The 123,714-nt window shown below is 42.9% G+C and overlaps 4 protein-coding genes across 6 annotated transcripts; 2 read left to right on the forward strand and 2 right to left on the reverse strand.

Moving 5' to 3' along the window:
* Window positions 1–9,542: 9,542 nt before the first annotated feature.
* Window positions 9,543–13,419, reverse strand: LOC311145620 (uncharacterized protein; the record flags this gene model as incomplete). The annotated part of the gene is made up of 9 exons (XM_084181894.1): window positions 12,806–13,419; window positions 12,320–12,460; window positions 12,049–12,182; window positions 11,494–11,630; window positions 11,304–11,397; window positions 11,088–11,187; window positions 10,069–10,328; window positions 9,727–9,924; window positions 9,543–9,560 (listed from the first exon to the last, which is right to left on the reverse strand). Exons 1-9 carry the CDS (start codon window positions 12,885–12,887, stop codon window positions 9,543–9,545), a joined length of 1,164 nt encoding a protein of 387 aa, XP_084038020.1. The 5' UTR covers window positions 12,888–13,419.
* A 40,064-nt stretch (window positions 13,420–53,483) lies between these two features.
* Window positions 53,484–55,101, forward strand: cimip5 (ciliary microtubule inner protein 5). Its single transcript, XM_084182139.1, has 3 exons — window positions 53,484–53,760; window positions 54,700–54,739; window positions 54,879–55,101. The coding sequence occupies exons 1-3, from the start codon at window positions 53,525–53,527 to the stop codon at window positions 55,068–55,070; spliced, it is 468 nt and encodes a 155-aa protein (XP_084038265.1). The 5' UTR covers window positions 53,484–53,524; the 3' UTR covers window positions 55,071–55,101.
* A 5,835-nt stretch (window positions 55,102–60,936) lies between these two features.
* On the forward strand, window positions 60,937–71,948 carry slc66a3 (solute carrier family 66 member 3; the record flags this gene model as incomplete). The annotated part of the gene is given in 7 exon segments (XM_084181895.1): window positions 60,937–61,001; window positions 70,219–70,276; window positions 70,602–70,722; window positions 70,815–70,856; window positions 71,867–71,874; window positions 71,878–71,917; window positions 71,920–71,948. Coding segments are annotated over 7 exon segments (363 nt in total), but the record flags the coding sequence as incomplete, so codon positions are not given.
* A 5,187-nt stretch (window positions 71,949–77,135) lies between these two features.
* On the reverse strand, window positions 77,136–118,620 carry rock2a (rho-associated, coiled-coil containing protein kinase 2a). 3 transcript variants are annotated; one of them, XM_084182466.1, is made up of 31 exons: window positions 118,025–118,620; window positions 102,015–102,096; window positions 101,845–101,945; window positions 101,572–101,709; window positions 100,601–100,861; window positions 100,244–100,388; window positions 99,875–100,013; window positions 98,016–98,107; window positions 97,681–97,840; window positions 97,437–97,500; window positions 92,240–92,328; window positions 92,056–92,104; window positions 91,794–91,929; window positions 91,585–91,676; window positions 91,204–91,450; window positions 91,014–91,120; window positions 90,743–90,923; window positions 90,289–90,634; window positions 90,089–90,158; window positions 89,854–89,957; window positions 89,401–89,587; window positions 88,971–89,064; window positions 88,754–88,848; window positions 88,429–88,620; window positions 88,051–88,219; window positions 87,436–87,506; window positions 87,246–87,334; window positions 80,352–80,430; window positions 79,957–80,221; window positions 79,556–79,769; window positions 77,136–78,654 (listed from the first exon to the last, which is right to left on the reverse strand). In XM_084182466.1, the coding sequence occupies exons 1-31, from the start codon at window positions 118,121–118,123 to the stop codon at window positions 78,651–78,653; spliced, it is 4,161 nt and encodes a 1,386-aa protein (XP_084038592.1). In that variant the 5' UTR covers window positions 118,124–118,620; the 3' UTR covers window positions 77,136–78,650. The 3 variants fall into 3 exon arrangements, with proteins under 3 accessions (XP_084038592.1, XP_084038590.1, XP_084038591.1); XM_084182464.1 differs by lacking the exon at window positions 77,136–78,654 and adding an exon at window positions 78,800–79,009; XM_084182465.1 differs by lacking the exon at window positions 77,136–78,654 and adding an exon at window positions 78,801–79,009 and having other exon boundaries at window positions 90,767–90,923.
* Between the last annotated feature and the right edge of the window lie 5,094 nt (window positions 118,621–123,714).

Below are 123,714 nucleotides of genomic sequence, written 5' to 3' on the forward strand. Positions count from 1 at the left end.
CCCGTTATTACTGCATCATTAGAGCCCTCCTTTTGGAGACTGGTTCTTTTGGTTCTTTTGATGATGAGAGCACTTCCTTTTCCCTAACATACTCTGTGAGATCTAAGTAAATATTTTTTACGTTTTCGTAGATTGGAAGAAATGTTTTGAGATTGGGAATGGAGAGTGGTAAAATAAGCCTCTTTATGTATACACAAATTACATTTTAGACATCTGTTGCCCACAATGAACCACTTTCTACTCTCCCTCATTACGAAGTTTTCATTTACATCTCCAAGAACAAGTATCTACCCCACTGTAGAATTGTCAATTTTGGTGACCACTATCAAGTTCAAGTTAGCAAGTTCAAGTTCAAGTAAGCCCTCATCTTGGCAGTGGATTGACAAGAGCAGATGCTGCATGGAAATTCAGCTGGTGTAGCTTGGCTTTTGAGAATTTAAGGCCAGTATAGAAATGTAGAAATGTTTTTTAGTTTTTATTATTTCATCCAGGGACAAGAAAAGTACCATAGTTAAAGAATCACCCATATACACTATATATACAATAAAGTATGTGGACACCCCTTCAAATTAGTTGATTCGGCTATTTTAGCCACACCCTTTGCTGACAGGTGTATAAAATCTAGCACACAGCAATGCAAGCGCCATAGACAAACATTGGCAGTAGAATGGCCTTACTGAAGAGCTCAGTGACTTTCAACGTGGCACCGTCATAGGATGCCACCTTTCCAACAAGTCAGATAGTCAAATTTCTGCCCTGATAGAGCTGCCCCGGTCAACTGTAAGTGCTGTTATTGTGAAGTGGAAACGTCTAGTAGCAACAACCACTCAGCCGCGAAGTGGTAGGCCACACAAGCTCACAGAACGGGACCGCTGAGTGCTGAAGCACGTAAAAATAATCTGTCCTCGTTTGCAACACTCTCTACCGAGTTCCAAACTGCCTCTGGAAGCAACGTCAGCACAAGAACTGTTAGTCGGGAGCTTAAAGAAATGGGTTTCCATGGAACAAGCCTAATATCACCATGCGCAATGCCAAGCGTCGGCTGGAGTGGTGTAAAGCTTGCCGCCATTGGACTCTGGAGCAGTGGAAACACGTTCTCTGGAGTGATGAATCATGCTTCAACATCTGGCAGTCCAACGGATGAATCTGGGTTTAGCAGATGCCAGGAGAACACTACCTGTTCCAACGCATAGTGCCAACTGTAAAGTTTGGTGGAGGAGGAAAAATTGTCTGCCGCTGTTTTTCATGGTTCGGGTTAGGCCCCTTAGTTCCAGTGTAGGGAAATCTTAACGCTACAGCATGCAATGACATTCTAGACAATTCTGTGCTTCCAACTTTGTGGCAAAAGTTTGGGGAAAGCACTTTCCTGTTTCAGCATGTCAATGTCCCAGTGCGCAAAGCGAGGTACAGGGTCAGCCATATTAGTACGGCGCCCCTGGAACAAATTAGGGTTAAGTGCCTTGCTCAAGGGCACATCGACAGATTTTTCACCTTGGGTATTTGAACCAGCGAGATTTCAGTTACTGACCCAACACTCTAACCACTATGCTACCTCCCAACTTATCCTTTACATCACAGGATAATAATGTGGAACTGTTTACACAAGGCCAGCTGTACATTGTGTTTGTCTGTGGGTGGATGTAACTAGGAAATAGATACTGGCTGAGATCAAAGTAGCTTCTTCTCTGTTGGTTTATTGACCTCAGGCTTACCCCAAAGTGACAGGTAGTAGAAGGCCAAGTGTATGAACATAGACACACTATTCTATAAAGTCCAGGGGAGAGTACATAGTACATACACAATGACTAATTCTAACCCACTAATATTATATGCATAAACCTGTTACACATTTTCTGAGAGTTACAGACTATGCTAATCTAGCTAATTACCTAGTGGGAATTCATTCCCTTTAAACTGGTGACAGAAAACACATCCTGTCACTTTGCAGTAGTCACTGGGGAGCAGTGAGTCAGAAGCATTTCCAAGGCCCCACAGGAGAACCCAGTCACTAATGATGGATCCCCACTGAGGAAACTCAACCATCTTTAAGGGTATTTTTGGCATGAGTCCAAATCTGGAAGGAGTGATTACGCACATAGGCTATTGAAAGCTATTTAAAAAATGTGTACATACATTTTTTGCCACAATACTGTATAATGAAAAAAGCACCAGACAAAATATGTTTTAGAAGCCTAATCCTGAATGTATTTGTGTGTAATTTTTGTATTGAAACTGTTGGTCAATATATCAAATTAATTGTAAAAAACACTATGCCATATTGTCCAAAACATTGAGGGATATAGTTGGACCAGAAAGCTATCGCTCTGTCCTCTGAGGTATATCTGAATAAATCAGCAGGTGTAAATGTGTGGGGTCAAATAACAAAGAGCCAGTAGTTGCAGTCTATCATGCCAGACTCCTATTGTAAGGTGACCTTTTAAGAATCCTTTCTACTGCCTGGGGACTTTCAGCAAGCGCTCAACCTTGCAGTTGCATGCATGGATTTTCTTTCCCTCTTTCTCTATCACGCCCACTCCCTCACAGTTGATCACCTCGTCTATTGGCATTTCAGTTGATCCTGCTGGGCTTTTCAGGGTGGAAGCAGTTTTGAAAATGTATTTTTTGGCGGGGAGATTTAAGTTTCATTTTGCTTCATATTTTTAGGAGGAAAAATAGCTTTGTAATCAATAATACATGTGTTGTGAAAAGGGCACCCGCCGGTTGGAGATGTTGCAGGTTGCTGAATTGATCCTCCTACGTAGTGTGAATATGGACTAAAACACTGTCTGTGTCCTGAATATTCGTTTTTACAAAATAAAACATATCTTGTGAAATAATGTGCATATTCTATATGAATTGCCCACAAATATTTACCTGGTCCTTTTCTGAGGTTTCGGCAATCATAGCCCTTCTGAAAAAAACAGCATAGGCTGGTGACCAGCCTTCGTTGTGTTTTCGCTGGTGACCAGCCTTCGTTGTGTTTTCGCTGGTGACTAGCCTTCGTTGTGTTTTCGATGGTGACCATCCCTCGTTTTGTTTTTTAAGGAGACCAACCTTCGCTGTGTTTCTTCTGGTGACCAGCCTTCGCTGTTTTTTGGACACATAAGCTAGTCACCAGCATATGCTGGTCACCCGCAAAACCAGCATCAAGTCACATTACGCTGGCTTGCAAAGTGAAGTCTCATTCCTAATTCTGACTGGCGATATCCCAAATTGTAAACTTTTATTCACCCACAATCTGCATTCAGAATGACTGCCAGGGTTAGAACGATTAATAAATGAGACTACATAAACCATCTAAACTGGAACAACAATTTCAGTAACGGGTGCAATAAGTCCAATTAACATTTAATTTGTTTATCTGAACCAAAATAAAGGCTATTTATTCACTTACAAATGTGCAAAAGTGCAAAAGGTATGCTATCTAGCATGTAAAACCATCAAATTGTATGGATGTTTGTCCAACACATCTCAACAGATTACCCACTATAGTAGTGTAAACATACACTGAGCGTACAAAACATTAAGAACACCTTCCTAATATTGAGTTGCACCCATGTTGACGCCAATGCTTCCCACAGTTGTGTCAAGTTGGCTGGATGTCCTTTGGGTGGTGGACCATTCTTGATACACACGGGAAACTGTTGAGCATGAAAAACCCAGCAGTGTTGATGTTCTTGACCAAAACCAGTGCGCCTGGAACTACTACCATACCCCGTTCAAAGGCACTTAAATATTTTGTCTTGCCCATTCACCCTCTGAATGGCACAAATACTCAATTCATTTCTCAATTGTATCAAGACTTAAAAATCCTTCTTTAACCTGTCTCCTCCCCTTCATCTACACTGATTGAAGTGGATTTAACAAGTGAAACCAATAAGGGATCATAGTTTTCATCTGGATTCACCTGGTCAGACTATGTCATGGAAAGAGCAGGTGTTCAAAATGTTTTGTACACTCAGTGTAAATGTTACCCAATGCTACACAATTGACCACAATGACCTCCACTAGCCGTGCTACAGCTAACAGTAAAATACATGAACAGCTAAGCATATAGCTAGAGCTAAACTTTCTAACCATTAATTACTGCAAAAATAAATTACTAAAACATCTACCTACAGGGATTCAATAGTTCAACAAATAAATATATACATTTGAGCCTTTGTTTAATAAAATCAAGTCATCCGGAGCTTAAAAATCTAGATTTAGAAATTTGAAAAGTCTGCAACACCATTATTTTAGGTTCACCTCCATGTTAAATCCTTTCCACATTTTACATTTTAGTCATTTAGCAGACACTCTTATCCAGAGCGACTTACAGTTAGTGAGTGCATACACATTCCACCTAGCGTGGCTTCATTACTTATAATAGAGATAAATAGTAATGGCGTCTTTTTGTAGGCACTAACTCCACCATGGTTCGTTGGACAAAGCCTATGTGGAAATGAATGGCATTATTGAAGGGTTTTGGATAAACTGCGAAAATAAGATCTGTAGTAAACACAGGCTTAGGAGATCTTATACGTTTTGTACTATGAGATAATCTTAATCAGCTAACGTCACTTTTTGAGAATTTTGAAGCATTTTTGTAATTTAAAAAAGCACATAAAGGCGTCATAATTCATAAAGGTCATGTTAACTGACTGATATTATCTCATAGAACAAAACGTATAAGATCTCCTAAGCTTGTGTTAACCTCAGACCTTATTTTCGGCATTTATCCCAAAACCCTATTCTTTCCCCATTCATTTTCCCCATTGGAATGGCTGAACAAACCAGAGGTAACTAATTTCTGGGTTTTAGCTGGCAAGGTATTTGGGGAGGCAGCATTTTCTAGCTTTGTCAAAAACAACAAAAAAATGCACCTTAAACATCACACAACCCATGAAATAGTTAGCGAAACATGTTATCTTACTATTACCACGCCCATCATTATCATATTTTCCAGCATGCTCTATTGCAGTTGGCTATTCAGAATTGTTTCTTTCAATATCTGTGTTTTTGCATGTACATTGATTGATTAATTAATCAATTACTTTATCTTATGCTACACAAAGATAAATACCATACATTTGTCTAAACTTTTTCTAAACCATACATTTTTCTAAACTTTATCCAATCTGTTAGTTGGACTTATTGCACCCGTTACTGAAATGGTTGTCCCAATTAAATAGTTTAGGTAGTGTCATTCATTCATCTTTCTAACCCTGGCAGTCTTTCTGAATGCAGATTTTGGGAACCCACTCCGGCTGGATTCCAACAGCAATTAAACATCACTTTGCAAGGCAGTATACTTTGTCTGGCTGGTTTTGCTTTAGCTTATGCTGATCACCAGTGTCCAAAACACAGCAAAGACTGGTCACCAGCAAAAACACAGCGAAGGCTGGTCTCCATCAAAAGCACAGCGAATGCTGATCACTAGCAAAAACACATTGAATGCTGGTCACCAGCGAAAACACAATGAATGTTGGTCACCAGCTAAAACAAAATGAAAGCTGGTCTGCAAGCCAGCATAACCAGCTAGACCATGCTGGTCAGACCAGCTTGACCAGCTAGACCATGGTGGTCTGCCAGCATAACCAGCTAGACCATGCTGGTCAGCCAGCAGAACAAGTTAGACCATGCTGGTCAGACCAGCTTGACCAGCTAGACCATGCTGGTCAGACCAGATTGACCAACTAGACCATGCTGGTCAGACCAGCTTGACCAGCATCTGACCAGCACTGACCTGCATACACAGTAAATTTTGAAGTGTTAAAGTAACACTTAAAGAGTTAAATTTAACACTATTTCTGAGTGTATATGGTCCCACCCTGAAATAGTGTTAATTTGACTCTTTTCATAGTGTTAACATTTTAGAGTTAAATTAACTCTAAATAGAGTAAAAATTTAACACTCGCTTACACTGAATAGTGTTATTTTAATTTTACACTAAAGGTTAAATAACACTGGAGAGTGTAAATATTACCCTTGGAAGAGTTAATCATTTACTCTTCTAAAATAACAAATCAACTCTGATTGAGTTTGATTCCAGTCCAGTTTAACACTGCATGGAGTTGACACTCAAGGTTAAAATAACTCTGATAAGTGTTGATGTTACACACTATTGTGTTGATAATTGACTATCTTGCAGTGAAAAACAAGCTCAAATAGAGTCAAATTCTAACACCGTATAGTGTCACGGAAATAAATCTCAGCAGTATTCATTTTACACTTTTTTAGTGTCAAATTACACCAAATACTCCATTAAGTGAGTAAAAATCACAACTTACCACAAAATAATGCATTTCAAATTTTTATTAACAGCTCAACTATGTCAGGCTAAAATATATTAAGAATACAAATCCCTTTTTAAAACATTGACCTTAGGTTTCCATAAAATGGCAATAGGGAACAACATACAAGGAGGAATCTGTCGTTCCATACTTCATTTGAACATCAAAAGGTTTAAAGTAACACAGTTCAGTAATGTTGATCACCTTTTGAACCCTGTCTGGATGCATCCTGACCTTAAAGGCATAGTAATGGTAATCAAAACACACTGTTTCCATCAGTTTTCCACAGAGCAATACACAGTCATCTTTCACAGCAATAATTTTGATTTTACAAAATACAGGCATCTCAAATGCTACCTCAGTACAGATAATGAAGTCACGGCGGTACTCTGTACCATGATGTTTGATCCACTTGGCAGAAAACACACTGGTAGACAATACAGACCCAAATTTTAAAGCAATCTCGGGACCTTCTTTGAGCTCACTAAGTGTTACCATCTTCCCCGAACCTAAAGTTAATCTTTCCTTGCTAAAGGACTCTCGATACATTGCCATACAACTTTGGTGCTTTTTGGCTAATGTTTTTGTTACATTTTTAAAGCTTTTTAATTGCTTCTTAAAAAAATTATGTTTAGCTTCATAACGCATGCACCACATGTGCAGAACTGGGCCGATGTTTTTTATATTACGAGGGTAATGAATCATGAAGTGATGCTTTGGTAAGAGATTGATTGCAGGAAACAACTGCTTGAAGAGCTGATGATGATCAATGATTAAATGTTTGAGGTAAATGGTCATGCCTTCTGTAAGGACTGGGGAAAATACAATGTTAACAATGTGTAGAAGCAAAAGTAGAAGATGCCAGTGCTGGTCATCTGACTGTATTAAATCACCAAATAGCAAAGGCATATTACGTAATAAGCACCAAGACTGTATAGCATTCAACCCCAAATCATTACTTCCATCAAACAACTTTACTCTAGGTGGACGGTTTCGCTGCTGATTGTATCCATAGTCAAAAGCATGTATTCTACCAGCCAGTTGTTCAGCATTTAGGAAGTTTTCCTTAATGTACTGCAGGACAAGTTTGACTTCAAACTGAGCAACTCCTTCTAAAATATCGTGCATTATATCTACAGAAAAATTGTTGGCTGTATTAAAATACTGTAGTGAATTCAGCAGACAAATGCGTTTGACACCATAGATATGAGGTAGTGTAGGATCTGTTTGTAAAGTTTGACAGTGCAGTTTGTGCATCTCGATAGTTCGTAGTACAACTTTTGGATCATCTTCACAGAACACAGTTTGAAAACAATCTTTCTCAAGGAGACAGAAACGACAACAATACCTTGCCCCAAATGACTCCACAAAGCCAAATAAACCATGCAACCCAAGATTATCACCAGTGACCTGAACTATGGTACCGTGAATCACATCTTTCAATCTGGGAACTTTAAGTCCCTCTGTCTCGAGTACTTTAAGATCACTGACAAGTGGCTCAAGTATCAAATTAAAACCATAACGCTTGATGTCCTGCGCATGGAAAAGAGCACCCAAATGAATATTTATCAATGATGAATTAAAGATTGGGGGAAAATTCCTTAATGTAAAGTATATAGCACCTAATTTGTGTATACCCTTTTTAGACCCCAAGGGGTTTGCTGTTTCAAAGTCGTCATAAAATAGCTGGATCTGTATGGCATCTTTTTCTATAGAGAATAAGGGACTTTTTTTAAAATAGGCGGCATCTCTCAAGTCTGCATACACACCTTCCTTGGGCATGTGCCTGGGCTTGAACATGTCTGCAAGTTCTGGGTTTTGAAAAATGGCCTTTAGTGTTTCTAAAATAGGAATATATGCAAACTTGTCAGTTACAACGACCTGATCGTATGTCCCAGTTGTTTTGTTTCTTCTGCTGTCAAATCTTGTGCCAAGCACCTTTTCAACAGGTTCTACGATTCCCCATTTCTCTTTGAAGTGTTTATTTCGTTTAGCTTCTGAATTTAAGGGTGTGAAAGGGTTTTCCAACTTTTGCAAAGATTGTTCTATTCTGTTCTTATTTTCAGTTTCCTGTGGAGATAAGCACTGCAAAGCTGCATCTGTAGCTTGACTTTGAATCTCAAAAAACACTTCTTCCATGGAGGAAACAAAACTATTTACAGTAGATTGACTTAATCCAGCTGCTTTTAGTTGTGCAACAGCAGAGGCACACATATCTAGAGTGCTCCTGTTGGACTTTTTCAACAGAGTAGATGTGGCTACCTCGTGTTCATTAACTGTCCGTGACGTTGTAGCTGTCTCCTCTACATTAGTGGTCACTGCCTCTCCAATGCTGCTTAAATAAACATCAGGGTCAACCTGTTGGTCAATATACTCAGTGTGTTTTGTGTTTAAATGTTTCCTAAAACCAGAAAACGTACCAAACGCACAGCCACATCCAGTCTGAGCACATTTAAGCCGGAGATTTTTTCCAGGCAAGTAACCGTGAACTAATCGTAAATGCCTAACAAGCATATTTGAACTCGATAACTCAGCCTGACAAACAAAACACTTCATGTTCGAGGAGAAACTTCAAGCACTAATGAAGTAACCTCGCCCTGATTTCAGCAACACGAGGGCTCTCTTTGACCTTGCCAGCATCGATGCTGTACACTGTAGTTTGGATGAAAGTGTACATGTTGTGGAGCATGGTGTTGTAGGATGTGCCAAACACAAAATGTGCCTTAAATAGTTCGTCAAAAGCAACAAGAGAAGAGGTTGACCTGCAAGGTATGGCATTCTTGTCGATAATGATGAAGAACTGGTGGATTGCATTCTTCTTAACTCCAACAGCTAGGAGATAGGGCTGAGCGCTAGTAGTGATGGCATCGAGATGCTCTTGAATGTTTGTTCCGGTCTGCGAAGACAAATGAGGGAAAACTGTAGTTAATGGCCAAGTAGTTGTAGAATATGCAGAAAGAGCCAATACACTACTCTTATTGAATATGAATATTGAATGAATACTTGTAGCCTAATATTAGGTGTTCATACCACAAATTAGAAAAAATACAAACCTTCTTGAATACCACAAGATGTTTCTCTGCTTGGGATGCGGAAACCTTTCCTGGTCTCTTCCGACCCTGAGCGGAGGGTGGAATCAGGTGTATAAGCAGTAAAACCGATGACAGATCACTGTCCCAACCTGTAACAACACAAGTTCAATGTTAACACACTTCAGTTACGTTGTTTTCTTTACAAAAGACCCCCCAGACAGACAGCAGTTCTACATCACAAGAAGTTCTCTAACTAAAACATCCACAGGGCTGAGTCAAATCTCAAAAGTTTTGTTCAATATACTGCTACAGAACGTACTCGTAAATCTTTCACAGATCCAGCTTCTTAGTATTATGTTGATATTTAAATGTTTACACATAATGTTGATATTGCAATACAACACAAAAGGTAGGCTTACAAGCATCTTACCAAAGTCAACATCCAATTCAGTGCCATCCTCAGGAGGATCAGCTGCCAGCAAGAGTTCTTCAAGCTCACTTGTGGATGGAAGCTTTCTGCATTGTTTGATGATCTTTTTCTTGAACGTGACCGGCCACCTTTCCAGAAGCTTGCTTGAGGTATCCTCTCCGAACATTAGAACAAAATCCTGTTCAACCTGGAGTGGGGTGGTGTTGGTGACAATTTCAGTTATTTGACAGCCAATCAAATTGTATTGCGTGCTAGTTTAGCTAGCTAGTATCACTACAATGTCTTACAAAACAATTCACTTGTCATAGTATTTTCAAAATAACATAATTACCAAGCTTTTGACGTCTTTAAAACGTGGAAACTCAGACAGTATGTTGCTTGACTGCTGGGGGTCGAGGATCATTTTGCGGCGATACACAAACGTCAGTTCCATTTTCTTCTTGATTGTGTCTGCATCAGCAGAATGTTTCATCAGTGAGATTGCTTTGTTGCACTCATCATCAGTCAGGGCAGTCTCTGGAACAAACTGGGATTCTCGTCTGACAGTCGGTCCTCCAGACATGTCTTCACCAGTTGATCCTTTGGCTGATTCTACACAACACGGGAAAATTTCAATCATGTCAAAAGTTTTAGTAGCCTGGCTAACTTTTAAAGGAAGTACTCCACTGTAAAATATACTTTTTGAGCTGTAAACTAAATGATATGAATGATATGTTTGATGCTAGGGAGTGTGGCAAGCTGGTTTAGCCAAGGCCAAATGGGAAGAAGGCCAAATTACAGGTGTTGGCCATCTGAGGGGCAGAGGACAGCAAAGGGGGGGGGTGGTTACATGATATATATGAATGTATATGGAGCGTGATAAAAAGGTGACCTTGAAATTGTGGCGTTAATGGCGACGCAAGGAAAAAATTTGGGTGCACCTACATTTTGTGCTGGTGCACCTAAATAAAAAAGTTAGGCGCACAAGTGCAACCAAGACAAAAAGTTAGTGTGGAGCCCTGCATCAATGCTGGTGTTAATATTGACATTATTTCTTCACAATTTATGAAATCTGCAGTTTGTGGGTTGAAAAATGTATGAAAATGCCATCTACTGGTTTAAATCACCCTAAAGTTTGCAAGGCCAGTTTGCCAGGGGTTGCCTCGACCAGTCAGTGTCGAGGCAACCCCCCCTTATGTCACAGTCCTTTGTAGGTCTCTGATGCATATTTTCTTTAAATTTGCTAAGAGGGAGGGAGCTAGCAGAATTGAAGGATGTAGTTACACATTATACTATATGTCTGAGAAATAGTGCAACAAATGCAATTATTGATCTAGCAACTGTTTTGTTCCATACATTTTCCAGTATTACCTCCGAATGATGATCGCCTGTCTTTGGCGGTGCCTCTCTGAATAGTTTTAATCCTCCAGGCCAAGTACCCAGTTCCACTCTCGCCATCATAATAATGCTCCTTGAAGGATGAAAGGATAACAAAAATGGATACTTCATTGAAAACAACATGGTCTGGTAGGATTCAAAAACTTCCAATAGCATTTAACATTACAACTATTACTGTGTGCAACTCACATAGCCATTCTTAGAGAATGGGTCACTGAGGTACGGGAATAAGGTCACTATTCCTTTGGCATACATTTCTTTCACCTGTCTGGGTGGAGATGTACTGCAAAATTGAAGAAGAAAGGATTGTGCAGTCATATTCACTTAGATTCAGATTTAGATTTACAGATTGAGAACACAAGGACTATTAACAAATTACCCATTCTTTTCTGTCATGTCAGCTGACAGCATGTTCACCATTTTGCGTCTTGTTTCATCCGTCAAGGACTTGGTTCGGTTGTATTCATTTATTATACGTTCCCCACCGGTTTTGTTGGTAAGAGCTGATTCCACCAACTTAAAACAAAATGCATAACAATTCTGCATGTTATGTCCACTGCAAATAAACTGGAAATAAACTAATATGATGTCAGAGGATGTCCCGATCCAATCTCAAAGATTGCAAGTGCTACAAAAATCCAATGAAAAAGCCAATAATGGTAAGAAACTCCCTCCAGACAGCGACAATAACTTGAATGTACTCGAAGTGTGCACTGTATTATCAATAAATAAATAAAAGTATCTGATCAGGACTCAATATCAGCAGATACTTTTTTTAATCGGATAGGGCGCTTAAAAAAACTTGATCGGGACATCCCTAATCAGGACTTCAAAAATGTTTTGAAACCATGTAATTTACAATGTATATTAATGTAATTTTAATTCTCTGAGAACAGATTCAAGAACAGAATTTAAAATGTCAGAATTGTCTTACTTGCTTGGCTTCTGTATCCAGCCTCTGGCGTTTTCTGGAGGGGCTATCTGAAATAATGACTGTATCCTCAGAGTCCAAGGTATCAAGGGATGATGGTTGGGATTGCTCAGAAGAGGCCACCATGGAGACAGATTCTAACCATGATTTTTAGAAGAAAAAGAATTATATATAGTTCCCTCATAATCTAAGACACTTATTTAATAGACACCATGAACTTCATAAAACAAAGAAATAACGTATTCATTAATTAGTCTAATTAACTGAAACAAACCTGAGTCATATTTGATGGTTAGCACCCCAGTTGAGGGATCCTTTATAATATCCTCAAAAACATCATCATCCAATTCAGTCCCTGAACTGTCAACAATTTTCACACCTTCTGTTACAGCTGGGACACCAAACTTTGCAAATGCTAGAAAAAACAGGGATAAAAGCTTGTGTAAACAAAAGTAAATCATTATTTATATAATAATTTCACTGTGTACACCTACCTTACCCTATAAAATAGGTTTTAAACAAACACTATTAAGTGATTAAAATGTTTTTTTTTGTAGCATCATAACTATACCTTAAGCAATGCATCCACAATTAAAGTGTAGTTACCAAGGGCAAAACAGAAGAAATTTAGACGTACAAAAATGGACCAGTTCCAAAAACCTGAGAACTTAACATGTCCCATCATTTTAGGAATATTCCAGTATATCAATTTTAAACAGCTAAATTCAGACAGTTATTACTAACATTGTCAAATTCTTACCTGCAATCAAAAAGTCTTTCAGATTTGGCTCAGTTATTCTGACAAATTTTTGGACATCTCCAAGTTTAGCTTTAAGCAGCATGCTCCCTGCAAATAGTATCAGTACAATTTCTCACAGTTAAAAAGTTGATGGTCTTATTTTAGCAGTATTTCCTCAAATATAAGAAAAAATATTGTTTCAAGCCACCAAAGTGCTGAGAAATGATCAGCACTTTTGCAGAAATGGCCAGTTAAATTGAAGTTACTGTCAAACACATTAAAAAGGATAACGTCTGATTTTCATCCTTGTAACATTAATGTTACCGCCTTGCCCGCACAATTACTGCAATTGTTGGGTCTTGGTATATTATAGAGTGTGGTCTAGACCTACTCTGTCTGTAAAGTGTCTTGAGATAACTCTTGTTATGATTTGACAATATAAATAACATTGAATTGAATAATGTTAGCTAAACGTTACACCATAAGTGTGTGCTAAGATAGTGCTTAAGTATTTTAACAGTACTGCTGCTGCTTTGAAACCCGAAAGTCATTTTGTATAATATCCAGGAAAAAAATAAAGGCACACCGCTTAAGCAGTGTCCAAGGTTAATGTCTACCCGCCGTTAACATAATAAATCCATGCCACCCGCACATAGTTAGCCAGTCAAGCTAACGTAGCTAACTGTAGCTAGTTTAGCCAACTCCCCTTAGTCTTTGCTATGTTCCTGTAATATCTGAACGTTAACAAGAAGTACACAATCCCCCCTCCACGTTGTATTAACATAACTTACAATAAATCGGGCTGACATTGTCTAGTTTGAACGTTATGTTCGTCAGTTAATGTTAATTAACGTTAGCTTAATACTGCTGGCACATGGACTGGACAGAAGTCAGTCACAACATGTTAACGTTAGCCTTTTTAAAATTCGACATTTTAAGACCTAAAACCAACTAGAGTGCACTGTTAGCAACGATATAAAGTAATTCTTAAATGCTGCTTCTGTTAAAATGACAAATAATGTGTGTATAGTCGCTTAGGAGAAACTTACCGCAGTCATTCCACATGAAGAAAATGGCGCCGTGAAAATGTGTGGTCCGTTTGAGACGAGTCGTAGGTGGGCGGAGCTTTCCAGAGTACGTCTGACACTGCGTCTTTTAACAACGTACTTTTTCACCAACACTGGGCGGTATCTTACTCCAACTGTTGTAGTAATAACTCTGTAAGAGTCAATGTACTTTGACACTGCATATTTAACACTATGGAATTTACTGTGTAGACTAGCATGGACAAGCATAGACTATCATGGACCAGCTTGACATTTATGCTGGTCTATGCAGTTTTTTTTCAGCAGGGAGGGTTCCATTCAAACCTGCATTGCAACATTTATGCTGTTTTCTGTGGTCAAATAAAATCATAGACAGGTGCAAAAATACCAAGCGGACTCTCCTCACAGATGCCTCTATTCTTAGAATAAAACACTTGTATCTACAGACATAGTCTCTCGCGCCCTGAGTCTAGTACAGGCAAGTTGTGTAAAGTAAAGATATTACATAAACATTTCTACAACCTCGTCTCCATGGGTACTAACTCGAAAAGGCTATATCAAGTAGCAGAAGAATCTGAATAAAATCCTATTCCCATCTCATTTTCCTCATGTCTAAAGGGGAATTATTACAAACCAGTAAGTAGGTGATTAATCTTATGTGGACATGACATTTCAATTGCTTTGCAAACTTGGAGAAGTCAAATACCCTTTCTGTAACAAATGTAGTATATGCGAATAATACTATTATGTATGCTATTGCCCCGATTGTTGATCTGGCTGTGTCAAAACTAAAGTCTGATTTTATAGCTATGCAGGAATCCCTTGCTGATTTAAAATACATGTTGTTTTTAAACTCTCGTAAGAATGTTTCAGATTAAATACATGTTCACTCATTAGATGGTTCTCCAATCGAACGTGTTCCCACATATAAATACTTAGGCATTTGGATTGATATGGATTTGACATTTTAAAAAAATAGCTATTTAAGAAGCTAAGATTTAAATGTGTCTTTTTCTACAAAAACTGGCCGTGCCTTTCTCTAAGCAGTAGGATGCAGATTATTCAGTCAACCTTTTTATCTGTTCTTGATTATGGTGATATTATTTATCAAAGTGCAGCTACTACTACTCTTAAACCTTTGGATGCCATCTACTGTACCATAGTGCCCTTCATTTTGTTACAGGCGACAGTTTTGATACTCATCACTGTATCCTGTATCAAAAGGTTGGCAGGATCGCTAATGATCCGTAGATCTGTCACGATCGTTATTAGAGGCAGACCAAGGCGCAGCGTGATAGGCGTACATCTTTTAATGAGTACTTTACACCAACAACAAAACGATACGTGAAGTCTAAAGGTTCACCAACACAAACCTATACAGAACAAGATCCCACAATTAACTAGTGCCAACAGGCTGCCTAAGTATGGTTCCCAATCCCAATCAGAGACAACGAGAATCAGCTGCCTCTGATTGGGAACCACCCTGGCCAACATAGAAAACACGAACTAGAACACAACATAGAAAATCACACATAGAAAATCCACACCCTGGCTCAACATATAAGAGTCCCCAGAGCCAGGGCGTGACAAGATCTCTACATTACTCTCTTTTTGTTTACATAAACTTCATAAACTTTCGTCTTATCTAACTTTACTGTTGAAGTATAGACACCTGATTTGCCTAACCCGTTCACAGGATTGATTAACTCTTCAGGTTCCTAAGGTCTCCACCGAGCTAGGTAAATCTGCTTTTAGTTTTAATGCACTGTTTTGCTGGAACAAAATTCTAAATACATTTCATCTTGATGTTCTGGTGCCGTTCGGGCAATTTTAAGTATTGATTGGGGATTTATTTGTGGATGAATGTAACTGTTTTTCTGTGCGTATTGATTTGTGATCTTTTATTTGCGCTTACCATGACTGTGTTTTTGTATTCTAATGTGTGTGTGTGTATATATATACAGTGGGGAGAACAAGTATTTGATACACTGCCGATTTTGCAGGTTTTCCTACTTACAAAGCATGTAGAGGTCTGTAATTTTTATCATAGGTACACTTCAACTGTGAGAGACGGAATCTAAAACAAAAATCCAGAAAATCACATTGTATGATTTTTAAGTAATTAATTTGCATTTTATTGCATGACATAAGTATTTGATACATCAGAAAAGCAGAACTTAATACTTGGTACAGAAACCTTTGTTTGCAATTACAGAGATCATATGTTTCCTGTAGGTCTTGACCAGGTTTGCACACACTGCAGCAGAGATTTTGGCCCACTCCTCCATACAGACCTTCTCCAGATCCTTCAGGTTTCGGGGCTGTCGCTGGGCAATACGGACTTTCAGCTCCCTCCAAAGATTTTCTATTGGGTTCAGGTCTGGAGACTGGCTAGGCCACTCCAGGACCTTGAGATGCTTCTTACGGAGCCACTCCTTAGTTGCCCTGGCTGTGTGTTTCGGGTCGTTGTCATGCTGGAAGACCCAGCCACGACCCATCTTCAATGCTCTTACTGAGGGAAGGAGGTTGTTGGCCAAGATCTCGCGATACATGGCCCCATCCATCCTCCCCTCAATACGGTGCAGTCGTCCTGTCCCCTTTGCAGAAAAGCATCCCCATAGAATGATGTTTCCACCTCCATGCATCACGGTTGGGATGGTGTTCTTGGGGTTGTACTCATCCTTCTTCTTCCTCCAAACACGGCGAGTGGAGTTTAGACCAAAAAGCTATATTTTTGTCTCATCAGACCACATGACCTTCTCCCATTCCTCCTCTGGATCATCCAGATGGTCATTGGCAAACTTCAGACGGGCCTGGACATGCGCTGGCTTGAGCAGGGGGACCTTGCGTGCGCTGCAGGATTTTAATCCATGACGGCGTAGTGTGTTACTAATGGTTTTCTTTGAAACTGTGGTCCCAGCTCTCTTCAGGTCATTGACCAGGTCCTGCCGTGTAGTTCTGGGCTGATCCCTCACCTTCCTCATGATCATTGATGCCCCACGAGGTGAGATGTTGCATGGAGCCCCAGACCGAGGGTGATTGACCGTCATCTTGAACTTCTTCCATTTTCTAATAATTGCGCCAACAGTTGTTGCCTTCTCACCAAGCTGCTTGCCTATTGTCCTGTAGCCCATCCCAGCCTTGTGCAGGTCTACAATTGTATCCCTGATGTCCTTACACAGCTCTCTGGTCTTGGCCATTGTGGAGAGGTTGGAGTCTGTTTGATTGAGTGTGTGGACAGGTGTCTTTTATACAGGTAACGAGTTCAAACAGGTGCAGTTAATACAGGTAATGAGTGGAGAACAGGAGGGCTTCTTAAAGAAAAACTAACAGGTCTGTGAGAGCCGGAATTCTTACTGGTTGGTAGGTGATCAAATACTTAAGTCATGCAATAAAATGCAAATTATTTACTTAAAAATCATACAATGTGATTTTCTGGATTTTTGTTTTAGATTCCATCTCTCACAGTTGAAGTGTACCTATGATAAAAATTACAGACCTCTACATGCTTTGTAAGTAGGAAAACCTGCAAAATCGGCAGTGTATCAAATACTTGTTCTCCCCACTGTATATACACACGTCACGGATTCAGCCGAGGCTGCCTCTCCTCCTTGCTCGGGCAGGCTTCGGCGTTCGTCGTCACCGGAGTACTAGCTGCCACCGATCTATGTTTCTGTGTTCCACTTGTTTTGTCTTTATTGTACATACCTGGTTCCCATTATGTTCATGATTTGTTCCCTATTTAACCCTCTGGCTCCCACTGTGTTGTGTGCGTGTTTGTTCTATGTTTGGTGTCATCGACTTGTGTACGGTATTTGTCCTCCCTGCGTGGAGATTATGTTCATTTATTTTCACGAGTAAAGTACATTGTCTACTAGCTCTGTGTCCTGCGCCTGACTCCGTCCTACCGCTACACACTGACGCCTGACAGAAACACGCACCTCAAATGGAGTCAGCAGGTACATTCATTCCTTCCGGATCAGTGGAGGAACGCGTCCAGCAGCAAGCGACCATGATACAGACTCTCGGCACAGCCATGGATCGCGTGTTGAACACGATGGAGCGATGGGAGAGAGGGGGTTTTCCTACACCTCCTTCAACTACACTGCAACCCACACCGCTGTCCACCCCTTCGTCACCTGTGTCCAGTGGGATTCGGCTCTCGCTCCCGAGGGCATATGATGGTACAGCTGCCGGGTGTCAGGGTTTTCTGCTCCAGGTAGAGCTCTACCTGGCAACCATCCACCCGGCTTCCTCGGGATACGAGAGCGTGTCCGCCCTCATCTCCTGTCTGTCGGGGAGAGCGCTCGAGCAGGCCAACGCCAAGTGGGGAGGAATAGACGCGGCGTCGGTGCGCTATTAAGATTTCACCCGCCGCTTCCGGGAACGTCTGTTCCACCTCAGACAGGGGAAGTGGAGCGCTCAGGACTTCGCACTGGACTTCAGGACCCTGGCAGCCAGCGCGGGATGGAATGAGAGGGCCCTGATTGACCACTACCGATGCAGCCTACGGGAGGACGTTCGTCGGGAGCTGGCCTGCAGGGACACCAACCTTAACCTGGACCAGCTGGTGGATTTGTCGATAAGGCTGGATAACCTGTTGGCCACCCGTGGACGTCCGGATCGGGGTCCGTCCATTCCATCCCCCAGCACCTCCGACCCTACACCGATGGAGCTCGGAGGTGCTGCTCTCAGGGAGACCGGAAGGGGGGCCATTTCCTGCACCAACTGTGGCCGCAGAGGACACACTGCTGGTCGGTGCTGGGGAGGGTCCTCAGGGAGTCGAGGCAGCAGGCAGAGCTCTGGTGGACCTTCCCAGGTGAGTAGGCACCTGACTCACCCAGAGCTCCCTGTTGCACACGTGTATTGACATAGAATTTCCTGAGTTTTCCCCGCATTCCCAGCATAAGGCGCTCGTAGATTCAGGCGCAGCTGGGAACTTTTTTGATCGTATATTTGCCCGTAGATTAGGGATTCCTATTGTTCGTGTTGATGTGCCCTTCCCTGTACATGCCTTAGATAGTCGCCCTTTAGGGTCAGGCCTGATTATGGAGGTCACAGCTCCACTCTGGATGAAAATGCAGGAGGGTCATGAGGAGAGAATTAGTCTCTTTCTGATCGATTCTCCTGCGTTTCCAGTGGTGTTGGGGCTTCCCTGGTTAACCTCTCATGACCCCACGATTTCATGGCAACAGAGGGCTCTCAAGGGATGGTCACGTCAGTGCTCGGGGAGGTGTGTAGGTGTTTCCATAGGTGCAACTACGGTGGAAAGTCCAAACCAGTTCTCCACTATGCACATTCCCCCCCGAATATGCCGATTTGGCTCTCGCCTTCAGTAAAAAGAAGGGGAATCAATTACCACCCCATCGACAGGGGGATTGTGCGATAAATCTCCAGGTAGGCGCTGCACTTCCCCGGAGTCACGTGTATCCTCTGTCACAGGAGGAGACGGCTGCTATGGAAACATGTGTCTCCGAATCTCTTGGACAGGGATACATTCGGCCTTCCACTACACGAGCCGAGCATGTGTCCCGGGTGCGCAAGGTGCTTGGTCGACTGTTGGAACATGACCTGTAAGTCAAGGCGGAGAAATGTCTGTTCTTTCAACAGTCCGTCTCCTTCCTAGGGCACCACCTGTCCGCGTCAGGGGTGGAGATGGAGATTGACCGCATTTCGGCCGTGCCGACTCCAACCACGGTTAAGGAGGTGCAGCGATTCTTAGGGTTTTCCAACTACTACCGGAGGTTTATCCGGGGCTTTGGTCAGGTAGCGGTTCCCATTACCTCCTTGCTGAAGGGGGGACCGGTGCGACTGCAGTGGTCAGCTGAGGCAGACAGGGCTTTTGGTCACCTGAACGACCTGTTTACCTCGTTTCCTGTGCTGGCTCATCCGGATCCCTCCTTGGCATTCACAGTAGAGATGGACGCGTCCGAGGCTGGGATAGGAGCTGTACTGTCTCAGCGCTCGGGTACGCCACCAAAGCTCCGCCCCTGTGCTTTCTTTTCGAAGAAGCTCAGCCCGGCGGAGCGCAACTATGATGTGGGGGACCGGGAGCTGTTAGCTGTTGTCAAGGCTCTGAAAGCGTGGAGGCATTGGCTTGAGGGGGCTAAACACCCTTTCCTCATTTTGACTGACCACCGCAATCTGGAGTACATCCGGGCGGCGAGGAGACTGAACCCTCGCCAGGCAAGGTGGGCCATGTTTTTCACCCATTTTGTTTTTACCCTTTCTTACAGACCAGGTTCCCAGAACACTGAGGCAGACGCTCTGTCCCGGCTGTATGACACAGAGGAGAGGTCCATGGAGCCGACTCCCATACTTCCGGCTTCTTGTCTGGTGGCACCGGTGGTGTGGGAGGTTGACGTGGACATCGAGCGGGCGTTACGTACGGAGCCCACTCCCCCCCCAGTGTCCAGAGGGTCGTATGTACGTTCCGTTAGATGTCCGCGATCAATTGATCTATTGAGCTCACACGTCACCCTCCTCTGGTCATCCTGGCATCGGTCAGACAGTGCACTGTCTTAGTGGGAAGTACTGGTGGCCCACTTTAGCTAAGGACGTGAGGGTTTATGTTTCCTCCTGCTCGGTGTGCGCCCAGTGCAAGGCACCTAGACACCTGCCCAGAGGGAAATTACAACCCCTACTCGTTCCACAACGGCTGTGGTCCCACCTATCGGTGGATTTCGTTATGGACCTACCCCCGTCACAAGGGAACACCACGATCCTGGTCGTTGTGGATCGGTTTTCTAAGTCCTGCCGTCTCATTCCTTTGCCCGGTCTCCCTACGGCCCTACAGACTGCGGAGGCCCTATTTACACACGTCTTCCGGCACTACGGGGTACCTGAGGATATAGTGTCTGATCGGGGTTCCCAGTTCACCTCAAGGGTCTGGAGGGCGTTCATGGAACATCTGGGGGTCTCGGTCAGTCTTACCTCAGGGTTTCAACCAGAGAGTAATGGGCAGGTGGAAAGAGTAAACCAGGATGTGGGTAGGTTTCTGCGGTCCTATTGCCAGGACCGGCCGGGGGAGTGGTCGGTTTTCATCTCCTGGGCAGAGAATGGCCCAAAACTCCCTCCGCCACCCCTCCACTAACCTTACTCCATTTCAGTGTGTACTAAGTTATCAGCCAATTCTGGCATCAGAGCCAGATTGAGGCACCTGCGGTGGATGAATGGTTTCAGCGCTCGGAGGAGACCTGGAGCGCTGCCCATGTACGCCTGCAACGGGCCAACAGGCGACAGAAGGCGAGCGCCGACCGCCACCACAGTGAGGCCCCAGTGTTTGCACCGGGGCACCGGGTCTGGCTCTCGACCCGAAACCTGCCCCTTCGCCTTCCCTGCCGGAAGCTGGGTTGGCGGTTTGTGGGGCCATTTAAAGTCCTGAGGAGATTGAACAAGGTTTGTTATAGGTTACAGCTTCCTCCTGATTACCGTATTAACCCCTTGTCCATGTGTCTCTCCTCAGGCCAGTGGTAGCTGGTCCACTCCAGGAGTCTGGACATCGAGGGGGCACCGGCATACTCAGTCCGTTCCATCCTGGATTCGAGGCGTCGGGTGGGGGGCCTGCAGTATCTCGTGGAGCGGGAGGGGTACGGCCCGGAGGAACGGTGCTGCGTCCCAAGTGGAACATCCTCGATCCCTCCATGTTGAGGGATTTCCACCGTCGTCATCCGACTCGCCCTGCTCCGCGTCCTCCTGGCCGTCCCCGAGGCCGGTGTCGGCGCACGGCTGGAGCCGCGCGTCAAGGGGGGGGGGGGGTACTGTCACGGATTCAGCCGAGGCTGCCCCTCCTCCTTGCTCGGGCAGGCTTCGGCGTTCGTCATCACCGGAGTACTAGCTGCCACCGATCTATGTTTCTGTGTTCCACTTGTTTTGTCTTTATTGTACACACCTGGTTCCCATTATGTTCATGATTTGTTCCCTATTTATCCCTCTGGCTCCCACTGTGTTGTGTGCGTGTTTGTTCTATGTTTGGTGTCATCGACTGGTGTACGGTATTTGTCCTCCCTGCGTGGAGATTATGTTCATTTATTTTCACAAGTAAAGTACGTTGTCTACTAGCTCTGTGTCCTGCGCCTGACTCCGTCCTACCGCTACACACTGACATCTGACAATACAGTACCAATTAAAAGTTTGGATACACCTACTCATTCAAAGGTTTTTCTTTATTTTTACTATTTTCTACATTGTAGAATAATTTAAATTAAAAAAAATATATATATATATATTTTATATATGAGATTCTTCAAATAACCACCCTTTGCCTTGATGACAGCTTTGCACACTCTTGGCATTCTCTCAACCAGCTTCACCTGGAATGCTTTTCCAACAGTCTTGAAGGAGTTCCCACATACGATGAGCACTTGTTGGCTGCTTTTCCTTCACTCTGCCGTCCGACTCCTCCCAAACCATCTCAGTTGGGTTGAGGTCTGGGGATTGTGGAGGCCAGGTCATCTGATGCAGCACTCCATCTCTCTCCTTCTTGGTAAAATAGCCCTTACACAGCCTGGAGGTGTGCTGGGTCATTGTCCTGTTGAAAAACAAATAATAGTCCCACTAAGGCCAAACCAGATGGGATGGCGTATCGCTGCAGAATGCTGTGGTAGCCATGCTGGTTAATTGTGCCTTGAATTCTAAATAAATCACAGACAGTGTCACCAGCAAAGTACCCCCACACCATAACACCTCCTCCTCCATGATTTACGGTGGGAACTACACATGCAGAGATCATCTGTTCACCCACACTGCGTCTCACAAAGACATTGCAGTTGGAACCAAAAATCTCCAATTTGGACTCCAGACCAAAGGACACATTTCCACTGGTCTAATGTCCATTTCTCGTGTTTCTTGGCCCAAGAAGGTGTCTTCTTATTATTGGTGTCCTTTAGTAGTGGTTTCTTTGCAGCAATTCGACCATGAAGGCCTGATTCACACAGTCCCCTCTGAACAGTTGATGTTGAGATGTGTCTGTGACTTAATCTGTGAAGCATTTATTTGGGATGAAATTTCTGAGGCTGGTAACTCTAATGAACTTATCCTCTGCAGCAGAGGTAACTCTGGGTCTTCAATTCCTGTGGCGGTCCTCATGAGAGCCAGTTTCATCATAGCGCTTGATGGTTTTTGCGACTGCACTTGAAGAAACTTTCAAAGTTCTTGAAATGTTCCGTATTGACTGACCTTCATGTCTTAAAGTAATGATGGACTGTCATTTCTCTTTGCATATTTGAGCTGTTCTTGCCATAATATGGACTTGGTCTTATACCAAATAGGGCTATCTTCTGTATACCCCCCTACCTTGTCACAACACAACTGATTGTCTCAAACGCATTAAGAAGTAAAGAAATCCCACAAATTAACTTTTTAAAAAAGGCACACCTGTTAATTGAAATAAAAATAAAGAAAAACCCTTCAATGAGTAGGTGTGTCCACATTTTTGACTGGTACTGTATATATATATATAATACATTTTTCTGTGTGTGTGTGATTAATTGTGTATTTTATATTGTATTATACAGAGCGCATTTGGAAATGAGACCTAGGTCTAAATATGTCTTCCCTGTCAAAATAAAGGTTAAATAAAAATAAAAGTACTGTGGCCTTATCGATAGCAATGGCCTGTTAATTAAAGACTTACAAGCTTGTGCTTCTTGCTTTAACAACAGAACTGCCCAACTTTGTACAATGTGTTGTGTGGAGGAAATGGGAAGATAGTGATACAACATTATAATGTGTGAGCTCCATTTTCACATTCCATTTCTCACAGACAGTCTAACTCTTCGTTAATGTCACTGACTGCAGAACTGCATCTTCCATACAAACTGCTTGAGGGAAAGAAGAGAAGTCCTTGGCCATGCTTATAAAGCAGTGAGTATTTGACTTCACAGGTATTATTGCAGGCATGTTATGTGAATGTGGAGTTAATAAAAGGCCATCCGGGAGGCTTGACATTTGCAGCCATTTCTTTATCTAAAGTTCAGCCATCTAATAATGAATGAAGAGGACAGATCTAAATTATTCACATCCCCACTACAGTACCTTTTCATTAATCTATGAGGACTAGTAAGTGCTTCACCTTCGTCCTAGCTATTAATAGCTCCTTACAAGAAACAGGGGGAAGTGGTACAAAGTTCATGGAGAGAATGTATTTCACAGGTGAGGTTTTGGTTTCACTGAGACTGTTCAACCTAGATAAGAGACTTCTGTTGAGAGTTCATTTGATTTGTGACCCATTCCTCAATTCAGTTACACTTACTCCTGAAGTTTGGAAGTGCTTCATCACTATCAAAGGTGTAACTGAAAGCATATCTTTGCACAAAGCAATCTGCTCCCCAGCAAGGTCTAGTCACTGTCTGTTCGTCTGTTCTTAGTGGACACGTTCCAAGGGCATTTAGCCTTTAAAAGGAAAACGGGCCCATTTATTACGACAGAGCAGTTCTGTTTCAAAGATTTTAAATGGACTTCTTTAAATTAGGAATAAAATGTGCTTTATAAAAATAAACAAATATTTGGGAATGAAGCATTAAATGCTTTTAACATGTCCCTTATTTGCATTATTGGTCATTTGTTAGTAACACCAGAATGATGAAGAACCAAAATATAAGAAACATAAATTAATGCATCACACTATGTGCAGTTTAGTAATTTCTTACACAAATTACACCACAGTGAACTGGGAAAATTATGCACGTGAACTGTGAGTAGACTAGACACAGTCCCTTACACACAGTCCCTTACTGAAGTGATATAGAATGTTTACAGCTATACAATGAAGAAAACATGGTACTGCCAGGGACCCAAGTGCTTATACCTCTTTATTTGGGACTGGTGATGAGGTGATGGTGGAGTGGAACGAGCAGTGGTGACCCTTCATTCAGGGCAGATGAGGCAGAGCCCCACCTGTTTTGAGCCCCACCTATTTTGAGCCCCACCTGTTTATCTTAATATATATATATACAGTGAGGGAAAAAAAAGTATTTGATCCCCTGCTGATTTTGTACTTTGCCCACTGACAAAGAAATGATCAGTCTATAATTTTAATGGTAGGTTTATTTGAACAGTGAGAGACAGAATAGCAACAACAAAAATCCAGAAAAAACGCATGTCAAAACTGTTATAAATTGATTTGCATTTTAATGAGGGAAATAAGTATTTGACCCCCTCTCAATCAGAAAGATTTCTGGCTCCCAGGTGTCTTTTATACAGGTAACGAGCTGAGATTAGGAGCACACTCTTAAAGGGAGTGCTCCTAATCTCAGCTTGTTACCTGTATAAAAGACACCTGTCCACAGAAGCAATCAGTCAATCAGATTCCAAACTCTCCACCATGGCCAAGACCAAATAGCTCTCCAAGGATGTCAGGGACAAGATTGTAGACCTACACAAGGCTGGAATGGGCTACAAGACCATCGCCAAGCAGCTTGGTGAGAAGGTGACAACAGTTTGTGCGATTATTCGCAAATGGAAGAAACACAAAAGAACTGTCAATCTCCCTCGGCCTGGGGCTCCATGCAACATCTCACCTCGTGGAGTTGCAATGATCATGAGAACGGTGAGGAATCAGCCCAGAACTACACAGGAGGATCTTGTCAATGATCTCAAGGCAGCTGGGACCATAGTCACCAAGAAAACAATTGGTAACACACTACGCCGTGAAGGACTGAAATCCTGCAGCGCCTGCAAGGTCCCCCTGCTCAAGAAAGCACATATACAGGGCCGTCTGAAGTTTGCCAATGAACATCTGAATGATTCAGAGGAGAAAGAACTGGGTGAAAGGGTTGTGGTCAGATGAGACCAAAGTCGGGCTCTTTGGCATCAACTCAACTCGCCCTGTTTGGAGGAGGAGGAATGCTGCCTATTACCCCAAGAACACCATCCCCGCCGTCAAACATGGAGGTGGAAACATTATGCTTTGGGGATGTTTTTCTGCTAAGGGGACAGGACAACTTCACCGCATCAAAGGGACGATGGACGGGGCCATGTACTGTCAAATCTTGGGTGAGATGGGTATTCCAGCATGACAATGACCCAAAACACACGGCCAAGGCAACAAAGGAGTGGCTCAAGAAGAAGCACATTAAGGTCCTGGAGTGGCCTAGCCAGTCTCCAGACCTTAATCCCATAGAAAATCTGTTGAGGGAGCTGAAGGTTCGAGTTGCCAAACGTCAGCCTCGAAACCTTAATGACTTGGAGAAGATCTGCAAAGAGGAATGGGACAAAATCCCTCCTGAGATGTGTGCAAACCTGGTGGCCAACTACAAGAAACGTCTGACATCTGTGATTGCCAACAAGGGTTTTGCCACCAAGTACTAAGTAATGTTTTGCAGAGGGGTCAAATACTTATTTCCCTCATTAAAATGCATGTTATTTTGGCATTAATAGCTGTCACATATCAGTTTGCAAACAATAAAATAAATAAATAATTGAGTTAATAAAGCTGCAAACAAACATGGTCTCTTTTTTGCTTTCTTGAGTAAGGCAGCTCCAAAATGCAGGTGTTTCAGCCTAGCTCAGTGCTTTCAGTGGTGGTGGGGCAGCCAGCGGAAAATACGGCGCGTAGGGGTTGGTAATATTCTCGAGTTGCGCTATGATTGGCTCAGTGTTCTGTCACTTATGGGGACACTACCTCACCACAAAATCTACAGGGAGAGCTCGAAAATTCAAACCCCTTGGGTGCTGCCATAGAGTTACATTAGAAGTGCCTATCCAAGAAGGCTCAAGGTCATTGGCCACAGATAAAATGACGTCAAATCACGTTATATCTACCGTAGCTTTGATTGGACTAATCATGTCAACATCCTCCTTTCAACATCTTAGCTAGCAAACTAGCAGTCATTATCATGAATCAAGTCGACAATCTACTGGCAAATTATTTTCAATCCTTGTCATATGAAGAGAAATTATAATTAAAACGTATCGGTGCTCATCGCCCATTGGACATAAACAATACACAACAAGTTGGAAATCGCAAATTCAACAATGAGTTGTTTGGGAGGAATCAGTGGCTAACTGCAAGCATTGCAAAGCAATCACTAGCCTGCTATTCAGTGGAGTGGGTGTGTGGTCCAAGTCTGGGTTTAAGGGTCTCTTTTCCAATGATAAACATTCAACATTGGCCATGCTGTCAATCCAGCATGACTTCTGCCGCGTTCTAAACAACTGGAAACTCAGAACTGGGAATCTCAGACTTCAGTGAGTTCAAGACAACTGGGAACTCCTGTTCAAGTGACCACAGCACAACAAGGTGAGTCCAAAAATGTATTGTATGCTGCTGCATAAATTATGTAATATGCCAGGGAGATATGTATACTGTAGCTAAGAAAGTAATACTAAGTGTATGTTGTGTGGTAAGCTGTTAGTAGCCCATGTGCCTCACCCTAATAGTTTGGTCCCTTTTCCCCTCATAAATTAGCCTACTGTTCTGACTTGGTAGTGCACATGTAGCCTATAGCCTGTTTTAGAGAAATGTCATCAAATATTGTAAGAGCTTTCATTGTCTGCTTATATCCACCCTTTATTTATCCTACAGTTCTGACTTGGTGTACAGGGAGAATACTGTAAGAACGGCCCATGTTCTGAATTCTGTCACTGTACATTTCAAAAGTGCTGAACAAATAGTTATATTGACTGCGTCCATCCTAGCTCGCTCATGAATGCCTTAATCAAAATTCCGGATTGCCTCTTATCCGCTTGTCGTCCCCTTATGCCATAGTTTTTACATCTCAATTGTCAGTAGAAACCACATTTGTTTAAGCAAGTCAGCCATATCAGCTATGTTTTTTTTAAAGGCAGTAAATGAGGCTGAATGAACTGTTTCGCTGCCAGACAAGGCTCTGCTGATAGCCAGGTGTCGCAGTGACTGCTGTTGGGACTCTGCTGTTGGGTCAGTTTTATGTATGCCCTAACAGTTTGTGGGCACTGTTTGTCACTGTTATAGTGCAATAAATGTATTGTTTAGTGTTGTGTTGTGGCTTTGCTGGCATGCATCTAACATTTTTTGGGGGGGAGTTTTCCCCACCATGATTTATATGCTAAAATCGGCACTGGGAAGGAGGGACATGGTTGACAACAGCAGTGCTTTTTGCATGATCAAAATGTTACCCTTGAAGTTCGTTCAAGTCAATTATAATTGATGTTCTGTCAACACATAATTTCAAAGGCCCGAGGCCCCCCTCCCCTCTTAGATATCTCATTCGAGGATTAGGCTACTTTGCTGCTCTCCTTCTTTCATAACCACGCATCTCTTTGTTCTTTCATTTTCTGAGCTGGCCAGAGCACCCTCATGGTTTGTGAGCTCTTTTCTGGGTTGACACTGTCCCTTGCGAAGGAGTGATAACATCATAAGGATTAACTTCAGAGAAACACAAGAGGAGAATGACTTGAGAGATTGGATGTCTGGTCCCCAAGCGCCTCTGTGGTGTAAATGAAGGACACAAGGCTATCCTTCCTACACACACTCATTTTTACTAGGCCTGTAGTGTGTTCCACTACTGATTATTGCTTGTGTGAAAAATAGACTCCAAGGTTATCCCATATGGATGCCTAACTGTAACAGAGCCTGTTCAGAGTTGGTCTTAGAAGGCTACTGTACTGGCAGACCTCTAATTACATTTACATTTGAGTAATTTAGCAGATGCTCTTATCCAGAGCGACTAACATGAGCAATTAGGGTTAAGTGCCTTGCTCAAGGGCATATCAACAGATTTTTCACCTAGTCGGCTCGGGGATTAGAACCAGCGACCTTTCGGTTACTGGCACAACGCTCTTACCCACTAAGCTACCTGCCGCCCTGAACAATGAACAATACCCAGTCATGTGGCTATAGGGATTCATAGTTTCTTATCCTTAATGAATTGACAGATTAAAAGGATTTAATATATGATATTGCTGCAGCCAATAATCTGCTCCAGGGGTGCTGCGCGCCTGGTCGTTGACCCTGTGCTTCCATTTGGTGTGTGTGTGTGTGATTAAAAAGGGAGGGGTGCTGTCCGATTTGCTGAGAATCCAGCACTGTACCAATAAAACCGTAAATTCTGATACAGTCTGGTCCTGTGAATATGATTTCCAGCAGTTATTATGCAGTCCCTTGGATTTTGTTTTGGTTCAATCGATGTCTCCTAATTTTAGCACTTGGATAATGTGATGCTTGCTGTCTGATGTCCCTGTTGCCTGGAGATAGGTAAAGCATGGGACGAAACATGTCATACACATACAATGAAAAGGGACCTCAACAAATGACATAATCCTCGCTTTATGCAAATGAATCAATTAACAACATACTTTGTATTGGTGTATTCTCCTTACATTTGGTAATTTCAAATAGGGTGTTTAATGAACAATTCCCACTGGGCACACCATGTCATTTCAATGTGGATAATTGACGTTGATCAATGGGATTGCAGCCTATAGTCACCCACTCAAAAAGACAGCCAAAAGTTAGTTGAATTTCCAATGTCTAATCACAAAGCTTTCAACCATCTAAAAACAACCAAATTCCAATGGAAAAACTATGTCAGATTTTTGGTTTAGTTGTCACCCAAATGTTTATTACTGAGCTTTCAACCATTTAAAAGCACAGCAAAGTTCAAATGGGAATACAATGTCAGATATCTTGTTTATTTATACAACAGATTAATGTGTTATCACTGTGTGTCACGGATTCTGCCGAGGCTGCCCCTCCTCCTTGCTCAGGCAGGCTTTGGCGTTCGTCGTCACCGGACTACTAGCTACTGTCGATCTATGTTCTACCTGTTGTCTGATTGTTACACACCTGTTTCCCATTATGTGATTACCTCCTTCCCTATTTAACCCGGTGGCTCCCATTATGTTTTGTGCGTGTTTGTTTTTCGTTTCGTGTGTCGTTGGTGAGCGGGTTTGTTCCACCCTGTGCGGAGGTATTTTGTATTGGTTTCTTTACTTATTCAGTAAAGTATGTTTCATTGAGTTCTGTGTCCTGCGCCTGACTTCGATCCACCGCATTACACTGACACTCGAGACAGAAACATGCACCAAAGATGGAGTCAGCAGGTACAGCCAGTCAGACCGGATCGATGGAGGAACGCGTTCAACGATAGGAGAGCATGATCCAGGCTCTCGGCACCGCTATGGAGAGGGTGGTGAATGCTATGGACCGATGGGAGAGAGAGGGCTTTCCTACACCTCCTCCAACCACTCAACCACCCATACCACTGTCCACCCCTTCGCCACCTGGGTCCAGTGGGATTCGGCTCTCGCTCCCGAGGGCATATGACGGTACACTAGCCGGGTGTCAGGGTTTCCTTCTCCAGGTAGAGCTCTACCTGGCAACCACTCACCCGGCTCCCTCGGGATACGAGAGCGTGTCCGCCCTCATCTCCTGTCTGTCGGGGAAGGTGCTCGAGTGGGCCAACGCCGAGTGGGGAGGAATTGACGCTACATCTGTCCGCTACGAGGATTTCACCCGCCACTTCCGGGTTTTCCAGGATTTTGCGCTGGAGTTCAGGACTCTGGCAGCCAGCGCAGGATGGAATGAGAGGGCCCTGATCGACCACTATCGTTGCAGCCTAAGGGAGGACGTTCGGCGGGAACTGGCCTGCAGGGATACCAACCTCAACCTGGACGAACTGGTGGAGATGTCCATCAGGCTGGATAACCTGTTGGAGACCCGCGGATGTTCTGATCAGGGCCCATTCATTCCATCTCCCAGCACCTCCGACCATACCCCTATGGAGCTCGGAGGTGCTGCGCTTAGGGAGACCAGGAGAGGGGCTGTCCCCTGTACCAACTGTGGCCGCAGAGGACACACTGCGGGTCGGTGCTGGGGAGGGTCCCCGGGGAGTCGAGGCAGTAGGCAGAGCACTGGTCGACCATCTCAGGTGAGTAAGCACGCGACTCACCCAGAGCTCCCTGTTGGTCAGCTGTGTATAGAGGTTGTTTTCCCAGAGTTTTCTCCTCATTCCCAGCATAAGGCGCTAGTAGATTCAGGCGCAGCTGGGAACTTTATTGATCATCAGTATTCACTTAGTTTAGGGATTCCCACTGTTCATGTTGGTGTGCCCTTCCCTGTACATGCATTAGATAGTCGCCCGTTAGGGTCAGGCCTAATCAGGGAGGTTACCGCACCACTCTTAATGAGGACGCAGGGGGGTCATGAGGAGAGGATTAGTCTCTGATTGATTCTCCTGTGTATCCTGTGGTGTTGGGACTTCCCTGGTTAACCTCTCATGACCCCACTATCTCTTGGCAACAGAGGGCTCTCAAGGGATGGTCCAGTCAGTGCTCTGGGAGGTGTGTAGGGGTTTCCTTAGGGGCTACTACGGTGGAGAGTCCAAACCAGGTCTCCACAATGCACATTCCTTCCGAGTATGCCGATTTTGCTCTCGCCTTCAGTAAAAAGAGGGCGACTAAATTACCACCCCATCGTCCGGGGGATTGTGCGATAAATCTCCAGGTAGGCGCTGCACTTCCCCGGAGTCACGTGAACCCTCTGTCACAGGAGGAGAAGGCGGCTATGGAAACATATGTCTCCGAATCTCTGAGACAGGGATACATTCGGCCTTCCACTTCACCTGTTTCCTCAAGTTTCTTTGGATGGTGGGTTACGCTCGTGCATTGATTACCGTGGTCTTAATCAGATCACCGTCAAGTACAGCTATCCATTACCTCTGATAGCTTGTATGACGGAGTCATTGCACGGGGCGCGCTTCTTCACGAAATTGGATCTCAGGAGCGCGTACATCCTGGTGCGTATCCGGGAGGGAGATGAGTGGAAGACAGCATTCAGTACTACCTCAGGACACTATGAGTACCTCGTCATGCCATACGGGTTGATGAATGCTCCATCAGTCTTCCAATCCTTTGTCGATGAGATTTTCAGGGATCTGCACAGGACAGGGTGTAGTGGTGTATATTGATGACATTCTCATATACTCCGCTACACGGGCCGAGCATGTGTCCCTGGTGCGTAAAGTGCTTGGACGACTGTTGAAGCATGACCTGTATGCCAAGGCGGAGAAATGCCTGTTCTTCCAGGAGTCCATCTCCTTCCTAGGGCACCACGTGTCCGCGTCTGGGGTAAGGATGGAGAGTGACCGCATTTCGGCCGTGCGTAATTGGGCGACTCCAACCACGGTGAAGGAGGTGCAGCGATTTTTGGGGTTTGACAATTACTACCGGAGGTTTATCCAGGGCTTTGGTCAGGTAGCGGCTCCCATTACCTCGCTGCTGAAGGGGGGACCGGTGCGTCTGCGGTGATCAGCTGAGGCGGACAGGGCGTTCAGTCATCTGAAAAACCTGTTTACCTCGGCTCCAGTGCTGGCTCATCCGGATCCCTCCTTGGCTTTCACGGTTGAGGTGGACGCGTCGGAGGCTGGGATAGGTGCTGTACTTTCCCAGCGCTCGGGCACACCACCCAAGCTCCGCCCCTGTGCGTTCTTTTCGAAGAAGCTCAGCCCGGCGGAGCGCAACTATGATGTGGGGGACCGGGAGCTGTTGGCTGTGGTCCAAGCCCTGAAAGCGTGGAGACATTGGCTTGAGGGAGCTAAACACCCTGTTCTCATTTTGACTGACCACCGCAATCTGGAGTACATCCGGGTGGCGAGGAGATTAAACCCTCCCCAGGCAAGGTGGTCCATGTTTCTCGCCAGTTTTGTTTTCACCCTTTCATACAGGCCAGGTTCCCAGAACGCTAAGGCAGATGCTCTGTCCCGACTGTATGACACGGAGGAGAGTTCCGTGGAGCCCACTCCCATACTTCCGGCGTCATGTCTGGTGGCACCGGTGGTGTGGGAGGTGGACGCGGCTATCGAGCGGGCGTTGCGTAACGAACCCACTCCTCCCCAGTGTCCAGAGGGTCGTGTGTATGTTCCGCTGGAGGTCCGCGATCGTTTGATCTATTGGACTCACACGTCACCCTCCTCTGGTCATCCTGGTATCGGTCGGACAGTGCATTGTCTTAGTGGGACGTACTGGTGGCCCACCTTAGCTAAGGACGTGAGGGTTTATGTTTCCTCCTGCTCGGTGTGCGCCCAGTGTAAGGCTCCTAGACACCTGCCCAGAGGGAAATTGCAACCCCTACCCGTTCCACAACGACCGTGGTCCCACCTATCGGTGGACTTCGTGACGGATCTTCCCCCCTCACAAGGGAACACCACGATCCTGGTCGTTGTGGATCGGTTTTCTAAGTCCTGCTGCCTCATTCCTCTGCCCGGTCTCCCCACGGCCCTACAGACTGCTGAGGCCCTATTTACACACGTCTTCCGGCACTATGGGGTACCTGAGGATATAGTGTCTGATCGGGGTTCCCAGTTCACCTCGAGTCTGGAGGGCGTTCATGGAACGTCTGGGAGTCTCGGTCAGCCTGACCTCAGGGTTTCACCCCGAAAGTAATGGGCAGGTGGAGAGAGTCAACCAGGAGGTGGGTAAGTTTCTTAGGTCATTTTGCCAGGACCGGCGGGGGGAGTGGTTGGTTTTCCTCCCCTGGGCAGAGATGGCCCAAAACTCACTCCGCCACTCCTCCACTAACCTTACTCCATTCCAGTTTGTATTAGGTATCAGCCGGTTCTGGCACCTTGGCATCAGAGCCAGATCGAGGCACCTGCGGTGGATGAATGGTTTCGGTGCTCGCAGGACTCCTGGAACGCTGCCCATGTGCGCCTGCAACGGGCCATCGGGCGGAAAAAGGCGAGCGCCGACCGCCACCGTAGTGAGGCTCCGGTGTATGCCCCGGGGGACCGGGTCTGGCTCTCGACCTGAAATCTGCACCTTCGCCTGCCCTGCCGGAAGCTGGGTCGGCGGTTTGTGGGGCCATTCAAAGTCCTGAGGAGATTGAACAAGGTATGTTATAGGTTACAGCTTCCTCCTGATTATCGTATTAACCCCTCGTTCTATGTGTCTCTCCTCAGGCTGGTGGTAGCTGGTTCACTCCAGGAGTCTGAGATACGGGAGGTTCCTCTGCTCCCACTGGACATCGAGGGGGCACCAGTGTTCCATCTTGGATTCGAGGCGTCGGGTGGGAGGCCTGCTGTATCTCGTGGAGTGGGAGGGGTACGGTCCGGAGGAACGGTGCTGGGTCCCTAGGAGGGACATCCTCGATCCCTCCATGTTGAGGGATTTCCACTGCAGTCATCTGACTCGCCCGGCGCCGCGCTCTCTTGGCCGTCCCCGAGGCCGGTGTCGGGGAGGGGGGGGGGGGGGTACTGTCACGGATTCTGCCGAGGCTGCCCCTCCTCCTTGCTCGGGCAGGCTTCGGCGTTCGTTGTCACCGGAATACTAGCTACTAGATCTATGTTCTATGTTTCTATGTTCTACCTGTTGTCTGATTGTTACACACCTGTTTCCCATTATGTGATTACCTCCTTCCCTATTTAACCCGGTGGCTCCCATTATGTTTTGTGCGTGTTTGTTTTTCGTTTCGTGTGTTCTTTGGTGAGCTGGTTTTTTTTCCTCCCTGTGCGGAGGTATTTTGTACTGGTTTCTTTACTTATTCAGTAAAGTACGTTTCATTGAGTTCTGTGTCCTGCGCCTGACTTCGATCCACCGCATTACACTGACACTTGTGACACTGTGCTTCATCTAATAGCAGAACCAAATGATCTGGATTGCAATTGAGATTACATTAAAATACAACTGATCAATGTCGTTCGAGATTCTGCACAATTGTTAAGATCTCCACATGCCTGCGACGACCTATGCAGGCTATCATGCTTTATATGATTACATAAGAAGAAATGTATAGGTACAACAGCCTCATAACATGGCCATGGTTGTGCTTCTCATTTTAAGGTTGAATTAGTTTGTAAGATTGCCTTAACTTTAGTCTATTTACTGTATTACAAAAGTAATATTGAATTGTGTTTGGTTGACAACGCAACCAAATATCAACATTTAAATTAAATGTATCTACTGCTTGGATAGTTTCATCTATGCCATTGACTTAGTCTTGCTTTAATTCCAGTTTGTCTACAAATTAATAATTGATATGTTGGATTCACGTCTCCACCTCAACCAAAAATCTAAGTTAAAAAATAGGTCTAAATCACATCAAACTTTAAATGCACATGTCAATACCTCTCACACATACAAGTGAATACAATCATTGATGATATGAGTGATCAAGTATGGGCACATTTAATATGCTCCGTCAAAAACCTACCCTTTGGAATGACTTCGATAGCAACAGTAAATCGATTTAGTTTTTAAGTAGAGCTCTCTCAACAATCATTCTCACGATAGCACATTTGTAATAGTCAATTACAGCTGCAAGTCTCTTGGGGTATGTCTCTATAAGCTTGGCACATCTAGCCACTGGGATTTTTGCCCATTCTTCAAGGCAAAACTGCTCCAGCTCCTTCAAGTTGGATGGGTTCCGTTGGTGTACAGCAATCTTTAAGTCATACCACAGATTCTCAATTGGATTGAGGTCTGGGCTTTGAGTAGGCCATTCCAAGACATTTAAATGTTTCCCCTTAAACCACTTGAGTGTTGCTTTAGCAGTATGCTAAGGTAGAGGAGGGTTTGGCCGGCAGGGATGTGGGTTCGTTTCCCACGGGGGGCCAGTATGAAAGAAAACACACAAAAAACATGTATGCATTCACTAACTGTAAGTCGATCTGGATAAGAGCGTCTGCTAAATGACGAAAATGTATGCTTAGGGTCATTGTCCTGCTGGAAGGTGAACCTCCGTCCCAGTCTCAAATCTCTGGAAGACTGAAACAGGTTTCCCTCAAGAATTTCCCTGTATTTAGCGCCATCCATTATTCTTTCAATTCTGACCAGTTTCCCAGTCCGTACCGATGAAGAACATCCCCACAGCATGATGCTGCCACCACCATGCTTCACTGTGGGGATGGTGTTCTCGGGGTGATGAGAGGTGTTGGGTTTGCGCCAGACATAGCGCTTTCCTTGATGGCCAAAAAGCTCAATTTTAGTCTCATCTGACCAGAGTACTTTCTTCCATATGTTTGGGGAGTCTCCCATATGCCTTTTGGCAAACACCAAACGTGTTTGTTTATTTATTTCTTTAAGCAATGGCTTTTTTCTGGCCACTCTTCCGTAAAGCCCAGCTCTGTGGAGTGTACGGCTTAAAGTTGTCCTATGGACAGATACTACAATCTCCGCTGTGGAGCTTTGCAGCTCCTTCAGAGTTATCTTTGGTCTCTTTGTTACCTCTCTGATTAATGCCCTCCTTGCCTGGTCCGTGAGTTTTGGTGGGCGGCCCGCTCTTGGCAGGTTTGTTGTGGTGCCATATTCTTTCCATTTTTCAATAATGGATTTAATGGTGCTCCGTGGGATGTTCAAAGTTTCTGATATTTTTTTATAACCCAACCCTGATATGTATTTCTCCACAACTTTGTCCCTGACCTGTTTGGAGAGCTCCTTGGTCTTCATGGTGCCGCTTGCTTGGTGGTGCCCCTTGCTTAGTTGTGTTGCAGACTCTGGGGCCTTTCAGAACAGGTGTATATATACTGAGATCATGTGACAGATCATGTGACACTTAGATTGCACACAGGTGGACTTTATTTAACTAATTATGTGACTTCTGAAGGTAATTGGTTGCACCAGATCTTATTTAGGGGCTTCTTCGCAAAGGGGGTAAATACATATGCACACACCACTTTTCCGTGTTTTATTTTTTTGAATGTTTTGAAACAAAAAATAATAATTTCACTTCACCAATTTGGACTATTTTATGTATGTCCATGACATGAAATCCAAATAAAAATCCATTTAAATTACAGGTTGTAATGCAACAAAATAGGAAAAAAATGCCAAGAGGGATGAATACTTTTGCAAGGCACTAGGGCTAAATTGAAATGTTTCTTTCAGAATAAATATGGATGGCATATGCATAACCATGGTAGCAATCAAAAGGGAACAGTTTGGAGATTATGGGAAAGTTATTATACTAAAGGTGAGGTCAAAACAGTTAATCTGACACAAGACTGAATCCAAATATGACAATGTTGATTTTTATGTGCATTTTACATTTACTGTACTTTTCACCACATTTGTTGATAATGAAATCTGAAAATGATAAGAATATTCATGGCACATTTGGGGTAGGTCCAACATAAGATAAAATAATTACAAGGGTTTGAGTGAGAGCTCTAACTGATGTCTCCAAGTGGCCACGCACCTCTCCAAAGTACATATTTTCTTTAGGAATGTAGTGGAGTAAAAGTAGAAGTTGTCAAAAATATAAATAGTAAAGTAAAGTACAGATACCCCAAAAAACGTCTTAAGTAGTACTTTAAAGTATTTTTTACTTAAGTACTTTACATCACTGATTTTAATGCACTTTTATGACTCAAATAAAAGTCTTCAACTATAAGGTGTTATTTTTAGCTCTCCTAGCTGTGCAGTTGAGGAAGCAAGCAGACTTGTAGTGGTTTTATTTGGAACACAGCACTGCATCCCTGCCTTTACACAATTACTGTTGTTGTTTATGCATTCCAAAAACGGCCCATTATAAATCGCAATCTCGTCAGTTGGGCATAATTTGAAAGCGTGTTCTATTGCCAACATGGTAGCTGCGTTACAAAATATGATTGTACAGTGTTAGGCTTTCACAAGGCAATTCAGAGGAGCAGATCATAATTTTGGTGTGCTTAGAATAGTCACGAATAGAGTCACGTCTTCACCGCCAAATGTCTTCACAATACCACAAACATAGGATCATTCTGTTCATAACAACACATGGTATGACGCCATGCATAAACATTGACATAGTGATCATAAACGTTGACACTGTATATTACATTAGTTTTATGATATGGAAATGTGAAGTGAACATTTGGACCAACTGGTGTTTGGCTTGCTTGTATCAAAGCATTTATTATATCCTCAACGTCTCATCCTCTTTATTTAGAGTGGTGTAAAGTAACTGGGTAAAAATACTTTGAAGTACTGCTTTTTTGGGGGTATAAGGAATTTGAGTATGAGAATGTATTACTTTTTCCACCACTGTACTTAAGTACATTTAAAACCAAATACTTTTAGACTTTTACTCAAGTAGTAGAGTACTAGGGTGTAACTAGCCTGCTGTGGTAACCACCCCCCCAGTAATTCATATTAAGACCACAAGATGTCACCAGATTATTTTCCCAACACTTTTCCTGACTGCCACTGCTCTTGCTCAACAAAAAATGTCCTCTGTGTGTAGAAAATTATATTCCAATGAAGTTAGATCTATAATTGTTTTTTAAATATGCAGGTAGGAAAGCATTAAGATAAATAATCCACTTGTTTAGAGATAAAATTGTAGATCATTTTTGAGTAAAGTAGTAATATGTTGGATGAGTGTGTTGGGGGCAACTCGCCCCCCCCTTACTAGGGGGTAACTGGCCCATGGGGGCTAGTTACCCCTTTATGGTTATGAATGTGTTTCTACCTGTCATTTAGACAATAACTAGCCCAGTTACTCTGGTATTTTTTTTTTTTTAAACACTCATTTTCTAAATACAACATTTCATGATATAACAAAAAAAGTGTAAACTGTAGCCATTTATTTTCTCCAAATGTTGCTTTTTTGTGTCAGTAATTACACATTTTTCTTAGAGAGGCTAGTTACCCCCTAGTACCCTATTTTACTGGGTGACTTTCACTTTTACTTAAGTCGTTTTCTATTAAGGTATCATACTTTTACTAAAGTATGACAATTGGGTACTTTTTCTACCACTGTTTATTTACAGCATTTCCCTTACTCAGACAACAAATAATTAGCTAAAGTTGCCCAATTAGCGGAAGGGATGGGGGCAGCTTCTTTCCGGCCGCGGTTTTCAAGTTCAGAACCGCTGTCAGTCTAAACCAATACTAAGCTGTGGAGCGGAGACCTTGAGCTCTGACGTCATGTATAGCATGTTACTTTACAGCCACTGTGTTCCAATTTAGGCGCTTATCAGTGTCCAAATCTACTATTTTGAACCCGTATCCGGGTACGAGTGTAAAGAGCTACCTGTAACTATGAGATACCACATGGCACTATGTCTTGTCTCTCGCCAACAGACTAAACACGCCCAAAGAGATTTAGAGAATACCGCGTCCTGAGGACCAAAGCGGGAACATGATCCTGAATAGCCTGCCAATCGCTGTGTCATGGAAGGATAATTACCACCGTCATCCCCACCATTAAAGAGGAGAAGAACAGACAAGGAAAAATACTGATTGAATAAAGGCTGCTGTTAGCTGCAGCCATATTGATATAGCATGCAGTGAAAGGTATGCTGCTTGTTAGTGGGCAGACATTTGTGGCGTAAATGCTCATAGAGATGATTCTCCATAATGTGGAACTGTCATCTCCTCCAGTTTGGCTGGCACAATTAAATGTCCTATTAAGGACAGAGATGAGGAGCCATGGGGGAGGCATAAGCCATCACAGACAACTACATCTGTCAGTCAAAAATATATTTCCCTCAATTAACACAATTAATTATTTATAGTCCATTGACACATAAAACTGTCAATATATCAAAGTTAAATGTATTCTCTTTAAATTTGTCTTTGTATGATTGAATTTCTGAGTATCATATTATTTAGCATTGCACAGTTGTTACAATTCTCCAGCATTCCGATGTAGGATTTCAGTTTTCACTGAGTAGTCTATTTTGACTGCTCTCTGACTGCCTATGTGTGTTATGTTATCCAATAGGACACATGCTGTGCCATGGGGGGACACAGCTGTCGGATATTATATGACACTGTGTTTCAATAACCTGGCCTAGTAGTGAAAAACAGACCATAAGGGCACTTTTAGCTGTACTAAAGCTCAGTGCAGTGGGCACACACCGTCACCCTCCACCAAATTTCACACCAACCTCCATTGCTAAACATCAACACTGCTCTGTATCATGCCATGGTTTCTAAAACACACACACACACACACACACACAGTTTCAGTCCAACTGTCCCACACTTCCACACACTTTGTCAGTCGCTATTCACACACTTGCTGTCTGTTTCAGTACAATACTCACACTGAAAAATAGGGATGGGTAATAAAGAATCGAAGGACCATGAATGTTAGAAGAAACCTTAGGTGTTGGCTTAAGGCAGGTAGTAACCACTACAGAATGTCCGGTCAGAACAAGGATGATGCGGATGTCCAGGTTGGAGAAGATGGATAACTTTATTTACTATTATGTATTGATTTATTTTTCACTCTTTATGCGGTGCGCACTGCACAGAACACCAGAAGGATTATTACTGAATTATCACAGTGAATTATTCTCATGTTTGTTTATGTGTCAATTAATCCCATAAGGGATGGGATGCCAACTGGCTATTTGACACAAAAATAAAATGTAATTCATTAATTAGTTAATTCATTCACACATCTGACCACCCCTGGAATCCAATACAGTACAGATATTAACTTGTGGTTCTGAAAAGCTGAAATAAATAAACTTAGGCTGTAGCACTGATAAGAATGACATCCCACTGGGCACAAACTGGTTAAATCAACATTGTTTCAACATAATTTGTCAACGTATTGTGACGTGGTATCTATGTGGAAAATACATTGGATTTGAAAAAAGTCATCAAACTTGTTTTAAGGGTAAAATTCCAACCACAGGATTATGTCATAGACAAACATATGTTGAATTTGTACCTTTGAAACATTAGATATTCAACGTAATATCCACTATAAGAATACAAAAAAACAATAGGCAAGGCAACACATCCTACTTGAGAGTTGATATACAGTATCTACAACTACCCCTTCAGTCTCCCATCCAGGGTTTTAACCAAGCCAAGCGCTGCTTCGCTTTGATATTTGTCACTGACTATTACCAATGTGCTATCGTGAGAATGATTGTTGAGAAATCTCCAGTTAATAGATTCACTGTTGCTATCGAAATCATTCCAAAGGAGGGTAGGTTCAACAGAGAAAATTAAATGTAACCATACTTTATCAAGCATATATCATCAATGATCCTTTTCAGGCCTATATAGCATTTGGGAAGTCATCAACAGCTATTGTTTAAATTCAGCCCAGGATTCAACTAAAAATAGACAATGAATATAGGCCTAGGGTTTCCAGCTTTGGTTGATTTCAAATGGAATCTTCAAGTTAATAATAAATGTTGAATTCACGTCTCCATCTCAACCTAAAATAAAAGTTAAAGAATAGGATTAAGCCAGTGGCTATCTAAGCAGTAGATACATCTCTTTCAAATGTTGATATTTGGTTGTGTTGTCAACCAAACACAATTCAATATTACTTTTGTAAGACAGCCTTAACATTAGGCTATTTACTGTCTTACAAACTAATGTAACAGTAGTTATTCCACCTTAAAATGAGTAACACATCCATGGCCACATTTAGAAATTACTGTAACAATAAATGTCTTCTTATGTAATCATAGAAAGCGTGCATGTTCAGGGTCGCAGGACTGTGAAAATCTTCACAATTGCTATAATAATCTGCACAGAATCTCAAACGGCATTGATCACTTGCACCATGTACTTTAATGTCATGTCAATTTACTGCAATCCAGGTCATTTGGTTGTGCTATTAGATCAAGCACAGTGATAACACATTAAGGGTTATATTCAATCAGATCCGCTTTAAGCCGACATCCGCATAGCGGTTGTTTTGGCGGTGTCGGGGGTGGAACTGCATTAGAGCTGTCAAATCCACAAGCAGCACATAACTAAAGGGACATTGCCATTGGCTGCACAGAGTCGCATTAAGAGAAATCCCATGCAGCCTTGTTTACAAGTTCGAACACTGCAATGTGAGATGTAATCTACACCTCGATTAGGTTGATAGAAATCCTCATTATTTTGTTTAATGATTTTCTATTTGAGTGTCATTATTTCTATATATAGCCTACACTTTCTTTCTGAACTTCTAACGCGAGTGGTTTCGTGACAATGATCAAAAGCAGCTGCTCACCGATTTTGTGATGAGTGTGATAGAAGGAGTCAGGCGCAGGAGGGTAATCACCGAATGCAGAGTTTATTCCGTCATACACAAATAGCGCTGGATAACGACAAACTAAACAGGCACAGGAGAAAATCTACCCTGGCAATAACAAGGTATGAGTAGCTCCACCAAGCTACACTACTCTCACAATTAAACAATCACCCACAAGGACAAAGGGGGCAGAGGGAACACTTACACACGGACTAATGAGGGGATAAGAACCAGGTGTGTGTGACTGACAAGACAAGACAAATGGAATGATGAATAATGGAGCGGCAGTGGCAGTGGCTAGTAAGCCGGTGACGACGAACGCCGAAGCCTGCCCGAACAAGGAGGGGAAGCAGCCTCGGCGGAAGTCGTGACAGATTTGACAGCTGCAACGCAGTTACACCTTCAACACTGCCACAACATCAACTATGCGGGTGTCGGCTATCGGCGAGTAAATCAAATAAAAAAATCACATTTTATTGGTCGCGTACACATATTTTGCAGATGTTATTGCGGGAGTAGTGAAATGCTTATGTTCCTAGCTCCAAAAGTGGAGTAATACCTAACAATACAAAACAAAACACGCAAATCCAAAATAATTTAAATAAAGGAATTAAGAAATATATAAATATTAGAACGAGCAATATCAGAGTCCGGAATATAAATATATATATGATGGTGTGTATAGACATTATGGACAGTACATGAATAGAAAAGGTGCAGCAGTAGTTATATAGGATAAGCCTTGACTAGAATACGGTATATACTGTATCTGAAAAGTGGGTAAAACAGTATGTAAACATTATTAAAGTGACCAGTGTTCAATGACTATGTACATAGGGCAGCAGTCTCTATGTTGAGTACCGGGTGGTAGCCGGCTAGTAACAGTGACTAAAATCAGGGTACTGGGCGGAGGCCGGCTAGTGGTTGATATTTAACAGTCTGATGGCCTGGAGATAGAAGCTGTTTTTCAGTCTCTCGGTCCCAGCTTTGATGCACCTGTACTGTCTCCGACTTGTAGATGGTAGCGGGGTGAACAGGCCGTGGCTCGGATGACTGAGGTCCTTGATGATCTTCTTGGCCTTCCTGTGACACTGGGTGCTGTAGATGTCCTGGAGGGCAGGCAGTGTGCCCCCGGTGATGCGTTGGTGCGGATGGTGCAGTTTCCGTACCAGGCGGTGATGCAGCCCGACAGGGACAGGATGCTCTCAATGGTGCATCTGTAAAAGAGGGTCTTAAAGGCTCTGCATGGTCAATCCGACATCTGCTGTGGCCGTACAGCATTCACTGCGATGCGGCCTCCGCAGAAGTCAGTGCATTCATACTTCTTGCGCTTCGGGGAGCTGTTGGGGACCTGTCATGGCAATAAAACCTCAGAACAGCAAATGTGCTGTGACCACAGGAGGAAGAGTAGTAGGAGGGATAACATGAAATGCTCATCAGGATGGTGAAAGCACGTTTCTGACATCTGCCCTGCTCGGGTTCTGGCTAGGTGGAATACAGCTATGACCGGAAGTGACCTCTTCGTGGCAGGTTAGGAGAACTTACGCAGCAGGTTAGGACAATTAACTTGGAAGGTTAGGAGAATTAGGTTAAGGTTAGGAAAAGGGTTAGGGTTAGCTAAAATGCTCTCCTAACTTGCTACGAAAAGTAACTTCCGGTCGTAGCTGTACTCTATCTAGTCACAACCCCCTGCTTATGCTGGGGTCTTACACTGAACTTCCTGGGAATACTGACTGCTGATAGGCTAACATAATTCTGACTGGTGTGACCTTGACCAATAAGAACTAAAGAAAAGTTGGGATCTTGTGAATAGAAGGCTGAGCTGCCTAAAGCTAGCTTACAGTATGCTTCCCAGTCAAAAGAAGTTTGCAGACATATTATGACAACATTCAGTGACGTTTTTGTTCGTTTTGGTCTTCAGCAGGGGTTTTTTCAGCTGTTCGTGCACACAACATTTTTTCTTGAGGCAAGTCGAATTTCGGTAGCCGAAATCTACACCCCTTCGTCAGTGATTGGTCAACAGTACTACTCCTACTAGGAGTGGGAACATAAAGTGTTTGTTGTCATTCAACGAGAGACAACTAGTTTTCATGCACATTTTTTCACTTGAGAAATACTGCATGAAACATCTTAGTCAGATATAAAATTGTGCGACTAAGACCTCTGCAAAAACGTGAACATTTATTTCAGATTTCTTGATTTATCTTAGATTAATTCTGACTATTTTGAGGAAGTGTATACTGGCTATGTTGTTGCTATGGCGTCTCAAGAGGGACAAACAGTAATATTGCCACTTTTTTCTTGTTTTTCAAGTGAAGCTCTTTAGGGAATATGCGAGCACGTCTAGCTGAGTTCTGCTAGAAGCAAACCGAACCTATGTATGCTGACACCTTTAAGTAAATACTAAATAGCTGACTGAAGCTGCCCATTTTCACACACGACACAGACACATTAACATAGTCTTGAACTGTGTTGTAAACTGTCTCCAGACCTCAACAACCTGTCCAGTAGTGTAGTGGTGCCTGTAGAAGGGGGTATACACTAATTTCCCCAACGGCCCACCCGGCGAAGGAATGGTGCCCTATGTGAAGACTTCTATTGCAAACAGTGACATACCCTCTGAATGACCTAAAATTATGAATCCCAAATTGGTCTTTCACAGTCAGTCACAGATTTCTGATGTAGATTTCTTTCAGGTTTTCACTGTCAATGTCACACTTTTTAAATCTAACAACAACTAAACCGGATGTTCTAAGTCCACAACAATGCTTAAACCACATCAGGAGACCACTTTTAAGGTCTGGGAAAAATCGAAGAAATTTGTATTTTTTAGTGTAGTTACCTAGCACTGTTGTTTGGTTAGCAGTGTTTCTGTAATGCACATGAGCTGGAGTTTGCAAATTAAATTAGAATATGGCGACCAGAGTATGGGCAAGTGGGTATGTCGAAAGGAAAGTAGTGGACGTGTGGAAAGGAGTGGGTGTGTCGCAAGGAAGGTAGTGGGCGAGTGGAAAATAGTGGGTGTGTCGAAAGGAAAGTAGTGGGCGTGTGGAAAGGAGTGGGTGTGTCGAAAGCGCTCTGCTATTGTGATGCGTGATTTGAAGGAGTCAGGCGCAGGAGGGTAAATCACAGTAGCTAGCTAGCATTGTTGAATGCTCCTGGACCCGTGCCACGACTCCAGGCATGCGCTCCTCTCCTGCTGACTCCATAGCGGGTGGGTGATTCTGTGATGCTTGATTTGAAGGAGTCAGGCGCAGGAGGGTAAATCACAGTATACAGAGTTTATTCCGTAATCCATCGTAACCAGTCCAGTGCGCAAAACAGGCACATGGGGAAAATACCCCGGCAATACAAAATACTGAGCTCAACCAAGCTACTAATCCTCACAATGAACAATCACCCACAAGGACAAGGGGGCAGAGGGAACACTTAAACACGTACTAATGAGGGTATAATTGACAAGACAAGACAAATGGAATGATGAGATATGGAGCGGCAGTGGCTAGAAGGCCGGTGACGACGAAAACCGAAGCCTGCCCGAACAAGGAGGGGAGTCAGCTTCAGAGGAAGTCGTGACAGCTATAGGTTAGATGGTTTTGATTGAGCAGTGTTTTTTTCCTTCCGTTTCTTACCACGCATCTACCTTGCCTTGAGAGATTAGACTTCTGTTTTGAAGCCAGAGGATGAGTCTGAGTTGTATTTCACTGTTAGTTTTACACAAAAATTGCAAATGTTCAGTTATAAAACGGATGATTGTTTATTTTTTATTAAAAGTATTGATGATGGGTGTTCTCTTGCTTCGTGCGTTGTATGCGTGTGCTTACTGTGACTTTCACCCTGATATTGGCTACTCGGTAGCAACTTCCCACGCCCTTGCAGGACAGTAGTGCTTGGCAAGCGGGAGCGAAGGGAACTGTGTCCCGGAGTTGTTGCCTTTCATGCCCTCCCCACTGAGTAGTAGACTGTATGTAGGCCCTATGTATCAAGGTGACATCTAGATGGTTATCAATATTAGTTATTTATTGTGCAGGCTGCTATCCTACTTGAAATAAAATGATGTGAGGGAAAACAATTGCCATGTTAGCTACTGCTGGTGACATGACCGTGATACCCATTAGGAAGAACCCTCAAGTCAGCATGGATGTCGATACAACACCGGTGCACTGGTCACCAGGTTATCGACTCGTCGTGCAGCCCAATCAGCCACACAAAACGGTCTTGAGTGGCAACAAATCTGCCCAATTAGCTGATTCGCTTTCCACACACCCACTCGCCCATACTCCAGTCGCCATATTGGGCTGCAGCTACCCATACTTGAAACAAATGGCCACTGGATTTATGTAAATAAAAATGATATCATTCTGCCAGGTAGGCATAGGCTACTTTGTAGCTAGTTAACATTTAACTGAGAATGTTTTGGGGAAAGCCTTTCCATCTACCAGAATACGGTTAGGCCTATCATTAGCATTGCGATATGATTCCTGTTCCTTAATTGTTTGAAACCTGGACATTTTAATCCCACCATGGAAGATGGAGGCAATTATTTAAAAAGACTTCCTCATATGCGCTCTCCTGTTCTATTGGTTTTCAAATCAACTTTATTTCATTGTCTAGCAGCCAAAGCTATTATCCTAGTCATATTAACAACCCATGGTAGTTGTTGCATCTTTAGATCTCCCCTCTTTCTAAATTTATAAAAGATATTTCCATCTCTGTCCATGAAACCGCTCGCATGTGGAGTGCGCATTTTAGAACAGTGTTTTCCTGCAAATCACATTTTGGAAGATTTTTAAGCTAAACATTCTGATCTGATCCATCAGCCTTATTTTTTTTTTTTTTAATGACAGAGCGAAAACAGGTTTTAGACATGTTTTCAAATTATTTATTTTTTATATAAAACAGAAATACCTTATTTACATAAGTATTCAGACCCTTTGCTATGAGACTCAAAATTGAGCTCAGGTGCATCCTGTTTCCATTGATCATCCTTGAGATGTTTCTACAACTTGATTGGAGTCCATCTGTGGTAAATTCAATTGATTGGACATGATTTGGAAAGGCACACACCTGTCTATATAAGGTCCCACAGCATGTCAGAGCAAAAACCAAGCCATGAGGTCGAAGGAATTGTCCGTAGAGCTTCGAGACAGGATTGTGTCGAGGCACAGAACTGGGGAAGGGTACAAAAAAAATTCTGCAGCATTGAAGGTCCCCAAGAACACAGTGGCCTCCATCATTCTTAAATGGAAGAAGTTTGGAACCACTAAGACTCTTCCTAGAGCTGGCTGCCTGGCCAAACTGAGCAATCAGGGGAGAAGGGCCTTGGTCAGGGAGGTGACCAAGAACCCGATGATCACTCTGTCAGAGCTCCAGAGTTCCTCTATGGAGATGGGAGAACCTTCCAGAAGGACAACCATCTCTGCAACACTCCAGCAATCAGGCCTTTATGGTAGAGTGGCCAGACGGAAGCCACTCCTCAGTAAAAGGCATATGACAGCTCGCTTGGAGTTTGCCAAAAGGCACCTAAAGGACTCTCAGACCATGAGAAACAAGATTCTCTGGTCTGATGAAACCAAGATTGAACTCTTTGGCCTGAATGCCAAGCGTCACATCTGGAGGAAACCTGGCACCATTCCTACGGTGAAGGATGGTGGTGGCAGCATCATGCTGTGGGGATGTTTTTCAGCGGCAGGGACTGGTCAGGATCGAGGGAACGATGAATGGGGCAAAGTACAGAGGGATCCTTGATGAAAACCTGCTCCAGCGCGCTCCGGACCTCAGACTGGTGCGAAGGTTCACCTTCCAACAGGACAATGACCCTAAGCACACAGCCAAGACAACCCAGGAGTGGCTTCTCTGAATGTCCTTGAGTGGCCCAGCCAGAGCCCAGACTTGAACCCGATCGAACATCTCTGGAGATACCTGAAAATAGCTGTGCAGCGACGCTCCCCATCCAACCTGACAGAGCTGGAGAGGATCTGCAGAGAGGAATGGGAGAAACTCCCCAAATACAGGTGTGCCAAGCTTGTAGTATCATACCCAATAAGACTCAAGGCTGTAATCACTGCCAAAGGTGCTTCAACAAAGTACTGAGTAAAGGGTCTTTTTTATTATACATTTGTAAAAAGTTCTAAAAACCTGTTTTTGCGTTGTCATTATGGAGTATTGTGTGTAGATTGATGAGGGGGATATAAAAAAAAAATCCATTTTAGAATAAGGCTGTAATGTAACAAAATGTGAAAAAAAAGTCAAGGGGTCTAAATACTTTCCGAATGCATTGTGGCGATTAAGAAGTGAGTATACACAATGCCCACAAAAAAAGTGGGTATAGGCTTATACCTGCATATACCCTCCACAACACCACTGAACCTGTCCATAAAAAATGCTTCATTTTAGAACCAGAGATAACAATATAGGACGGTCCACAGCCACAGCAAGTCACCTGGAGTTACATTAGGGTTCCATCTTGTGGATATATTTTCCAAAGCTCAATTCTCACGTGGACAATTACATTTACATTTTAGTCATTTAGCAGACGCTCTTATCCAGAGCGACTTACAGTTAGTGAGTGCATACATTTTCATACTGGTCCCCCGTGGGAATCGAACCCACAACCCTGGCGTTGCAAGCGCCATGCTCTACCAACTGAGCTACACGGGACTATTACATTGAATGTACAAAACATTAGGAACACCTGCTCTTGCCATAACATACTATTGATGTAATTTGTAAATCCACTTCAATCAGTGTAGATGAAGGGGAGGAGACGGGTTAAAGAATGATTTTTTAGATATGGATTGTGTATGTGTGGCATTCAGAGGGTGAATGGGCAAGACAAAAGATTTAAGTGCCTTAGACCGGGGGTATGGTAGGTAGTAGGCACACGGGTTGGAGCAGTATCGCCAACTCTCACGCACTGGCCGTGAGACACGCATTTGACCCTCTTCTCACTCGCCACCAGTGGCGGCTCCTGAAAAAATTCTCAGGAGGGGCAATTTTTCTGATGATTTAGGTGACCTACACACATTTAAAAAAAGATATGTCCAGCAACAACATGAAGACAGGGGCAGCATATAAGTCAATACCAGAAGCATTTATTGACTGATCTCAAAAGTGTTGGCTTACCAGGGTTGGTGGAGCCCTCAGTTTCATCTTTGCCTCGCAAAGCTAACTCAAACACTCCGCAAAACTTCACACACTGGATTAGCCGGCTGAGGATGTGGCGGTTCTTGCTAATGTCGTAGTAAATATATTTGTTATAGTGAATATGGAATATGATATGTTGAGTAAAATGTTGTGCTAAGATCTATTTAGGTCAGGAGCTGGTTATAAGTTCTGTTCCTATCCAATAACAATGGACAAAAGGGTCCTATCTTGTCAGCCTTGTCAGCAGGTGGCCAAGGACAACACCCACGCCATAGGCCTCTCAGTTCTTCCAACTCACGAGTTCTTGCTCTGAGGACACACACACACACAAACACACACACACACACATCATCACTGTTAAACACACACACACACACACACACACATCATCACTGTTAAACACACACACACACACACACACACACAAAAATCCCCTCTCTTAGGCTGAACATTTGAAGACAGAGAACCCGACTCAGAGCCAATGCAACAGTGACAGTAGCCTGCAGGGGACCTCGCCCAACTCATCAGGACCAATCAGAAGATCAGAACTACTAGATTGAACCTACTTCATTTATTGCATAAAATGTCTGCACACAATGTTTCGGGGCTCTCTTCAGATAATAATAATAATAATAATAATATGCCATTTAGCAGACGCTTTTATCCAAAGCGACTTACAGTCATGCGTGCATACATTTTTGTGTATGGGTGGTCCCGGGGATCGAACCCACTACCTTGGCGTTACAAGCACCATGCTCTACCAGCTGAGCTACAGAAAGTGGATACTCATGGATGCGCATTGCAATTGTAAAATGTCAACACAATTGGAGACACCACGTCATTTTTGGAGACATGTTATTGACAGTAAACTATTGTAGATGCGACTGCTAACTAAATAAAACATTTTAGCTGGCTAGCTAATCATCTTAGCTAAATGTGGGGCAAACAATTCAGTTATTTACCGTTAATTTGAGGGATTGGGGTGAAAGAAATCGAGTTACATAGTGATACTTTACGATATACTGTATTGACAATATCGCAATATTTTAGCGCTAGTTGGCTGTACCTGCACCAAAACACCATTATTGTTCCTTCATAGCTTGTTCTCAATCTTTTCACATTGGGAGCAAATTTGTTTTCAGCACTTTTATTTCCATGACTGATCAAAACTCGTTCTCATGGCTTTCTGATCCCTCTGCAACAGACATATGGTGCGCAATAAAATCACAGTATCGAATCGCAATACGTATAGAATCATGATACTCGCAATGCTGATGCATATATCTTATCGTGAGGTTCCTGGCAATTCCCAGCCCAAGTTCATTTGCCACAACAAATCTCTTCGCTAGCAAACGCGATGTCTTCTCCAAAACGGCAATGTGTCTCCAGCAATGTTTACTTTTTTGACGTTCTATGGCATCTCCACTTTCCAAGCATATATGACCACATGTAATATTTTGGTAAGTGATGCAAATAGTGAACTATGTAGGGCCAGGATGTAAAATATATGTAGCTGCAGCAATTTCTCTTATCTGATATGGTAAGTAATGGGGCTTAATTTATAGCTCCCTAAGAGTTTGACGAACGGGTCCGTGAACGCGATTCCAGATATATTTACCTCTGAATAAACTGCCTTTATTACACCATATCCACATCCAGTAAACTTGTGATTATCAACACTAACCTCATCGTTGTGGCGGCGGACAGCTAGCCTGTATCCCTCGTCATCCAGTTGAGTGAGTGGCAATGTCTTTTTTCGTTCGTACCAATTTTTGGAAAATCCTCGGGTGTAGGACTTTCCGCCTTTAGTAGAAACCTGTTGAATTATTAAATTTGGTCTGGGAGGTCCTAATTGTTTCGTTGCCAATTTATCTTTCATTTGTTCGCCGACAAAAAGGAACTTCTTTCAAACAATCCACTCTTTTCTCAGTTACGTTCATGGTTACGTAACGTATGACGAAAGCGCGTAAGTGCAAGCCCACAGACACCCATTGAGATTGTATTGAAGGCTCTGAAATTTGAAAAAAATAGATTTAACATGGGAGTCTATTACAGACTTCTGGGCGATTTTCAACCTGACTGAAATCGCCCCAAAAGGGGGGGGAGCCATTTGAAGCACGACTTTAGCCTGATTCGACATTTAGTGGCAGTGTGGCACTGTGGCAGATCAGACGTATAGATTACAACACTGATAACTACTGTTGCCGTGATATAATTGATTAGAAAAAAAATCCCTTCCTTTTCCCGTTTGGCAGTGCGTCGCCCATATCGCCCTATTGAACAGGCCGCCCCTGCTCGCCACACCTCTTATATCTCACGCATTGAGAAGTACTACTTTATTTTCGAATTAGTTCATTGTATAGTCAGTGGGTTAACTTTTCAATTGTGCTCCAAATCGTTTTGAAATGGGAGTATCTGCGCCTTCAATTCAACATCACGAGCGGAACCTCTATCATTGTCCTGTCCTGCCACAGCACTGTGAACCGCGGCACATTGAAGCATATGATTGGTCTAGTTATGTAAGGGATCAAGGGTATTGGATGCGCATTTTAAAGAAACGCCCCTCAAGACTAGAGTCTAGCTAAATGGAGAGAGAGGACGTTCTCTGTTGAGTTTATAAAGCGCTGTTTTATGTACAATGTTGTTTCCTCGTTTGGCATTTAGGCTGTGACAACGAAAAGGCAGCAGACGTAGGCCTACAGTATGTTTTAGTAGGGATGTTTGGTAGGATGACCTGATTTGTAACTATGAAAATAATTTTGTCAAACAGATTGTGAACCCAAAACTGTGCTTGTCAGCAAGAACACTACTGTTATTCCCCACACTTATTTTATTATTCCACTTCTTCACAATTGTGCCAGTGTAAATACATATTTGAAATCTAATATGCATACTTTTGTCTTTGAAAAGGAATAATGTTAGGCAATGTATTGTTGCAGCCATTTATGCCAAGTTTTGAATAAGTCATAAAAATAAGCATGGGATATTAAATGCTCCAGGCCTCAAATATAATGTGACATTTTAGTATTGTGCACATGCTAGGCAGAGATGGTAGGGGGACTCAACTCATAAACACATAATGTTTTGTCTATGTAGAGTAAGAGGATGGCAAGGATCTTCAACTAGTAGGCATAAACCACCTGAAAATTAATTGTTATAATAAGTACATTTTGTTGTTATAAAACCCAGCACTTAGGAATTATAGATCAGGGGTGGCCAACCCTCCTGGAGAGGAAGCAGGATTTTCTTCCAGCCCTATTTTAAAGAGATAGTTCACCCAAATTACTAAATGTTTGTGTCCTTACCTTGAAAGCAGTCTATGGACAAGGAGAATGCAGTCTATGATTTGGTTACCCACTGCCATCAACTATTAATATGAGTATTTCCTGTGCAGAACCTTGGTGTAGTGGTAACACTCCCAGGCACGTGTTGCATACAACTTTCACCTGAGAACAGGAACCAATCCCTGCTTCCAACCTTCCCACTGTTTCTCCCATTTTCCTGTCTCCCCATCTCATTTCATTACTGTCTGAATGAAATGTCAAACCACCTAAATAATATGTTTAAATATTAGCATACTTTAAATTGAATTCCCAAAAAATCTCAAAGTATTAGTCGTCAACCTTTGAGTGTTAATTTAATGTCCAAAGCATCCTGGATACACCTATTTTTTGAATTTTCCACTCTGGTCATAGGCCTAAGGCCATGTCGAAATACTGTATGTAGAATTGCAGGGAATTAGCTTTAAAACAGTAAAATGTTCCTGGGGGTTGTGCCAGGGGGCAACGAAATTAAGATAGAAAATCACACTCCAATGCTTTCTTTCTACAAAAGTTGGCAGCCCTGGGTTTGAGTGTGTCAAGAACTGCAACGCTGCTGGGTTTTTCACGCTCAACAGTTTCCAATGTGTATCAAGAATGGTCTACCACCCAAAGGACACCCAGCCAACTTGACACAACTGTGAGAAGCATTGGAGTCAACATGAGCCAGCATCCCTGTGTAATGCTTTCGACACCTTGTAGAGTCCATGGCCCCACAAATTGAGGCTGTTCTGAGGACAAAATGGGGTGCAGCTCAATATTAGGAAGGGGTTCCTAATGTTTTCTACACTCAGGCCATATTAATATGTCATGTCAACAATTTCCTTAGCCTACAATCCTGGTTGACATTCTATTGAGTCCAATCCGATTTGATTTGAATTGATTTTTTTTTTTTGAATGTTAATCCTGTGTTAACATTCTCAAAATCTATAATAGGCTATTCTACTGATATAATTCCATGATAAAAACTAAAAGCTTTAGTGCAACAATCTTTTATTGCAGATCTATCTTCCCAGCACACAACACAGGCCTAAATTGTTGCATTGACAGCACGGATTGATTATTGCCGCCCAAAGAATAATTATATTTTATTTTGTCTCGGGAAATGGGCTTTGAATAGGCATCGGTAGGGCTTATCTTCTGTCCCGTACAGACTGTAACGGTATAGTTGTGGAAACCAATGACTGGGCTAATGAATAGAGCTGAATTACCCTACAGTCTCCCGGGGAGACGGACAAGTAAACAATAGAGAGCTGAGTCTACAAAAGCAGTAGTGATTGGGGGCACATCCGCACTCTGTTCTAAAATTCATACAATTTGTCTTTGCAAAGTTAGAATGGATACGAAAGGCAACAAACGCGCAACTTCAGCAGGCTACCGATTGCCAGACCGACCTAACGTCGCTTTGATATCACAGTCCTCCGTCTCTGTGTACAAACTTCCGCCGGACAGGACTCGAACCCCCGGCGGCGGAGAGAGTCCTTGGCAGACCCCCTTGTCTCGCGACCCAGTCAAACAGGATCAAGTGTGGCGCGAGTTCGTGCGCGCAGAGAGGAATGGAGTGAAAGAATGGTAATGGCTGCTTTTAGAATGCACAGCATGAATTATTTCCCTCCTTATCGTTTTTACCTGTCTATCTTTAGTGCACATTTCATACAGGTAGCCCAATCTGAATCCGAAATCTTCACTGTTGTTTAATAGGAATTTAATTCCAATTCATGATACAGCCTATCTTTTCCATTTATTCTTGAAGAAATAAACATATAAATGCTGACAATGTTATTTGGTACCCAATGAAATGTAGGCCTGAGGCCCATGACACAACTGCGTTTTAGGAGTATAGACCAATGACTGTATATGAATGGACAACGCCATCGATCACGTGACACCATTTCATTCCTTTGTGAAGACTCAATAGCGCATTGAAGCCAAATCTGCTAACCTTATGCCTAACCTTAAATTGAGACCAAAAAGCACATTTTTGTTTTCTTGAATTTTTACGATTCAGCCAATTTTGACTTTGTGGCTGTGCTATCTAGTGGAAACCCCCAAATAAAGTAGGTTAAAATGGTGTCTCATGGAGACATAACATGGTCATATAACATGTGCAGACTATTCCAGGAAGTGATGTTGCAGGCTAGCTCAGTGCTGCACCCTCTCATTGAGTAACTCAATTTGAAGGCTGACCTGGGTACTGCAGGCTGCCATTGGCAACTATATAAATTATCCTTATAACTTCTTCTGGGTGCGATTTTAAAATAATCGGTTCAAGGACATACATCTGGTGTATTAGAAGGAATTATTGGTACTATGATTGTCTTCGGAATTTGTATTTATTTACACGAAGATTGACATTATTCCATCCACTATAATGGTGGATCCTGTTTTCTGCTAACAATGCCTGCAGTACCGCTGTCGGCCTTGAGCTTCCGTGGTTTCAATGAAAGGGGGCAGTCGTGGTATAGGCAACCAAATAGGCCTACAATCATATAATTGTGTTTTGATCAACAGGCAGAAGAATTGGAGTTTTCTCAAGAACTATGATCAGCTGGTAAATAATTTGCCAATTTATTATCTCGTTAAATAGTCCACTGTTTTCTTTTAACACAATCTCTTGTTGATATCAATGCTGCATGATCCTGATCTGAAGTTGGTATGACCCTAAACGTTGTGCCCACTTGTCCACACAGGGTAACCACAGAGCAGAGAGACCTTTACCAAACTATGTGCCAGTGTTTTCTGACCATCTCCCCAACACCACCAACCAGATGTTTGGGAGTCGTGTGTGCACACCACTGGGTAGGGAGCTGATGAGAATGGATAAGCTGTTAATTGGAAGCTATAGCAAGTGCAAGCAGGGTCCAGATATGCAGCCTTGCTAGCATCAGCAGGAAATAAGACTCATCCAAGAATGCCCACTATCAATCTCGCCTTCCAAAAGAGTGCATATCAGTTCCGTTTTAAAGGTGTAGCTCATGTTCATGTAGCTAGTGATGGCTAATATGTTCCTTGAATTGAGGTTTTACTCATTCTTTGGATGCTTGCTTTACATTAGCAGCAACATTTTCAAGAAATCAATTGTAACTAATAACTGCTCATGTGTTTGACCAGTGAAGAGTTTACAAATTGCCAATAGATGTAGTCTAGACTCTACGTAGCTCAGAAAATGATGCCATTTTTGCTACATTTCTGTTATATTTCTCAATAAAGAAGTACTGTATATTGTACTATGGATATTATTGTGTGAACTAACTGAAGCATAGCCTATTCAATGATACACAAAAAAGTGAATACTTTCAAGCTCATGGGAACTCGTTCAGTTGAAGTTGACCTCAGAATTTATCATAGCGAGTCATTGGCATTTGCCATATGTTGTGTAGATCATCCAGCTATGTGCCTCAACCACAAAATAATGCATAGGCAATATTAATAATGAAATTAGATGGTGCTATTTTCCCCATTTATTTGAAATTAAGGCATAATGATGAACACATCAAAGCTATATGAACATGATGAAATGACGGAGAGAGGGATATGCTTGAGTCTTTTAATTACAGTTGAAGTCGGAAGTTTACATACACTTAGGTTGGAGTCATTAAAACTAGTTTTTCAACCACTCCACAAATTTCTTGTTAACAAACTATAGTTTTGGCAAAATGACAAGTAATTTTTCCAACAATTGTTTACAGACAGATTATTTCACTTATAATTCACTGTATCACAATTCCAGTGGGTCAGACGTTTACATACACTAAGTTGACTGTGCCTTTAAACAGCTTGGAAAATTCCAGAAAACGATGTCATGGCTTTAGAAGCTTCTGATAGGCTAATTGACATCATTTGAGTCAATTGGAGGTGTACCTGTAGATGTATTTCAAGGCCTACCTTCAAACTCAGTGTAGACCTAAACTAATTGTAGACCTCCACAAGTCTGGTTCATCCTTGGGAATAATTTCCAAACGCCTGAAGGTACCACGTTCATCTGTACAAACAATAGTATGCAAGTATAAACACCATGGGACCACGCAGCCGTCATACCGCTCAGGAAGGAGACGCATTCTGTCTCCTAGAGATGAACGTACTTTGGTGCTAAAAGTGCAAATCAATGCCAGAACAACAGCAAAGGACCTTGTGAAGATGCTGGAGGAAACAGGTACAAATGTATCTATATCCACAGTAAAACTAGTCCTATATCGACATAACCTGAAAGGCCGCTCAGCAAGGAAGAAGCCACTGCTCCAAAACCGCCATAAAAAAGCCAGACTACAGTTTGCAACTGCACATGGGGACAAAGATCGTACTTTTTGGAGAAATGTCCTCTGGTCTGATTAAACAAAAATAGAACTGTTTGGCCATAATGACCATTGTTATGTTTGGCCGAAAAAGGGATCAGCTTGCAAGCCGAAGAACACCATCCCAACCGTGAAGCACGGGGGTGGCAGCGTCATTCTGTGGGGGTGCTTTGCTGCAGGAGGGACTGGTGCACTTCACAAAATAGATGGCGTCATGAGGAAGGAAAATTATGTGGATATATTGAAGCAACATCTCAAGACATCAGTCAGGAAGTTAAAGCTTGGTCGCAAATGGGTCTTCCAAATGGACAATGACCCCAAGCATACTTCCAAAGTTGTGGCAAAATGGCTTAAGGACAACAAAGTCAAGGTATTGGAGTGGCCATCACAAAGCCCTGACCTCAATCCAATAGAACATTTGTGGGCAGAACTGAAAAAGCGTGTGCGAGCAAGGAGGCCTTCAAACCTGACTCAGTTACACCAGCTCTGTCAGGAGGAATGGGTCAAAATTCACCTAACTTATTGTGGGAAGCTTGTGGAAGGCTACCCAAAACGTTTGACCCAAGTTAAACAATTTAAAGGCAATGCTACCAAATACTAATTGAGTGTATGTAAACTTCTGACCCACTGGAAATGTGATGAAAGAAATAAAAGCTGAAATAAATAATTCTCTCTACTATTATTCTGACATTTCACATTCTTAAAATAAAGTGGTAATCCTAACTGACCTAAAACAGGGAATTATTACAAGGATTAAATGTCAGGAATTGTGAAAAACTGAGTTTAAATGAATTTGGCTAAGGTATATGTAAACTTCCGATTTCAACTGTAAGAACGCCTTCGACTATCGGCAAATAATATTTTTCTTTGCTAAATATTTTTCTTATTCTTTGAAAATGCAGAAAAATCCCCTTATAAAGAAATCCACTCTGGGAAAATTGCCTGTGGGAGAAAAATACAAAAAGTTAACATCACTGTTACTTCAGCCATATGCTACTGTAAAGTAAAGGCATAGTTAATGAAATTGATACATTTAGGAAGGATTGTTCAGAATCATACCTCAATAGGATAGAATGCCAAGAGCAAGATTCTGCCAGCTATGTTGAGCAGACTCAAATGGCACAGCCATAGGCGCCATGAGGGTGGAGTGTGAGGGAGGGAGCAGTCCAGGTCCCTGGCTTGGACGCTTTGTGGTGGTCCCATCAGGGTAGAGCATCCTGGGATAATTGCCCCATAGACCTACTGTTAGTGGCGAAAATGTTAGCAGGAGATCACCACAGAGAGCAGTGATTGGCTGGTACACTCTTGGAGTTAAACCTAATGTAGTCTAAAGCAATATTCACCTGCTTTCATGGAGTAAGGATTCACACCTTTGGGGAGACTGCCAGAGTTCCATAGATCCATTAATTCCCATCGGGGGAGGTGGTGGCACAGGCTTGTGCTGTAAAACACATCAACGTATTTTACAATTCTTAGTAACATTCTCATAGTTGAAATACAATGGTCATTCACTGCTTTAAATTTAAGTGAATTTAAGTGTATACCTCAGCCTTGGGCTCAGTTTTGTCAACCCATCTGTGCATGGTTGGATCCCAGACAATCTGAGGAAGAAAATAATAACACTGTGAATCAAGCCACAGAGAAAAAGATTAATTCACAAGTGTCTCTCTATAGAATATAAATAACAGGTTCTTTACCGATTTGTCTTTATCCTCGGGTAGATGATCCTCCTTCGGATTAACCTCTTTTCCCCTCCAGAAGACCCAGCTGAGCCAGCCACCATTGTTTGGTGTGTTCTTAGCAGCAGGGGTCTCAGGCTCAGCCACTGGCCGGCTGCCAGTCTGGCTTTGAGGGTTGGCCTCGGAGTGTTCTGGCTTGGTGATGGACATCATAGCAGGATGCACAACATGTCTACTCCGGACATCTGTAATAAGTGGGAGTCAGGCCACTCTGCTCATGTCACCATATAGAACAATCACTAGCTGACAGGCAGGAGTGTCTCGCTCTGATACTCTCAACCAGACTGCCGGCAGTCACAAAGATTCTTAGAGCTTAACCTGTTTTATATAGCTAGAGGACGCATGAAAATATAACAGCCATACACTCACATGAGTAGCAGGCATTTGATCTATCATAACTAATTCTCACACTCTTACAATGGCAATTTCATTTCTTATAAGATAAGGCTTAAATTACCTCTTCTCTTGGAATAGAAATCTACAAGTGACGTATACACTCCACCATCCCATTCCCACTTTCGTCCCACCATGGGGACGATGGATGGTGGTTGTGGACGATTGTCTCCGTTCTTCACATGGACGCAGGCTTTCGGGAGGATCCCTTCCCTCTGTGCAGAGACGCTGGTCTTTGGGAAGACCCCCCCCCCCCCCCCCCTCCATGCAGTGATGGATGTTGAGATTGTCTCCCTCTGTGCAGCAATGTTGGCTTCTGGGATGAAGTATAGAGCACATACAGTCATTCAAGAAAAATCGACCACTTGCAATCTATAATGTAATTGACACCGATCCATCCCAAACATACACACTCATTTGTATGTGTACTGATACTATACATACACAATTACATTAATGTTACTATCATCATTAAAATAATCCCCATTTCAATCATCATCCTCACCATAACATCATGATTACAGACTTATTCTACAGTATCTAAGACTCATCTGACACTACCTGAGAGATAGCAGTATGCAACTCAATAAACTGCCCCTGCATGTTATTCAACTGCCCCTGCAGGTGTTTCATCGACTGCTTTACATTGTTCAGCAGGACCTGAATCTTAGCCCTAGAGGAAATCAGGTGGTTCAACAGACTGAGATGAAGAGAGAGGCTTCATGCCCATTTGACCATCTTTAGGATTCTTTCTCAAATAATACCAATCTAATTAGGAATTCCCTTTGTGCAGATGTTACTAGTGTTATTTAGTAAGCCCTTACCTTGTCAGGTGCCGAGGGGATGACGGGATGTCTCCCTGCTCCAGTGAGCTCTGCTGGCATGTCTTGCTTACTGTTGGAGGAACGCGAGACAGATTAGAGGACAAAGACATGGTTGTTCAGCAATAAAACATTCAGCACACCATGACTGTTGAACAGTAAAACTGAAGTTAAACCTTACTCCATTGTTAGTCATTCACAGGGGACACATCCATTTCCATTGGCCATATAGGAGATTCCCGTAATTGTTAATGGCATATGGGGGATGGTCCAACCCTGGTAAAATAATAACAACAGCTAGGGTTTACTCTCTCACTTTCAGATAAAGTAATACAATCATGAGACCCGTCAGAAGTGCAGTGCTTACCTCCATGAAAATATTGGCCTCTGTTATTTTGGGCAACATTGTCACAATTTTGCCCACTATTTCCAGCTTGTGATGCACCGTCCTTAATGAAACGATCAAGTCAATATTTTGTTATACATTTCAGAGAAAGAACATGACATGACCAATTCTACATGAGACAGTGTTTCCATATATTGCAATCTCAGGGGTCCTCATGAGTTAAGTAAAGAATTTGATGTCTGAGTACTCACAGAAAAGGTATGCATGATTCTAGATGAAGCCAGTCCTTTATGTGATGAGTATCCTATCTGGGTCAGCAATGGAATGATTGATACACAAGCCTTCAGACTACTTTATGTCTTGGGCCTTGATGATGAAACATATAAATATAATTACTATTGTGATGCATAATTGCCATGGCAATTTTGAATGTTCAGTCAATGAGCATTATGGGTAAAGGTAGTCAAATTCATGGAGTGACATGCCAATGCGGATGTTAGACTATGAAACCCTGAGCTATATGCCAGGATGAGCCAAATAGATTATGCGTAAACGCATTGCATGCTGTGCCTGCATAAATGTCCATGCCCGCGGTGCTAGGCCAGTCAGGCCACCGGTCCAGGTCAGAATATTTGGTTGCAATTTTGGTAAACTTAAGTTCACTTAATTGATTAATTGCTAAAGAGACACGCTCAGTAAAGTGAAATCTGTTACACTGATGATATCAAATCAAACCCCACAGAACTACAATGATTCTAGAATGAACTAGATTCAATTTCTATGGCAAACCCTAACTTAGAATGAAAAGTCACAATCATATTTTGGCCACTCTGCATCACAATTTACAGTCAGTAAACAGGGTTTAACGAGGTCTTATTAGGCTAAATGTGGGAAGACAGGCCTATCATGTATTTTCTTTCTATCACATGTTCCATATGAAATGTCCTGCACCACTGAAACTACTGTATAGCCTACAGTCCGATGCAAGAATCATGGCACAGGAAAACATAAACTCTACCTCAAATGATTAAAATGTTTAACATTTTTGCACAAATGTCCTAATGTTTTATTTATATATATATATATATATATTTTACAAAGTTTCAATTTAAAGCCACAATCTACAATATTCCTATAATCTAAAGAAATAAATATTTGTTTTGATGCGCGCGAAATCAACAACGGGAGTCAGCCTCAACAGTCTTCTGCTGGAGCTAACCGGGTAGATTTGAATTTGTTTACAGAAAAGTGGATGCTGAATGTATGCTCCTAATATCTGCACATTACCCTGTTAGGTTCTATTAATGCGTAATTGTTTTTTGATTGATGTATTGCATGCATGGTGTGTTAATTGTATGCTAGAAATCAAATGAATTATATGTGATGATACATAATACCTAATTGCAACGCCGGCGGATACAGTTTAGCCGACACAACATAATGCATAAGTTAGTTACATTGTATTTAGCAAACCCATGACATGTAATACACTTCCTGCCAGGGCCGGTCCTTACCGTTCTGCTGCCCTAGGGAGACAAAAAAATTGCTGCCCCCAGCAAAACGACAATAGTCCCAGTAAGCAAAATAACGTTGAAAAGACGTCGAAAGACTTATTTTCTAGACATCGAAGTTAGGTTCAATTTAGGTGCTGAATGAAAGGTGAAAATATGTATTTTAGCAAAACTAAAATAGTCCCAGTAAGCAAAATGACATTGAAAAGACGTCTAAAATACATATTTTTCAGACGTCGAAGTTAGGTTCAATTTAGGTGCTGAATGAAAGGTGAAAATACAGTGCTCAAAAAAATAAAGGGAACACTTAAACAACACATCCTAGATCTGAATGAATGAAATAATCTTATTAAATACTTTTTTCTTTACATAGTTGAATGTGCTGACAACAAAATCACACAAAAAATATCAATGGAAATCAAATTTATCAACCCATGGAGGTCTGGATTTGGAGTCACCCTCAAAATTAAAGTGGAAAACCACACTACAGGCTGATCCAACTTTGATGTAATGTCCTTAATGTCAAAATGAGGCTCAGTAGTGTGTGTGGCCTCCACGTGCCTGTATGACCTCCCTACAACGCCTGGGCATGCTCCTGATGAGGTGGCGGATGGTCTCCTGAGGGATCTCCTCCCAGACCTGGACTAAAGCATCCGCCAACTCCTGGACAGTCTGTGGTGCAACGTGGCGTTGGTGGATGGAGCGAGACATGATGTCCCAGATGTGCTCAATTGGATTCAGGTCTGGGGAACGGGCGGGCCAGTCCATAGCATCAATGCCTTCCTCTTGCAGGAACTGCTGACACACTCCAGCCACATGAGGTCTAGCATTGTCTTGCATTAGGAGGAACCCAGGGCCAACCGCACCAGCATATGGTCTCACAAGGGGTCTGAGGATCTAATCTCGGTACCTAATGGCAGTCAGGCTACCTCTGGCGAGCACATGGAGGGCTGTGCGGCCCCCCAAAGAAATGCCACCCCACACCATGACTGACCCACCGCCAAACCGGTCATGCTGGAGGATGTTGCAGGCAGCAGAACGTTCTCCACGGCGTCTCCAGACTCTGTCACATGTGCTCAGTGTGAACCTGCTTTCATCTGTGAAGAGCACAGGGCGCCAGTGGCAAATTTGCCAATCTTGGTGTTCTCTGGCAAATGCCAAACGTCTTGCACAGTGTTGGGCTGTAAGCACAACCCCCACCTGTGGACGTCAGGCCCTCATACCACCCTCATGGAGTCTGTTTCTGACCGTTTGAGCAGACACATGCACATTTGTGGCCTGCTGGAGGTCATTTTGCAGGGCTCTGGCAGTGCTCCTCCTTGCACAAAGGCGGAGGTAGCGGTCCTGCTGCTGGGTTGTTGCCCTCCTACGGCCTCCTCCACATCTCCTGATGTACTGGCCTGTCTCCTGGTAGCGCCTCCATGCTCTGGACACTACGCTGACAGACACAGCAAACCTTCTTGCCACAGCTCGCATTGATGTGCCATCCTGGATGAGCTGCACTACCTGAGCCACATGTGTGGGTTGTAGACTCCGTCTCATGCTACCACTAGAGTGAAAGCACCGCCAGCATTCAAAAGTGACCAAAACATCAGCCAGGAAGCATAGGAACTGAGAAGTGGTCTGTGGTCACCACCTGCAGAACCACTTCTTTATTGGGGGTGTCTTGCTAATTGCCTATAATTTCCACCTGTTGTCTATTCCATTTGCACAACAGCATGTGAAATTTATTGTCAATCAGTGTTGTTTCCTAAGTGGACAGTTTGATTTCACAGAAGTGTGATTGACTTGGAGTTACATTGTGTTGTTTAAGTGTTCCCTTTATTTTTTTGAGCAGTGTATGTATTTTCAAAATGTTGAAAACAGGTTCATTTTCGGTTCTGAATTAAAGTTGAAAATACATATTTTCCGGACGTTGAAATCATGTTCATTTTTTGTTCTGAATGAAAGTTGAAAATGTCATTTATAGACATCTATGTTTGGTTCAGATTTGGTCCGGAACGGACCAAAAACCAAAGTCCGTGGACGTGGAAATCATGGCCGCTACAGACTGCACAAAAGAAAATGCCCAGTCTGGACAGAACCAAAAAAAGACATCCAAAAGGCATCAGCATCGGTTTATGCTTACTGAGGCATAACCTACACTGTCGCCTGAAATTGAAACGTTTTAGTAGTAGGCCCACCGTTTGTAAAACGCTCACCTAAAAAGCCCATATGCCACTGGTTGAGAGAAATTGTCATTGTTTTGGGGAAGAATTATGTGAGGTTTTACATGTTGTTGGAGGTACGTCTTGGTCAGTTTAGCTCAGAAAATGCCCACTCGTAAATCTGCCGCCACTTGCGGGCACCTAATTCTGCCTAATGAGCGGGCCGGCCCTGCTTCCTAATTCTGTGGTTGACTCAAGTAAGATGAAAGTAAATACACCTTCCTCTGAAGTTCACACTAGAATGACACCAAACCATTCAATCATGATGACATGCACCATGTTGCAGTGTTGCTCTGAAATATCATTGTTGCAGGGCAAGTATTTATCAGATTAGGTTCAGCATCAGATTAAGGACAGCCCAGGGAATTAGACCTCATCCACCCAGATGGCAGTCTGGCAATTTTTTGTGACAAAAACATCAGTGTGTGTTTGCTTGTTCTAATGGACATGGAAAGGTCTATCTCTGTGAGAAAATAAATATAAAGCTGTGAAGAATATCAGTTTATCATCCTCCACGCTCAGTGGATCCTGACACTGGGCCAGAAATACACTGGTCCTAGGTAAGGAAGGAGTGATACAGCATGGGAAGGTAAAGGTCATTTCCATCGAAAAGGACCCATGAGCACTAACATGTGAAGTTCATAGGAGCATATCAAATTGGGTGTCAAATCAAAGCTAAGACTATATTTTTGTGTAATGTAGGCATAGATACATTTTTCTAACATTTTCCATCTTAAATATTAAGCATAAGCAAAGGCTTTGATTTCTGGATAAACAGATGCAAAAGAGGTCTTATAAAACATCTACCAGAAAAAGTATTGAAATGTATCAGAAATACATCAAAACACAATAATGTTGATGTAAATACCCCTGTTAACTAATATCAACAAGTATATATTTAGTTTTGGAGAAATTGTTTACCTTCTGTAAGTTTAAGAAATATTGCCTTGTTCCGTTACCCACATATCTGTAAGATATATTCTAATTTCTCTCACTCATGAGGAGGAAGGATAATGAAAATTCACAGAAGTAACAAGTAATGGTAGATCTACCAATTAGTTATAGTGATTTTACTGATATCAATTTGTTTATGAATTATTAAGTGATTAAAACTTGTAATTCCGTTACCAAATTGGTAACGGAATTACCAAAAAATCTGTAATGGAATGCCTGCAACTGACTTGACTACAATGGGAAATCATAATAGTCACAAACCACAGTTGGGTCACGTGTTACTGCCCTTCCTTCCACCGGCATACTATTATGTTCAGCTCATAGGCCTAACTGTTTTCTTTCACTTTCAGTTGTCTGGTGGTCAAAGCAAGAGTATTAAAACAGTCTTAGTCTGGACAACCCCTCCCTCTCTCTCTTTGCCTCTCTCTCACTCTCCATGTAATGTTACTTCTCCCAGCTCTTACTGACACATACCCATGAGCCCCCTCTATTTCCATTTACTGTAATCAGCATCCTCACCCAATGAGCACCGGCTGACACTGAACGTCTATGGACGTTGAAAAGTAGTTGAAATTTGTTCAGTCCACTCTGGCCTTAATGTTAACGTCCACATGCGGACCGGACTGGACCAAATCTGAACCTATCATAGTTTCACAAATTTGGATAGCACAGTACAGTACAGTACAGTGAGTACAGTACAATAATATACAGTAGAGTATTTTTTCATGTGAAACAAACAAGAAATAAGACAAAAAAACGGAAAACTTGAGCGTGCATAACTATTCACCCCCCCAAAGTCAATACTTTGTAGTGCCACCTTTTGCAGCAATTACAGCTGCAAGTCTCTTGGGGAATGTCTCTATAAGCTTGGAACATCTAGCCACTGGGATTGTTGCCCATTCTTCAAGGCAAAACTGCTCCAGCTCCTTGAAGTTGGATGGGTTCCGCTGGTGTACAGCAATCTTTAAGTCATCAATTCTGAGCAGTTTCCCAGTCCCTGCCGATGAAAAACATCCCCACAGCATGATGATGCCGCCACCATGCATCACTGTGGGGATGGTGTTCCCAGGGTGATGAGAGTTGTTGGGTTTGCGCCAGACATAGCGTTCTCCTTGATGGCCAAAAAGCTCAATTTTAGTCTCATCTGACCAGAGTACCTTCTTCCATATGTTTGGGGAGTCTCCCACACTTTTGTTTATGCCGGTTTTGGAGCAGTGGCTTCTTCCTTGCTGAGCGGCCTTTCAGGTTATTTCGATATAGGACTCGTTTTACTGTGGATATAGATACTTTTGTACCTGTTTCCTCCAGCATCTTCACAAGGTCCTTTGCTGTTGTTCTGGGATTGCTGAGCGGCATGACGGCTGCGTGGTCCCATGGTGTTTATACTTGCGTACTATTGTTTGTAAAGATGAATGTGGTACCTTCCGGCATTTGGAAATTGCTCCCAAGGATGAACCAGACTTGTGGAGGTCTACCATTTTTTTTCTGAGATCTTGGCTCACTTTTTTTGATTTTCCCATGAAGCCAAGCAAAGAGGCACTGAGTTTGAAGGTAGGCCTTGAAAAACATCCATAGGTACAGTGAGGGAAAAAAGTATTTGATCCCCTGCTGATTTTGTACGTTTGCCCACTGACAAAAACATGATTAGTCTATAATTTTAATGGGAGGTTTATTTGAACAGTGAGAGACAGAATAACAACAACAAAATCCAGAAAAACGCATGTCAAAAATGTTAGAAATTGATTTGCATTTTAATGAGGGAAATAAGTATTTGACTCCTCTGCAAAACATGACTTAATACTTGGTGGCAAAACCCTTGTTGGCAAAAACACCCCCAAAGCATAATTTTTCCACCTCCATGTTTGACGGTGGGGATGGTGTTCTTGGAGTCATAGGCAGCATTCCTCCTCCTCCAAACACGGCGAGTTGAGTTGATGGCAAAGAGCTCGATTTTGGTCTCATCTGACCACAACACTTTCACCCAGTTCTCCTCTGAATCATTCAGATGTTCATTGGCAAACTTTAGACGGGCCTGTATATGTGCTTTCTTGACCAGGGGGACCTTGCGGGCGCTACAGGATTTCAGTCCTTCACGGCGTAGTGTGTTACCAATTGTATTCTTGGTGACCATGGTCCCAGCTGCCTTGAGATCATTGACAAGATCCTCCTGTGTAGTTCTGGGCTGATTCCTCACCGTTCTCATGATCATTGCAACTCCACAAGGTGAGATCTTGCATGGAGCCCCAGGCCGAGGGAGATTGACAGTTCTTTTGTTTTTCTTCCATTTGCGAATAATCGCACCAACTGTTGTCACGTTCTCACCAAGCTGCTTGGCGATGGTCTTGTAGCCCATTCCAGCCTTGTGTAGGTCTACAATCTTGTCCCCGACATCCTTGGAGAGCTCTTTGGTCTTGGCCATGGTGGAGAGTTTGGATTCTGATTCATTGATTGCTTCTGTACCTATCATAGATGTATGTTTCACAAGTTTGGATAGCACAGTACAGTACTGTACAGTGAGTAGAGTACAGTACAATAATATACAGTAGAGTACACTACAATACAGTAGTACAGTACAATGCAGTACAGTAAAGAAAAGTAGTGTTTAGTACAGTAGAGTACAATATATATTTGTTCTGGACCATAGTCTGATTGGATCCTGAACAATTAAGCTATCGTATGAAAACACCCTATCCAAGCTCGTTATATGATACCGTCCATGATCAGTTCAAGTCTGACTGAACATTCCATCACCAGGTTTCACCTGCATGCTTCCATGGCTTACTCACTTGCATTTCCTAGGTACATTGGCTTGCGAAAGTATTCACCCCCCTTGGCATTTTTCCTATTTTGTTGCCTTACAATCTGGAATTAAAATAGATTTTTTGGGGGTTTGTATCATTGGATTTACACAACATGCCTACTACCACTTTGAAGATGCAAAATATTTTTTCATGTGAAACAAACAAGAAATAAGACAAAAAAACTGAAAACTTGAGCGTGCATAACTATTCACCCCCCCAAAGTCAATACTTTGTAGAGCCACCTTTTGCAGCAATTACAGCTGCAAGTCTCTTGGGGTATGTCTCTATAAGCTTGGCACATCTAGCCACTGGGATTTTTGCCCATTCTTCAAGGCAAAACTGCTCCAGCTCCTTCAAGTTGGATGGGTTCCGCTGGTGTACAGCAATCTTTAAGTCATACCACAGATTCTCAATTGGATTGAGGTCTGGGCTTTGACTAGGCCATTCCAAGACATTTAAATGTTTCCTCTTAAACCACTCAAGTGTTGCTTTAGCAGTATGCTTAGGGTCATTGTCCTGCTGGAAGGTGAACCTCCATCCCAGTCTCAAATCTCTGGAAGACTGAAACAGGTTTTCCTCAAGAATTTCCATTTATTTAGCGCCATCCATCATTCCTCCAATTCTGAGCAGTTTCCCGGTCCCTGCCGATGAAAAACATCCCCACAGCATGATGCTGCCACCACCATGCTTCACTGTGGGGATGGTGTTCTCGGGGTGATGAGAGGTGTTGGGTTTGCGCCAGACATAGCGTTTTCCTTGATGGCCAAAAAGTTCAATTTTAGCCTCTTCTGACCAGAGTACCTTCTTCCATATGTTTGGGGAGTTTCCCACATGCCTTTTGGCGAACAGAAAACGTGTTCGCTTATTTTTTTCTTTAAGCAATGGCTTTTTTTCTGGCCACTCTTCCATAAAGCCCAGCTCTGTTGAGTGGTCCTATGGACAGATACTCCAATCTCCGCTGTGGAGCTTTGCAGCTCCTTCAGGGTTATCTTTGGTCTCTTGGCAGGTTTGTTGTGGTGCCATATTCTTTCCATTTTTTTATCATGGATTTAATGGTGCTCCGTGGGATGTTCAAAGTTTCTGATATTTTTTTATAACCCAACCCTGATCAGTACTTCTCCACAACTTTGTCCCTGACCTGTTTGGAGAGCTCCTTGGTCTTCATGTTGCCGCTTGCTTGGTGGTGCCCCTTGCTTAGCTGTGTTGCAGACTCTGGGGCCTTTTAGAACAGGTGTATATATACTGAGATCATGTGACACTTAAATAAAGTCCACCTGTGTGCAATCTAACTACTTATGTGACTTCTGAAGGTAATTGGTTGCACCAGATCTTATTTAGGGGTTTCATAGAAAAGGGGGTGAATACATATGCACGCACCACTTTTCCGTTATTTATTGTTTATAATTTTTTGAAACAAGTTATTTTTTAAATTTCACTTCACCAATTTGGCCTATTTTGTGTATGTCCATTACATGAATTCCAAATAAAAATCAATTTAAATTACAGGTTGTAATGCAACAAAATGGGAAAAACGCCAACAGGGATGAAAACTTTTGCAAGGCACTGTACCTTATTTACATAAGTATTCAGACCCTTTGCTATGAGACTCGAAATTGAGCTAAGGTGCATCCTGTTACCATTAAGCATCCTTGAGACATTTCTACAACTTGATTGGAGTCCACCTGTGGTAAATTCAATTGATTGGACATGATTTGGAAAGGCACACACCTGTCTATATAAAGTTGACAGTGCATGTCAGAACAGAAACCAAGCCACGAGGTCGAAGGAATTGTCCATAGAGCTCCGAGACAGAATTGTGTCGAGGCACAGATCTGGGGAAGGGTACCAAAAAATGTGCAGCATTGAATGTCCCAAAGAACACGGTGGCCTCCATCATTCTTAAATGGAAGAAATTTGGAACCACCAAGACTCTTCCTAGAGCTGGCTGCCCGGCCAAACTGAGCAATCAGGGAAGAAGGGCCTTGGTCAGGGAGGTGACCAAGAACCCGATGGGCACTCTGACAGAGCTCCAGAGTTCCTCTGTGGAGATGGGAGAACCTTCCAGAAGGACAACCATCTCTGCAGCACTCCACCAAGCAGACCTTTATGGTAGAGTGGCCAGACAGAAGCTTGGAGTTTGCCAAAAGGCACCTAAAGAATCTCAGACCATAAGAAACAACATTCTCTGGTCTGATGAAACCATGATTGAACTCTTTGGCCTGAATACCAAGCGTCACATCTGGAGGAAACCTGGCACCATCCCTACGGTGAAGCACGGTGGTGGCAGCATGCTGTGGGGATGTTTTTCAGCGGCAGGGACTGGGAGACTAGTCAGGGTCGAGGGAAAGGTTAACGGAGCAAAGTACAGAGAGATCCTTGATGAAAACCTGCTCCAGAGCGCTCAGACTGGGGTGAAGGTTCACCTTCCAACAGGACAATGAGCCAAAGCACACAGCCAAGACAATGCAGGAGTGGCTTCGGGACAAGTCCCTGAATGTCTTCGAGTGGCCCAGCCAGAGCCCGGACTTGAACCTGATCGAACATCTATGGAGAGACCTGAAAATAGCTGTGGAGCAACGCTCCCCATCCAACCTGACAGAGCTTGAAAGGATCTGCAGAGAAGAATGGGAGAAACTCCCCAAATACAGGTGTGCCAAGCTTCTAGCGTCATATCCAAGAAGACTCGAGGCTGTATTCTCTGCCAAAGGTGCTTCAACAAAGTACTGTGTACAAGGTCTGAATACTTATGTAAATGTCATATTTGTTTTTTTATTTTATTTTTTAATCTGTTTTTGCTTTGTCATTATGGGGTATTGTGTGTAGATTGATGAGGAAAAAAACAAATGTAATCAATTTTAGAATAAGGCTGTAACGTAACAAAATGTGGAAAAAGTCTAGAGGTCTGAATACTTTCCGCGTGAACATTTTGGACGATAGGTAACAGACCCTTGACATGGGTTGATCAGGTTTGTGGGAGGCTGGCAACTACTCACTGTGCAGAAGTGGATCATTGACTTGGCCATGGTAAGTAGAAGACTGAGGAGAGATGTGAGAAAGAGCAGTAGGTTATTCAGACAGTCAGATGTCTTGTCCACAATGCCAGAAAGCTTATTGGGTAATTAATGAAATGATGAACAGCTTGCAAAGGACTATTATTAGAATCACATTGGTCAAATTGTTTCCACAGCCAAATATAATTAGTGTCTCTGAATGATTGAGAGCATTCATCCAATGCATTAATTCCAGGCATTGCACCAGTCAATGATGAAATAACATTGGTCTTCAGACATTATGATATAAGTTATCTTAATCAATTGCCTACCCTTCCTAACCTTTCCACCTCTTTCAGAGCCTGTGCACCTTCATCAGTGCTGGCAGTAAGTTTGCCCAGCCCCAATGCCTGTGGCAGTCCAAGGACCCAGGCCAGGTTAGCGCCCTCTCCTGGGGTATGGCCACCTACACATGTTTTGGTGAGTGAACCACCAGAACCAGATACACACTGGGCAACCATAGTGATGAAGATATAGTACGGATTGTGATATGTGTTAACGGTCTATTTCAGCAAGGATTTACACCACCACTGTGACTACAGTAGACATGCAGGGTAAGTCTGTCCTGATATCTACATGCTATACACTACCGTTCAAAAGTTTGGGGTCACTTAGAAATGTCCTTGTTTTCGAAAGAAAATCATTTTTTTTGTCCATTAAAACAACATAAAATTGATCAGAAATACAGTGTAGACATTGTTAATGTTGTAAATGGCTATTGTAGTTTTAAAACGGCTTATTTTTAATGGAATATCTACATAGGCGTACAGAGGCCCATTATCAGCAACCATCAGTCCTGTGTTCCAATGGCACGTTGTGTTTGCTAATCCAAGTTTATCATTTTAAAAGGCTAATTGATCATTAGAAAACCCTTTTGCAATTATGTTAGCACAGCTGAAAACTGTTGTGCTGATTAAAGGAGTAATAACACTGGCCTTCTTGAGACTAGTTGAGTATCTGGAGCATCAGCAATTGTGGGTTCGATTACAGGATCAAAATGACCAGAAACAAAGAACTTTCTTCTGAAACTCGTCAGCCTATTCTTGTTCTGAGAAATGAAGGCTATTCCATGCAAGAAATTGCCAAGAAAATGAAGATCTCGTACAACGCTGTGTACTACTCCCTTCACAGAACAGCGCAAACTGGCTCTAACCAGAATAGAAAGAGGAGTGGGAGGCTCCGGTGCACAACTGAGCAAGAGGACAAATACATTAGAGTGTCTAGTTTGAGAAACAGACGCCTCACAGGTCCTCAACTGGCAGCTTCATTAAATAGTACCCGCAAAACACCAGTCTCAACGTCAACAGTGAAGAGGTGACTCTGGGATGCTGACCTTCTAGGCAGAGTTACGAAAACAAGGACATTTCTAAGTGACTCCAAACTTTTGAACGGTAGTATGTTTATGTGCATGCATTTAGCTCAGTCCCAAACCACTGCATTCATCAGGAGTCTACTGGATTTACATCATGGAATGAAATTGTCTGTGCTATTGCATGTAATTAAATAGTGTGGATTGCTGCACATGCGTTTCAGAAGTCTCTGTTCTGTCTCTCTGTGTCCACAGTTCTGGTATGATTTATTGTCATGACACTGCTGAATTCATGGGTGCTGGTTACGGTCTCTACTACAGGAGAGGGGCAAGATAAGTGCTAAAGAAGCAAGATTGAGTCTACTACAGTCACAAACAATCCTGACAAATACAGTTGATTCTACCTTTGCTCTGTCAAACTGGACAATAGCCTGCACTTCGTCTTTCAGGTTTTTACTGGACATTGAGGCTTATTTCAACATTTCACCCAAACGTTAGGCTGAGAACTGGACAGTGCTAGTGACAAACGGACAGGTGGCAACCCAATTATCATACTGAAAAAGGAATGGGTGCTGTACTCCCATTTTCCAAAACAGTTCTGTTCTTGATGCAGTTTTTTAAAATTTATTTTTAATTTTCTTTACCTTTATTTAACCAGGTAAGCCAGTTGAGAACAAGTTCTCATTTACAACTGCGACCTGGCCAAGATAAAGCAAAGCAGTGCGATAAAAACAACAACACAGAGTTACATATGGGGTAAAACAAAACATACAGTCAAAAATACAACAGAAAAAAATATATACAGTGTGTGCAAATGTAGCAAGTTATGGAGGTAAGGCAATAAATAGGCTATAGTGCAAAATAATTACAATTAGTATTAATGTGCAAATAGAGATACTGGGGTGCAAATGAGCAAAATAAATAACAATATGGGGATGAGGTAGTTGGGTGGGCTGATTTCAGATGGGCTGTGTACAGGTGCAGTGATCGGTAAGGTGCTCTGACAACTGATGCTTAAAGTTAGTGAGGGAGATAAGAGTCTCCAGCTTCAGAGATTTTTGCAATTCGTTCCAGTCATTGGTAGCAGAGAACTGGAAGGAATGGCGGCCAAAGGAGGTGTTGGCTTTGGGGATGACCAGTGAGATATACCTGCTGGAGCGCATACTACGGGTGGGTGTTGCTATGGTGACCAATGAGCTAAGATAAGGCAGGGATTTGCCTAGCAGTGATTTATAGATGGCCTGGAGCCAGTGGGTTTGGCGACGAATATGTAGTGAGGACCAGCCAACAAGAGCGTACAGGTCACAGTGGTGGGTAGTATATGGGGCTTTGGTGACAAAACGGATGGCACTGTGATAGACTACATCCAATTTGCTGAGTAGAGTGTTGGAGGCTATTTTGTAAATGACATCGCCGAAGTCAAGGATCGGTAGGATAGTCAGTTTTACGAGGGCATGTTTGGCAGCATGAGTGAAGGAGGTTTTGTTGCGAAATAGGAAGCCAATTCTAGATTTAACTTTGGATTGGAGATTCTTAATGTGAGTCTGGAAGGAGAGTTTACAGTCTAACCAGACACCTAGGTATTTGTAGTTGTCCACATACTCTAGGTCAGACCCGTCGAGAGTAGTGATTCTAGTCGGGTGGGCGGGTGCCAGCAGCGTTCGATTGAAGAGCATGCATTTAGTTTTACTAGTGTTTAAGAGCAGTTGGAGGCTACTGAAGTAGTGTTTTATGGCATTGAAGCTTGTTTGGAGGTTTGTTAACACAGTGTCCAATGAAGGGCCAGATGTATACAAAATGGTGTCGTCTGCGTAGAGGTGGATCTGAGAGTCACCAGCAGCAAGAGCGACATCATTGATATACACAGAGAAAAGAGTCGGCCCGAGAATTGAACCCTGTGGCACCCCCATAGAGACTGCCATAGGTCCAGACAACAGGCCCTCCGATTTTACACATTGAACTCTATCTGAGAAGTAGTTGGTGAACCAGGCGAGGCAGTCATTTGAGAAACCAAGGCTATTTAGTCTGCCAATAAGAATGCGGTGGTTGACAGAGTCGAAAGCCTTGGCCAGGTCGATGAAGACGGCTGCACAGTACTGTCTATTATCGTTCGCGGTTATAATATCGTTTAGGACCTTGAGCGTGGCTGAGGTGCACCCATGACCAGCTCGGAAACCGGATTGCATAGCGGAGAAGGTACGGTGGGATTCGAAATGGTCGGTGATCTGTTTATTAACTTGGCTTTCAAAAACTTTCGAAAGGCAGGGCAGGATGGATATAGGTCTGTAACAGTTTGGATCTAGAGTGTCACCCCCTTTGAAGAGGGGGATGACCGCGGCAGCTTTCCAATCTCTGGGGATCTCAGACGTTACGAAAGAGAGGTTGAACAGGCTAGTAATAGGGGTTGCGACAATATCGGAGGCTAGTTTTAGAAAGAAAGGGTCCAGATTGTCTAGCCCAGATGATTTGTAGGGGTCCAGATTTTGCAGCTCTTTCAGAACATCAGCTGTCTGAATTCGTGTGAAGGAGAAGCGGGGGGGGGGGGGCATGGGCAACTTGCAGCGGAGGGTGCAGAGCTGGTGGCCGGGGTAGTGGTATCCAGGTGGAAAGCATGGCCAGCCGTAGCAAAATGCTTGTTGAAATTCTCGATTATTGTAGATTTATCGGTGGTGATAGTGTTTCCTAGCCTCAGTGCAGTGGGCAGCTGGGAGGAGGTGCTCTTGGACTTTACAGTGTCCCAAAACTTTTTGGAGTTAGTGCTACAGGATGCACATTTTTTATTTGATGCTAATGCAGTACGCCACAGGATGTTTTTGTGCTGGTCAAGGGCAGTCAAGTCTGAGGAGAACCAGGGGCTATATCTGTTCTTAGTTCTGTATTTTTTGAATGGTGCATGTTTATTTAAGATTGAGAGGAAATTACTTTTAAAAGAACAACCAGGCATCCTCTACTGACGGAATGAGATCTATATCTATCCAGGATACCTGGGCCAGGTCAATTAGGAAGGCCTGCTGGCTAAAGTGTTTTAGGGAGCGTTTGACAGTGATGAGGGGTGGTCGTATGACTGCGGACCCGTTACGGACGCAGGCAATAAGGCAGTGATCGCTGAGATCCTGGTTGAAGACAGCGGAGGTGTATTTAGAGGGTAAGTTAGTCAGGATGATATCTATGAGGGTACCCATGTTTACGGATTTAGGGTTGTACCTGGTAGGTTCGTTGATAATTTGTGTGAGATTGAGGGCATCTAGTTTGGATTGTAGGATGGCCGGGGTGTTAAGCATATCCCAATTTAAGTCACCAAGCAGTACGAACTCTGAGGATAATTGGGGGGCAATCAATTCACATATGGTATCCAGGGCACAGCTGGGGGCTGAGGGGGGTCTGTAGCAAGCGGCAACAGTGAGAGACTTATTTCTGGAAAGGTGGATTTTTAGAAGTAGAAGCTCAAACTGTTTGGGCACAGACCTGGATAGTATGATAGAGCTCTGCAGGCTCTCTCTACAGTAGATTGCAACTCCACCCCCTTTGGCAGTTCTATCTAGACGGAAAATGTTGTAGTTGGTGATGGAAATTTCAGAATTTTTGGTGGCCTTCCTAAGCCAGGATTCAGAAACTGCTAGAACATCAGGGTTGGCGGAGTGTGCTAACGCAGTGAATAACTCAAACTTAGGAAGTAGACTTCTGATGTTAACGTGCAGAAAACCAAGGCTTTTACGGTTACAGAAGTCAACAAATGATAGCTCCTGGGGAGTAGGAGTGATACTGGGGGCTGCAGGGCCTGGGTTAGCCTCTACATCACCAGAGGAACAGAGGAGGACTAGAATAAGGATACGGCTAAAGGCTTTAAGAACTGGTCTTCTAGTGCGTTGGGTACAGAGAATAAAGGGGGCAGATTTCCGGGCGTTGTAGAAAAGATTCAGGGCATTATGTACAGACAACGATATGGAAGGATATGAGTACAGTGGAGGTAAACCTAAGCGTTGGGTAACAATGAAAGAGATAGCATCACTGGAGGCACCGATTGAGCCGGTCTCGTCGTGTATGGGGGGTGGAACAAAGGAACTATTTGAGGCAGTTTGAGAGGGACTTGGGGTTCTACAGTGAAATTGTATAATAAGAACTAACCCAAACAGCAATAGGCAAGGCATATTGACATGGGAGAGAGGCATAACGCAATCACAGGTGTTATTAGAGAGAGCTAAGACAACAACTGGTAATGGCGATAAAGTTTGGGCTGAGGATAAACAGAATAAACAGGACAGGGTACCGTGTAAAGGAACAGTCCAGCAGGCATCAGCTGTGCAGCTGAGTGATCATAAGGTCCAGTTTAGAGCAATATGTGAGTCCGAGAGCAGTTCAAATTGGTGCTTCAGCACAGCGAGCAGGAAGCACGGTTGTAGTTTGCGTGTGTTAGCGGGCCGGGGCTAGCAGATGGATCTTCGTGGTCGTCGCAACGGGAAGCCTGTTGAAACCACAGACGATTACGTCGGCAGACCAGTCGTGATGGAACGGCAGGGCTCCATGTCGACTCTAGGAGGTCCCGTCCGGTTGACAGAGAGGTAGATAGCCGGGAGATGTGCTTGACTCAAGGCTAGCTCAAGGCTGATTAGCCAACAACAACGTTCATATGGTTGCAGCTAGCTAGTTGCGATTATCCAGTCCAGTGATTCAGTGATTCCGGCAGAAAATGAGATAGGTTCTGGGTCGATAACTCGCTGTGCAGACAGTGCAGACTGGCCGATAATAGTCCAGACTAGAGCTGGCTGGTAGGTAGTGCAGGCCACGGACAATGGAGAAAAAGCCGCTAATAGCAAGTAGCTAGTTAGCTGGCTACTCCCGTCCGGTAGACAGAGAGGTAGATAGCCGGGGCTAGCTCAAGGCTAACTGGCGCTACGGGAGCAGTGGTGATTAGCCTACAGCAACATCCATTCGGTTGCGGCTAGCTAGATCCGGTGATAAGGTCCAGTGATTCAGTTATTCCGGCAGAAAATCCAATGTTCTGGGTGAAAACCGCTAACGGTGGCTAATAGCAAGTAGCTAGTTAGCTGGCTGGCTAGTTTCAACTGGAGATTCTAGATAAAGGTGAGTAAATAATAGAATCCGTTCCACATTGAGTGAGGCGGGTTGCAGGAAAGTATATTTAGTAGAAGGATGAAAAGTGTGATAGGGAAATATATACGTAAAATAAAAAAATAAAAAAACTGGCTATTTGCATGGACACACAAGAGAACACGACCGCACTGCTACGCTATCTTGGAACTTTATCCAAGATAAGCCACACACTTGTTAAAAACATTCCATTTGACTTTGTATCTTTGATAACAGGTCAATTTGGTGCAAACTATTTTAGAGCTTTTGCCACTGTCAATTTCTTTCCCGAAGATCTGAATCAATAAACCAACCACCCTTTAAAAAGATTGTGGCCTCTACTTGTATATGCTGGTATCACAAGACTGGTGCAAATCATTTGAACGTTGACATGTTATGTGGTTATAGAAAATACAGCATACACCTCACAATGAGATAAACAAGAAGGCACATACATTTCTTTATTGTTGAACAGGTTATCATGAACTTTACTGTAGCAATATCAAACATGCAGTCTGGATGATGCGCCTTTAAATACAAAGTGGACAAGGCAGTATAAATAATACAATGTGCACTGTATGTCGTCATGTAAAATATATACTGTGTATATTTATATATATATGTATAAAACGTGCTTTTCAGAAGCTTCTTGGATAAAGGAGAGCACTCAAAGCACACCATCACTCTCCACCTGTAATATGAGCCAGATACACACAACGTGCCAAAAGAGGAGTTCTTTACAAAAATCTGAGAAAAACATTCAAAAAGCTTCTATTGCATGTTACTGTTCAATACTTTCAGCTTGTGAATACATTTGCAGAAACTTTTCCTTCTTTTTTTAAACAAAAATAAGTAAACTTTCGATTTTTCCCCTCTTGTTCACGGGAATAAAAAAAATAAAAAAATACACATTCTTACTACGGGTGCATTTACCAATGGAAAGGCATGTAGTCAACAGCACTTTGAGGCCTTAGGGGCAAAACGCAAAACACATGCAACATCACACAGAAGATTTCGAAGATGGTGGAGGTGTCCTCATCAAGTAGATTTTGAATAGAAAATAAAACAGTATCATTTCTAAGTCATACAATGCTCGTGTTTCATCTCTGGTTTGCCCAGATGTACATTCAAACAATGAAGGAGTCAAGCTATGATATTAATGCTGCATAATGGTGCACCATTGCATTCAGCTGGTGCAGTAAACATTTCCCTCTAATAATTGTCATGCTGCGTGGTAAGTACATTAAGGCAATGCCAGGGTGAAGTGCTATAAGGTCAGTGTTAGCATCTGAACTTCAGCTCTATCCACCTACCAGTTTACCATATTATTCTCCTCTTGTGGGCGTAGTGTTCTGCACTAGATACTTATGATGGCTTGTAATAGTAAACTGTATTATTAAAATGTCTTTGCCTTGCCCACGAGCATTCAGGTTGGCAGAGCACCTCAAACATCTTATCTATTGATCTCTGCTTTCCAATGAGGATTTCTGGTTAAGTGTTGTCAAGGTAAGTGCTTCAGCCCTCTCTGCTCTCACATGCCGTTTGGCGTAATTGAGGCTGCTGTTCTGTGTTGAGTGAACATCGGGATACACAAAGCCCAAAGCCAAACCCCTTCCCATGGCCTTGACATCCAACCGCCCCTCTCCTTAAGGAACCTGGAGAGAAGTTGCTCTTCATATGCACACAGACGACAGGTAGGTGTGTTGGCACATCGTTCACGGGAGACTAGCAGTTGAAGTGACTGGACATAACTGATAATTCGACACAAGGCCAAAGACTATAGGATTATCAAGGTGGAAATGGGAAGAGAAGTCTTCTGGAAGAGTGAAGTGGAATCAAAGTTGTGCAAGTAGGAAATGCCAAGTGGAACATTGTTTGTTATCAGTCTTTTGATTGCGTGTTAGGAGGAAACACCCACCACCTCGATCCAGAACCACATTCCCAAGTAAGGTTAACTGGAGAAAGAGAAAAAGAGGAACAGTATTAGTTTCTCCATAGTTTCTCCAAACCAACCCACAGCTCCGCGACATTGCCTGCACCACAGCATGCATCACCCCACATAGCATGCAGCTGTCACACATACAACCACCCAGAGCCATACAACTTTGCACAATGGATTGCATGTTTTATTGCAAAACGTCAAAAGTCTTTGTAAATAAACGTACAAAACATCCTTATTATAACACTTTCTCTTTTACATTAAAATGACTAGTCAAACTGAAATACACAAAAGAGGTAAGTCATGATTTGTGTCGATGGCCACTTTTGGAGTCTTCTCGTCGCATCCTGGGGGCGTGTGATCTAGGGGGACTGAGGTCAGAGGGCAAAGGTCACACAGGGTTCAGGAGGAGGCTGTAGGGTTCCTGGAAACCTAAAAGCGTTTGTAAAAATCTTATTTCCTGACATATACAACTACGGAGACTACAAGAGAACACATGCACATTTATTTTCTCAAATTCAGGTACACAAACCACCTCTTGGGCATGGCTCAAGAAAGCCAGGCAATAGATTAAAGAAATATAGGAATAAACAATATTCAGAAGGGAATATCCGAGTCCTATTCCAATACAACCAAACTCACTGCACAACACGCCTTACCAGGGATTTACCCAGGCTTTTACCCTATCTGCTCATCAGAAATCAAATGCATCATCGATATCATGTAATGCCCAATGTCAGTCCTATAGGCCAATGTCGAGCAATCTGAAAGAGGGAAGTGGTAATGAGCATGGCCCTTAAGCACAGAGTACTAGTCACATTCTTTTCACATCTAAGTATTTGATAGGTGTAAGGTTAGCCTTTTTCCCAACCACCAGAGCCCTAGCTTTACTGTCTACGTCTGGCAAGTGGTCTTACCTGCTCTTGCTGGGGGGCAGCTGTCTGCTGGGCCGTCTCATGGACTGGCTGGACTGGACCTTCATGGAGGCACGTGGCGAGGAGCGGGCAAAGTGCTCAGGGGCCGGTGGCTTCTTGGGGATCTTCTTGACCAGACGTCCCACCCACTTCTGTTGTTCCTCCTGAGACACGGCCAGCAGCAGCAGGTTCTTGGCCGTGGACACGTCATAGTTCACTGCAGTGGGACAAAGGGAAGGGTTTGTATTGTGTTTAAGAACAAAATAACTGTGCAAACATAGAAAACAGCGGTGCACACCTCAACCCCTAACCATCCCTTGATATGTCCCTGACAATGTCTTTATATGCGTCTATGTAACCCTGCTCTGCTATAAGCAACGACACCACACCCCCCACACCCCTACCTCTGCAGGGCGCGATGATCTCCTCCTTCTTGTCCATGTGGTCCTTGTGGCACTTGATGTGGCAGCGCCTGCACTCCAGGGCGGGCGGAGGCTTAAACATGTTCCACAGGGGCTTGGTGCACGCCTCACAGTTGGTGGGGAAGTGGTAGAGCGTAGGGATGAACTCGTGGCCCTTGTGGCAGATGTAGCTGGACTTCTCTCCGCTGACCAGCTCTACTGGGAACTCAGGCTCCTTCTTACACTCACCCTCATTGGCATATAGAATCTGAGGAGAGAAGGAAAAGGTCATCATGGTCATTGTCAATCATCATTATCATCATCAACATTATGAACTAGCCCCATCACATGAATCGTTAAATAAATGCATGAATAAAGAGCCATGACAAGCAAGGGACCTGGAATATCCTGGGGATCTCTTTGGCGTCAGCACGGTAAACATCAGTTTGAGTGACAGGCCGCACGTGGAAGAGTTTACTGAAAAGAGAAGAAAAGGAAGAGAACAAAAACATTTTTTATGCTGAAGGTAAAACATTAACTACAGTTATTGAATGAAATTTTGAATTAATTCAATTCTATTTTCATGTCAAGGCAATGCTACCAAAAAAATAAAAAATAAATTGTAAAGTGGTTATCCCACTGGCTATAGGGTGAATGCACCAATTTGTAAGTCGCTCTGGATAAGAGCGTCTGCTAAATGACGTAAATGTAAAAAAAATGTAATGTCAAATCACCAGTCGGCAACCTATCCCTCAGGGGATTAATTGACACATAAACAAACATTACAATAATTCACTGTGATAATTCAGTGATAATTCTTCTTCCGGTGTTCTCTGCAGTGTCCATCGCATAAAGAGTGAAAAAATGTAAGATAAAAGTCAATACATAATAGTAAATAAGGTTATCCAAACAATAATTATATCCCTAGAGCAGTAAAAAATGTACATACATACATAAAGTTGAAAGTTTACATACACTTAGGTTGGAGTCATTAAAACTTGTTTTTCAACCAATCCACACATTTCTTGTTAATAAACTATAGTTTTGGCAAGTCGGTTAGGACATCTACTTTGTGCATGACACAAGTAATTTTTTCCAACAATTGTTTACAGACAGATTATTTCACTTATACAGTGGGGGAAAAAAGTATTTAGTCAGCCACCAATTGTGCAAGTTCTCCCACTTACGAAGATGAGAGAGGCCTGTAATTTTCATCATAGGTACACGTCAACTATGACAGACAAATTGAGAAGAAAAAAAATCAGAAAATCACATTGTAGGATTTTTTATTAATTAATTTGCAAATTATGGTGGAAAATAAGTATTTGGTCACCTACAAACAAGCAAGATTTCTGGCTCTCACAGACCTGTAACTTCTTCTTTAAGAGGCTCCTCTGTCCTCCACTCGTTACCTGTATTAATGGCACCTGTTTGAACTTGTTATCAGTATAAAAGACACCTGTCCACAACCTCAAACAGTCACACTCCAAACTCCACTATGGCCAAGACCAAAGAGCTGTCAAAGGACACCAGAAACAAAATTGTAGACCTGTACCAGGCTGGGAAGACTGAATCTGCAATAGGTAAGCAGCTTGGTTTGAAGAAATCAACTGTGGGAGCAATTATTAGGAAATGGAAGACATACAAGACCACTGATAATCTCCCTTGATCTGGGGCTCCACGCAAGATCTCACCCCGTGGGGTCAAAATGATCACAAGAACGGTGAGCAAAAATCCCAGAACCACACGGGGGGACCTAGTGAATGACCTGCAGAGAGCTGGGACCAAAGTAACAAAGCCTACCATCAGTAACACACTACGCCGCCAGGGACTCAAATCCTGCAGTGCCAGACGTGTCCCCCTGCTTAAGCCAGTACATGTCCAGGCCCGTCTGAAGTTTGCTAGAGTGCATTTGGATGATCCAGAAGAGGATTGGGAGAATGTCATATGGTCAGATGAAACCAAAATATAACTTTTTGGTAAAAACTCAACTCGTCGTGTTTGGAGGACAAAGAATGCTGAGTTGAATCCAAAGAACACCATACCTACTGTGAAGCATGGGGGTGGAAACATCATGCTTTGGGGCTGTTTTTTTGCAAAGGGACGAGGACGACTGATCCGTGTAAAGGAAAGAATGAATGGGGCCATGTATCGTGAGATTTTGAGTGAAAACCTCCTTCCATCAGCAAGGGCATTGAAGATGAAACGTGGCTGGGTCTTTCAGCATGACAATGATCCCAAACACACCGCCCAGGCAACGAAGGAGTGGCTTCGTAAGAAGCATTTCAAGGTCCTGGAGTGGCCTAGCCAGTCTCCAGATCTCAACCCCATAGAAAATCTTTGGAGGGAGTTGAAAGTCCGTGTTGCCCAGCGACAGCCCCAAAACATTACTGCTCTAGAGGAGATCTGCATGGAGGAATGGGCCAAAATACCAACAACAGTGTGTGAAAACCTTGTGAAGACTTACAGAAAACTTTTGACCTGTATCATTGCCAACAAAAGGTATATAACAAAGTATTGAGAAACTTTTGTTATTGACCAAATACTTATTTTCCACCATAATTTGCAAATAAATTCATTAAAAATCCTACAATGTGATTTTCTGGAAAAAATTCTCATTTTGTCTGTCATAGTTGACGTGTACCTATGATGAAAATTACAGGCCTCTCTCATATTTTTAAGTGGGAGAACTTGCACAATTGGTGGCTGACTAAATACTTTTTTCCCCACTGTAATTCACTGTATCACAATTCCAGTGGGTCAGAAGTTTACATACACTAAGTTGACTGCACCTTTAAACAGCTTGGAAAATTCCAGAAAATGATGTCATGGCTTTAGAAGCTTCTGATAGGCTAATTGACATAATTTGAGTCAATTGGAGGTGTACCTGTAGATGTATTTCAAGGCCTACCTTCAAACTCAGTGCCTCTTTGCTTGACATCATGGGAAAATCTAAAGAAATCAGCCAAGACCTCAGAAAAATTATTGTAGACCTCCACAAGTCTGGTTCATCCTTGGGAGCAATTTCAAAACGCCTGAAGGTACCACGTTCATCTGTACAAACAATAGTATGCAAGTATAAACACCATGGGACCACGCAGCCGTCATACCTAGAGATGAACGTACTTTGTTGCGAAAAGTGCAAATCAATCCAAGAACAACAGCAAAGGACCTTGTGAAGATGCTGGAGGAAACAGGTACAAAAGTATCTATATCCACAGTAAAACGAGTCCTATATCGACATAACCTGAAAGGCCGCTCAGCAAGGAAGAACCCACTGCTCCAAAACCGGCATAAAAAAGACAGACTACGGTTTGCAACTGCACATTGGGACAAAGATCGTACTTTTTGGAGAAATGTCCTCTGGTCTGATTAAACAAAAATAGAACTGTTTGGCCATAATGACCATCGTTATGTTTGGAGGAAAAGGGGGAAGCTTGCAAGCCAAAGAACACCATCACAACCGTGAAGCACGAGGGTGGCAGCATCATGCTGTGGGGGTGCTTTGCTGCAGGAGGGACTGGTGCACTTCACAAAATAGATGGCATCATGAGGAAGGAAAATTAGGTGGATATATTGAAGCAACATCTCAAGACATCAGTCAGGAAGTTAAAGCTTGGTTGCAAATGGGTCTTCCAAATGGACAATGACCCCAAGCATCCTTCCAAAGTTGTGGCAAAATGGCTTAAGGACAACAAAGTCAAGGTATTGGAGTGGCAATCACAAAGCCCTGACCTCAATCCTATAGAACATTTGTGGGCAGAACTGAAAAAGCGTGTGCGAGCAAGGAGGCCTACAAACCTGACTCAGTTACACCAGCTCTGTCAGGAGGAATGGGTCAAAATTCACCCAATTTATTGTGGGAAGCTTGTGGAAGGCTACCCGAAACGTTTGACCCAAGTTAAACAATTTAAAAGGCAATGCTACCAAATACTAATTGAGTGTATGTAAACTTCTGACCCACTGGAAATGTGATGAAATAAATAAAAGCTGAAATAAATCATTCTCTCTGCTGTTATTCTGACATTTCACATTCTTAAAATAAAGTGGTAATCCTAACTGACCTAAAACAGGGAATTTTTACTAGGATTAAATGTCAGGAATTGTGAAAAACTGAGTTTAAATGTATTTGGCTAAGGTGTATGTAAACTTCAGACTTCAACTGTACATACAGTACCAGCCAAAAATTTGGACACACCTACTCATTCAAGGGTTTTTCTTTATTTTTTACTATTTTCTACATTGTAGAATAATAGTGAAGATACCTAACTATGAAATAACACATATGGAATCATGTAGTAACCAAAAAAAGTGTTAAACAAATCAAAATATATGTTATATTTGAGATTCTTCAAATAGCCACCCTTTGCCTTGATGACAGCTTTGCACACTCTTGGCATTCTCTCAACCAGCTTCATGAGTAAGTCACCTGGAATGCATTTCAATTAACAGGTGTGCCTTTAAAAAAAAGTTAATTTGTGGAATTTCTTTCCTTCTTAATGCGTTTGAGCTAATCAGTTGGGTTGTGACAAGGTAGGGGTGGTATACAGAAGATAGCCATATTTGGTAAAAGACTAAGTCCATATTATGGCAAGAACAGCTCAAATAAGCAAAGAGAAACGACAGTCCACATTACTTTAAGACATGAAGGTCAGTCAATACGGAATATGTCAAGAACTTTGAAAGTTTCTTCAAGTGCAGTCGCAAAAACCATCAAGCGCTATGATGAAACTGGCTCTCATGAGGACCGCCACAGGAAAGGAAGACCCAGAGTTACCTCTGCTGCAGAGGATAAGTTCATTATTGTTACCAGCCTCAGAAATTGCAGCCCAAATAAATGCTTCACAAAGTTCAAGTAACAGACACATCTCAACATCAACTTTTCAGAGGAGACTGCGTGAATCAGGCCTTCATGGTCAAATTGCTGCAAAGAAACCACTACTAAAGGACACCAATAATAAGAAGAGACCTGCTTGGGCCAAAAAACACGAGCAATGGACCAGTGGAAATTTGTCCTTTGGTCTGGAGTCCAAATTGGAGGTTTTTGGTTCCAACCTCCGTGTCTTTGTGAGACGTGGTGTGGGTGAACGGATGATCTCCGCATGTGTATTTCCCACCGTAAAGCATGAAGGAGGAGGTGTTATGGTGTGGGGGTGCTTTGCTGGTGACACTGTCTGTGATTTATTTAGAATTAACTAGCATGGCTACCACAGCATTCTGCAGAGATATGTCATCCCATCTGGTTTGGGCTTAGTGGGACTATCATTTGTTTCTCAACAGGACAATGACCCAACACACCTCCAGGCTGTGTAAGGGCTATTTTACCAAGAAGGAGAGTGATGGAGTGCTGCATCAGATGACCTGGCCTCCACAATCCCCCGACCTCAAGCCAATTGAGATGGTTTGGGATGACCGCAAAGTGAAGGAAAAGCAGCCAACAAGTGCTCAGCATTTGTGGGAACTCCTTCAAGACTGTTGGAAAAGCATTCCAGGTGGAGCTGGTTGAGAGAATGCAAAGAGTGTGCAAAGCTGTCATCAAGGCAAAGGGTGGTTATTTGAAGAATCTGAAATATAAAATATATTTTGATTTGTTTAACACTTGTTTGGTTACTACATGATTCCATATGTGTTATTTCATAGTTTTGATGTCTTCACTATTATTCTACAATGTAGAACATAGTACAAATACAGAAAAACCCTGGAATTAGTAGGTGTGTCCAACGTTTTGACTGGTACTGTACATACATACATACATACATACATACAGTGAGGGAAAAATGTATTTGATCCCCTGCTGATTTTGTACGTTTGCCCACTGACAAAGAAATGATCAGTCTATAATAAAACGAAGAAACACTAAAGAACTGTCAATCTCCCTCGGCCTGGGGCTCCATGCAAGATCTCACCTCGTGGAGTTGCAATGATCATGAGAACGGTGAGGAATCAGCCCAGAACTACACGGGAGTATCTTGTCACCAAGAAAACAATTGGTAACACACTACGCCATATAGGACTGAAATCCTGCAGTGCCCGTAAGGTCCCCCTGCTCAAGAAAGCACATATACAGGCCCGTCTGAAGTTTGCCAATGAACATCTGAATGATTCAGAGGAGAACTGGGTGAAAGTGTTGTGGTCAGATGAGACCAAAATCGATCTCTTTGGCATCAACTCAACTCGCCGTGTTTGGAGGAGGATGAATGCTGCCTATGACCCCAGGAACACCATCCCCACGTCAAACATGGAGGTGGAAACATTATGCTTTGGGGGTGTTTTTCTGCTAAGGGGATAGGACAACTTCACCGCATCAAAGGGACGATGGACGGGGCCATGTACCGTCAAATCTTGGGTGAGAACCTCCTTCCCTCAGCCAGGGCATTGAAAATGGGTTGTGGATGGGTATTCCAGCATGACAATGACCCAAAACACACAGCCAAGGCAACAAAGGAGTGGCTCAAGAAGAAGCACATTAAGGTCCTGGAGTGGCCTAGCCAGTCTCCAGACCTTAATCCCATAGAAAATCTGTGGAGGGAGCTGAAGGTTCGAGTTGCCAAACGTCAGGCTCGAAACCTTAATGACTTGGAGAAGATCTGCAAAGAGGAGTGGAACAAAATCCCTTCTGAGATGTGTGCAAACCTGGTGGCCAACTACAAGAAACGTCTGACCTCTGATTGCCAACAAGGGTTTTGCCACCAAGTACTAAGTCATGTTTTGCAGAGGAGTCAAATACTTATTTCCCTCATTAAAATGCAAATCAATTTATAACATTTTTGACATGCGTTTTTCAGGATTTTGTTGTTGTTATTCTGTCTCTCACTGTTCAAATAAACCTACCTAATTATAGACTGATCATGTCTTTGTCAGTGGGCAAACGTACAAATTCAGCAGGGGATCAAATACTTTTTTCCCTCACTGTACATACATACAGATAAATAAATACAGAAAAATGAAACAGAAGGCATTTGAAGCCAGTCTGGCATAAAGAGAAGATTCATGTGGGAGAGAAGCCTATACACAATCTATATACACACGTACCATTTACCACACAGAAGCTAAATATTTTTGTAATTTAATTATAGGTAGCCCTTTTTCTTTTATTCCAGGCTTTATCTAAATATTCCGCAAACGGAAGTACACAATTGACAAAAAACATTTTGTCCATAGTGTACATTCACTCAGGCACATAATGCCAGGGTATATCTGGTGTGCTTTCTGGAATAAGAGCAAGTGTATATCTCTATTAGCATGATGCTTTGAATTGAATTAAGAAGAGCAGGTAGATAGTCGTTACTCACTCAATATCCAGCACCATGTAGGGGTTGGATAGCTCTTTGTCCTGTTCGCTGTTATAGAACAGAATCTTCTTGCTGCTCACAACTACATACTAAAAAGAGACAAGAAACAATACCTTTAACTGTAGAACACCAACAATATTAACTACAGAATGTTTGATCAGTAAAGCCAGGTTGTAAATCTTTTCTTCACCTTTCTCTCCCATCCAAACTTCTTGGTGTTGTTCCTCACAGGCAGCGAGAGCCATCCCGCTAGTCTCATTTCTAAGAGAGAGAAAGAGGGGTGAAACATTAAAACAGCAGGGCAATGTTGTGACAGATCTACATGCTTCACAGTTTGTACATATTCCCAGGAAACATAGCATTTTCTATTTCAATCCACAAAATAATGTAAACGGTAGATGCATCAAATGATCGCAGCACTCTGCACACATTATAGATGGACTCAACCTCAAAAACATAAGGTTTAATGGTTTATGTTTCTGCTCCAGAGAGGTTATCCTTCATGATGGACAAAATATCAATCAAATCAAATTAATCAATAAAATGTATAAATCACGCAAATCATCAGAGTAATCAGTAGCCTATTATAGTGAGTCTGTACTCATACTGGCAACTGGACAACACAAGTCAAAAACAATCAGATGCCAAAGACAAAAGGAAAGATAGGTGGCACTCCAGGACAAGACAGTCCAAGTCACCAAAAATAACCAAAAGTCAATATAAAACATACATACGAGGTACAAGGCTATGTGAACAGGACTGCATGTACATAGTGTTTGAACACACATAAATGGGTCCTCCTTACCTGCGTAGGCATCGTCCGTGTCAAAGTCTGGTCCACTGCTGAGGCTGGCTGATTCTAGGGAGGAGACGTTGGCGGAGCTGAGGAGGTTATGTAGCTGCTCTATGTCACTGTCCTTACTGTCCAGGGCCATCTGCAGCTCGATGCGTACCTGACTCTCATCTGCTATTTGCTATTTGACACAAACAGGGGAAAAGGAAACATACATTTGAAATGTCTGTATATTGTTAGTTTGAAGCCCCTGTTAACTTTGTTGATCTCTCTTGGTGTGACTGACCACCTGAATGTCGTTAATCTCCCTCTAGTAATTAATAATGGTGCTGTACAGGTGGTTGTGTGATGGTTAGTATAAGGTTGTGGTTATGTTGTGGTTTGACTGACCGCCTGCATGTCGTTGATCTCTCTTTGGTACTTGATGATGGTGGAGTTGAGTTTCTCCTTCTCCGACCTCAGCTCCAGCTGCAGCTTCCTGTTCTCCTTCTCCTTCCTCCGCACATCAGTGTCGTTGCCGCGCCGACTGCCTGCTGCACGTACCTCCTTCCTGTTCATGATCTCCGCCAGCTTGTTCACAGCCTGAGACACACACAAGACAATAAATATTCATGATGAGCATAAAAAACAATAGACAAAAACAAGTGTCTTCAACACGATTTCCTTGCTACGCAACATTGTAAAGCTAGGAAGAAATTATATTAAATCAGCCTACCTGGGTCTTTAGTGTTCTCTCTGACTGGAGCTGCTTCTCAAACGTGAGCTTCATCTGGCTCATATGCTGCTCGTCATCCTTGGACGTTTGCAGCTCTGAACACATCACAAATAGAAGAATAGAATGTTAAAATCTAATGTTGAACAGAAATAGTTATTAGGCTTTTTACCAACCACATACACATGCACACGTACACAGGCTGGAGGCAGAAACTCACCTTCAAGTGTCTCCTTGAGTTTGTTGTTGAGCTCCTCCTTCTCATTGGCTAAGTTGGCCACATCGCTAGTGAGGGTTCGGTTGGCCTCCTCCAGCTGGGCAGGAAGGAGCAGACAAAAAGTGAGACAAATCCAATTTGATAGTATTCAGCTGCAGCAAGCATTCTCAGGGCCCAGCAGGTGTCACCTCAGAGTCAGACTCACAGATCTATTGGTTACAATACTCAATTCCGTTGATGTTCACTCCTGGTCCTAGCTATAGTCCCAGCCCAATACTAGCACACAAGCACACCTGATTAAGCGTATCAAGTTCTTGATGATTATTCGATCAGTTGAATTCTGTGTTTTCTAAAGCACTAAGCTAGGACAAAAGCCCATGCCCAATGCAGCCCCCGCGGCCCTCCAGAAACAGAAGAACAAGAGCTGACTCACCGAGCCAATGGTAATGTCCTTCTCGACCAGCTCCTGCTTGTGGCGGGCCATCATCTCCTTGAGCTCCAGCTCCTTCATGATTTTCTCCTTCTCCAGGTCTGAGTACTGCTCCTCAGCGATGGAGCGAGCCAGCTGCTCCGAGTCTGCCTTGGTCAGTGTGATCTCCAGCTGCGCCGCCAGGGAGTCCCTGAGGGGTCACAGGTCAAGCTTGTCACATTATGTAGCATTGAACATGGGTGTTGGTTGTGTTAGTTTTTGTGTTGTTCGTGTAAATAAATCAATAACGATGTATATTACAAGAACTCCGTAAGGAGGAAGAAAGCTTGAACCAGACCCTAAAGAAGCCCATCCTCTTCTGGATCTCTGGGCAGATGTTTATAAGTTAGCAGGACTGGAGTTGTAGACTAGAGTGTCAGTAAACAGTGCAGGGCCAGGCCACTTCCTTGTACTCACCTCTCCTCTTGTAACTCCTGAAGTGATTGCTGCATATCCTTGTAGAGCTTGCTCTTCTCTTCGCATTCCTCCTTCAACTCCCGCACCTGGGTCTTATACAGCGTCTGTGCAACACAAAAATATGAGCAATCACAAATTCAATGCAATAAAGTATACACAGGGTCCAAGTTATCTCAAGTTAGGATTCCTCGCTCAAAGACGATCAAATAAAGTGTTATAGCTGCAGCAGACTTACCGAAAAATACTGCTCAGCCTCTAGCTGGTCCTGAAGTTCCTTCATTTGGCCGTCCGAGTCCTGCCTTTCTCTGTGGACACAAACGCAAATTAATCCTTTCAGTTTATTGTTTTATTGTGTTGACATTTTCTCTCAGCATTATTATTTGCAAAAAATTAAAAAGTAAAACATAAAAGAAGGAGAAAAATATGCTGACTTACTTGCGTAGCTCCTGGTTTTGTTTCTCCAGGCTGCGTTTGATTTCCAGCAGGTGGTTAGCCTCCTGTTTCAGCTGCTTCTCGGAGGTCTTCAGGGTGTTGAGCTGCTGGTTCTGGACCTTCAGGTCATTCTGGGTCAGACTGCGCTTCTGGGTCTCCTGCTCGATCTTCAGAGTCAGGTTCTTCACCTCCTCGGTGAGCCTCTCCTTGTGCCTGCGGAGCTCGTCCAGTTTCTGTAGGGACTGCTTGTAGTCACAATCCAGCATGCTGCTGTGTTTCTCCAGCTCCAACATCCTGTTCTCCACACGCAGCTTGGACGCCCTCTCCTCCTGCAGCTTCTGCTCCATGTCTGGGGGAAGGGGAGAGAGGGAGAAGAGTGATTTAATTAATTGGATTTGACCCTGCTGACCACAGTCTAGTTTCTTTACCGAAGACTGATTCCTGTCCTTTGTCATACCTGATAACTCAGGAAGGGCCTTACCCTTCATGGCCTCAGACTTGGCACCCTCGATCGACTCGATCTTGCTCTTGTCTGCGAGCCGTGCCTTGGTGGCTTTGTGCGACGCCTCCTCCTGCTCCAGCCCCTGCTGCAACACCTTCAGCTTGTACGTCATGTCTATCTCCTTGTTGTTCTTCTCCTACGGGAGAGTAGAAGAGAGAGACAAGGTTAGAAAGTGAGAGTGCATAAAATAGAGAGGGTAAGAGCATAAGAAAGTGTGGAAGTTTACCTTCTCCAGGTCAGTGAGTTTCTCCTGTAGTTGTCTCTTCTCTGATTCTGCTTTGGATAGGGCCTGTCTCACCTGCCGAACCTCATCCTCCAGCCCTGAGATTCGCCCTACAGAGACAAAGAAATGTCACCAAAGGCTAAATCATGAATAAACACACAGTCTCTCGCACACAAACACAATCCCCACTCACCCTGCATGTCTGCAATGGTCTCGGAGCCCTGGCTGTGCTCTCTCCTCTCAGCCTCTAGTGCTGCCTGCAGCCCGATACACTCCTTCTCCAGAGTGAGTTTGGAGCGCTCCAGCAGGCAGCACTTGTCCTGCAGCTCTCTGCCCCCGGCCTCCAGAGCCTGCAGCTGCTTGCCTGCCTCCGTCTGGGCCTTCCTTAGCCGCGTAGCCGCCTCCTGCTCCGCACGCAGCAGAGCATTGGCCTCGTCCAGCTGGAGGAATATGGACAACACGTCACTTACACACACTTTAGTAATGTGCATTCCAATCACAAATATAAACACATGCACATAAACACACAGGCTAGCACTTAAACACAGTTATTTTATAAAAAACAAACACACACCTGTCTTTGTAAGTGAATGTTCTTCTCGTTGGATATGTGCGAGTTCTGATTTCTTTTCTTCATATCGTCCAGCTGGTCTCGTAGGCTGTTGACTGCAGATCACATCACAAGTTAGATATGAAAGTATACTGTGTGTGTGTGTGTGTGTGTGTGTGTGTGTGTGTGTGTGTGTGTGTGTGTGTGTGTGTGTGTTCAGCCAGCGGTCTCACCCTCGTTCTCCAGGCAGCGTTTCCGGTCGGCCTCGCTTTCTGCCTTGCGGTGGCTCTCCACGGTCTTGTGCTGCAGTAGAGCCTTCTCTCTCTCCAGCTGCCTTAGACTCGACTCCAGAGCCTTCCTGCTACTCATCTGTCAATGCACCGCCACAAAGGTCAGTGTTGGAAGGGCACAACTAATTATTTATTGGTTTACATTTTTATCAGTTATGTGCTATAGTTGTATGCTATATTGCTACTGTAGCTCCAAAGTTCTCACCTCTTCATCAAGTTCTTTGGAGATTTTCTCCAGACGACTGGTGGAGGTTCTACAGGAAGAGAACAGAGCAGTGGATGTCACTATTCTCAGCGCCGCATATCACAAACAACATGACTAACTCACATAGCAAGTAGTAGTAGAAGGTGTATTGTGTGTGTATGAGGCCAGGGCATGCCGTGTCTACCTGCACTTGTGCTCCAGCTCATCTTTGGTCTGCATCTCATTATTGAGCTGCTCTTCCAGCTGGTGGAGTTTCTTCTGTAGCTTGGCCGACTTGAGGAAGAGGGGAAGGAGGGAGGAGGAGGCGTCGCAACTGTTACAATACACTTCACCTGGATTCTGCTCTAAAACTATAGTGTATCATTTTTCCACAATTTAACCTTGTTTTTTCAAAGCCATAAACAAGTGAAATCAATACCGAAGAGCTATGATTAAAGAGAAAGAGAACGCTTAACATCACAATATCCTGCAACAGATAAGAAATCCATTTAACTCGCTCGGCAAAACAATTTCAGTCAGCACAAAAGTCAATGAGCTGACAGCTTTCACGGGATTAGCTTGTTGTTTAGCTACTGAAGCAAAGCCTCGTAAGTGTTTCAGTATCGCTAAGAACCTGACAAATTATTGTGTACAACTCTTGAGCCAAACAAAGGAATTATATTGTTATGACCTGTTATGACATTGTTATTTTAGCGTTGCGTTAGATTCATATGCTCCTGAGTGGCGCAGTGGTCTAAGGCACTGCATCGCAGTGCTGACTGTGCCACTAGAGATCCTGGTTCGAATCCAGGCTCTGTCGCAGCCGGCCGCGACCGGGAGACTCATGGGCGGCGCACAATTGGCCCAGGGTAGGGGAGGGAATGGCCGGCAGGGATGTAGCTCAGTTGATAGAGCATGGCGTTTGCAACGCCAGGGTTGTGGGTTCGATTCCCACGGGGGGCCAGTATAAAAAAATATATATATGTATTCACTAACTGTAAGTCGCTCTGGATAAGAGCGTCTGCTAAATGACTAAAATGTAAAATGTAAATGTAAAATATAATTACATAACTTACAGTGCCTTGCAAAAGTATTCATCCCCCTTGGTGTTTTTCCTATTTTGTTTGCATTACAACTTGTAATTTAAATGGATTTTCATTTGGATTTCATGTAATGAACATACACAAAATAGTCCAAATTGGTGAAGTGAGATGAAAAAAAAACTTGTTTAAAAAAATTTACAATTAAAAATAACGGAAAAGTGGTGTGTGCATCTGTATTCACCCAATTTGCTATAAAGCCCCTAAATAAGATCTGGTGAAACCAATTAACTTCAGAAGTCACATAATTAGTTAAATAAAGTCCACCTGTGTGCAATCTAAGTGTCACATGATCTGTCACATGATCTCAGTATATATACACCTGTTCTGAAAGGCCCCAGAGTCTTCAACAAAGTTGTGGAGAAGTACAGATCAGGGTTGGGTTATAAAAAAATATCAGAAACTTTGAACATCCCACAGAGCACCATTAAATCCATGATTAAAAAATGGAAAGAATATGGCACCACAACAAACCTGCCAAGAGAGGGCCGCCCAACAAAACTCACAGACCAGGCAAGGAGGGCATTAATCAGAGAGGCAACAAAGAGACCAAAGATAACCCTGAAGGAGATGCAAAGCTCCACAGAGGAGATTGGAATATCTGTCCATAGGAACACTTTAAGCCGTACACTCCACAGAGTTGGGCTTCACGGAAGAGTGGCCAGAAAAAAGCCATTGCTTAAAGAAAAAAACTAAGCAAACACGTTTGGTGTTCGCCAAAAGCCATATGGGAGACTCCTCAAACATATGGTAGAAGGTACTCTGGTCAGATGACACTAAAATTGAGCTTTTTGGCCATCAAGGAAAACGCTATGTCTGGCGTAAACCCAACACCTCTCATCACCCCGAGAACACCATCCCCACAGTGAAGCATGGTGGTAGCAGCTTCATGCTGTGGGGATGTTTTTAATCGGCAGAGACTGGGAAACTGCTCAGAATTGAAGGAATAATGGATGGCGCTAAATACAGGGAAATTCTTGAGGAAAACCTGTTTCAGTCTTCCAGAGATTTGAGACTGGGACGGAGGTTCACCTTCCAGCAAGACATTGACCCTAAGCATACTCATAAAGCAACACTTGAGTGGTTTAAGGCGAAACATTTAAATGTCTTGGAACGGCCTAGTCAAAGCCCAGACCTCAATCCAATTGACAATCTGTGGTATGACTTAAAGATTGCTGTACACCAGCAGAACCCATCCAACTTGAAGGAGCTGGAGCAGTTTTGCCTTGAAGAATGGGCAAAACTCCCAGTGGCTAGATGTGCCAAGCTTATAGAGACATACCCCAAGAGACGTGCAGCTGTAATTGCTGCAAAAGATGGCTCTACAAAGTATTTTCTGTTTTTTTTGGGTCTTATTTCTTGTACGTTTCACACACAAAACATATTTTGCATCTTCAAATTGGTAGGCATGTTGTGTAAATCAAATGGTACAAATCTCCCAAAATCAATTTTAGGTTGTAAGGCAACAAAATAGGAAAAATGCCAAGGGGGGTGAATACTTTCGCAAGCCACTGTACCTAGGAAATGCAAGTGAGTAAGCCATGGAAGCATGCAGGTGAAACCTGGTGATGGAATGTTCAGTCAGACTTGAACTGATCATGGACGGTATCATATAACGGGCTTGGACAGAACAAATATATACTGTACTCTACTGTACTAAACACTACTTTTCTTTACTGTACTGTACTACTGTATTGGTTCTCTGATATTATGAGTGAGATATCTCATGTGGGGGATTCGCTAGGATCGCCTACTCTCGGATGAACATATCAAAAGCGTCTGTTGGAGACAGACAAGTAGAGTGGCGAATGAGGTGAGCCCCTCACCTTCCTTAAAAGGAGCCACTATCCCATTTAATGAGATATGTCCCAAGAACAGTGCCCAATAGGTCAACTCCTCCGTAGGAGAGGCAGTGTTTCCTATGGAAAAATGTATAGCAGAGGGGGGACCCATTCAACTCTGTTTTGAGGGTCCAGGGACCCACCCTGGACAATTTCTATGTATAAAGGACGGAGAAGCTCCATTCTGGTGACTTTTTAAAAGGACATTAAACTCCAAAATGAATGAAAATAAAATAGAATTTCCACCTCCAGAAATGAGCCCAATAACATATTGGTAAAATTATTTGCTAAAAATATTTGTACATATTGGACCATGCATATAGCTTATGCATGGTTCATATTATCAGGTATGCTATTAGCAATAACAATTATCACTTGTAGCCCAGCTGAAACAGCATAGTGGCTTTAAATAAATAGGCTGAAGCATGGGGTTGTCTATCTGCATTTACCCTATTGGGCTAATCATTAGCCAGATCCCAAATGTGATATTTAACTAGTTAGCATCCTATTAATAAATGTTGTGTCCCCCAAAAAAAATCTATATAATATAGGCCTACCTGTTAGGGTAACCCGCCACCCCCCCCCCCAACACTTTCTCTGGTTGCCATTACTGTTGCTCAAATAAAAATGTGATCTGTCTCATCACAATTTTTTTAATCACTCCCCCCAAAAAATTGAGGTAGGGTGATGTTTTACCTCAAGTTACCCTACAATTGACCCGTGTTACATTTAGCCCCACTCTCCCCTATGCACTCACATGCTTAACCATGCTGCAAAAAAAACAAAAAAAATACAGGTTTAAAATGGTACAGTTCATTAATATTTAGAAGTTGAGAAATAAATAAAGTAGGAATAGAAAGACGATTGCAAGAATTGTTGTGCTGCTTGTCAAAATGCTAGTTTCCCATAGGCTCCAAGGTGCACACTTCAAGGTGTGCCAATGGGAAAAAGTCGACCCGGGCCAAAGATGGATGTGCGCATTAACCTGAAAAACCCCTGGGCAGACTGCGGGCGCGAACAGTGGAACGCTAAGGGCAGTAGTAAAGAGAAAGATGGAGGAATATTACACCTCCATGCTTTTCAGCGGCTAGTAGATTCTGTGAAAGGATCTTAAGCACAATAGACACTTCCCCCGGACCAGCTAAAGGCTTAGAGACTGGGCGTAAGCGACATGCCACCCTTAGAGACTGCACAACAGTTACGGATAAACTGTATCACTGTCGGGGCCTTGGCAGGTCAAGAAAGCGGCTAAAGGACCTTAACAACGATTAACCTTCTCTCCGTCCAAAAAATGCAAGGAGCGTAGGACCATGGAAAATAGAGTGTAGGAATGAACAACTTGTTTAGTCACACCACTTCTGCAAGAAAAACGCAACAACTGTAAAACAGAGCATATATAAGGGTCTGGGACTCTTTTTCAAGGGTCGCGGTCCTGTCTCTTTTGTTTAGTTTTACTGCTGCGAAACTTGGAGAGGGGAAGGAGTAGTAAACGTTAAACCTGAAGAGCGAAAGTAAGGCAGAGAGCAGTAGGCCTTGCACACTATCCTCCTAAGACGCCCTAGGTTGTCCGGCCCTTCTTATCTCCCTTAGGAGGGTTAGAGAGGCAAATCTTTGTTGCGGCTGCAGCGTAAGACTGCTTCTTTACAGGTTTGGCCTGGTTCAGGGGCCTAGTCTGAGTCTTGGCAGACTGCTGCGTCACCAGGGACCTCAGTCCCCCAAGGACAGCTTGTTACCCCCTACCAGCAGTGAGGCTGGGGCGAGATGCAGGAACCAACGGGCTGCCACGGGCTTCGCCTTCATTCTTGTGCATGTCACACTTCTGCCACATGGCGGCAACAGCAGGCCCGAACAACTCCTTGGGTGTCACTGGGGCATCCAGTAGGTCTTTAGTAACACAACACGAGGGGCTGAGTTGGTCAGCCAGTGACGGCTCCACCGTGAAGTTAGCTAGTTAGCAGTAAACGTGGCCGGGGCTAGCTCAGTGCTAGCTGAAGGCAACCGTGTGGGGGCAGAGTTAGCCTTCAGATAGTGTGCTCCTGCGACTGAAGGAAGTGAAGCAACCTACCAACGGAGACAGAAGTAGAAAAGTAATTTCTACACAAAACTAAAACCTTCCGGTCAGTACTCAACCTCTCGAGACCTACGCTCAGCAGCGATATCCTTCACGGTTCACTTGTGAGCGGTTAAGCAGGAAAACTGGCATCCAGTCGATCTGAGCACTAGTGAGTAATGTTAATGCTCTTTGTGATGAAGAGAAGCGAGAATAATCAGAGGGTGGGGGAGTGGCTCCTTTTAAGGAACGTGAGGGGCTCACCTCATTCACCACTCTACCTGTGTCTCCAACAGACGCTTTTGATTGGTTCTTCCGAGAGTAGGTGATCCTAGCGAATCCCCCACATGTGATATCAAAACAAATAATTGAAAGAGAACTAAAGGTATAGGACAGGCAGTAGGTACCCACCTCTCCTTTCAAGGCTGTTGAGTTCACGGTCACAACTGTAGAGTTATTCACACCGCTTAGTAACCTGGAGGAAACACATTGGTGTTTGATGAAGAACTAACAGCTCATACACATACACACATTAATACTTCTTAACATAATCAAAGCTTGTGTGAGACTTAGCCATCCACTACACAGGAGTTACTAAGTTAAAAATACTGTCCATGATGAGGAAGGATTGTAATAGTAAGACATGAAGCCTTACTGGTCCTCCTTGAAGTATGTGAAGCCGACGAAAGGAAGCTGGTTTCCCACAAAGGCCTTAGGAGTAGGGAAGGTCTCCACGTCACCCTTGTCATCTTCTATCTCATCAAAGTTGCTAGTGTCAATGTCACTGCTCAACTCTGGAACCACAGGAGCCGCCGCTAAACAATATAATGAGAGGGGAGGTGGGAGGGAGAGAAATAAATAAATATTGATGTTATTTATGTAATTTCTAGGTAACCATATGTAATATGTTTTCTATTGTACAGAATTATCAAATTTGTATGCTCAAATAAATAAATAAAATGTACTTGGCTGTACGGCAGAGACACCTACTGTTTCTGATGCTGTCGAAGTTCCACTGGTCATTCTTGAAAAAGGGGTGTCGTTTGATCTCCTCCACCCCATTGCGTCCCAGTCGCACCTCCCTAAACACCAAATAAAGGGCCATAGACTTACAGTGAGGGAAAAAAGTATTTGATCCCCTGCTGATTTTGTACGTTTGCCCACTGACAAAGAAATGTTTAGTCTATAATTTTAATGGTAGGTTTATTTGAACAGTGAGAGACAGAATAACAACAACAAAATCCAGAAAAACGCATGTCAAAAATGTTATAAATTGATTTGCATTTTAATGAGGGATGTAAGTATTTGACCCCTCTGCAAAACATGACTTAGTACTTGGTGGCAAAACCCTTGTTGGCAATCAGAGGTCAGACGTTTCTTGTAGTTGGCCACCAGGTTTGCACACATCTCAGGAGGGATTTTGTCCCACTCCTCTTTGCAGATCTTCTCCAAGTCATTAAGGTTTCGAGGCTGACGTTTGGCAACTCGAACCTTCAGCTCCCTCCACAGATTTTCTATGGGATTAAGGTCTGGAGACTGGCTAGGCCACTCCAGGACCTTAATGTGCTTCTTCTTGAGCCACTCCTTTGTTGCCTTGGCCGTGTGTTTTGGGTCATTGTCATGCTGGAATACCCATCCACAACCCATTTTCAATGCCCTGGCTGAGGGAAGGAGGTTCTCACCCAAGATTTGACGGTACATGGCCCCGTCCATCGTCCCTTTGATGCAGTGAAGTTGTCCTGTCCCCTTAGCAGAAAAACACCCCCAAAGCATAATGTTTCCACCTCCATGTTTGACGGTGGGAATGGTGTTCTTGGGGTCATAGGCAGTATTCCTCCTCCTCCAAACACGGCAAGTTGAGTTGATGCCAAAGAGTTCGATTTTGGTCTCATCTGACCACAACACTTTCACCCAGTTCTCCTCTGAATCATTCAGATGTTCATTGGCAAACTTCAAACGGGCCTGTATATGTGCTTACTTGAGCAGGGGGACCTTGCGGGCGCTGCAGGATTTCAGTCCTTCACGGCGTAGTGTGTTACCAATTGTTTTCTAGGTTACTATGGTCCCAGCTGCCTTGAGATCATTGACAAGATCCTCCCGTGTAGTTCTGGGCTGATTCCTCACCGTTCTCATGATCATTGCAACTCCAAGAGGTGAGATCTTGCATGGAGCCCCAGGCCGAGGGAGATTGACAGTTATTTTGTGTTTCTTCCATTTGCGAATAATCGCACCAACTGTTGTCACCTTCTCACCAAGCTGCTTGGCGATGGTCTTGTAGCCCATTCCAGCCTTATGTAGGTCTACAATCTTGTCCCTGACATCCTTGGAGAGCTCTTTGGTCTTGGCCATGATGGAGAGTTTGGAATCTGATTGATTGATTGCTTCTGTGGACAGGTGTCTTTTATACAGGTAACACACTGAGATTAGGAGCACTCCCTTTAAGAGTGTGCTCCTAATCTCAGCTCGTTACCTGTATAAAAGACACCTGGGAGCCAGAAATCTTTCTGATTGAGAGGGGGTCAAATACTTATTTCCGTCATTAAAATGCAAATCAATTTATAACATTTTTTACATGCCTTTTTCTGGATTTTTTTGTTGTTATTCTGTCTCTCACTGTTCAAATAAACCTACCATTACAATTATAGACTGATCATTTCTTTGTCAGTGGGCAAACGTACAAAATCAGCAGGGGATCAAATACTTTTTTCCCTCACTGTATGTTAGTGGTCAGGGAGAAAGCTGGGATAGTTCAGCCTGAATATAGTCTGGACAACTACAAAAATTACATTGCAAACTGTAACTTTAAATCTGTAACTGTGGTTAATTATTATTTTTTAAATAATTGTTACCTGTCTGTCAGGAAGGCACAGATTAGGTTTTTGGCATCTTTGGAGATCTCTACGTCATCTGGAAAGTTGAGGGAATTCTTGTGGTCCATGATCTTGCTGTATGTTCCAACAAGGGAGTCGGCATAGAATGGTGTGTCACCTAATGTGAACATAGCACAGAAATAGTTACAATATGTTTACTTATAAGCAATTTGCTTACAAGTTCTCCAATATCTTTTTATAGGCAGACTTGATTATCTCAGTTCTAGATAAACCATCCAGTAAAAGGCTTTCCTTCAGTTAGTGTAAACTAAGATTCTGAGTCATTATTTTTGTGACAAACAAAGAGCGGGAACATGAACACCAAGGTGTTAGACAACACCAACTCACCGACTAGCATCTCGAAGATGAAGACACCTACAGACCACCAGTCACACTCCCGTCCGTAGTAACCATCTCCACCCTGCGACTTTAGAACCTCAGGAGAGATGTAGTCTGGAGTGCCAACCGCTGTGTCACAGTGCACCATCCCAGTCTGTAACCAGTCAATCCTTCAGTTAGATACACTTTCTCAAGCAAATCAAGTATGAATCCTCAAGTATATACAGTTCAGTTTTAATAAGCGCTTATCAGATAAGTGTTAACTTAAAGCACAGCGAGACACAAGATATTCCGCTGGAAGTATTGTGAGTAATGCTCTCTTTAGCACACTGCACAGCTGGAACAAGGGGAAAATGTTATCCTCACAGAGTCCATCTTCATGCAGGTTCCGAAGTCGGCCAGTTTGAGGTGTCCGTGGCGGTCCAGGAGCATGTTGTCAGGCTTGACGTCGCGGTGGATGAAGCCCAGGGAGTGGATGGCATCCAATGCCATGACCACCTCGGCCGTGTAGAACCTGGCCCACTTCTCAGGCACATCGTAAGTACTGGTGAGGTTCACCAGGTCCCCTCCAGGCATGTATTCCATCACCATGTACAGGTAGCGGTCGTCTTGGAAGGCACAGCACAACTAGACATAGACCAGAAAGCAAAGACAATACAAGTTACAGGGTTATCTTCCATCAAACTATTCTGGTTTGATATGGTTTGTGCAGATTGTTTTAAAATATGTTTTTGTCTTGTCTTGTTATGCAATATATTATACACTCAGTAGCCAGTTTATTAAGTACACCAACCCGTTCACGAAATTGGTTTGCTCCTACAGACAGTGAGTCACGTGGCATGCTATATAAAGCAGGCAGACAGGCAACAAGGTATTAAGTTACTGTTCGATTTAACGTGGGCAAAACGAGTGACCTATGCGACTTAGTGTGGTATAATCGTCGGTGTCAGGCGCGCCGGTTCCAGTATCTCATAAACGGCCGGCCTCCTGGGCTTTTTACGCACTACAGTGTCTAGGGTTTACAGAGAAAGGTGCGACAAACAAAAAACATCCAGTCAGTGGCAGTCCTGTGGGCAAAAACAGCAAGTTCATGAGAAGTCGCAGAACAACAGTGGTGTGCAGAACGGCATCTCGGAACACACAACTCATCGGTCCTTGTCATGGATGGGCTATTGCAGCAGACGACCACACCGGGTTCCACTCCTATCAGCTAAAAACAAGAAGAAGCAGCTCCAGTGGGCACGCGATCACCAACACTGGACAACTAAGGAGTGGAAAAAAAAATCCTGATCCGACGAATCCCGGTTGAGTGTATAGGTGTGTGTGTCATGTCTTACTTGTACGACCCAGGGACTGTTGGCGAAGGCCATAATATCCCTCTCCTCCCAGAAGAAGGCTGAGTCGGAGCGTTTGATCATCTCAAACTTGCTCAGCAGCTTCATGGCGTACACTTTCTGAGAGGCTTTGTGTCGAACCTGGGGAAAACAAAGGAATTAAAGAGACAGAAAGAGAGATGGAAAAAGAGACAGAGGGAGAGTCAAAACTAAGTGGTGTACTGAATACGCAGGTGCTTAACATCTCGATGAAATACAAAAGTAAATAAATCTCACCAGCTGAACCTCCCCAAAGGCCCCTCTGCCGATCACTTTCACCCTGTCAAAGTCTTCAGACTTCATCTGAAACTCCCGTATGTGCCCCATCACCTTCTCATCTGCGTGGAGAAGAGATGATTCAGCCATCCACACACACATTCACAATTACTATTATCAAACATACTTACATCTGTTTAAAAAGGTTTCTACGTTTTTGTTTTTCCGTAGGGCAGGGTAGTCTAGATCTAGAACGAAGGCATTGATAGAATCCTGAAATAGAGAAAGAAAACTCATTCATTGGAAAAGATAAACCAACATAAAACATGCAATCAAGCAAAGTGAATGTGGGAGTGTTACTTTTGGGGTGCAATTAGACTTTTTACCCAAAACAATGAGGACATTTAAGTGCCACAAAAATTGGGTATAACATATGTGTCCATTTCAATTCATTTAATTCAGGAATTGGGCATAGAATATGATCTAATAAAAAATTCCATAACTTTGAAGTGAAATCGATATAACTCATAACAAGCATAAAACGCAGAGCAAGTAGGGCAGTGGACTTGTCAGCTGTCATTCTCTGACACCAACAAGTTATATCGATTTGTGCCAAGAATAACATTACAACCATTATAACATTAATCTTCATATGTGCCAAGAATAACATTACAACCATTATAACATTCATCTTCATATGTGCCAAGAATAACATTACAACAGACCTTCCTATAACCTTTCAGATCCTATGTGTGTCTCTCCCCGCACCCCTTCTACAGAAGTCAGCGTACACTGTACAGCTTGATGCCAGCTGTTTCATCATCTCCACTCCACTTCCCAATAAAGGACGTACCTCACACAGAACTACTATTTGAGGAGAAAAAGCACACAGACATGCTTTCTGACACAAACAGACACACGTTCACGCTCACACACACACACAGCTCATCTCCCCTTAGAGCTCAGCAATACAGGAAATGATCCACCCCGCCCAGCACTCAGAAGATAATTTCACTGTGTCATAAAGCCGGTCCCTCAGTGTGCAAGTCATTTCCTCTGTAGAGAGAGACAAATCTACGCAGCCCGCCTATCCCTACTCAATGGGCAAGAGTTAAGCTAAACTTTATAAATAGTGGACTGTAGAAGTTGTGAACTATTTACCTGCCATTTATTTAGAAATATCACTGTAAAATGGCTGATTGGTCATTACCACACACTTCATTTTGGTTTCTTTGGGTTCACTGGAAAAAAAGCATGCGTAATGTACAATTACAAAAAGCACCTGCATTTGTGTTGATGCCTGTGAAGTAGCCTACAGGTACCAGGAAGACCTGTTACTTCACAGACGTCAACATAAGATTAGATTATTACCACATATTTTCCTATGAAATACCTTCCCATAAATACCTTTTGAAACAACACTGTAAGATAAAGTCTCATCCTTCCTGGGGAAAAAAGCAACCTACTTCCCAGAGCATCTTCTCAGGTACAGAGCAGAACCCTGACTGCTCACACAACATGTCAATCATGCATTACTGGACATCCATTGGACAAGAGCCATCCATGCCCCTCCCCCATGGCAAAAACAACAATAAATACTTTGAGTCTGAATGTTCATTCCATGCGTGTTTGTGGGCAACACCCTGGGAGATTAAGAACCCTTCTTTCAGACTTCCCTGTATGCCTGTGTGTGTGTGTGTCAAGTGGGCCAGTGTGTGCCTGTCTGTGTGTGTGTGTGTGTGTCTGCCCATGTGTCCTACAGTTATTGGGGGCTGGGGGGATGGAAACTATACACACAGAGCTGCAGGGCATTAGAAAAAATGCCATGAAAATTACACACAGAGGAATAGGGTAGAAACAAAAATAGGACCCTAACGTAAACACCCAGCACTTCCCTAAATCTAAATCTAGGACCATCGTACACGCGAGTAACATACTGAATTCCTTCATTTCCACACATCTTTACAACTCCTAGAGATAGTGTCTTGGAAACTACAGAGCCATAGATAAGTCTATCTATCAATCATTTTATGAATAGGTATGAACTCATCAGACAGGGATGCTAAACCAGGGACACTGACCGACCCACTGCTGCTATCTTATCAGTTCTCCATTATCTGTCTGAACTATATCTGAAGTACAGTGAAAAAACGCTGCTCGCAAGTACACTGCAAACCTGCCAATGTACTGGTTGCATTGCAACGTCTTAGAAACATGATTCAGTGGGAGACGCAGTGAGGCCAAAGTTGATAACAGCCAACACAAGTCAATCTCTACTAAAATACAACACAATCAATTGTATCATCTAACAAAATGTAAGCACACCAGCTTGTAGAAGAATACAATATATTCATGTCAAGCTTGAAAATGGTGGAAGGAGAAGCTGAGAGAAATGGATGAAAATAAATACTACAAAAAACAATAGTTTGTTGGCAGCAGTTGCACACTAGCAAGCAATAGTCTGTCCAAGTTTTAATTTCATTAGGGGATAGTGGGGTAAGTTGAGCCATTTTTTACATTCAGCATCACTCCGTCAAGGGAAATAACTGTCACACCCTGATCTGTTTCACCTGTCTTTGTGATTGTCTCCACCCCCCTCCAGGTGTCGCCCATCTTCCCCATTATCCCCAGTGTATTTATACCTGTGTTCTCTGTTTGTTTTGTTTCGTCAAGCCTACCAGTGGTTTCCCCCCCTTGCTCAAGTTCCTGTTTTCTAGTTTTTACCATTCTGCCTGCCCTGAGCCTGCCGTTCTGTACCTTGTCACACGACCCTGGATTATTGACCTCTGCCTGCCGTTCTGTACCTTTTGGACTCTGATCTGGATTACTGACCTCTGCCTGCCCTTGACCTGTTGTTTGCCTGCCCCGTTTTGTTACTTCGACACTGTCTGCATCTGGGTCTTCTCCTGAAACGTGATAATATCCATACGCACAAAAAGCTTATTTCTCTAAAATGTTGTGCACAGATTTGTTTACATCCCTGTTAGTGAGCATTTCCCCTTTGCCAAGATAATCCATCCAACTGACAGGTGTGGCATATCAAGAAGCTGATTAAACGGCATGATCATTACACAGGTGCACCTTGTGCTGGGGACAATAAAAGGCCACTTTAAAATGTGCAGTTGTGTCACACAACACAATGCCACAGATGTCTCAAGTTGAGGGAGCGTGCATTGGCATGCTGACTGCAGGAATGTCCACCAGAGCTGTTGCCAGATAATTGAATGTTCAGTTCTCTACCACGTCGCTTTGGAGAATTTGGCAGTATGTCCAACCGGCCTCACAACCGCAGACCACGAGTAACCATGCCAGCCCAGGACTTCCACATCCGGCTTCTTCACCTGCGGGATTGTCTGAAACCAGCCACCTGGACAGCTGATAAAACGGTGGGTTTGCACAACTGAAGAAATTCGGCACAAACTGTCAGAAAGTCTCAGGGAAGCTAATCTGCGTGCTCATTGTCCTAACCGGGGTCTTGACCTGACTGCAGTTTGACGTCGTAACAGACTTCAGTGGGCAAATGCTCACCTTCGATGGCCACTGGCATGCTGGAGAAGTGTGCACTTCACAGATTAATCCCGGTTTCAACTGTACCGGGCAGATGGCGTCATGTGGGTGAGCGGTTTGCTGATGTTAACGTTGTGAACAGAGTGCCCCATGGTGGAGGTGGGTTTATGGTATGGGCAGACATAAGCTACGGACAATGGACACAATAGTGGTCCTCTGTAGCTCAGCTGGTAGAGCACAGCGCTTGTAATGCCAAGGTAGTGGGTTCGATCCCCGGGACCACCCATACACAAAAATGTATGCACGCATGACTGTAAGTCGCTTTGGATAAAAGCGTCTGCTAAATGGCATATTATTATTATTATTGTATTTCATCCGCCGCCATCACCTCATGTTTCAGAAATATGATATGATAATGCACGGCCCCATGTCGCAAGGATCTGTACACAATTCCTGGAAGCTGAAAATGTCCCAGTTCTTCCGTGGCCTGCATACTCACCAGACATGTCACCCATTGAGCATGTTTGGGATGCTCTGGATCGACGTGTAAAACAGCAGGTTCCAGTTCCCATCAATATCCAGCAACTTCGCACAGCCATTGAAAAGGAGTGGGACAACATTCCACAGGCCACAATCAACAGCCTGATCAACTCTATGCAAAGGAGAAGTGTTTCGCTGCATGAGGCAAATTATGGTCACACCAGATACTGACTGGTTTTCTGATCCACACCCCTACCATTTTTTAAAGGTATCTGTGACCAACAGACGCATATCTGTATTCCCAGTCATGTGAAATCCATAGATTAGGGCATAATTTATTTATTTTAATTGACAGATTTCCTTCTATGAACTGTAACTCGCTAAAATCTTTTAAATTGTTGCATGTTGCTTTTATTTATTTTCAGTGTATTACCAGTTACCATTACCTTTTTAAAACCATGTCTATCTTTATTGCCCAAACAATTCAACAATCACAATCGCTTATTTCTCTTTTAATCATATTTTAACACAGGCTTAACACCTTACAAAAACTTTGTACTTAAAAATGTAAAAACTTCACATAGGCCAAGCCCTGTTGTTACCTCATATCCCAGCAATAATGCCTTGCATTAAGCCTGGGAAGAAAACACTTCAATTTGCTCAATTTGACATTGGCTCAACTTACCCAAAGGCAAACATTTTGACAATATTAGCCCACACACCTATAAGGATGCACTTCCATGCTAGGTTTAGGACCTCATATTGAAGCTTAGAGACCCCAACTGATGTGTATAACACACATTCCTTTGACTTGGTGAAAATCAGTTTATTGGACCTAACTTACTTACCACTTTTTCCATGTGGTTTATTCCTTCACTAAATAATTGGTCAAATGATTAATTTTGTGTATGGTTTTCTAGAAACAAGATTGGCTCAACTTACCCCACTCTCCCCTATCGGTATTTTCTTTGTGTGACTTCCCTGTCACAAGGAAAGGCAAAAAATCATTGAAGGGAAAAAAGTTTCATTTTCTGATTCAACTAGTTTATTATTATTTACATTTTAGTCATTTAGCAGACGCTCTTATCCAGAGCGACTTACAGGAGCAATTAGGGTTAAGTGCCTTGCTCAAGGGCACATCGACAGATCTTTCACCTAGTCGGCTCGGGGATTAGAACCAGCGACCTTTCGGTTACTGGCACAACGCTCTTAACCACTAAGCTACCTGCCGCCCCCGCATTATGAGTATTGCAGTTTATTATTATGATCTATTTCATATGAAACCTTTATTTATTCAGGCATATTAATTGAGAACAAATTCTCATTAGTTAAACCAATAGCAACAGACCTGACTCCAACAGCGAACCTCCTCTCCATTTCCCAAACCCTCCTCCCTATCTCCGATCCCATCTCCAGGCATGCGAAACAGAAAACAACAGCCTTTGGACTTTAAAAGGCTTGAGTAAAAAGCTAATGTTTTGATCAAATTCCAGACGTTTAAAAATAGTTGCTTGGAGAAGTGGAGCCAGAGCCCATGCGAAGTGAGGGGTATGCCAGGCAGAGCCCATAACTCCAAAATACTCGAACAGCCAGAGTCTCACAAATGGCAAGATCCCCATGTCGTACTGTGACCCATGGAGGGAAACAGACGAGCACCACGTCTGTGTTTTGTCTAACTGCTGATGGATGTCTTGCCTGATATGTTGAACAGATGTGCTGGACGTCAGATAAATGGAACATGAGCAAAATGAACCCATAGATGTGTTTTGGACTTATTCATCAAGTATATTATGTATTTTTCCATAGGTGATTTAACTAAGGATAATAATGTACATAGCGTTGGTGTGATGATGGCTCACTGCTTTGTATGAAGGAGTGTGTATGTGTTTATGGGAGCGTGTGCATGCACAGCGTTTCTGTGTCTATGTGGGAAGCTGTCTCTGCCCAGGAGGTGGTCATGAAGAGGTGATGCTTGAAGTCAGATGGATAGAACAGTAAACGAGTAGGCCGAACGCATCTCCAAAGTCCCTTCTCCTCCCATCGCTGACATGTTGTCATGCATAAAAATAGAGTTCCCCCCCACACACACACAGTAATACATGATATCATATTCACAGAATTCTCCCACACAGGTCTGTTAGCAGTGCTAAGTGAGGTGTTTCACCACCAAATGAAATCATGCTTGCTTTAGCTAGAGACCTAGGTGCTTCCGAACCAAACACTGTTGGCATTTTCCACTATGAGTAGCCAGCATTCATTCAGAATGAAGCACGGAGATCCACCTGTAAAGGACTAAGTCTACTGGGCCATTGCATTTCAAATCTGACAGATGGACTGAAGGACTGAAACTTTAGCTACACCGAACAAGGCAAAAACATTTATCCAAGTCTAACTTCTTCCAGTCGTAAGCTTAGCCCCTTGGCCTACGATTACAGCATACACTTCCTCTACATTTGCATGACCAGTGCAAACTAGCTAACATTCTTACAACATTCTGCATTCTGCCCAGGAGCTGGGACTTCCGCGGCTAACGGAGAGAATGGAGGAGGAGGAATAGGGGAGGAGAGGGAGAGGCTGTCTCAAGAGAGGAGGTGTGCAGGGTTGTTTTGCACAACTTGGCCCTGGCCACCATCACACCGCCATATATGGCAGTGTTTCTCCCCACTGGCACATCGCACCCAGTGCTGCTAGTGAGCAGAGCGGTCACATTTAGAGACAAATCGGACAGAAAATATGCCTCCTCCGAGTCAGAGCACAGTTGGAGCAGAGCAGAAGTTCCATGGAAGACTGAATTTCCCCCACGACTGGAGACAGAGAGACAGAGACAGAGACAGAAACAGAGACAGAGACAGAGACAGAGAGAGAGAGAGAGAGAGAGAGAGTCTGAGTGTGCAAAGAAACTGTAGGCAAAGAAGAAGAAGAAGGGAACAGGACAGAGAAAGGGGGAGAGGAGAGTCAAAAGAGAAATGAATGTGGAAACAAATGCAAGTGCAGAGATTAAACCTGGTCCTCAGATCATGAGAAGTGGATGAATATTTTACGCCACTTACAGGCAATTGCAGAAGTTTAACTTCATTTTAGCGATCTGCTGGGGTAAGAGCCTCCAACTTCTGTGCTTTGCAACGGCTTCACTGCGTTGTCGGCCCCATGATAACACTCTACCATTAATCTTGGACAAAGTACACAAACGTCAACACATCAATTCAAACAATGTTTCTCCTATCCGCAGAAACATCCTTATTATCAGTCAGTAAAGTCATCCTCTTGTTAGCACTAACCATAACATGGCGCTACAGCAGAGAGAAGGGAGAATGGCAGTCTGCTACTAAACATTTACCCAATCAATTATCCAAATCTATTCTCAACACCCAAACAAAGCCCATTGATGATAATACTCCTCCAGATGGCACCGCCTATGCCAGCCAATGCTAAACTCAGACCATACAAAAGTACAGATCCAGAAATCAACGGTGCCATTCTCATGAGTGTGGTTCCATTCAAATTAACCCACAGATATAAATAATCAAAACAGGCAGGCAACTAATACTAACACAGAGTTAGTGGCACTGGCAGTGTTAATGAATACATACAAACAGTATATGGACTTTCTAGGGCATCCATATGTTTTGACAAGAATTAGATGAAACCTCCAATAGTGCCTGACTCACAGCACCAGAGAGCAGTTTGATAGACTAGAGTAACCAATGCACTTTGACACATTTCATTGAGATGTTATGAGGGTTCAGCTTGATGTCAATCGTTTTTTAGTCTCTCTCGGCAGACTCAGAGTGCTCCACAGCGACTGTGAGAAGAGACTAATCATTTATATAATTCCATCATTTGCAAGTTGTCACTCACAGTGGAAGCTGGAAATTGAAGCTGTGTCGAGTCTGGCTGTCACATTTGAGACTTGTGAGAATTGAAAAAAATAGTTGTATGTCATATCAGGACAATTCCATGGTAATGGAACTGCGCTGAGACTCAAGATGTTTCACTTAAAATGTATGCCAAACAAAAACCATTGATTTCAAAGATTAACAAACCATTACCAAACTCTATGCACATGTACTATTTTTTAAAATGTACACTTAACATTTTACAAAAACATTTACAGGAAGAACAGGCAGATGCAAAGTTTGGCAACATAATTTCAGTAAAATCTCCCTCAGTTTGTGTCCGTCCTTTTTTCCAAAACTCTTAAATATCTGCTCCGAATTAAGATTAAACTATGTCTGCAGAAAGAATGGGGTGTCAGGTATGACATGACACATTGACTTTGAAAAAATCTATTTTGGTTATTAAACTACAGTAAGTGAAGTGGATTTACACCCAGTAACGGAATTGCAAGAAAAACATGACCAACGGAAAAACAAGACCAAATCTGAACCAATCATACACGTCTACAGTGGGGCAAAAAAGTATTTAGTCAGCCACCAATTGTGCAAGTTATCCCACTTAAAAAGATGAGAGAGGCCTGTAATTTTCATCATAGGTACACGTCAACTATGACAGACAAATTGAGAATTTTTTTTCCAGAAAATCACATTGTAGGACTTTTAATGAATTTATTTGCAAATTATGGTGGAAAATAAGTATTTGGTCACCTACAAACAAGCAAGATTTCTGGCTCTCACAGACCTGTAACTTCTTCTTTAAGAGGCTCCTCTGTCCTCCACTCGTTACCTGTATTAATGGCACCTGTTTGAACTTGTTATCAGTATAAAAGACACCTGTCCACAACCTCAAACAGTCACACTCCAAACTCCACTATGGCCAAGACCAAAGAGCTGTCAAAGGACACCAGAAACAAAATTGTAGACCTACACCAGGCTGGGAAGACTGAATCTGCAATAGGTAAGCAGCTTGGTTTGACGAAATCAACTGTGGGAGCAATTATTAGGAAATGGAAGACATACATGACCACTGATAATCTCCCTCGATCTGGGGCTCCACGCAAGATCTCACCCCGTGGGGTCAAAATGATCACAAGAATGGTGAGCAAAAATCCCAGAACCACACGGGGGGACCTAGTGAATGACCTGCAGAGAGCTGGGACCAAAGTAACAAAGCCTACCATCAGTAACACACTACGCCGCCAGGGACTCAAATCCTGCAGTGCCAGACGTGTCCCCCTGCTTAAGCCAGTACATGTCCAGGCCCGTCTGAAGTTTGCTAGAGTGCATTTGGATGATCCAGAAGAGGATTGGGAGAATGTCATATGGTCAGATGAAACCAAAATAGAACTTTTTGGTAAAAAGTCAACTCGTCGTGTTTGGAGGACAAAGAATGCTGAGTTGCATCCAAAGAACACCATACCTACTGTGAAGCATGGGGGTGGAAACATCATGCTTTGGGGCTGTTTTTCTGCAAAGGGACCAGGACGACTGATCCGTGTAAAGGAAAGAATGAATGGGGCCATGTATCGTGAGATTTTGAGTGAAAACCTCCTTCCATCATTTTTTACATTTTACATTTTAGTCATTTAGCAGACGCTCTTATCCAGAGCGACTTACAGTTAGTGAATACATATTTGTTTTATACTGGCCCCCCATGGGAATTGAACCCACAACCCTGGTGTTGCAAACACCATGCTCTATCAACTGAGCTACATCCCTGCCGGCCATTCCCTCCCCTACCCTGGACGACGCTGGGCCAATTGTGCGCCGCCCCATGGGTCTCCCGGTCGCGGCCGGCTGCGACAGAGCCTGGATTCGAACCAGGATCTCTAGTGGCACAGTTAGACCACTGCGCCACTCAGGAGTGGTCAGCAAGGGCATTGAAGATGAAACGTGGCTGGGTCTTTCAGCATGACAATGATCCCAAACACACCGCCCGGGCAACGAAGGAGTGGCTTCGTAAGAAGCATTTCAAGGTCCTGGAGTGGCCTAGCCAGTCTCCAGATCTCAACCCCATAGAAAATCTTTGGAGGGAGTTGAAAGTCCGTGTTGCCCAGCGACAGCCCCAAAACATCACTGCTCTAGAGGAGATCTGCATGGAGGAATGGGCCAAAATACCAGCAACAGTGTGTGAAAACCTTGAAGACTTACAGAACATGTTTGACCTGTGCCTCAGTGCCAACAAAGGGTATATAACAAAGTATTGAGAAACTTTTGTTTTTGACCAAATACTTATTTTCCACCATAATTTGCAAATAAATTCATTTAAAATCCTACAATGTGATTTTCTGGATTTTTTTCCCTCATTTTGTCTGTCATAGTTGACGTGTACCTATGATGATAATTACAGGCCTCTCATCTTTTTAAGTGGAAGAACTTGCACAATTGGTGGCTGACTAAATACTTTTTTTCCCCACTGTATGTTTCACAAGTTTGGACATCAAAGTACAGCTCAGTAGAGTACAGTACAGCACAGAACAGTAGAGTTGAGTAGAGTACAGTCAAGTACAGTATAGTACAGTATTTTTATTTAACCTCTATTTAAACTAGGCAAGTCAGTTAAGAACAAATTCTTATTTACAATGACGGACGACCCCCAGCCTCCCCTAACTCGGACGACGCTGGGCCAATTGTGCGCCACCCTATGGGACTCCCGATCATGGCCGGTTGTTATACAGCCCGGGATTGAAACAGGGTCTGTAGTGACACCTCTAGCACTGAGATGCAGTGCCTTAGACCGCTGCAGCACTCGGGAGTACATTATAGTGTACTCAACTCTAGGTGTGCGCTACTGTGTACTGTATTATATGCTTCTTCTCTTTACTGTACTGAACTCTACATTACTGAACTATACTCTGCTTTTCTTTCCTGTACTGAACTCCACTGTACTGAACTATACTCTTCTTTTATTTACTGTAGTGTGCTGTCCAAACTTGTAGCCAATTCAATAACAGAAATTCTATTACTAATATTTCGGAAATTACTTAATAACTCAAACAAAATTGATATCAGTAAAAACACTAATTGATAGGTCTATCTTTACTTGTTACTTCTGTGAACTTGTATTATCCTCCCTCCTCATGAGGGAGAGAAATTAGAAAATATCTTAAAGGTATGTGGGTTTTTGGTAATGGAATTTCAAGGCACAAGGCAATGTTTCTTTCTTTTTTTTAACTTACAGAAGGCAGAATAATTTCTCCCAAACTAAATATTTGTTGATATTAGTTGGCAGGGGTCTTCACTTCAACATTATTGTGTTTTGATGTATTACTAATACCTTTCAATACTTTTTCTGGATGTTTTCTAAGACCCGGTTTCCATCTGTTTGACAAGAAATCAAAGCCTTTGCTTATTCCTAATTTTTAGGATGGCAAATGCTTGACAAATGTATATATACACATTTTAATAATACTTTTTCTTTACTCTTAGCTTTCATTTGACATGTTCCAACGAACTTCACATGTTGGTGCTCATGGGTCCTTTTACATGGAAATGACCATCAGCTGTCTATTCTGGCTGCAATAATGACACCAATGGTTATCTAACAATAATGTATACAGTGGGTATCATAAGTATTCACCCCCCCTGGATTTGTTCACATTTTGTTGTTACAAAATGGAATTGAAATAGATCTAATTGTGATTTTTTTTTGTCAATGATCTACACAAAATACTCCATAATGTTTACAAATTAATACAAATTAAATAACTAAAATATAGTCATTGCATAAGTATTCACCCCCTTTGTTTAGGCAAGCCTAAATTAGTTCAGGAGTAAAATGTGGCTTTAAAAAAAATCACAAAATAATGGACTCACTGTGTGAAATAATAGGGATTGACATGATCTTTTAATGACTACCATTTCCTCTGTCCCCCCTCAGTCAGGTATTGAGTTTCAAGCACATATTCAACTACAAAGACCAGGGAGATTTTTGAAAGCCTTAAAGAAGGCCAGTGATTATTAGATGGGTAACAATAACAAATCAGACATTGAATATATCTTTAAGCATGGTCAAGTTAATAATTATACTGTGGATGATGTATTAAACCAGCCAGACACATCAAAGATACAGTCGTCCTTCTGAAATGAGCTGCAGGACAGGAAGGAAACTGCTGAGGGATGTCACCATGAGGCCAATGGTGATTTTAAAACAGCTACAGAGTTCATTGGCTGTGATGGGAGAAAACTGAAGATGGATGAACATTGTAGTTACTCCACAATAATGACCTAAATGACAGTGAAAATAACAATATAAATATACAGAATATATATTCCAAAACATGCATCCTGTATGCAACAAGGCACTACATTTATACTGCAAGAAAACACAGCAAAGGAATACACTTTTTGACCTAAATTCAAAGCGTTATGTATGGGGCAAATCCAACACAACACATCACTGAGTAACTGCCTCCTTATTTTCAAGCATGGTGGTGGCTGCATCATGGTATGGGTATGCTTGACATCGGCAAAGACCGGGGAGTTTTTCAGGACAAAAAGAAACGGGATGGAGCTAAGCAGAGGCAAGATCCTAGAGCAAAACCTGCTTCAGTCTGCTTTACACCAGACACAGGGAGAGGAATTCACCTATCAGCAGGAAAATAACCTACAACAGAAGGCCAAATCTACACCGGAGTTGCTTACCAAGAAGACAGTGAATGATCCTGAGTGGCCAAGTTACAGTTTTGACTGAAGTCTGCTTGAAAATCTATGGCAAGAGTTGAAAATTGCTTTCTAGCCATGACCCCCAACAACTTGACAGCGCTTGAAGAATTTTAAAAAGAATAAGGTACAAATATTGCGCTATCCAGGTGTGCAAAGCTCTTGAAAGACTTACCCAAGAAGAATCACAGCTGTAATTGCTTCCAAATGTGTTTCAAATATGTATTGATTCGGGGGGTGTTTCATTTTTTATATTTAAACAAAAACTGACATTTTGACATTGAGTATTTTGTGTAGATCGTTGACCAAAAAAAGAAACAATTAAATCAATTTTAATCCCAATTTGTAACACAATAAAATGTGAAGAAATCCAAGGTAGGTGAATACTTATGATAGCCACTGTAGGTGCATATATCCAGCAACAAACAAATGAAACAATCATATAAATGTTCCTTTGACAACAATGAAACAGAATAGATATGTTACTGGTGTGAATATGGCTTTGAAACTCAAATCAAATATTCATTTTGAGCCAGTGCGAGAGAGGAGAGGTGCAGTTAGATAAAGAGAAAAGTGAAAGGGGAAAGTGCAGCAATTCAGAGGGACTTTGAGCCCCATATATAGCTCCAACTATTTACTCAATGAGGTCATTTCCTTGAGGACAGTGAAAAGGCTGCAATCAAGTGTGCATAGTTAGGCCTATCTCAAGAAATGCCCTCTCTTTAATGCTGCTAGCCCCAAGCAGCCGTTATGGCGTTCAGGTTTCATGTTTTAATGTCACGTGCACAAGTACAGTGGCTGATGCTGGAGACTGAAAACAGTTACCCAGTCAGCACGGGTGCTCTGCCAAATAAAGGGGATCAGTGGGGCTGGCGCCTGGGGAAAAATATTGCCATCAGTGATGTTTTGCTTCAAGCCTCCATGATACAGTATAATGTATCTAAGCTGATACAGAGCACTCCTGAAATTAAAAGGGTGTGCCCTGGGATTATATTAGATAGCAGTATAGGAGAAGGAGCATCAGAATACAGGAATGTTACTTTACTACACAGTTTTTCTGGTGAAAGTGACTATCAACTGAGCTGACGTTGCAAAATATGACAACTGGGCAGGAATTTTCACACTAGCCAGCAATGTACTCAGCTCATGAAATATCTCAAGCACAATTTTTATTGAAATAGTACAAATATATAGCTAATCAAAGTTCAAAATGTCATTTGAACACTATAAAACACTAAGTGCATTCCATCCAATAAAGAAAAATAAGTAACATTAATGGATCAATTTGAAAGTGCCAGAGCGAGAGGAGAAAACCAGCCAACACTGCAGATCAGATCCTGTTGACCGGCCTGAGTTACACACCCCTGAACATGTAGTGAACACACCCCACTCTTTCAGCTGCCTGTTTAAAGCAGGCCATCTGATCCAGTTCACATTCTGAGATGGCAGAATGAATGCCATCTCATTCCTGAAGCTTTCCAGGATACCTAAGTCAGCATGCTGCAGTACCAGACAGGTCAGCAATAGTTGTCCCAAACTACAGTCTACACACTCCTCCTGATATGAGTTCCCTCCTATCCTTCCTAATTGGATAAAGCGCACACTCCATTTAGTTGAATCACAATTCACTATTACCAATTCAAATACATTCTATTTAATTGCTTTGAAACACTGCATTCTTCAGTCTATTACACACATTAAACACATTCAAGTCAAGAGTCCTTCAGTCATTCATAAGATTCACACTGCTCAGTTGTGTAGTGAAACCTTGGCGGTTAACTGACAGATCCCAGGCTGCATTCCACTGAGTGTAGGCCTAATTTCAAGTGGTAGTCAGTCCTACACTGCATCAGATCACATCAGGGATGGCCCTGGGATAAGAAATCCCCTTTGAAGAGCAGCTTGACATTCCTGAAACACCCCAGGGACATGGAGCTAAACAAGGGACATGTTTTCGGCCTATTCTCTATTTTAGACTATTATCTCATATGTACCTAGTGCAAAATAAGAAGCGTACAGGAAGAAAAACGTTTACAGGAAGTAAGGATATAAAAAGGGCCAGGCATTGTTCTGCTGAGGCAACAAGTGCCTTATCCAGGATAATTATACATAAGCAGCTGTTATAGGTGTTAATGGATGTCGATGACTAAGTATGTGTGTGTGTGTGTTCATAATTTACCATTAGGCAATGTTTTTAAAGTGAACAATGGAGGGTATATCGGGAGAGGTCTGAATGTGAGAGCATGTAGAAACAGGTCTGACTGCATTAATGCAATGCCTGATGCTTGCCTCTGTGCCTTCTTCATAGCAGGCAATAACAGAAAGCGAGAGGAGGCCAAAAGTGTCTTGGGAGGATATTGCCTGTTCAATCCTACGCACTCTTCCCACTCAACTTCAGTCTAGAACAGTCATCAAGCTTTGATATCTATCTCCTACTCATTCCCAGGAAATAAACACTTTTCAGCTGAGGATTCAGTCACTGCATATAAACTATATCCATTATGCACTTTTAACAGATGGATTCTTAATTCAACTGGCACTGAAGAAGTTTCAGAAACTGCTTGACATTTTGAATAGTGTCTGAGGGAGCTTCACCAGGAAACACTTCAAATCCTAAATGTGTAAATCATGAGTGTTTATGATCTTGGTGTGGCTATTTCAGTCTATTAGGCTATCACAATAGTTTTATGCAGAATGTTTTCAGGCCCTTAAACAGATGACAGTCCTCTCGACATTCCACAGCAGTGAGTAGGCCGGTCTGGGTAAACGCTCCTAAATAATTCACTTATTATCCTTTTAAACAGTTGGCTTGGGGTGAGAACCCAGTCCTCTCTTTGGCAGTTACTACAACGTATCTGTTTGTAGACAAGCGCGTGTGTAACATGCCATTGGTACCCGTCTGGTGCCAAGCAGGACAGTGTGGCGCATATCCCATACAAGTCAGTGGGCCAATCCCTTGCCAGGCGGGAGATCGCTCAAGGATTTGACCGGAAGAAACGTTTCCATAGAAGTAGCCTAATCTACAGGGATATGCACATTTTCCACTAATCCGCATAATCTTCAAACAGATTTAATGCAGTTAGCCTACAGCTATAGCTGTGTTGTCTTCTGCATCAGACGCCCTCATATGTCACTAGAAAACATATGGTTAATCTATTTTCAACCCTTATACCCTTACATAGGCCTATGTTCCCTGGAATCCCGACGTTGAATTGCATTGAATTCTACGTCAGGCAGAAATGAACGTTTAACAAAAAGTACAAGCATATAATCATTATATTTTAGCATTATGTTGTCACCTATAATAGCATCATATGTAGCCTATGCTGCGACAATGTGAAGCCTATATGCTAATATTCCTGATTCAATCTAAAATATAGTGCAACAGGCCTATACTTTCTCAAGTAAATGTTGACCTGAATCATGAAAGGCTTGGTGGTGAGGAAGTTAGCTAAACCTTACCCAACACCGTGCAGCCAGCGAATGATAGGATTTGGCTACAATGCCGACATCTGCAACATCAATATTGATACATATATTGGTTAAATGGCGTTAGGAGTCTACTGCTACGATGTATCATGTTGGTTGCTTCAAAGTGCGCGAAGGGAAAACAGAATGAGCCCTATTAATAATTAATAAAATATTAGCAGACTTACGAGTAAACTTTCCAAGTTTATCGCAGATCTTGGATCTTTGATCATGGCCTCCAGCTTTTTCAACCGGTTTTCCATCCTTCTCTCTGCACCAAGTGACATTTTAGCGATTGATTAATGCCCGTTTCTTTTACATATAAGACGAGCCTTATGAGAACTGTTTGAGTTTACATGGGGAAAAGTCTTTTTGTTCTTGGGCAATGGCCGTGGCCTAGCAGCCTCCGACTCGCCTCCTTCTATAATCGCCTCGGAATTGCAGTGTCCACAGTGTAGAAAAAAAGTATAATCCACCGTAAACAGAGAAGCGCAGCTCCGCCAACTAGTCCGGTGATTTAGTTGAACGCAAATCAATATACAAATTTATAGTACCATATTCCATATGACTGTTCTCTGTGATCCACACGGCGATTAAGTTAGAATTTTAAGAAGATTCAGCAACAGGGCGTTTTCTTTGCCCCCCCTCCTCTTCTCTTTTTAGGCGCTCCGAAGTGCTTTGCTTAAATTTCAAAAATGTGTTTCCAAAACAGTCGGAAGTGTTTCAAATCCAACATTTGAAACACTCAAATGACATGGATTTTGTAATTGCATCACTGTCACAGGCAAATTGACAGAGTATGACGTTCTCCAAAATAGCTTGAGCGATGAACAGTTTAAAATCGTTCTATAATCAGCTCTTCTATGCACTACAGAACTATTTCGGTATTTATCCCTGCATGCCGAAAAACGAAGGGTTGTCGGAATGTCTAACTGCAGTTAGCCACGGTGGATTCCTCGTACATACTCCACTTCCAGAGCTAGGTCTCTCCTCCCGCCTCTGACATCAACATGCAGACACAGCCGCCTCATTTACCCATAAGCCGTCTCTGTCTCCTCAAATCTAGCTGCTATTCAATGTGGGAAGCTGCACCATGATGAAAAACAGAGGTATGTGATGACTACTCTCCTAAAGTTTTACAAATACATTCTTCACACTCAGTAAAGATTAATCTGATTGACACATTCTTTCCACTATTTAACAGCACATAGCCCCCCCCCCCCCCCCCATCTCTTGATATTGTTATGATAGTAACGTTTTTATGGCTGTGTGCAATGATCATGAAGGTGTGCAACAAGTAGGCTACTTCCAGATGATATCATAGCTGCAAGTTAATAGATGTCAGAATATTAGTTATTGGATTTGGCTTTGGATAAAAGCGTCTGCTAAATGGCATATTATTATTATTATTATTATTAAATATAACATCTGGCCTCCCTGCAGCGCCATCCCACTTCTGACACCAGTGTAGCGATTTGGGGGGCTAGCCCGACTGGGACTTGAACAGGCGTCCCTCCAACTGTCCCTGCGACTATCAATCGAACACATTACAACAAGACGTTTGAACCGCTTGACGGGTTGTCAGGTGTTGTACTAGGGTAGCTACAATTCTATGTGTAATTGGTCAGCATCACACTAGTAGACATACTGTAGGCCTACACATACTACAATGTGCTGTTGCTTATGGCCGTCCATCCATGTCGATGATGATATTGCTCCCAGTAATTATAATCTATGTGTGGTGTTTTTTTTGGTGCATTGCGTTTATGCCAATGCATGTAGCTGTGCAGGCCGATGTGAAACCCCCATGGTTTGCTACAGGAGGGGCTGATGGATTTAGCAATGGGAAGGGGGAGCCTTGCTGGTGGGCTATTAGGGTGGGTAGTGCACAGTGAGGAAAGAGCCATAGGATGGCGCAATAAACCAGCAGATGGCACCTACTGTACATACCTGCAGTACAGTATCAATATGACACTGTGGTTGCACCAGTCTCTATGCTGTATAGGCTGGTGCAGACTTTTTGCTGATTGCCACCACAAGTGTTCTGTGATGCACAGTGAATGAATATTTTAGTGTTTATGCTCCAAGGTGAGAGAAGGAATGAATGTGTGTGTGTGTGTGAGTGTCTGCGGTTAAATGGATATTGACAAAGATGAAACAGGTTGGTGTGTGCCTCTATTTATTAGTCTCCATAAGCAATTCACTGAATAAAGCAAATACTGTTACAGCACAAAATGATTATTTTCAAAGCAATCTTGGCAACAAGTTATAGTAACAACTTCATAATAAAAAGACAACAGTTATATCAATTTCTTGCAGTTTTCTTCACTTTAATTAAATAATACTATAAAATGTACACAAAGGTTGAGAATTCACCACTAGATAAAACATAGAAGGGGAAGGAGGATGTTTGGGACAAGTACGAGTTGTTGGTGCTGTAGGAATAAGGGTCCTTTAGCAAAATGTGAGGGTTGGGTTTATACAAGTCACAGAAAAGCTGATCATCTACACATCAACACTAGCAACATAACAAAGTAGTTTTTTGTCCATTTTATTTTGTACAAAGTGGGGAGTCTTACAAGCGAGCATCATCATCTGCACTGTAGAGTACACAAGTGAGAGTTAAGGCAGATTTTCTGTTCACGTTTGAAAAGTGACATGAGAAATGTCATGTTTTTGTTTAGTTTAGTATTTCTACTCTCTATCAAGATCTTGAATAGGAAGTTGTCATTGCATATCTTAGGCTGTTGACCTAGCCTGTTTTATTCCATTAAATGGGTGCTGGATTTTCGCTTTTATTCCTCATCTCTCCCCGATGAAATAGACAGATGAAGTTATTTCCACTTCATTCCTGTAAGTAACATTTGCAAGACTGACGATGCTGACACTGGAGGGGTGAATTGGCCTTTCGGTCACAACGATGAAGGCGATAGTAAGGTGTGTGTGGTGTTGTCGGTGTGTTAGTGTGAGGAGGACTATGCGTCAGGGCCACTATGCGTCAAATGTCTGTGGAAGAGCTGGAAGGCGGCTCTGCTTGAAAAAATCATAATTGTGAGTATTTTCAGTTCCACTGTGTTGGCAGCAAAGAATATCTACCCTGACACCTAGTGGCAATTCTTAGCTTCACACAGTTATTTTTTACTGAGATGCCCCCAGTCCAACAGACAACGACAGCAATGGTCTGTCGGCTGAGATCAGTTGAACACACGCATGCACACACAGACCCACACACACATTTCTGCTGTCAGACAGAAGCCCGACCTGTTTCATTGTCTCAGTTTCAACTGTGTTCCACAAATTTCAAGAACCGCAGACACTAAAAGTTTCCAGTTTCAAGGCTATATTTGTCCAAGTATCTCTGGTTCGCGTTACATATGGTGGTGAGGTCAAGTAAAAGTGAATGAATGAATGGAAATTATTCCTCATTATCTCTGTTTCTTATGTGATCTCTAATTCTGGTTGAAATCATTGAGGATTAGTCAATGCAAAAGTGAATTGTTTGTAAATTAACTGCTACTCTTTGAGTGTGCAGTAGGATGACTGCAAAAGGCTAGGTTGCCGAGTCTAGAAATGTATTTATTTAAGATATATATATATATATATATAAAATGTAAGACTGGAAATTCAAGGAAATAATTACTGTGACACAGAATCCTAGTCTTGGCACGGGACAGGCGAAGCCTAAATGCCTGACTATCAACACGCGGCAGATTGTGTTGCAGTGCTTACTCTGAGTCAACAGTCTCTAATCGGAACATTGGTCTCTGGTTCCACCTGCTTGGCATACACAGACACTGGCAAACACTACTGTCATCAGGGAGGAAGTCAAGATAGAGCAGTTGGAACAATACATGGATGGAGAGAGAATTAATCTCTAAACTTCATTTAAATTAGTGTATGTGCGTGTGTGAGAGAGTACATCATGGAGAGTGGCGAGTCGTTACTGTGTGTGTGTGCGTCTGCAAATGCACACGTGTGTGTATGCTTATGTGTGTAACTCTCCCATTTTTGTAATAAGATAATTGAGCAAATAATTGAGATCTCCCATGAAGCCATAGCATGACACCAAAACATAGCAAATAAATAGATGGCAAGAACGTTAGTGTCTACAGGCAATATAAACTCTGATGAAGGAAAATAAACACTGCCAAAATGTTATAATGCAGACAGATTAACACTTGCAAATGACAACATTTTGAACAGGGTGACAGACAGGGAAGTGAGATGATTCCCCATATCGTAATGTAAATATGACAACATCTGTGACTGATTAAAGAATTGATTAATTTGTTTCAGTAGTTTGACTTTACAAATAGTTCTAGAGTACGTTTGGACCAATGTTTCCAGAGAATTATCTATGACTGACAATAAAATGTTAAGAGAGCCAGCTTCCCTTGTCAATGTTAAATCCTAGTGCAACATTACGACCCTGAGCACTAGTGACGAAACAATGCTAATGGCTGTGGTCTCAACTCTCGATTGACGCAATCCCTTTGTGGTGTGATAAGCAGCAGTCATATTTTTGCTTCCATGATGAAAGTCACCCCATTACCATAACATTACTGTACACATCAGAGATTTGGCTGATGATATATCATTATCATCAATATCATTACAGTATGAAAAATGTAAATACAGCCGTGATGATTAGAATTAGAATTACACATCTGATTTTGTCTGACCAGGGGCTTGCAGAGAAGCAAAATATCCTCCACTATGGCAGAGATTGCACATTGTCCACAGTTACCCACCGTCGTTTGCTGGTGAGGTCTCTACCCTGTTGTCCACAAATCAGTGTGAGGATAAACTTGAATATTCTTGTATTTTATGACCATGAAACCCACTGAAGATGAGCAGTTCAATGGTGACAAGGTCTTCTTTTATTGTGGAGATATCCCCACTGCTCCACAAGAGAAAGGTTTTGCCCCTGGCATCTCCAGGAATGGAGAGTGCTACAGTCAGAACACAAGGATTTCACCGCTCCTCTTTTTCCTTGTTATTATTCCTCAGGCTCAGAAAATGTCTCCCTCTGATTGTTACCTTCCATCATGAGATGTCTCTTTTTGGTTACCAGTTCAAAACAAATATCCTGTCACCATCAATGGTGGGATGGGGGTTGGAGGTTAGCATTTTGTGCTGGTTGTGATCATGCAAAGGAGGGGGGCGGGTGGGGATGACTTTAGCCTGAATTTCTTGCCACATAACAATGCTACACCTTTCACTTTGGAACAGACTGGCTAAAAATGCTACCTTAGGCCTCTTCCAGCGAACACAAAACTGCTGGTAAACCTATTGGCTTAGCAATGTGGCTTATCAGTCTGACAGCAGAGGTCTGATAGAGCATTTGCTTTGGAAGGAAGGGAGAGAGGGGCAGTGTGGGCTAAAGGAATGTGTCTCAAGAGAAAATAACACGTCTGGTCTGACTGGGTTAAAGGTGAATGCCTCAAAGTCCCACATCCACTGGTCCAGGGGTTATTGGGTTCAGCCTGTGCCGAGTGGTTAAGATTAGGGTGACAAGGCTAGAATTTTGAGTGCTAGTTGGCTGGGAGAGAGGTTTGTGGAGTGAAGGAGTGAGGGGCGGATGGGGGAAGGCTAGTGTTGTCAAGAGCTTCAACAGCGTACCTCATTCTGTTGGGGAGTTACTGCCATCTGTCTGAGCTGAAATATAAAACGAGAAAGAGGATCCAGAATTAGACATGTTCGATCAGACAAAGGGAATCCCCATTCTACAGGTCTATTTTTCAACCAGACATCTCTCTCGCTCAGATCCAATAGATTTACTGCTGCATGCTTGATTAAAATAACATTAGCGTGTTATCAACCCTGACTTCAAGAGTATACTGTATCTTCCTTCATGGTGGTACATTTCTGTCAGCAC

This window comes from Coregonus lavaretus, assembly GCF_964263955.1.
Source record: "Coregonus lavaretus genome assembly, chromosome: 18".
In the NCBI taxonomy this organism is placed as follows: domain Eukaryota; kingdom Metazoa; phylum Chordata; class Actinopteri; order Salmoniformes; family Salmonidae; genus Coregonus; species Coregonus lavaretus.

Bases quoted from the DNA above. Each gene is read 5' to 3' on its own strand.
- cimip5 (XM_084182139.1), top strand. From the start codon at position 53,525: ATGGATACGAAAGGCAACAAACGCGCAACTTCAGCAGGCTACCGATTG. The intron at 53,761-54,699 runs GTAATGGCTGCT...TTTGATCAACAG, and splicing joins AGGAATGGAGTGAAAGAATG to GCAGAAGAATTGGAGTTTTC. The intron at 54,740-54,878 runs GTAAATAATTTG...TTGTCCACACAG, and splicing joins TCAAGAACTATGATCAGCTG to GGTAACCACAGAGCAGAGAG.
- rock2a (XM_084182464.1), bottom strand. From the start codon at position 118,123: ATGTCACTTGGTGCAGAGAGAAGGATGGAAAACCGGTTGAAAAAGCTG. The intron at 92,105-92,239 runs GTAGACACGGCA...CTCTTCCTGTAG, and splicing joins GAGCTGGAGCACAAGTGCAG to AACCTCCACCAGTCGTCTGG. The intron at 91,930-92,055 runs GTGAGAACTTTG...GTGCATTGACAG, and splicing joins CCAAAGAACTTGATGAAGAG to ATGAGTAGCAGGAAGGCTCT.